Genomic DNA, 133,146 nt, shown 5'->3' with positions numbered 1-133,146 from the left:
GACTCAGCAACGTTCTGGCCTCCAGCAGTCCTCTGAGTGCTGGACACAAGGGAAGTCCCTGCCTCTGCCTGTTGTGGAGCAGTCAGTGCGATGTGCTCACCAGATTGTGGTCTGTCATTGGAGATGATGAGGTCAGGAACGCCATGTGTAGAGAACATTTTCTTCAAGGAGGTAATAACAGCTTCAAAGGTGTAAGTAGCTTTTGCACCTCTTATCCAGTGGGAATAATAATGCACCACTTCAAGAAATATTTTCCCTTTATAGTCAAACAAATCCATGCCAAGGTATTCTCAAGGCCTTGATGGGGAGGAGGAGGAGGACATGAGTGGCTCTTTCTGCTCTTGCCTGTGGATGGCACAGCTGACACATCTGTTTAATACAGTGCAAAATCTGTGGCCAGCACACAGACTGCTGAGCCCTGGCTCAGCACTTGGTTTTGCCAAGATGTCCTTGGTGGATTTCCTGAAGGACCTCCAGGTGGAGAGCTTTTGTAACATATGCCAGGATGTCGTCTATGGTGCTGAAGTGGTACCACTGTTTGAAATATTGCCTCAGGGTAGGGTCGCTTAGGATGTACTGTGGCCATCTGCCCAGGTAGAATGTGAGAATCTGGATGCTTTATCTTACCTTTGGGCTGCATGAAATTTGTGCAACTTCTGGTCAGTTGCCGGCAAGTATTTAGTAGTCAAGGCTGTAAATGCTTCAACTTCCACTATGAAGGCTTCATCTTCATCAAGTGGAGAGTATCCTGGACAATGTATTGACCATACTCTGATATTTACCCTGTACGTACTCTATAGTAGTGTTGTATTGCATGAATCAAAGTTGGAATTACTGAATATTTGGTGTCAACTTTGCGATTTCCTTTGTATTCAACAACATTACTAACTGATTGGTTTCAATTTTAAACTGCAGGCAAATCAGAGAATATCTCACATGCCCAAGGTGCTGTGAGGGCTTCCTTATCAATAACACCATAGTTCAATTTTGGTTAATGTCCTGGATGTGTGGTAAACAGACCTTCTTTTGCCATCTTTTTGAACCTGAATTACACTGCTCCAAGTCCCATTGCAGGTGCATCAGCTACCAGAATTGGGGGAAGTTCAGGGTCATAGTGGGCTAGGACCTCTGAGGATGTTAGCATTATTTTGATTTGTTCGAACAACTGCTGCTGATGCTCAGCCCAGCACCACATCTGGTCGTGTGGTAACAGATGTCTGAGGGGTTCATTTATCTGGACTAAGTGAGGCAAGAATTTGTCTAGCTGGTTGACCATGCCCATAAACCTTTGCACTTCCATTACATTTCTAGGCGGTGAGAATTCCTTTTTTGCCTTCATTTTCTGTGGCACGGTGGTAATCCCTGTTGATTGTGTAATGTGTAATGTGCACTAAGAACTTCATCGTGGGTTGAGAAAACTCACATTTGTAATTACCAGCCTCTTGCAGCATGGGTAAGACTTCCATGACCTGTTTGTCATGTTTCTGCTTTGTTGACCCATGGATCAACATGCTATCCATGTGGCATATTACATTGTCACTGCCCTGCAGTATATTGGACATTGTCCTTCGGAATATTTCAGGGGCTAACATGATGCCAAATGGCAGACGGTTAAAGCAATGCTGTCCAAAGGGCATAATGAAAGTAGGTAAAAGCTTGTATTCCTGGTCCAATGGCACTGCCTAAACCCACTGTTGGTGTCAAGTTTGGTGAAAATGGTGCTTTTGGCAAGCTTGACTAAATTCTCATCCACTGATGTAATTGAATGTATTTCTCTTTCCACTGTCTTATTGAGTATATTAGATCAATGCAGATAGGAGTGGGGCCATTAGCCTTTGGGACTGGTACCATACCAGAGCATCGTCTAGTTTAGTGATGGTGAGGTGACTCCTTACTACAGGATTGCCTCAACCTCATTCCTGACTCTTTTCAGAAGTGCATGTGGGGCTTTCCTAGGTGCGAAAAGACAAAGTACCTGTCTTGAGTGTAATGTGGTACATGGTTTTCAGCTTACCTAAGCCTATAAATTGTGTTGGGAATTCCTTCCTAAATTCATTATCTTGTGTTTCTGCATCGACCTCAACAATTTTTACAAGCAGGTTCACAGCAATGCAGGCTTTTCAGCTCAACAAAGAGCATGCTTAATTCTTGATAACATACAATGGGCAGAATTTTCCCATTGGTGTGAGGGGGCAGGCCCCGCACACACACGTGTAAAATGATGCGCGGTGATGTCGGGCAAGCGTCCCTACCTCACCGCACACCATCACGATATTTGGTTGGGCGGGCTCACGATGATATCTGATGCACGCCCGCCATTAATTAACGGGCCACTTAAGGCTCTTGAGGCGCCAATCGATGCTGATTTTTTGGCACCCGTGCAATCTTTGGGTTGGTGCTCGGGCGCAATGGGCAGGCGGGTAGGATACATTTGTATAAACCTCACCCACGGCGGGATAAGAGGGCTCAGTGGGGTCACGAGTGTGCTCTGTCAAATGTTGATGTTTCAAAGTTGCTGATACTTGCCTGTGTGATCTGCAATACTTCAAACCGCATACCAGCTGCTTGGACAGGACTCATAACCTTCAGGTCAGCACTTTGCAGTGAGGAATCTTTTTTGGGCCTGCAGATTTCAGGAAGCCTTCCCTTAACCTGGGAATGGGAGCTAAACTCTCCACTGGAGGCACCTCCTCTAAAGGGAGGGCTAGAAGGGGGAGGAGGGCAGGAGTATACATTCAGCCTCCAGGGGAGCCACCTTTGGGAGGACAGGCACAGGAACAAGGGGTTCAGGGCCAAGAGGTAGTCCGAGGTGAAAGGGGCCGCAGAAGACGCCACTATCCTGCTGCCAGGGTTTACAGGTGGTGAAGCAGCTACCTCAATATGTCTGAGGTGCAGTGCTGAAGGAGGCTCCATCTCTCAAGGGAGACAGTCAACTCTATCTGTCAGATGATTGGCCCTGAGATCTCTCCTAACTATGTGGGTGGACACCTCATGCCAGTGGCTCTAAAGGTCACTGCTGCCCTCAACTTCTATGCCTCTGGCTCCTTCCAGGGCTTGGTAGGTGATCTTTGTGCTGTCTCCCAATCAGCTGCGCACACTTGTGTCAAGCAATCACAGATGCTCTGTTCAGGCGTGCATTGACCTTCATCCACTTCCACTGGGACCAGGCAAGCCAGACACAGTGAGCCAGAGGCTTCACAGCCATTGCTGGCTTCCCCCATGTCCAGAATGCAATAGACTGTACACATATGGCCATCAAGGCACCAGCAGGTGAGCCTGGTGCCTTCGTCAACAGGAAGGGCTTCCACTCCATGAACATGCAGATAGTGTGTGATCACAGGATGCAGGTTCTGCAAGTCTGTGCAAGGTACCCAGGCAGTTCCCAGGATGCCTACATCCTCAGCCACTCCCAGGTGCCGGGGCTCTTCAGTTCTCCAGCCCGGTCGAATGGATGGCTGCTGGGTGACAAGGGCTATCCCCTCAGAAGGGGCTCATGACGTCTCTCCGCCATCCAAGAACAGAAGCTGAGCAGCGGTACAATAGGAGCCACGGCACCGCAAGGGCTGTGGTGGAGAGAGCCATTGGTCTTCTCAAAATGTGCTTCTGATGCCTGGACCATTCAGGGGACGCACTCCAGTACCCCTCAGATCGTGTGTCGCTGATAGTGGTTGCATGCTGCACTCTCCACAATCTGGCACTGGAAAAGGGGGACACAGTAGACAATGAAGACATAGGCGCAGTGGCTGCAGCTGCACACGGTGAGTCCAGCAGTGAGTCTGAGGATGAGCAGGCACAGGGAAATGTTGAGGGGGTGGGCACTGACCCGAGCATACTCCAGGGAGGCAGGGACACCCGGGAGGCTTTAATCCAATGAACCTTCAGCTAGCACACCACAGATGGACCTCCAGGACAAGCCTGGGCTGCGGGCTCCATATTCGAGACCTAAGTGCAAAATCTGCCTGGTTAGGAACATTAACTAAGGTCCTTATTAATAAAGTTGAATGTACCACAAAACACTCTTAACATTTACGGAAACCACCCACCAGCAGAAGAAAAGGCACGCTCAGCCATGATGAAATGTCTGAATTTAATATAACAACCAAAGAAACTTCATGAAACAAAATGACAAAGATGTTAAAAATCACACCAACTCACAAAGACCTCATTGCAGGCCAACACAAAAGCACCTGTGATAGACCCATGATGTGCCTAAGGTGCCTTATGTTTAGGTTTCCGGGTGCTATGTCTTGGTGCTCACCCCTCGCCAGGAGTGGCATCTGAGACAGTCTGCTCACTCTGCTGTCCTGTTGGCCTCGATGTCCTTGGCGTTGAGCCTGTGCATGCCCCACCTGCAAGGTAGCTGCCAGTTCCACAATTGGCATCTCCCCAGTCGTCGCAGCCTCTCTGGATGCAATGGTCATTGGCAGAGGTGTGGAGGAGCTGCTGCCCTCATCCGGACCGCCCTGAGAGGAGCCCACAGAGATGACAGGCAGCTGCTGCACTAACGTGAGATTGCTTCTGACCTCCCTGCTCACCTTGGATGGATGGGCACCGAGCTGGGAAACTTGGTGCCCAGACCATCTCTCATACTGGCACTTACCAGCTGAGGTCAATGCTGATGTGAGGGCTTGCTGGTCAGAGTGCATCCCCAGGAAGCCCTGATGGCTCTCCTGGAGAACCTCCCCATGAGATTCACCACTCTCTCCATGGAGGATACACGGAGCTCGAACATGTGGCTCATTGCTTCAGCGATCGTCCACATGGACTCCTCCACCACAGCCAAGCATAGCTTCATGTATCTCCCTCAGATGCTCCCGCACACCCGGCCGCATTTCCTGCACTTGCTGCATCACGGACGACTCCAGAGGCACATCATCAGGCACCGACTGAGCATGTGCCTGGTGCCCTGCAGTCCTCCAGCGAATGGCGCCATGGGCACTCTGTCTCTGCCAGCTCCTCCAGCAACTGTGAAGTGCCCTCACTGCTGTGCCCCGGGACACTAGCCGACATTCGAATTCCCACCGAAGTGCTAGTATCTGCGCTGGTGCCTGCCTGGCAAAGATGGTGTAACGCTGGTGAGACTTCAGGCCCCTCAGGTGTGAGAGGGGGCCTCTGCTGCTCCTTCTCCCGGCCCTGCTCCACTGATGCTGGAAGGAAAAACAAGGACATTGGATTAGTTAACAAGGAGACAATGTTAAAGTGTATCCCTGTCCCCCGGATCATTATGTGCTCATCCATCCATAAGCAATGTTCAAGCCATGTTGCAAACTTCAATCACTGAATATTCGGCACTGCCATGGCTGTTGGGAAAACAATGGAGACCTCACTGCTGGGCAAACATACCTGCCCATGCCACCCCAGCCTCACTGACACTGGTGGACCTGGGCACATGGCGCCTCTCCAAATCTAGGGCCTCCTGCTCGAAGCATCTGAGAATCACTAACTGGGCCGGGCCTCCACCAGTCCTCACCCGCTCGATGGCATTATGTGCATTTTTCTCCTGGAAAGGAGCGAAGAGCATTGATTGATGCTAATTGTACCTGGAATCTCTTCCTGGACGGCCCAGTCCAACCAGAGTGGGACATTGCAGGGCTCCAGTGCCTCCTCACTCCGCTGCTGCCGAACACTTGCACAAAGATACTAGGCCTATTCCCCCACCCCCCCCACCCCAAATGCTGCCTACATCACATGGCGCATTCTTCCATAGCAAGGAGGCGCAAGCACGTGGAGCACAGAGGACAGCAGATCGATCAGTGCCATGCCATCTTGAAGCTCCCTTCCCAGCATCTCATCACCCTGACTTGGACACGTCCTGGAGTTCCAGCTCTGCCCCTAGGTGCAGCTCCTCCAGGTTGCCCCCAAAACAGTCATGTGGGTCTCAGTGTACCACATGCTGCAGAACCCATCTCTTCACCACCCTCTCAGGGTGACCTCAGTATGGGCAATATCTGCTGGCCCATCCAGCGAAGGACACATGGCATCAACGATTCAACGCAGCCGCTACACTTAGACTTGGGGTGGGGGGTGGGCACGAGTGGGGAAAGCCTACCTGCTGGGTTACATGCCCAATGCCAACATGGTAGTCACCCTAAACAAAAACAGAATTACCTGGAAAAACTCAGCAGGTCTGGCAGCATCGGCGGAGAAGAAAAGAGTTGACGTTTCGAGTCCTCATGACCCTTCGACAGAACCTCTCAAGTTCTGTCGAAGGGTCATGAGGACTCGAAACGTCAACTCTTTTCTTCTCCGCCGATGCTGCCAGACCTGCTGAGTTTTTCCAGGTAATTCTGTTTTTGTTTTGGATTTCCAGCATCCGCAGTTTTTTTGTTTTTATCTATGGTAGTCACCCTTCCTGGGCGCAACAAGTCATTGAAGCGCTTGCGACACTGGATCCAGGTGCATTGCACCACCTCGTGGGAGCTCACCACCTCCACCACCTCCTCCCAGGCACGTTTGGTCATGTTGTGGGGCCTCCTCCTCCCATCTTGGGGGACCAGCACCTCCTGCAGTGCTGCCAACTCTTCGATGAGGGCAGCAAGACAGTCACCCGAGAAACAAGGGCCACAATGGCCCCCTGCCCTCCGGCCTGGCCTGCTCACCAGCAGCGCTCTGGGAAGCCCTTCCACTGGCCACTATTCACAGCCTTTGAAAGGCTGCAGCAGCTTTTTAAAACAGGCCACCTGGTGGTTATTGCAGTCCCGCCGCTGCCAGCCCACCCACTCCCACTGTCCTCGGGAGCCGCAATTCACGCTGGGCAGGCCTTATGGGAGTATAAGTTGGTGGCGCGGACCCGAAGGTGGGCAGCGATTGGGCCCACGCCTGCTCCCGCTCCACCCTCGCTCCTCCCCCCCACCTGCCAACCCCTCGCCGCCAGCCAGAAAATTCTGCCCAATGTTTCAGAAATTCCTCTATCTTTGTATTTTAGTGTCGTCTCTAGCTGGTCTTGAACATTTAACTTGATCCCCCCGGACCTTGGAGTTGAATAGAGGATGGTTGCAGTGTCACTTTATTCAGCCATGAAACTCTGTCAGTTAACACTGAGACACCAGCTCCAGGTCTAGCTTAAATTTGGTCAGATGCCCATTACATCAATGTCAGAACTCCAATATTGGTTTTTATTTTCCTTTATTTCTCCTCGGAAGGTGCTCTCCTGGTCGTCAGGGTCTGAATTTCTTGAATGGAGTTTTCTTCAACAGATTTCTCCTTCTGTCTGGGAAATACTGATCTCCTGGAACGGCAGAGCACTTTAAAATAGCCTAACTTGCCATACCCACGGCACTGTGCAATTCAGCTGAGGCTTTCTTCCCACCCTTGGACCTTTTTCCCATCACCATGGGGACATTGGAAAATGGTGGTCGGCATTTCCCTGGTTGCTGCCTCGCTGGACTTTTGGCTTTACAACCCACCAATTGAACGATTTAATCGAGCTGTTTTTGGGAAATTTCCCTCACATCTCGAACAAAACCCTTATTCTGGCTCCGCTCTTCAACCTGTCTGGCCAGTTGTACAGCTTCGTTTAAATGTAAATCTTCCCGAGATTGTAAGTAGTCAGAGAGATTCTCATTTAAAATGCCAACAACTGTTCTACCTCTGATCAGGTCATCTTTTAGTGTTCCATGCTCACAATTTTTGGCTAGGCAGTACAGTTCATTGATAAATGAATCCCTTCACCCTGTTTTTGACTGTGCTGATTAAATTTCACCCTCTCAATGACAATATTTCAACAGAGACTGAAGTGTGAGCCAAAGGCTCCGATGGCATCTTCGTAGGAGGCTGCCTCTTTGTTCACCCCCTGTCTGGCCAGCACATCAGCTGCTATGCTTCCAACAGCGTATAGCGAAGTGCCAACTTGATCTCTGTTCTCTTTACTCACAAACATTGCAGTACCGGGTAAAACGTCTTTACCAATTTTGTCATTGTTCAGCCTGCCTGGGACGCTCTATATTTTGAAATAATTCTGGTTGGGGCAAAGTAGTAGCCACCTCTCACCCTGGTTTGAAGTTGTCTCTTTCCATGCTGCTTGTCTTGGCAGTCACTGGGCTGCCCTTGTTATTTTGTCATCTCTGGTGTTGCTGCTGGGTTGGTCGTGAAATCCTTCATCCTCTGAGCCACACTGCTGATTGGCTTCACTTGAGGCTTTCCCGCCATTTTTGATTGTTTCTCTGTGGGTGTAGTCACTGCTGCCACCATCTGTTATTATGGTTTTATCTCGGGATTTGTTAGATTCTTACTCTTGAAGAAATCCTGCTGGAGGCAATGATCTTTTGTTGAGAACACATTTATTTACACACTAACTATTTACAAAGCTTACGTAAGACCAAGACCTAGCTGGAGCTACTGTCTAAGATGCTTCTCAGTCATTTTCTCTCAGTGAATAACATCACTGTGACGTAGCTCTTTACGTGCATGCTCAATAGCCAGTATTAGAATTCACTCTTTACTCTGCAGTTTTAACCTGGCAGGGTGGGAAGAAGTAAACCTAGGCTGGTGAGCTGAGAGTGACCACGGAACTGTTCCTGTAATGCTACATAGTGGTCAGAAGCATGGAGTTGTGTGAACTGTTTTGTAAGACGTATTTCGATTGTGTTAGTGAATATAAAACTTACCTCTTTCTTTATGATGATGTGTTAGTCACCTGTTAATTCATATTTGATCTAGGTTGATTTTAGTTTGTTTGTTACAGTTAAAGTCTTAAAATGTTGAATCATATCCTTTGGTTCGTTCCACAGATTGGTGGGAAAATTATCTCTTTTTAAAAGTTATTGGTCTCTATGGGGATTGTAACAGGAGCATGATGGCTACATGTCCTTGTACCTTCTCCAGCCCAGGTGCATTTTAACAAGTGCCCCAGAGATCCCAGGGCAATGTTATGGAGAAAATCTTGTCCAGCGGGACGTTATCCCATCCCTTTTTCACAGGTTCCTGCAGGTTCAGTTAGAGGAAAGTCTGACCTTTTCTCCTATTCTGTTCTGACAGGCATCCTCAAGGAGCAGTCATAACTCCAGTGTTGTGGTAGCAGCCAACACCTTGAAGCACGCTGTGTCCCTCACTCCACCTACTGAATGCATGAACACTGGCGTTTCTGCTCCAGTAGTCAACTTGAAGAGGAGGCATTGGGTGACACACTGAGCAGCAGCAAGGAGAAGCAGAGTTCAGGGATTCATGGCCAGTATGAGAGTGACCTATTGGACCAACAATGCTTCAAGCTGTCACCTGAAAATGTGCAAAACACTCCACTAGTTCTGGCAGAGACAGTGGAGGAGTCCTTTAGCCACGTGTGCGTGATGACACATTGTCCATGTGCGTGATGACACATTGTCCCTCAATAGAGCTGCAGCCCACTATGAAGTATGGGGCAGTTCCAGCAAGTGGTAGGGGGAACTTAGGGAAACTCAATCATTAAAGATCAGTCAGGTTATGCCTCAGGAATACTCCTGATAGCAATTAAAATCCAAGGTCATTAGTGACAACAGAGTTCCATGACTGACCTGAACTGATTGAAAGATCAGATTGAGAGAGAGTCCTGAGACAGGCCTACAGAAAACATCATCCTCCAGCAATCTACTTTGGCAGAGATCAGCAGCCAAGCTTAGGACCTGGCAGGAGTAGACATGAATGAGGCTGCCATCTCTCAGTGCAGTCAGCCATTGGACCTACCCAGCCATCCCAACTCAAGTGGCCCCAGATATGCCAGAGAACAAGACAACCATTAAAATGTGAACACTGAGAGCACACAGCAAGGGCCAGCACCTCTAAAGGGAAAAGATTATCTTCTCAAGGGCAATTAGGGATGGGCAACATATGTTGATCTTGTCATCAACACTCACACCCCGTGAAATAATTTTTAAAAAATCACCTTTCAGGTGGAGAGATGCTAAGCGTTCTTTTCTCTTTACAGATATAGATGCAACTGAGGGTCTATAATTTTCTGTTCTTGCAGAAAAATCATGTTGTGCCATTTTGAGATAAGAAAACATAATGCCTCCCCATCCACAATGCATCCACTGACCCAACAACCAGTCACTGTCCCCTATGCCACCCTCTGGAGAAGCATGCACCAAAGAATGTGAAAAAATAATGTGGCAGATAAATGTCACACCTTGTCACCATATATCCATCCCACATTGCCAGTATGTGGAGAGTGCAAAGAATCGGTTGAGTTTCATTTCAACTTTTTCCAAACTCCTGATGTGGCAGAATAAGGTACCAGAAGGTAAAGGGAGATTCCTCCATAGTGGATAAGGTTGTGCAGGGGGACAGACAATCAGCCTGTCCTCACGCTGATCAGTGACCAGTACCCAGTGTCAGTCATATGGCAGGATTGTGAAAGTGCAACTCTCAGAATAGCAGCACGCACACTCCTAGCCCATCAGATAGGCTGCTGAAGCTCAAACCTTTACTTGTATCACCTTAGGGTTGAGCATCTGCACTGATTTCTTTACCAATCTGCTTTTTCTGTCATTCATGTGCTACATGCCCTCCAGAATGTTCCAGGCTATGTGATCACCAGCATTAAGCTCCACATCCACACCCCACCATCCTGGGGAAATTCTATCAGATTCCTGCTTCCCAGACAATCAACTTTATGAATTTCATCCTGAATGCCGTTCCCCTTACACAGTGTTACTCTTCCTACTTCCAGCCTTCAGACACTGCCTCATTTAGCATTCCTTCCACTCTACTGTCAGAACAGAGTCTTCAGCCCATTTTCTCTCACCATCCATAACCCCCTCCTTTGTCAGACTTTACCACTCTTCCGATGTGTTTTTGCTCTGACTTCACCCTCTTCCTTTTATTTTGTTGTGTGCCTCTGCTGGGTGTCCACGTACTACCCAATGTCCTGTAATGTTCGAGGACATTCCGGGCTGGATTTTACAGCCCCTCAGCTCGGTGTAAAACATGACGGGTCACTGGACACCTTCCCACCTGCCCACACCCTGACCTGTTCACCACAATGCCATGGGCAGGATTTTTTGCTCGGCGGCGGGTGCGCGTCCAACACGTCTGAGCGTGAAATAAAGCGCGTTGATGTCGGCCATTGGGCTTTCTCGCGATAGGTCGGCTGGTGCACCCTAGAGCCGGCAGCGCACCCACCAACAATTAAAAGACCTGTTAAGGCCTTTAAGTTAACAATTGTGCTGAATTTTTCACTGCCTGGCAAACCTAATGGTTGGTGGGCAGGCAAAAAGGCCAAGCAGCCTTTACATTTTTTAGGAAACTTATCCACGGGCGGGATGAGCTTTCCTAAAGAAAATAAAATGAAATCAAGATTTTACACTTGAATTAAAACCATGTCCCTGCTCATGCAGCAGACACATGAGGGGACATGTTTTATGACATTTTTATTTTGTTCATTAGTTTTTTTAAACAGCGTTTTGTCTCCTTGAGGCAGCTTCCGTGCTTCAGGTAGATTGAAGTGCTCTTTTATGCGCATGTGCGAAGTGCGTGCTAGGCCGGCTCACCCTCCTCCCTCCACCCACACAGCCAGCACTAAGCGCTGAGCGCTGCCGCTCGCGTTCCACACTGGCGGACATTAATTGGCCCGCCAGCGTGAAATCGTGGTGTGGTGCCAATCGCAGGCAATGGTCAGCTTCCCCACTGCTCCCACCTAGCACACCACCAAGAGCAAAATTCTGCCTCATGTGTGGGTAAGGTGCCTGCCTGCCCACCCTCAGGCCAATGAGGCCCTTTACTAATTCTGCCTCTGCTGCAATAATAGGTGGGCAGTAGGCAACTCCTTTCAGAGAAAGAAAATAGGTGGACAGTGGGAAGCAGGCAGGAGTGGGCAGACAGCTTTTTCACCAACTCAAAAACAGTGGGAAGTAATGGGGGTAGTACCTCCTTTAGGGGGGTGCGACCTATGCACATCAGGGGCACCCCCCAAGGTGATAAACCCCCTTTTTCCTTCCTCCCTGACCATCAAAACCTGCCCTACCCCCACCCTCCTCTCAACCCACCCCAGGGTGTCCAATCCCTCCCTGCCCAAAAACTCCGGACTGACCTCAGCCTGACATCCTTGCTTCGGGAGCCTCTTCGGGATTGCGTGCAGTCCCATCAGTGCCCACCACTGAGTCCTGGCACTGCTGGGACTGCAAGAGCTGCCAGCCAATCAGATCGTGCTCTCAAGGGTGGTCCTTCCCTCCAGTGAGGCCTGGCAGGGCTGCCTTTTTTAAAATCCACTTGGCTCATAACCAACTTTTCTACAGGGGGAGAGAAACCCACCCCCACACCCCCCACCCCATAAAATTTACCCTGAGTCCATAAATTTGTAATTGTAGGTAACAAGATATCATTGCATGTGCTTCATGACTGTGACAGCCCGTGTGACAATGAAGAAATGGATCTGCAGCTGCTCTGACAGCTTCCTTAACAGTAGCTGAGTTTTGGTGGACCAGACTTGAGGTGGATAATGGTATAAAAGGGCAGATTCTCAAGGTGTCTGTACTAAATGAATGTTCACAACACTGCAAGGGCAACATGGATTATTGGGATTACAGGGATGAACTCAGGGCTCAAAGGGCTAATTTTCAAAGACATGAGAATCATAACATATTGCTGTTTGTGAACAGGAATGTTCTGAAAGACTTTGTGACACAGTTTCTTGAGAAAATAACCTCTGGTTCATGTGTTGGTCAAGAATCTTGTGAAAGATTGAACTTCATGTTTCCATTACCAGTATTTTTCATTCACAGGATGTGGGCACCTCTGATAAGGCCAGAATTTATCACTTATTCGTCTTGTTCTTGAGAAGATGGTGGTGAGCCTCCTTCTTAAACTGCTGCGGTAAACTCCTACAGTGCTGTTAGGGAGGGAGTTCCAGGATTTTGACCCAACAATGATGAAGAAACAGTGATATATTTCCAACTCAGGGTGATGTGTGACCTTGGATGTGTTCCCGACATAAACAACAGTAAGAACCACTAAAACCCACATCCTGTTACAAGACTAGGACACGGTTTCCTCAGTGAACTGCTTTCCTTTTTGATGCCTGTACAGAGCACCTGACAATATTGTGGATGTGCCCTGTGTCTTCATTGGTGTGGTTTCTGTTGAAATTTGCAGGCCCAACAGTGTAATTCAAAGCAGCTGCAAGAACTTTGCAAAGGCGTTGACAATGAGGTTAGTTTGAAATGGGAGTGCAAAGCCACTGGGGCAGGGCATAGGATTCCCCATTAATCAGTTGGCACCTGTCCAGCAGCCACAGGGTCCATTTCACTGAAATGCATTTGACAGGCAGGCTAGGCAGCACTGCCGTCCAGGTACAGCCAGCATGATGCCACAGCGCATTACATCGCACACATGTACCGAGCTCATGGATATCGCTGCTTGCTGCCCTGCCTGCTTTTTCCCTGCCGGTGATGAGGTGAATGTGAGGTGAAGGGAATAGGCACTTCTGCAGGAAGCAGATGAGGCCATGGTGCTGAGAATGGAGTGCATGCGTCTGCTCATGTAACCGTCAGGAGGGAGCAGGCCCAGGTCACCACTGGCTGGAACCGAGATGGCTGGATTCTGTGATGTCACTTCTGCTGATGCCACCCGAAACATGTCCAGCCAGAGTTGGCAACGCTATTTGTGCTGTGACTGAACACCAATGCACCCCATTATCCCACAGTGAGGGATGTATTCTCTTCATCTGAACAATACCTTCATCAAATACCATTAACAGCACACTGATTCTCCAACCCCCTTTGAAAATCCAGCCCTTGGTATCAGTGTAACCATATATATATCGCTAAGCATAATTCCTCCCTTCATATTGCCTTTCAGTACAAGTCATCTGGAAACAGCTGGTTTGTACAATTTAATAACCCAACAGTTGACTGGCACTGTAAAACAGCTCAGTCCGTTTGGGAGGTTGAACACTGAGGGTATGGCAGTGCTGGCAGACACAAAGGAAGCAGATGGTGAATCTGTGCCAACATTGGTTGAATAGTAGCTGGTAAGTTTATACCATGTCGTGCTGTCTCACTGAGATCCATTGGGAATTGACAATACTGCAATTATAAAAATGTATTTTTCAAAGGGCAATTGTTCTTGTGCTCAATCCAAGCCAACAGTGAGGCCTGGGTGATGAATATGCCAAGGGGCTGATCCTTTCAGGGGCTGAGGAGATCAGTCACAGTTGTTCAGGAATAATCAAGGTTCCATTGTAACATAGCTCAGTTATATGAACAAATAACAATTGTTATATCTCAAGCTTTTCTTCCAAACCTTTCACCAGATTTCTTATGTGACTGAGAATAGCAGGAGGAAACAGATAGCAGTCTTGGGATTTAAAGGATGAATGTGTGATAACAGGGAGGCCAAAGTAGGTAGAAGTTTCACTGTTTGAAGGTTCAATGAAGCTTGCTTTCAGCACTGTGAGATAATGAGGTTAGAGGATTATACAGCTGAAGTTTGGGAAAAAATTTAGAGGGAAAAATCCCTGATATCAATTAAATACAGAAAGACAAAACAGGGTAACCCCATTTGGAATCAGTATGTTGTTAATGGTGTTTGGCGAAAACGATTGTTCATGTGAAAGCGAACATGTCCCACACTGTGGGATGATGGATAAGTTGGTGGTCAGCAAAAGAGCTGATGGAAAATCAGCCGTTTTACACCCTGTCCCAGTGGCTTTGACTTGTTATCGTCTGTTTTGCCAACCTGACCTCCAATGCCTTTGTAAAACTCCTGCAGCCCACTTACAATGTTGGACCTTTAATACAAAACCAGGCAGCAATGAATGATCCACTTTAAGTGGGAGATACTTTGAGGCCTGACATTCTCATTCAATACTTTGTACCTATCTTTGCATACAGTAAGTTCTCTGCAATATAAACAGAGATCAGCAGACTGTGAACTCACTTAGTGCAGCGGATGGCATGTTACTAAAAGCATGCAGTCACTTTCAAGTTTAGTTTAAACTTGCTCACTGTCCTCTTCAGTGAAGTGGTTCGAGAAAGATTCTTGAGAGCATTGAACAAAGACAGAGTTCCCTGAAATAAAAACAGAAAATGCTGGAAACACTCAGCAGATTATAGGCAGCAACTCGGCAGTGAAAGACCAGGTTAACACTTCATGTTGATGACTGATCTGATGACAAAAAAAAGATTTCTATAGTACCTTTTCATAACCCCATGATTCTTTAGAATGAAGCACTTTTGAAGTGTAGTCACTTTTGTAACATAGGAAATGCAGCAACCAATTTACTCACAGCAAGCTCCTACCAAACATTGTAATAATGACCAGGAAATGGCCACCAAATTGAAGCCTGTAGCACTGCTGGTGGCAGCCCTGTGGAGGCCCGGAAATATGAACATGGCATATGATGAGCTTCCAGCTGCCCCTGGGAATCCCAATGGTTCAGGGAGCCATTGACTCTACATATGTGTCTCTGTGGGCTTCCTATGTCAACGGGAGGAGTTACAGGAACTGTAAGGTCTACCATTCTATTATTGTGCAGTTGCTGTGTAACCATGCACAACCATTATGTCAGCAAGTGTTCACTACCCTGGTAGCAGCCATATTGAGACAATCTGCCATTCCCATCATCTTTGGGCTTTCAGGAAGAAACAGAGGATGGCTGCTTGGAAACAAGGGACACCCCTTCCATACCTGGCTAATGATCCTGGTCCACCACCTGAGCATGTGAGGGTGATGGACGTATAATAAAAGGTATGCAGCCACTTGAAACATGGTGGAGCAGACCCTCAGTGTTTTCAGCAATTGTTCCACTTCCTGCACTACTCAGAGGGATCCCTACAATACTCACTGGATTATGTCTCTAAGTTTGTGGTGTTCTGCTGCGCCCTCCAAAATCTTGTTATCACAAGGATGCAGCCCTTGCTCCCAGATATTTGAAGGCCACTTTGGGAGGTAGAGCTGGCAGCTAGGATGCCTCTTCACCCTGTGTGGGCTGTCTGAGAATATCTGCTCAGACCCTCCTTCCCTTTGAACAACATCCCTTCACCACTATGGTCCCACCATCTGGGCACATTTTGGCCAAGATCCTGCAGTAAAAGCTGCCACCATTAACATTTCCATAACATCTTCATCCACATCAAAAACACATCACTTTTTACAAACCAAAATGAACTATTCACCTTTGTACATCCCCTTAGTGACTGTCTTGCAGCTTCCTTGTCTGTCCTAGTGCCCCTAAGTGGTGCTGCCCATGTGCCAGCAGAATGGCTGGTGAAAGGCGGCTGATTTTCACGGGAGAGACTGCAGATGGCCTGGCAGAGTGTCCTCGAGTTGCTCTGGACCAGCTTTGGTCAGCACTTCAGCATGGATAGCAGCAGCCTGGGCTGTCTGGCTGAGAGGCAATAGCATAGACTGGCAGAGTGGCAGTGGTAAAAACACAAATACTGTCATGGGACATGGCGGCAAGGTTGTACGTGATGGTGGCACTGCCACTTCCCTGGTACGACACCTCAAAAATCCTAGTGATCTGTTGGATGACAGATTGCAGGACCTGCTGTGGGACTCTACAGCCCCTTTAAGCACTGAGGTCTGCACCGACGCTGGCAGCAGTCTGAGCCTGCATGGCAGCATGCAAGGATCTCACCAACTTCCATCTAAGTTTCCACTGAGCACTGATTTGTTGGGTGTCTTCCGCCTGTGCTGCAGTGGAAGTTGAGGCACCAGCCAGCAGACAGCTGGGTGTCACGCCCTGGGTCCTCTACTGCTGTCATGGAGTTGGCCACCACTCTCACATTGGAAGGAATGGCCTCTGAAGCAGGACCTGAGCATGTGGCTGGGAAGGTCAGGTCAGTTAACGGCGCTTACTTATCAGTTGTAGGCTATAGCTCTCTCGGGTACCTGAAAGTAGAAAATCAGAAGGCAAAGGGTGGAGTGAGGGAAGGCGGTTGGGAGGCAACCGAGAAATCCATGAACACACCATCAGCTGCTCATTCACCATGCCAGATAACAGGATGAGGGTGAGCTGGGAGTTGAGAAGGAAGATGAGGCAGTAATATACCATCATCCTCAATGTTTTCAGTGATTCCACATGCAGTGGACACTTTGCAGGCAGACCCATGATGCAGAGAATCATCTCCTCTGTAAGGTTCAGAGGATGCAGGTGTTCTTGTCCCCCTCAACGTCTGCTCTGCTCCATTCTATTGTGTGTCTCCTTGCCCTACAAGAGGACAGGATGCCAGTGATTGTGTGCACTCTGTGTGGGCGATGTATCTGCCATAGCCAAATAGCTGGAAGTATGTGGGTGTGAGGCTGGCAGCATTGGAAGGTGGAGATTTAAATGCTGGGCCTGAGTCATGAGTGCCAGAAACTACTGATAGGTGAGTGATGGGGTGTGTGGTGCATTGAGCAGTGTGAGAGTTTGGTGGATAGGAGATGTCATGGGAGAATGCATTCACTGACCTTAACCACCAGGGTGAGGTCATTGAACTTTTTCTGGTACTGCCATCAGGTCATCGGGGACAGGTCCTTGCATTGACTTTCCTTGCCACCTGCTCCTTCGGACGGTGTCCCTTGGTGGCCTCCTGACTCCCCACAGTAACATGTCCTCTCTGCTTCTGTCTGCCGCTGGGACTACGACCTCCAGTGCCGGAACCTGGGAGACCTCTGTCCTAGTTCTGGTCGTTTCATTTTCAGCTACAGCCAATTACAGCACCGACAATCAGCCACAGCTTCAGGGCAGCTTCCCTTTAAGAGGGACAGATTGTCTTTAAGAGCTGCACACACATGTTAACCTAGCACACTGTTGAATGTGCAGCCAGTCAGCTGTCTGAGTCACACTCGGATGAGCACGACAATCAGGCAAATGAGGAGACAGCAGGAAGCTTACTGCTTTGGCGCCTACTTTTCCTCATCCAGTTGCTGTGCTTCATTGAGATCACCACAAGAATGGAGTCAGCTACATGGCTGCCATCACTCTGGCTGCAAACCAGTACTGTGCTGTCATTCCCTTGTCCGACTGTGGAAGAGTAAAAGAGTCTCTAACTTCCTGTTGTCAAGAATCACATACTCCGATTCTGCTATCATCAGAAATTTTTGTGTCCTAGGGCTGGATTCCTTCTCGTTTTCTGAGCTGTTTGTTCAACCTCAATAACCTGTCCGCTGCTGGGGTAGGTTTCAGACACCATATCCTAACCATCAGCCATTGCCCCCTTCCCCAAAATGAACCAGCTGCACCATTATCTCACCCCTTATCCTCTGCTATTGGCATTTCTGTATTTTCTTCTCAAAAGAGTACACCGTGGTGTGTCTGGAAGGATCCTATGACCCTGAGAACTATGTTGGCAGGGTGTAACCCCTGCAAGGTCACCAAAGCCAGACAGATTGATAACAAAAACAGAATTACCTGGAAAAACTCAGCAGGTCTGGCGGCAGACTTAAGGGAGCACAACATCCTCCTGTTAAGGGCACCCGAGTCATTTTAATGACAGGATCAGGTAAAAATGCAGCTTGTTATGGCAATAACCCAGAGACATGACAGTAAATGTAGACATGAGCTGTGGTGAACTGACCACTGCTAGATATAGGGCAAGATGACAAGATCCAAAGATCTCATCCTGGACAAGGAGCAGTGGAAAAAATAGGTTTCCTTATGCACAGCGAGGCATAAGAGACTCTAATTGACTAACAACCTAGCTAAAAAACCAATTAACAAACACCTCTACGACTAACAAATTCCTAACTGGCACCACCACCACCACCCCTGCCCCCGAGTACAATACATAAATTCCAAGGCCTGAATTTCATGCTTGGCGTGCGTGCCCAGTCAGCAGGAGTGAAAGCAGATGTGGAATCTTCTGCCGGCCATAGTTGCGTTACAAATGCGATTTCATGCCGGATGGCCAATTAAGGTTTGCCTAGCATGAAATGTGTCTTCTCAATGGTTGGAATGGGCTGGGCGAGAGCGGGAGCCTGTCAGGCACCTTAAAACCGGCAGAGGCAGCTCCCTGAAGGCAGTCAGAGGAGAATCTTTGGAGTCTGTCCAGGAAACCATTTAATTCGAACAATGGCCTCACTGGTGGCTGGAAGTGTCAGGCAGGAGGGCAAGTCAGGAGGGTACTCAACCCCCCATTTCTCAGATGAGTGCCTCGTGGTCCTTGTGGTGGGGGTCGGTGTCAAGCAGGCACTCTAGTACCCAGGGATAGCAGGAGGAGGCCACCACACATGACCAAAAAAGCCTGGGAGGAGGCGGCAGCCGAGGTCAGTGGCCATGAGGTTGTGCAGCGCACATGGGTGCAGTGCCGCAAAAGATTCAACAAGCTGCTGTGCTCAGCAAAGGTGAGGACTGAGTTGGCATGGATCAAGGTGGTGAAGTGTTAAGGGCTGGCCTTGGAGCTCAGGGGTGTTTGAGTCTGAGTGCAAACTGTCACTGACACCAGTGCTGGCCAAGGGGGTGAACCCTGGCTGCTTGGCCTGAGTGCCTTGCAAGTTGACAACCACAACTCAGATGTGCCCTGCAAGGTGTCCTGGGGGAGCATTGCCAGACTGCACTGATGCTGCAGGTGGAGAGTGGACAAATCAATGCTCTTCTGTCCTTTCAGAAGAGAAGCCATAACACCAATGAAAGAATTAAGACAGGCAGAGGGGCCCCCAAACCCCCTCATACTGACAAGGTATGAAATGGATGCCTTGCAGCTGGAGATCCACCACCCACTTCGGTCAGCCAGTCATGGAAAGGCAGGGGTTTCTGATGAAGGTAAGGGTGCAGTGCACAGAGATGAGAGTTTCGACTTGTGCAAACATTCTTGTGTAGTCTCATCATTAATGGGCGCCTCAAACCTGGAGTCCCCATTGATCATTGAAAGATGAGGGCACCAAGACGCAGATCTCCATTGTTTCACCAGGGTGCCTGGCATGCACAGTGACAGTGTGATGACTTTAACTAATGACACGTCATTGTTCTCCCCTGGAATCACAAGCTCACCCAAAAACATAGGACCCCAAAGAGCCATCCTTGACGCCAGAGGGACCACTAGGCTTTCAATGCACCTACGTCATACCCCCTCTCTGCACCAAGCACCAGCGCATATACCAGCACCTTGGTGGCATTAGATCATTGGTTAGAATGTCAGTGCAAAGCAGTAAGGGCACTTCACATTTACTTGAGGTGTAGGCAGAGGCAGAGAGTGCCAGGGTGCCAACAGCCGGAAGACTGCTGAAGACCAGGACGATGCTGATTTGAAGGCAGATGATGAGCCCCTGGAGTCGTCCATTAGGCGGCAGCTGCTGGATGTCCAGTGGGATGTGCGGGAGGATCTGACGGAGATCCATGAGGGTATGTATGCCATGGTCTCTGTGATGGAGGAGTCCATGCTGAGCATTAACACCCTCATGGCCAAGCACACTGCCTCCTCCATTTGAGAGAGGTGACTGTCATGGGGAGGCAACTCCAGGGACAGAATCAGAGGTTTCTGGGGTTGCACTCGGACTTGCTAGCCCTCAAACAGGCACTGACCTCAGGAAATCAGTGCTAATGTCAGAGATGGAAGAAGCAACCAGTATCAGTGACACCCGCTCTGGGGGGTATTGTCGTGCACCCCCTGAACGGTCCAAGCAGCTGAAATGAATCTTCAGAAGACCTATTCTCCTCTCTATCACTGTCCTTGTGGAGGCATGACTCCTATTATAACGCTGCTCTGCCTCTCCGGGGGCCTTGCAGACACCAATGAATTCTGAAATGAGGCCTGGAAATGCTAAGACTGAAGCTCAGAACAGAGATGAAGCTGTCAAGTTCAAAAAGCAACCAGCAGCAAACTATCTCCTAAACTCACTACCACGATGACAATGCTGCAGACACTTTTTACCCCTCCCTTGGATGAGGTTTCATTAAAAATGGGCTACCCGCCAGCCAATAAACGTGAAATCGCATGGGCAATGTAAAATTGGGATCAATTGCCTTTTTAATAGCCTTAAGTGGCCCTTTAATCATTGATGGTTATTTACCTGACATAGTGCTCCTCATTGGTTTATTCTTGGGCTCTATTGAGATCCTTCAATCCAGAGGATCCTTATGTAACTCCCAGCATCATTTTCTTGCGGTGCCCAGCGATTACCTCCTTGCAGATATCTAGGGAGTTGTACAGGTTGAAAGTGAAGGCAGAGGTTTGAGATTCGCCAGGCCCACTTGGTTTTCCAACAACATTGGATCTGTGTCTATTGTAAGTAGCTGCTTTGATCCTGTTGTAGAGAGAGTCTCAGAAATAGGAGGACAACATTTAGGGAATGGAGATCTCAGCCTTCACTTCTCTATGCCATATGTGCACTGAATCTTTCCTAAGCACTGTGATGATGAAAATTGGCTTTCACATTTCATTCAAAAGTCATCTTATTCTGCAGAAAGTTCCATTTCCCTGTCAACCCTCTCCTTGACCTTCCTGTTCTCCTATGGATTGAGTTCAAAATCCTTGTTCTTATCACAAAGCCTTCTATTGCCTTGTCCCTCATGTTTTTTTAACATCTTCAAGGCCTTCATGCTGGCAAGTGCCCTTCACTCTTTTGACCCTGGCCTCTTGTGCAATGCCCCTCTTTCGGTTCCACCAAGCTGTGAACTCTGCTGGATCACTTTTTACTTCCTAATCCTCCCTGCCACACTGTCACTCTCTCTGTTTTAAATATCTCCTAAAGTTATTTTGGACACATCTGCATTCAGCCCCTCCTACACTTCTCCAAAATCAGCACAGCATTTATTTTAACCCCTGAGTCATTTTGCTCTATTGAAGATGCTATAAATGCAGTTTGCTTTTGGTTGTAAACTCCATTTCCTGGTCACCAATTTCATTTCTTTTCCTGGCCACTATCTCAGGCTTAACCACACTGTGCACAGGTTCAGTATCTTATTTGTCCCTGACCCCATATCCAATCCATAACCAAGAGCACCAAATTCCACTGTCTGTCAGTGGCCCTGCCTCACCCATCTACTGCTAAAACCCTCAGCCATGCTTTAATTGCCTCCAGATTCCACTACTCAAATGTGCCCCACGGCCAGCTTCCCATATTCCACTCTCCTTTAATGCAGCTCATCTAATACCTTGGTTGTCTTATTCCAACTCGCCAAGTCCTATTCACCCATCACCCCTGTGCTCGCTGACCTACCGCCTGGTCAACCAATGCTTCACTTCTCATTCAGTTGTTCAGACCTTCCTTGGCCTCACCCCTCTCCATCTTTGTCCTCCAGCCCTTGTACATTCTCCACTTGCTTCATCCCAACATTGGCTTGGATGCTTTCTGCCATTTGGGGCCTAAGCTCACGAATTCCCTCCCTAAACTTTTCCATCACTTCATCTCACTCTTTCACCTTCTTTCAGAAGCTGTGATAGAGTCAGGGGTGACACCAAAATTAGTGCAACTGTTCTTTACTTTAAACATAAGTAAATTCTAACATACTGTACCAGGGCTCAGTTGGCTCTTGCCTCAGGGTTTGAAAGTTATGAATTCAAGTCCCACTGCAGGCCTTGAGCACAGTACTTCAGGATGATATTATAGTGCAGTACTGAAGGAGTGCTGCACTGTTCAAGGTGCTGTTTTTCAGATAAGACATTAAACCAAGGTACATTCTGCCCTCTCACGTGGATGTAAAAGATTCCATCTCACTATTTTGAAGATGAACAGGGAAGTTGTCCCTAGTGTCCTGGACATTTTTTTTATCATTCAATCAACATCATAAGAAATAAATGATCTCATTGCTGTTTGTGGGAGCTTGCTGTGCATAAATTGGCTGCCATATTTTCTACATTACAACAGTAATCACACTTCAAAAGTACTTCATTGGCTGTAAGGTTTGGGGTATGTTGTGGTCATCAAAGGTGCTATATAAATGCAAGTCTTTACTTTTAATTTCAACCTTTAAACAGTCATTCACAGAGAAGTGAAACAATATTACCCTTCTTCCTCTGGGTTGAAGCTCACAGTCATGACTGTCTTCATACTTTGCCATCAGGTCACTATACCAATTGTAACTGGACAGTGCCGCACCACCCCCCCCCCACCCCCCCAACACCCCCCTCCCTCCCCATACACCATTTTTGTCTTAATAAACAAGGCTGATGAATGTATGATCCCAGGATCAGAGTTGTTGCTGACAAGATCACCAGAAATGAGGTAGCTCTTCAAAGGACTCCAGTTTGGCAGGCTGTTTAATACCAATCATCTAGTTAATCATATAGACATTTCGCTTTGGTTCTGCTCCTATCACTATCTTTTGTCCAAACTATCATGATTCCATAGACACCGATAACTCTTAAAAAGAAATTTGAACTTCCAGTTAATAGCTGAAAGAATGACACATCAAGATTTCAGGTTTTAAGATGTTTACTGTAACAAATGACTAAGAACATTATTAACTAAACATGATATTTGTAGGCAACTTATACTTTAAACCACAGGACGGAATACCATCTCCTGCCCCACCTTCTTATTCTTAACCCAATCAAAAAATGCACTTCACAAGTGTACTTTATGCTGTCCTTTACACAGATATTCAATTTTCTCAGAATCAACCCAAAGTGATTCTTAGCTCCAAAGGGTTTATTCCTGTTTTTTTCTTTTCTCAACCTGGTAACTTGCAATCCAAGAACCGTCTTTCACAATGAAGTTTTCTTTTCCTGGAGACTCTTTCTCTAGCCAAAGGTAGATGACCCTTACAGCCTTGTTTTAACTCCACAAAAGGTTGTTCTTTTCCACTAGAGAGTGAGCTCCCACCCACATTCCTGTAAGGCGAAACATAGAGATTTTTTGCTTCATGTCAGAGGAGGCTTGACTGAGGGGGAGTAGACCTCCCAGACTAGGGGTTTTCTTGAACCAGTCCTGGGATATGTTGCTATTCAGAAAGAAACAAGCACTTACTGACCTGGTCCAAAAGGTCCATAGCCTTGGCTCCTGGCCCCAGGAAGATCCCAGTTATCAGTGGGATGGACCCTCCAGAGGTGGTGTCAGTGCCACTGAGGGGGTCCCATCCTCAGAAGGAAGGCCCCCAGCTCCCCGAATGCTGTTAGGATGCTGCTTTGGTGAAGCTGGTGATCTCCTATGTCAGGGGCCCTTTGCAATTCAGTTAAAATGTCAATGGAGTTATAAAGTGGTGATTAATAGGATGAATTGGCTACCCACCTCCGGTCAGGGGGTAGGGCGGCTGAGCCACCACCATTCCTTCATCTGGGAATATTCCGTGACAGAGGTAAGTCATCAGGCTTTCTGCCTGTTGCCTGCTGTCACCATTTTACTACCCATCCCTTATCCCAGCCCAACTCCTAAGGCCAAATGTCAGCCTCTGGTTCCCAAACACTCTGTTAATGGGATTTACCTCATGTTATTTCTGGATCTTTAGTTGATTAATTGATAGAGATTGATCACTATCATTAGTCAACAATTCCAACATCGTTACATAAGGTGAGTACCAGGAGGTTAGCAGGCAATCTAGATCGATATTTTTAATTTAACAGTTCTATTTCCCCAAGTTCAAATCAGCAACTGTTGAGCAAGCTGGGTATCTTAGAAGAAGAGAAAACTAGAACAATACCTGAAAGAGGACTTTGAAAATAAGGTTTCAAAAAAGTGGACAAGCAGGACTGTTATCACTTGAAGGGTGTAGTATAAAAGGTTAATGTTAAATATATAAATAAATATGTAGTCCACACCATTAGTGATGAAAGATCACATGATAACAGAGATAGTTCTAAGTAGAACCTCGTGCTATGCCTATACTGTACATAGCATCGATTGGCTTCCAGGCCAGGAGCCAAGGTTATGGCCTGGGGACAGAGGGGCCTTGATCACAATACTGCTGAGATTTGGGTTGCTGCAGCTTGCCTGATGCCTATCTCATGTTCCATTCCCTTCCCCTCACTATGGCTGACCACTGGAGGTGCAAACTTAGAAGCCCAGGCACTTGCCATTCTTAAGGGACTGATCTCAACCTTTATTCCAGGGTCGATGGTTCAGAGTTTTGGAATCCAGGCTTATCAAACAGTTTGACCCTTATTTAGCTAGCAATCTGCTGATGATTGTCAGATTGGGTCTGAAAGCACATTCATGATAGGATACTGTATGTTTCAGGTTATCACTGTCATCTTTATTGCTCTTTAAGCAACACATGTTCTCCTTCTCCCATCACTAACTGTCCTTGTTTGACAATGGGCTGAATTTTCCGAGCCCGCTGGTGGTGGATGTGATAGGTGGCGTGCGCAGAAAATATGGCGGGACACACTTCACGCCGGTGTGAAGGCAGGTCACGATCTTCCACTCAGCCCACCAACGGTGGGCCGTGTTTCTCACTATCAGTCAGCAGGGAGCTAATTGTAATACATTAGCATATAATTAAAAGGCCATCCCGCCAGGCTCTTGAAACCCCACCATATCCTCCGTCCACTCACCAACATGTTTCACAGCAGCACGCAGACAACATGTACTTGGTGACCTTCACTTTTGGGGGAACTGAGGTGAGTGAGCAGCAGCGTTCTCCACAGTTCGCCTGTTGTTTACAGGCCCCAGGGGCGTGGAGGAGGTGGTGGGGGGGGGGGCAACTAATGCCTGACCTCGGAGGCAACTGCTGAGGGCAGGGGGGGGTCAAGTATTGCCCTGGCGCTGCATCCTGCGCACAGGGAATCGAGGTGGGGGTCAGGATAAGCGAGGGAAGTGGCCTCGCATTAGGGACACCTGTATAAATTGACCATGCCTCCGCAACTGAGACAGATCAGGCGCAGCCGCAGTGATATGATTGGGGTCAGGCTCCTAGCCTGCCCATCCATGCAAGCAATGAGGAGGCACCAAAGGGCCACCAAGCGCTCCATATCTTACCCCACCCCCTGTCCCCCCAGCACCACGTGGCACAGACTTCGAGTCCGCTACCACTTTATTGGACTGCGGAGCAGTTGGACTACACACATTGTACAACCTCCTCGCCAACACTGGCCAAGTAGCAGTCACTGCTGGAGACTCTCACAGCCCCTTGTAACCTCAACACCCCTGTTAGGACCAGTGTCCCCCATGTCCCAGGTTAACTGGGCAGCCATGCAGCACACTTATCTCTAGCCAACCAAGGGCTGACCAGCAATCTCTGAGAAGCATTAAGGGGTGGTCACACAGGGCCAGGAAAGGTGCTAAGTACAGCCATGACAACCACATCTCTCTGTCTCTTTCATGTTGCAGGAGGACCACGTCAGGATCATGGATCCTGGTGACCTAGCTGTATGCCTAATGGCCTACAGAGACCATAGAAGATGGAGGAGAGAGCGACTGAGGCTCCTGGCTGTATAAAGGCAGGAGCAGCAACCCCATGAAGAAGGGGCAGCAGGGGCTCCCACACATGCTGTCCAGGAGCGACAGTAAGCCATGGCTGGTCGGTGCCTACCACCACTCAGGGTCTAAATACGCCACCTACCACTCCTGCAGATGACTGAGAACCAGTGTTGCTGACGACTGCGCATGTCTAGGGACCTGGTGGCCCACATCTGCCACTTACTGCAGGACTTGGCGCCAAGGGAACATGGAGGGCATCCAGTGCCAGTGGCTTTGAAAGTGAGCCTGGTGCTTAGTTTCTATGTCAGTGGCTCCTTTCAGGGCTTCACAAGTGACCTCTGTGGGATTTCACAATCCGCCACCCACAAATGCATCCATGAGGTCACGGATAACATCTTCTCCATGGCACACAACTTTGTGCATTTTGCCTGGGACTGGGACAGCCAGGATATGAGGACCATTGGATTTGCCCAGATCTCGGGATTCCCACAGGTGCTGGGTGTGATTGACTGCACCCATGTGGTGCTCAGGTCTCCATCGCTACACTCGCTGGACTTCATCAACCACAAGGGTTTCCACTCACTGAACGTGCAGCTGGTATACGAGCACCAGAAATTCATCCTGAAGGTATGTGCACGACGCCTACATCCTGAGTCACTCACAGATCCCTGCAATCTTCCAGGGTCCACAGAAGCTGCAGGGTTGGCTCCTTGGGGACAAGGGCTACCCACAGAGGCCATGGCTGATGACACCCGTGCGGCAGCCTCAGACTGCAGCAGAGCGACGGTATAATGAGGCTCATGCAGCAGCTCACAACTTGGTGGAGCAAACCATCAGGATGCTGAAAATGTGGTTCCGGTGTCTGGACCGGTCTGGTGGAGCCCTGCAATACAGTCCGCAGAGGGTGAAACGCATCGTCATCATGCTGTGCCCTTTACAACCTGGCACTGCAACGGGGAGAGGAGCTGGCTGAGGAGGAGATGTACATCTTCTCATATGAGGAGGAAGCTGAGGGGGATGAGGGTGAGGGGGTCCTCTGTGGTGATGACGACGGGGATGAGGCCCTCGCATTGGCTAGATGAGGCAGGCTCGCTCGGGAGGCCCTCATAGCTGCCAGATTTGTGGAGAATGATGACGACATGCAGTGAGGTGTCCCATAGGCCCTGGATTGAGACACCTGCCTTTATCTCGTGCAGAAAGGTTTCACATCTGAGTGACAAAACACTGCTCATCAGAACAAGGAGCCATGGACAGGGAGACATTTTTGGGAATTTATTAACAATAGTGAACGTTATGTACAAGTGATTAATACCTGTGCCCAGGCCATGCAACTAATTGTCCTTAACTTTCCTAACCCTGCCGGTGCGTCTTGGTGCTCCCCAGACATCCACAGCAGAGGTGGAGGCAGCCTGCTGACTGTAACTCCCTGTCTATGATGAGCTTGGCAGGCATCCTCTGGAGGGCCGAGACTTGGAGGCCCCGGCCTGCTTTCAGGATCCTGCTGTGTGTCAGTGGCACCTCCTCGGCCTGTGGAGCTGGAGCTGCGGAGGTCACAGGAAGAGAGGATTCGGATAGGCCAGACACTCCCAGAGTCACCTGGATGGATGGCCCCAGAGTGTGCACCTGCTGATCCTCTTCCCTATGGGTGCCTGAGAGCCCCTGGCTGACTCCTTGAGGAGAAGGGGTAGCTGGAGTGAGATCGAGCTGCCCCGCACATCCCTCACATACACAGTGTTGGAGGCCAACTATGGCATCAGTGATGGAGTGCAGCCCACGCAGCAGCGCAGGAGCAACGTCCTGGACCAAGGTCTCCATGGCAGCCACCATACTGCCAGTGTTGATCTTGATGAATTGCAACGCCGGCATTATCACCTCAGCCTGAAGACAGGCAGACTCCTCCATCATGCCTTGCAATCTGAGGAGTGCGGCGGACATCCCTTCCTGATGTTCCTGAGCTTGCCTTTGCAGCTCCAGCAACTGTGACACGACTGAAACAAAAACAGAATTACCTGGAAAAACTCAGCAGGTCTGGCAACATTGGCGGAGAAGAAAAGAGTTGACGTTTCGAGTCCTCATGACCCTTCAATAGAACTAGGTGAATCCAAGGAAGGGGTGAAATATAAGCTGGTTTAAGGTGTGTGTGTGTGTGTGGGGGTGGGGGGGTGGGTGTGGGAGCGGGTTGTGGGCAGAGGTTCATCATCTGTCTTAGACTCAGCAATGTTTTGGCCTCCAGCAGTCCTCCGAGTGCTAGGGTCCTGGGAAGTCCCTGCCTCCGCCTGCTGTGGATCAGAAAGTGCTATGTGCTCACCAGGTTGTGATCCTGAGGCTACTCTAAAGCTAGATCCCACCAGGGTGTGTGTCTCTGCACTGGCGGAGGGTGTGGGTGAACGCTGTGGGACTTATGGAGGGTGCCTTCAGATTCTTCTTCAGAGGTTCCTTAGGGGCTTGATTGGAGGCCCTGGGTCGTGAACTCTGTCGGCTGTTTGGCAGATGTGCCTGCGAAAGCATGGAGAGATAATTAGTGCATGGTAGTGGCCTGTGAAAGAGGACACATCACTCACAGCATGGTTGTCTGATGGATGTTGCACTGCTGGATCCTCACTTAGTAGAGCAGCGCCAACCTCACTGTCAGCACAGGACCGGTCCAGATCCTCGCTGGTCAGCTGGATGACTCTGTTTTCAAATTTTGTGAGAACTTTGATTTCCAGCATCCCTCCAGCTGTCTGCGACCTTTCCCTCCTGTTGTGAGCCAGTTTTTCCTGCATGGATAGAGATGGGGAGAGTGTATCAGGATGCCTGCCGGGCCAAATGATAAGTATGCCTGGCCTGTGTGGGTGGTGAGTGGTCCCATAGACTGGATGAGGACAATGACGGTGTGTGTGAAAGAATGAATGGTGATGTCCCTTGAACTGGCAGTGAGTGAGGGCCCTGTGAATGTGTGATGGGTTTGTGAGTGTGTGTGTGAGTTGAGAGTGAAGAGAAGAGTGACTTTCCCTGGTGAGCGGAGGAGAACATTCATCCTTTTGTGGCACTGGGTAGCTGTCGTTCCCTGCAGGGCGTTTGTGCTGACTACCGCTGCCACCGCCTCCCATGCTGGATTGCTACCCACCCTGCAGCCAGAGTGGGGGAAGAGCACATCCAGGCTGGCCTCCACAGCATCCATCAGTCGCTTGAGGGACCTGCCATTGAAGCAGGGAGCTGCAGTCTATTTTCTTTTGCTGGCCATATCTTCCGGGCAGCAGTGGTGAGCTGGTGGTGATGAGCGCTTTGCTGACAGCTGCCTTTTAAAGATGGCGGCTGGCACGATGCAACAGCAAGGTGATGCCAAGTGAGCGGATGAGAGCCCGCCCACCATGGAAACGGCGTGTTTCACGGGATTGAATATATAATGAGGTGGACCCGGGAAGATATGGCATGAAAACCCACCATTTTCATCGGCGGGTAGGATTCCATTTTACTCGCCTGCTGACGCACTTAGTGCAATTCTGGGAAAATTCAGCCTTATACAATATGGAAGTGAAGATTACACAAGGATTACAATGCCATCAGGAACAGTCAATTGGTTTATTACCTCTGTTGTGTAATCTACAGCTTTGGATTGAATTATTGACCCTTTGTAAAATCATCTTGACAACCATCAGCAAATAATATTTTTGTGTACAATATATGAGTACATTGAGACATGACATATGGTAAGTGTAAAATGGAAGAAACAGAGCGGCTTGGAACATATAACAGGTGATGTGACCGGGCTGGCAACCCAACATTCGACTTTGGAGCTGGGTGCCAATCCCCACCCACTGCAGGGCATTCTCTGGGAGGGGGCACTAGGTCTCCATCAGCAGACGTCATCGGCCCGGGAGGGCCCTGGGGGCTCCCTCGGAACAAGGGGTGACTTCCTTGGCAGGCTGGTGGGTGGAGTCTGAGCCCAGAGTGCAGGCTGAAGGAGGGGCAAAGCCAAGACCCTCATAGACAGAGAGAGAAAGAGAGAACAGGAGAGCAGCGAGGAGCCAGTGAAGAAGTTTGAGACTGGTGAGTTGCAGCGTTAAAGAGCCAAGGCCACAGATAAAGCAGACCAATGCCTCTGACAGTGACTAGAGGACTGAGAAGCAGTAATGGAGCAGGTGAACAGCTGCTGGAGACCGAGGCAGATGGCCTGGACAGCACCCGTGAGCTCGGGTAGCCACGAGAAACAGAAGAGCCTCTTCATGTCTGGAAGACAAGGTAATCTGGATCATGTGGTCACAGGAATTTAGCAGTCAGAGCTCCACCAGCTGAACACTATTGTGCAGCTGATTAGAGATCAGGAGTTAAGCTCTAGACAGCTTCCTGATGGACCTGAAGTGTTGGTTGAATGTCCATTGTATGTCATTCATTTCTCTAAGATGAACTTTTCCATTGATGTCTATAAAGAACTGAGGCCAGTGGAATAAAGAATCCCTGTTTAGTAATCTTGCAGTTTGTGTGTCTGAATCTCATGTTACATATAGATGGAAATTTATCGTCACACTTTGGGTCCTGGTCCCCATCCCGTGCCCCCAGGCAGACCCCAGTTATGAGGGAGATGGACCCACCAGTGGTGGTGCCGGTGGTGCTGGGCCACCATTGCCACCGGGGGAGGGTGGGCATCCATGGAAGGAAGGCCCCCAGCTCCCCGAATGCTGCTGGGATGCCCCTGCGATGAAGCTGGTGATCTCCACACGATGATAACAGATGGTGACAGCAGAAAACATAGGTAAAGAACTCAGTGAGTTGGAAGAAGAAGGCAGCATTTGAAATGACTGAGGGACAAGGATAATATGGGAAAATCGCCAACACAACTCGAGAAAAGGCTACAGTGAAGAGAAGTTATAGAGAAAATCCTCAGGGGCCCTTTCTAATGCTGTTAAAATGTTGATGGAGTCATAAAATGATTATTAATAGGATGAATTGGCCACCCACTTCTGCTTAGGGGATGGAGCGGCTGAGCCACCACCATTCCTTCATCTGGGAATATCCCCTGACAGAGGTAAGTCATCAGGCCATCACCCATCACCCATCACCCATCCCACGTCCTAGCTCATCGCTAAAGGCCAAATGCCAGCCTCTGGTTCCCAAACATTCCATTAATGGGATTTAACTAGTGTTATTTCTGGATCTTTAGTTGATTAATTTATAGAGATAGATCACCATCATTAGTCAACAACTCCAACATCATTACAACAGGTAAGTACCAGGAAGTTGGAATGCAACCTAGATATATATTTTTCATCTAACAGTCCTATTTCCCCAAGATCAGATCAGCAACTTTGAGCAAATTGGGTATCCTAGAACAAGAGAAGACCAGAACAATACCTGATAGATGTCTTTGAAGGGAAGAATGTTTCAAAAAAATGGACAAGCAGAAACCGTTTTCACTTGCAGGGTTCATGTTGAATATGTAAATATATAGTCTCCATCATCAGTGATGTAAGATCACATAATGAGAGAATATGCTGAGACATAGTTCTATGTATAGCCCTGTGCTAAGCCTGTACTGTACATAGTTAATATAATGTTCAATAAAAGGTGAAGTTTACCAACAGCCTTGCCTCCAGCATTATTAATAAATCGAGATCATGAGCATCCTCATCTAAGACCCACACGATGATAACAGATGGTGACAGCAGAAAACATAGGTAAAGAACTCAGTGAGTTGGAAGAAGAAGGCGGCAGTTGAAATGACTGAGGGACAAGGATAATATGGGAAAATCGCCAACACAACTCGAGAAAAGGCTACAGTGAAGAGAAGCTATAGAGAAAATCCTACCTTTATCAAAATGCTTTGATCATATGGAAGGCCCGGATCCAGCTGAGAAGTGGCAGAACTAGTGTTGTAGGTTTACCAGGTATAGAACAGCTTCAGGACTAATCGAGAAGGCTATAAAGGAATGGGTCCCAACTCTTCTCTATGCCATAGGCAGCAGTGCAGATGACGTAATGGTCAATGGATATAAATCAAACTTCAAATTAGTCATTGGAGCAAGAGTTTCAATTCTTTCAGGCACAGAACAGTGGCTAAAGCAAGACTTTGTACAGTCATCGACCATGAGCAGATTGACCACATGACTATATGACCCAATTGCTGTGTAGCGCGGGCTACAATGTTAATCAGTAGTTTAGGGCAGGGTCTGGTTTGAGAAGCACACATTGTGTTAGTGCTCTGTTACTTGTGTTAATAAATAGCATGTGCTTCATCTTACATTGGTCTCTGCACCTGCAGTATATTGTTTACCAACTCACTCACCAGTAGACAGGAGTGCAACCATGTTCGCTGAGCCAAGTGACCTGACGGAAGAAACATAACATGCACCATCAGCCTCGATCATCAGTAAAGTAATGGAAGGGGTCATCAACAGTGCAATCAAGCAGCACTTGCTTAGCAATAACCTGCTCACTGTTGCCCAGTTTAGGTTCCACTAGGGTCACTTAGCTCCTGACCTCATTATAGCCTTGGTTCAAACATGGACAAAAGAGCTAACTCTAGAGGTGAGGTGAGAGTGACTGCCCTTGACATCAAGGCCACATTTGACCGAATGTGGCGTCAAGGAGCCCTAGCAAAACTGGAGTCAATGGGAATTGGGGGGAAAGCTCTCTGCTGGTTGGAGTCATACCTAGCACAAAGGAAGATGGCTGTGGTTGTTGCAGGTCGATCATCTCAGTTCCAGGACATCACTGCAGGAGTTCCTCAGCGTAGTGCCCTCAGCCCAACCATCTTCAGCTGCTTCATCAATGACCTTCCTTCCATCATAAGGTCAGAAGTGGGGATGTTCGCTGATGATTTCACAATGTTCAGCACCATTTGTGACTCCTCAGATACTGAAACAGTTCAAGTCCATATGCGGTAAGACCTTGTGCTGACAAGTGACAAGTAACATTCGTGCCATACAAGTGTTAGGTAATGGCCATCTCCATCAAGAGAGAATCCAACCATCCTTGACATTCAATGTCATTACCATCACTGAATCCCCCACTATCAACATCCTGAGGGTTGCCATTGACCAGAAACTGAACAGGACTAGCCATATAAAAACTGTGACTACAAGAGCAGATCAGAGATTAGGAACCCAATAGAAAGTAACTCACCTCCTGACTCCCCAAAGCCATCTATAATGCTCAAGTCAGGAGTGTGATGGAATATTCCCCACTTGCCTGGATGAGTGCAGCTCCAAAACACTCGACAAATATTCACTGGCTCCACCACCGATGCACACTGGCAGCACTGTGAACTATCTACAAGGTGCACTGCAGGAACTCACCAAGGCTCCTTAGGCAGCACCTTCCAAACTGATGACCGCTACCATCTGGAAGGACAAGGGCAGCAGACGCATGGAAACTTCACCACCTGGAAGTTCACTCCAAGACACATACCGTCCTGACTTGGGAATATATTGCCATACCTTCACTGACACTGAGTCAAAATCCTGGAACTCCTTCCTAACAGTACTGTGGGTGTACCTACACCATATGGACTGCAGCGTTTCAAGAAGGCAGCTCACCACCACTTCTCAACAGCAATCAGGGATGGGCAATAAATGCTGGCCTAGCCAGCGATGCCCACATCCTGTGAATGAATAATAAGTGTATAGTCAACATCTTCAGTGATGTAAGTTCACATGACAACAGAATAATGCTGAGAGATAGTACTATGTGAAGCCTCATGCTAAGCCTGTACTGTACGTAGTTAGTAGAATGTTCAATAAAAGGTAACGTTTACCAGCAGTCTTGCCTCCATCAATCATGACCAAGAACAACCTCATCTAAGATCCACAATGATGATAACAGATGGGGAGTACAGAATAAAGGATCATAAATATAAAATACCCAACAAATCCAAGAAAGAACTTAGGAAGAATTATTTTATGCTAAGAGTGAAGAGAAGGATCTGACTGTCATGTAGAATGGTTGTAGCAGGTAGTATTGATGCATTTAAAGGGAGGCTTGATTTATATATAAGGGAGAAGGATGAGAGTCTGGGAAGAGGTAATTAGAGTTGGAGGAGGCTTGTGTGGAGAGTAAGCACTGGGATAGACCAGTTTCTTTGTTCCAAATTCTGTGCAATGCAATATGTAATGTATAATAACCTACTTTGAAAGCAATGTGATATGGAGCCACTGTTAGCTGCAGTGCTAGAGTGTGCTCCTGGACATTGACACATAAAACCATAGAAAAGTTATGGTGCAGAAAGAGGCCATTCAGCTCAGCTTGGTTGCACTGACCAGCCATAAAAAGAGAAGCTAGCTGCTCATTGCCTTAAATCACTTTTTAATTCTTTCATAGAATGCAGGCATCACTGGCAAGACCAGCATATGTTGCCCATCCCTAATTGCCCATTAACTCAAAGGCTTGCTAGGCCATTTCAGAAAACAGTTAAGAGTCAATCACATTGCTGTGGCTCTGGAGTCACATATAGGCCAGGCAAGAATGGTAGATTTCCTTCCCTAAAAGACATTGGTGAACCAGATGGGTTTTTATGACAATTGATGATTGTGTCATAGCTATTACTGAGACTAGCTTTCAATTCCAGATTTATTAACTGAATTTAAATTCCACCCACTCTCATGGTGGGATTTGAACCCATGTACCAAGACCATCAGTGTGGGCCTCTAGATTACTAGGGCTGTGACATTACTACTGCACCACCATCCTCCCAGCTCTCACTGCTCAGAAATGTAGTACACGGTGGGGAGGGGAGGAGAGTCAGGGGACCAGCAGTGGCTGGACACCTGGCATTTAAAACTAGCCTGAGGAACGATAGGTCAGACAACTGCAACTCCTATGTCCTCATCAGCATCTCCCTCCTCCTGTGCCACCCTCCCTCCTGTTGCTATAGTCATCTAGAGAAAGATGAGGTGCAGGTTAAGAATGATTAGCCGTTACCCCCTTGCAGTTAAGGAGGTTGAGAAGGCGGGGGGTGGGGGGGGTGGTGGTGGGGGGGCACGTGCAGGTGAGAGTGGAATGTTGTGGCTGTGTGATACCTTACAGGGATGCCAAGATCATGTACAAGTGTTCAATGGATCTCTTGGCACCAGCAAGATGCTACGTACCACAGCATCACTCACAGCGAAGTTGAGTGCCAGCCCACCAGCTGCAGAGCCTTCTCCTCCAAATGGGTGAGGGGTTTAAATATGGGGGAACTTCTTCTCCTTCAGAAGCCTGACTTTGGTGGGCATTGTGCATCAAATTGTCCTAGTGCCAATGAAGCTGGCAGTTTAGGAGTGTGTGCCACACAGTATGGCAGATGTGAAGTAATGTAAAAGAGAGTGTGAGTGTGTTAAGGTGGAGGAAGGGGTAATGGGGCTGTTTGTGGCAGTGGTGGAGGTGCGTGGCCATAGAGCTGATTAGGGATCTGGAGGACTCCTTTCTTAGAGTTGGTTATGGAAAAGTTGCTTGAAGAAGGTGAAGAGTGTGTTGGTGCCCAGGATGGGCAAGGAAGGGAAAGGAGAGGTGTGCAATGTATTACTTCAGCAATGTTCTACAGTCCAGGAGTTGGCAGCCAGTGATAATTGTAGATGATCCAGTAGCACCCATTCGCATGATTCTGTTTGTCCTTCCCTCAATGCAACCCCTAACCATGCCACCCCTCAACACCTCCAGAGGATTGAGAGATCTGTATGATTGAAGTTAGTCATTTGTCTCTTGTGTCTGATGCCCTGCCCTGCTGCTCTATCAGAACAGATGACACTCAAATATTCACAACTCATAGTATAATATCAATAAATCACAAATTAAATTGACAGAGCAGTGAAACAGTAAAGCAATGTTCCAATCTTACCCTCTTGTCTCCCAGTTTACTTTTATGTTAACCCAAGGTTTGGTTTAACATCTCATCTGAAAGGTGGCTCTCACCTAGAGGATCCTTAACTACAATATCTCTTATTAACCCTACCTCATTACACATTACTAGATCTAAAATAGTCTGTTCCTGGGTAGGTTCTGCAATGTATTACTCTAAGAAACAATCCCTGATGCACTCTACAAATTTGTCTTCCATGTTACCCCTGCCAAGCTGATTGGTCCAGTCAATATGTACATTAAAATCTCCTATTACAATTGTAGCACCCTTCTTACAAATGCCCATTATTTCTTGATTTATCTTTTGTCCTACAGTGAGGCAACTCTATCTCAGCCTATAGATGACACCCACCCTATAGGTGACTTCTTCCCCTTGCTATTCCTTATTTCCACCCAAGCTGATTCCATGTCATGATCTATGCACCTATAGTGCTACTCACCACCGCACTGATACCTTCTTTTATTAACAAAGCTACCCAAAATCCTTTTCCTTTTTGCCTATTTTTCTGGAATGTCGAACACCCTTGAATATTGAGTTCCCAGCCTTGGTACCCCTGCAACCAAGTCTCTGTGATAGCTATCAAGTCATATTAATTTATTTCTATTTGTGCCATCAACTCATCTACCTTATTACAAATGTTGTATGCATTCAGTTAAAGAGCATTAAGCTTTGACTTTTTACCATTATTACTCATTCTGATTCTAAGTTCTGTTGCGTTCTTCTGCTTATATTTTCTGCCCCTTCCTGTCACACTTTGATTGTCATTTTCCTCTTCAGTACCCTGCACCTCTGCTCTCTCATTTCTTTTTGAGTTTTTAAACATCCCTTCAATTGAACCCTTCCCCTACTAATTAGTAAAGCCCTATCTACACCCTTAGTTATACGATTCACCAGGACACTGGTCCCAGCATGGTTCAAATAAAGCCTGCCCCAGTGGAACAGCTCTCTCCTTCCCCAGTACCAGTGCCCCATGAAGCAGAACCCATTTCACCCACACCAATCTTTGAGCCACATGTTTACCTCTCTAATCTTATTTACCCTACGGCAATTTGCACGTGGCTCAAGTAGCAATCCAGAGATTATTACCTTAGTGGTTCTGCTTTTTAATTTATCCTCGAGTTGCTTGTAGTCCCTCAGCAGAACCTCTTTCCTATTCCTAACTATGTCATCGGTACCTATGTGGACCGTGACAACTGGATCCTTCCTCTCCCACTCCAAGTTCCTCTCCAGCCCTGAAAGATGTCCTTAGCCTTGGCACCAGGTAGGCAACACAGCCTTTGGGACTCTTCGCCTTTGCTGCAGAGAACAGTATCTATTCCTCTAACTATGCTATCCCTTATTACCAGTACATTTCTCTTTTCTCCCCCCACTTGAATGGCGCTCTGTGCCACGGTGCTGTGGTCGCTTCGCTCATCCTCCCTGCTGTCTATGCCCTTGTCCACACTGGGAACAAGAACCTCATACCTATTGGACAAGGGCACTGGCTGAGGCTCCTCCAAAGCTAAATTTTGGGCCCCCATATCTGCCTCACTCATAGTCACACTCTCCTGTCCCTGACCATGGTCTAAATTTGATGTAATTAATCTAAGGAGTGTGACTGCCTCCTGAAACGGTGTCCAGGTAACTCTTCCCACACCCGTTGTGCCGCAGTTAGGACTCCAGCTCATCAACTCTGAGCCAAAGTTCCTCGAGCAGCCAACACTTGCTACAGATAAGACATAGGAGCAGAAATTAGACCATTCAGCCCATCAAGTCTGCTCCGCCATTCAATCATGGCTGATAAGTTTCTCAACCCCATTCTCCTGCCTTCTCCCCGTAACCTTTGATCCCCTTACCAATCAAGAACCTATCTATCTCGGTCTTAAATACACTCAATGACCTGGCCTCCACAGCCTTCTGTGGTAATGATGTGGTTACTGTGGATCACACCGGCAGACACCAGCCTCACATACTACAGCTGCAACACATCACCTGCCCAGCCATCTCTATTCTATTTAATTGGCTAACTTGGATGTTAAATATTTCAAAAGTGAATTTCTTAACTGTACCCATCAGCTGAAATAATGACTCCTGATTTAAACCACTTGGCCAATCAAAAGGGGCATGGAATAGATATCCACCAATCACCTACCCGTTTTCCTTTGACATCACACTTCAACACTGACAGGTAGAAACAGGTCTAAGTGGCTGTCTGCTGCCGTTTTTTATCTCCCACCGCCGCTGCCCTTCTCACACAGGCCTGCTCTCCATGTGCTCCATTGGTGTAGGTATTGGTGTAACACTGGTGTAAAATAGGTGTAAAGCTCTGTGCAGTCTACGAAAGACAGTTCACCAGCATACTATGGAGATATGAAGTGGAGTTCCTCAGAGTGAATCAGAAGATACTTGATGTAAGCACACGGACCAAATGGAAGGGAGATGGATCATATTTCTTATCCCCTGACACTGAGACCACAACTGATGCTTCCCATGGAATACGTCACTTCACACACTGGCGGCTAGTACTATGGTAAATGCAGCATCAGGAAAATTTGCTGGGGATTTAACTCCTCCCTTCTTCCGGTTGCTATTTGTACGTAGCCAGTGGAAGCTCTGGTGCGGGGCTTGGGGGTGGGTGGTAGGGTGGTGGTGATATGGGAGATGAGGTAGTAATAGGCATCACCCTGGAATTTGCCCCATCTCCTTTATTTTCTGCCAGTATCCTGCTTGAAATTGGGTGGGATCAGGGATCCCGTTTTTCTCACCAGCCCCAATGAGTGCAGTCCCACAGGAGATCAACTACAAATATATATATCTTTCTTACTATCCGCAAAATCTTTTGCACATGTTTAATCCAAATTTTTCCAATTATAATTTCCTATGTCTGCATTTAGAATGGAAATTTCCTATGTAAACGTGTCATGCTGTAATTCAGTGCTCCCACCTGTGGATGACACTGCTGCACCTCAGTTTTGCGTCTGCCAGCACTTCAAGCTGTTTTGCAAAGAACATGTTTCCAACATCTCTACTTCATCAGCTTTCTTACTTGCGATGATTCCCTATATACCTATAAATTAGCTAATCTTCTATGAGGTTGCATGAATAATTTGTGTTTAGATAGCTCCTTTAATTTAGTAAGATTTCCGAAGGCATTTCACAAGCATTATAGAACAAAATTTGACACTGAGTCACATACAGAATACTAAGTCCAATGACCAAAATGTTTACTTTATTCGTTTGTGGGCTGTGTGTGTCATTGGCTAGGTCAGCATTTATTGCCCATCCCCAGATGCCCTTTAAAAGATGGTGATGAGCCGCCTTCTTGAACCGCTGCAGTCCGTGTGATGCAGGTACACCCACAGTGCTATTAGGGAGGGGGTTCCAGGATTTTGACCAGTGACGGTGAAGGAATGACGATATATTTCCAAGTCAGGATGGTGAGTGATTTGGAGGGGAACTTCCAGGTGGTGGTGTTCCCATGTATCTGCTGCCTATATCCTTCTAGATGGTGGAGGTTGCAGATTTGGAAGGTGCTGTTGAAGGAACCTTGGTTAGCTTGGTCAAAGTTGTAACTTTTATTGAGTGTCTTATAGGAGGAAAGCAAGATAGAGAGGTACAGAGATTTAGGGAGGGTATTCCAGAACTTGGGGCTCAGGCAGCTGAAAGCATGCCCACCAACAGTAGAGAGATTAAAATCAATGATGCGCAAGAGATCACGGGAAATAGTTTCTCCTTATTTACACTAATAAAACCATGCATGATTTTGAACACCTCCATCCAATCTCCTCATAACCTTCTCTGTTCTGTCCCAATTATCCCTCCCCAAAATGACCCCATTCCCCAGTATCCTTACCTTGCCCCAACCCCTATTCCCCAATGTCTCTCGCTCCCTGAGCCCCCATTCCCCAATCTCTCCCTCTCTCCTGTCCAAGCCCCCATTCCCCTGTCTCCCTCCCTCTCTTTCCCCAAACCCTTCTCTCCAGCTTCTCCCTCTCTCCTCTCCCAGCCTCCATTCCCCACCTCTTCCTCCCTTGCCTCTAGATCACATTCCTTATCTGCCCGAGCACCAGCTGATGATGAACTCCTTGGGAATGGCTGAGACTTGACTCTATTTAAACTTAATGAAGTTTAACCATTTTCAGACTCATGATGCCAGGCTAACAGTTAGTCCTTAGTTACAGTGCTTCACATAGTGCTCATTCAAGTAGGTGCACTGAGGCAGGACATTTAAATAGCTGATCTCACAGGGTGTTGGGGCCAGTAATCAGAAATGCTTGATTCTGGGAAACTTCTGGTTATTCTAGGAGGATTGGGAATCCTTTGCCAGGCATAGGGAAGGAAGGAAAGAACTGCAATGCTGTAACAGCTGTCACAACCTCAGGACATGACAATGCACAAACAGCCATTGTACTTTTGAAGTCTAGTCAATGTTATAATGCAGGAAACTTAGCAGTCAATTTTCAAAAGATCCCACATACAGTAATCTGACAATGACCAAATAATCTGTTTTAATGAAGTTGGCCGAGGGATAAATATTGGCCAAAGCTCCCTTACTCTTCTTGAAAATGATGACATGGAATCTTTTACATTCACCTGATAGGGCAGATTGGTTTAAAACCTCATCAGAAAGATGGCACCTCTGACAGTGCAGCACTCCGTCAGCCTAGATTATGTTTCTTGAGTTGGACTAGAAACCACAACCTTCTGATACAGAGGTAAGAGTGCTACCATGGAGATCGCAATGATTGGGTTTTCAGGACAAAAGTAGGGAGGGACATTGATCCTTGACTGCTTGGACATGAGGAAAATGATAATATCAACAAGAGCAGCTTGCATTTATATAGCCTTTGACATAAAAAAGTCCCAAAGCCCTCTACAGGAGCATTGTCAGACAAAATTTGACACCAAGTCACTTAATGAGATATTAGGCCAGATGACCAAAAGCTTGGTCAAAGAGGTAGGGTTTAAGGAACATCTGAAGGAGGAAAGAGAGTAGAGAGGCAGAGGTTTGGGGAGGGAATTCCAGAGCTTTGGGTCTCGGCACCTGAAGGTATGGTTACTGTAGTAATTATGTATTATTTAGTGTGTAATGTACCTTTAAGAATAATACTTGTTAGGGAAGATCACATAATCTGTAGTAACCAATATGGGAGTAGTGTGGGCTACCTCAACAGTCAGTATAGAGATAGAATTGGAGTTGAAAGCACACGTGTAGTTGCTGTTGAGTATGTTGTAAATAAACTTAATGTTTCCACCCAAGAGGTGTCTGCAGATCAACCCTATCAACAATAGTAGCAACTTGGCCTCCCTTACAACAAATTGGTGATGAGGATGGGATCAGATTCAGTGCTGTGCCTTGCCTGGTGATTGTGAGTGTTTAAGATAATTAAAAAGAAAGGAAGATATACTCACCAGGTATGCTGTCGCTTTAAGTTAAAGAAAAAACAGGCTCCAATCCAAATGGCTGAGAAATCTCCTGGAGCACCCCCGACATTTAAAAAATAATACCAAAATCGAAAGAGCGCTGAATGAGAATCCACAAGACAGGTGAGCAAAACATTAAAAATAAAGAAAAAACCCTTCAGAATCACCCAGAAAAGGGGGAAGAAATCGGGGCTGTGTTTTTTTTTCCAAACAGGAAATGAAGCTTTACAAAGTTGAAGGAGAAGAAGGCCCACAATCGCGGGTATCTCACCAAAACTCAAATAGAGCAGGAAACACAGCAGAGAAAAAGCGACAGCTGCAGAGACTCTTAAAGTGACAATACATTTAAAGAGGTAAATACAAGAAAAATGGCTATGGACAGAAAATTAGAAGAGACCCCAGAGAGAGGGCAACTCTGCTGAAGGGAGCAAGAGAACCCAAAGAGAGGGCAACTCTGCCAAAGGGAACAAGAGACCCCAGAGAGAGAGGGCAACTCTGTGGAAGAGAATGAGAGACCCCAGAGAGAGGGCAACTCCACCAAGGGCAACAGGAAACCCTAGGGGGAGGGTAACAAGAAATTAAACAGTTGAAAGAACAGCTGGTTGTCCTTCAAGATCAAATGCAAATGGAGTGTGTAACCATTCAGCAACATGAAGAAATGAAGACTGTCTCAAACAATAGAATGGAAGCACAGCAGAAGAAATGGGAAGAGGGCTCAGGGGAAGCCCTGGTGATTGAAGAGGGCTCAGGGGAAGCCCTGGTGATTGAAGAGGGCTCAGGGGAAGCCCTGGTGATTGAAGAGGGCTCAGGGGAAGCCTGATAACATCACGGCATTTACGAGTGCTGAGTATCAACGGTTTATCAGCCTCAACAGTATCACTCATGTAAAAACTGCACCGTACCACCCTTCCTCAAATGAACTGGCCGAAAGGGCAGTTCAAACATTCAAGGCAGGCATGAAGAAGCAACCAAGCTAGCACGCTTTCTTTTTCATTACAGGACTATCCCTCACACCGGCAGAGTTATTTTTGAAACATCGTCTCAGGACGAGATTGAGCTTAATAATACTGAATTTAGAGGGGAAGGTGGAAGGGAGTCAGGGAAGCCAGAAAACTAAACACAACTGGCATAGTTGCGAAAGCAAATTTACCATGGGAGAGCCGGTATGCGTGAAAAACTTTGGGGAAGGACCTAAGTGGTTACCGGGTGAAATAAGCGTGATAACTGGACCTCTATCTTATCACATGGAGGTGGAAGGCTGGATCATCAATAAACATGTGGACCATTTAAAGAAAAGAGAGGCAAATCACCAAGATTTGGTTCCCCCAGTGACCATGACCGGGTCTGCGTTTCCTGTTGAGGATACACAACCGGGACTGACATGTCTGATGTTCCTGCAAGAGTTGGGGATACAGAACTGCAAGTGCCCACCGAAGCACCTGATGTTCAGGCAACTCTGGAAAAGGAGGTTCCTGACAAAGAATCTGAAGTTATGGAGCTGAAACATTCCACATGTACCAAGAAACCACCTGAAAGACGGAACTTGTAAACTCCTTACCCAGTGTAAATATTATGCTGTCTTGAAAAATATGTATTTGTAAAAATAATACGTGTAGCTGAGTTAAAGGGGGAGGAATGTAGTCATTATGTAAAGGGGAGGGATGTAGTAATTATGGTCTTATTTAGTATGTAATGTACCTTTAAGAATAATACTTGTTAGGGAAGATCACATGATCTGTAGTAACCAGTAGGTGAGTAGCATGGGCTACCTCAGCAGTTAGTGTAGAGATGGAGTTGGAGTTGAAAGCAGATGTTTAGTTGCTGCTGAGTATATTGTAAATAAACTTAACGTTTCCATCCAAGAAGTGTCTGCGAATCAACTCTTTCAACAATAGTAGCAACTTGGCCACTCTTACAACAGTTACCAATGGTGGAGTGATTAAAATTGGGAATGTTCAAGAGGCCAGAATTGATGGAGTGCAGAGACCTAGTGAAATTACAGGGATAGGGAGTGGCCATGGAGGGATTTGAAAACAAGGATGAGAATTTTAAACTTGAGGTGTTGATTGACCAGGAGGTTTTTATTTATTCATGGGATGTGGGTGTTGCTGATAAGGCCAGCATTTGCTGCCTATCTGTAATTGCCCTTGAATTGAGAGACTTGCTGGGCCATTTCAGAGGGAAGTTAACAGTCAACCCATTGCTGTAGGTCTGGAGTCACATGTAGGTCAGCAGATTTCCTTAAGGGTCTTAAGTGGACCAGATAGGTTTTTACAATTAACAATGGTTCAACTGTCACGAGCTTTCAATTCCAGATTTATTAATTGAAGTTAAATTCCACCAGTTGCTATGGTGGGATTCAAACCTGTGTCTCTAGAGCATTTGCCTAGGTCTCTGGATTTACTAGTTCAGTGAAATTACTGCTATGCTATCATCTCCCCTTTAAAGGGCTAGGCAATATTCCCTCCCCTAAACCCTTCTGCCTCTACTGCTTCAGTGTGACATTATGTAATGGCTCCTCTCATTTTTATTAACGTTGAGAGTCTAATATACCTGCTGCAAGACTCCCAGACCTCTTTCTGTGCCTGTTGCGGCAGACAGCCAATGAACAGTTTTCAGATTCCCACCACCAATTGTTCCTCAAAGAATCTCAAGGCCCAAATCAGGGACTCGTCAGTTCAGCTCAAAAACGGCTCTGACCATATCAGTTGAGAATTCAGTTTGTCTTCCTCATCCATTTCATGCAGATGCTGAATGAATTCTGCAGGATACCTGCAGCCCGATGTCCAATCTCTGCTTTCTCTGGTGCGGAAAGCCACTATAGTTAACAAAGAGTTAAAAAAAATTATTTACTACTGATTTTTTTTTTGCATGCTTGTGGTAGGTTCCAGATGCTCTCAGACCATAAGTGGAAAGGCTGGTTGTTACTATAGAAATAGCTATGTCAACAGACTCCGCCCATCAGGTTTAAACAAGTTATCAGCAATAAGTTTGCAGATGTTTCAGTGAAGGTTCCAGCATTGCACCCTTTATTGAAGACCAGAGCTTTCACTTCATGTAGAATCTGCCTCTCCAGAAATGGTGGAAGCTAACAAACTGGTTGCAAGTATTTCTAACTTCTTGTTTGAGTATGATACACCTCGGATGGTAACAGTAAAAAACAGAAGAATTGGATTAATTTTTCGATTGATCCAACTAGGAGTACTTGCCTACATCATCGGGTAAGAGAAAGTTTGTTTAACTCTTTACTCTGCACTTAAGTGAGGCTTGGAGTACTAACCAATTGCCAGGTTGGATTGGAGTCATAAGTTGTGAAAAAAGTTAGTTGCCTTTGCAGCCACATTATTAATTGCAAGGAGAGTGTCAGCAATGAGACTGACCTTAAACGGTCAATAAAACCTCCATGTTGAAATGACACTTGGCACTGATTAATGTTGAAGGGCGAATGTCAAATTTCTTAGTCTGTTATTCTCACAGAGTGTATATTCAATCCTTGTGTCTCAACCAATCTTCCTAGTAATTTACTCTGGGCATCAATCACCCTTTATGTGAAATCATTCCTTCTGCTATCTGATTGAAGTTTATTTCTCTCTGCTTCTCTATATAAGGACGAGTTTATCGAAGGCTCCGCTGCTGGTCCTGCATTTTGGGAAATGCTGGGAGCAGTTTCTGGGAATTCCAGAGGAAATTGAAGGACAGTGAGTCAGTAATGGACATCTCATATTAGGTTCCAGGTTGGAATGGCACATTCAATAAAGTTGACGCTATAATCTCTTGGTCCTTTAACACAGCCTTAGCGAGGTCTCTGCTTCACTGTCTCTCTCTCTGGGCTGTGGAGATTGAAGGGGAGAAATTCACCTCTTAGTGGTGGTGCAAAAAAAATTCTATTGGGTCAGCTGCCCATCATAGACAGTTCCAAATGGAAGTTCCTTTTTATTCTTTCATGGGATGTGAGCATCACTGGCAAGGCCAGCATTTGTTGCCCATCCCTAAGTGCCCTTGAGCCAAGTGACTTGCTTGGCCATTCTGAGGGCAGATAAGAGTCAACCACATTGCTGTGGGTTTGGAGTCACATGTAGGCCAGACCAGGTAAGGACAATAGATTTCCTTCCCTAAAGAACATTCATGAACCAGATGAGTTTTTTTACAACAATCGATGATGGTTTCATGGTCACTATTACTGATACCAGCTTTCAATTCCAGTTTTTGTTAATTGAATTTAAATTCCATCAGTTGCTGTGTGGCGCTCAAATCCATGTCCCCAGAACTTTAGCTTGAGTCTCTGGATTACTAATCCACTGCCATTACCACTATGCTACCATTTCTTCAGAACTATCAAGTGCTGGTTCTAAAGAGTGTCTAAACCGCTTTGTGCCATGTAGAGCCCAATATGAATTTCTATCCCCCGTATTTGAATCTATTCCTGTAGGTAATGACCATTTACACTTGAAATCATCTAGACTGCTCTTCTCAGAAGCTGCAAGTTCCAATCGAAACCCTGCATTTTGTGTAAATGTGGTCTGCTCATTATAATGTAGAATTTCAGCATAACCTCAGTTGCTAAATTCTACTGTTGTGGGTTTTACACTATATGATCAACTCATCTCATTGTCTGCATGTTGACAGAGTCCATGTTCTTCCAGGTGCTTTTCTAAGCTGTTCTGTACTGATTCTGTGCTCATGTTGCACATTATTTCCTCCAAAAATGTTATGCTTATCGATATTACATTACATCCTACGTCTGTCAGCCCATTTGTATAACTGATCCAAATACCCAGCTGCACCCTGAGATTTGACTATATTTCTCCTCTAAGTGTTAACCATGAGCTTGTAATCTTCAGATTGGTTTCAAAACCATGTAATTATTTGAGACACAGCTGTGTAAACAGTAACCCCTGTAGAGCTCCACTCACTCCCACCAGTTCAGCTAAATAAGCCTCATGAGTATAGTACCAGAAAATACTCAGCAGGTCAGGCAGCATCGGTAGAGAGAAGACACAAGCTAACATTTTGTGAATAAGTGCCAAGTCTGTATTCTCCACCTGTCCTCAGCTTCATGTCCAGTTCAATTTTCTAATCACCAGTTGTTCATGTGCCTTCAGCCTGATTAGGAGTTTTTCATGCAGAAACTCATCAAATGCCTTATGAGAGTGTGAATCCAAGTCAACTGGGGATGTGGAGGACCCCGGCATTACAATTCAAGATAATCAGATGAGGAATAACTGGAAAAGGAGGTGGTGTGGTGCGGGGTGAGGGCTGCAGGAAATCGAAACTTCAAAACTCAGCTAAGCTGGGAAAATTATTAAAATGGGGCATTTTCACTTTCTGCAACCTGTCTCTGGCAGTCCCAGTCCAAGAGTATCAAACATGGAGCACTCTTATAGCGTCAGACTGTGTCTTCACACATTCAGTGACAGATTGGTTTAGGAGCCAGCACAAACTCCCAGAGTGTGAAGCCAATTTCAGCCAGCACAAGCTGGTAGGAGGCAAAACTTTGTTTACCCAGCGAGTGGCAATGACCTAGAAAACGCTGCCCACAAGGGTGGTGGAAGCAGAGGTGATCAATGATTTCAAAACAAAATTGGATGGGCACTTGAGGGAAATAGACTAAAGGGGGAAAGGGAGCAACTGAATTGGCCTACAGAGCTGGCATGGACTTGATGGGCCAAATGGTTACCTTCTATGCCGTAATGACTATGACTCTAAGTTTATTTTTATTTATTCTTAGGATGTGGACACTAGTTACCCCAAGGGCATAAAGAGTCAACCACATGAGCCAGCCAGGATAAGGGAACCTTTTGCGTTTAAATGATTGTGGTCAAGCTCACAAATTACGAGATCTATTGAATTCAATTTTGCAACATGTTATTGTGTAACTTGAGCTCAGGGTTGCTAGGCCAGTACCAGGTTCACCTGGATAAGTAGATGGGGCAATTCCTCTGTGTAATGCAGCGGGCAGTACTTTCTGGGCATCACCACCTCTTTAACCATTGAATCAGTGATCTACAGCAACTTTGATCAGATCCATGGGAGGACAAAGTACAACCAGAGCACTCCGTACATGGTATTATTTTACCTTTTCTGTACGGTACTTCTGGAGTGACAAAGGTTCTCTCAAAAATAATTCAGTTTGGACGTTATGTCTTTGATCAAGCCTGCATATTTATTCTTAGAGTCAGGTCAGATGCAGAAGCTGGCAATAAGATGAGAATGAGGAAATGGGAGACTCAAAACAAAGCAGCAAAAGGAGGTTCATAATAAATGCCAGCTACAGAACATGTCAAAAACCAGGTAGAATAAGGAAGTGGAGGAAAAAAAGTGAAAAGAGTATCAAAAGGGTGAACAGAGAGTTTGGGAAAAGAGTAGCAGGCAACCTAAATAAAAACCCAAAAATGTAAACGGATTCCTAAGGACTCATTGTGAAAACAAGGCGGCTGGACATGTATTAGGGGAGAAGTAATTTTCAGGGTTATAGATGGATAAATATTTGGCTTGTTGAAAAATCATCATGGTGACAGGTGCTGACTAGTGATGATGATGTAAATAATCATAATTCATAACACAATCATTAAAATAAAAATAAAGTATCAAATTTAAAAATTGCACAATTATGATCATGATTCTAGGCTGGAGTGTAGGATTAAATTGGATAGCTCTTTCAAAGAGCCAGTACAGAACTGATGGGCTGAGTGGCCCTTCTGTTCTGTAAGATTCTGAGCCTTATAATCATTCAGTTGTACAGAACTTGAGTATTGTTGAAAAAGGCACATGTTGTCGAAGCTTTCCGTCTTGTACTCATCAGGACAATTCGCAAGAATACCAAATGTAAAGGGAACAACAACTTATAACAAGCTACAAATTGTTGCTCCCTATACATCTGGCAGGCTTGCGAATTGTCCTGATGTATGCAAGATGAAAAGCTTTAACAACATGTGTTTTTGCAGGAATATTCTAAGCCTCATTAAACAGAGTGTCGATCAGAGATGAGAATATCATGATAAGGCTGATTCTTATAACAGGTGCTCCCATCTAGAGAAGCTCCTTGCTGGGAATGGAACTTTGTAAGGTGAAGTATAAAGTGCCCTTAGTGAAATTGAATTGTAACTTTGTTTACCATTTGACACAAGCAAACAATACTAAGATACCTTTGCCTATCTGGGAGTTAGAAATAATTAACTTCGTATATAGGTAGGAACAAGCCTGCTGATCCAGGAAGCCAGTATCTCCAGGTCAGTTGGCAAACTATGTTTCCAAAGCTAATAGTTTAAGATACTTCTTTTTGATTTCCTTTGCCCTAGTTTGAACTTCTGAGGTATTAAATCTCAAGCCAACCCTATAGACTATCTTTACCTCATCTGAATTCAGCAATGCAGATGAAATACCTGGGCCTGAATTTGCAGCCGAGCATGATCGGCAGGCCCAGGATTGGCCAGGAAAGAGACCGCCGACCTCGATTTCACGCCAGTTACTGGCTAGCCAGTGTGAAGCTTGCACTGAGAAGCTCAGCGCTGCCGGGGAGGGCAACGCGGGTGTGGGCCAACACTGACAAAATGCTCCCTGAAGGCAGAGAGCTGCCTCAGGGAGCTGAAGACCCGAAACAGTAAAAATAAAAGTTTCAAAGGCTGAAAAAAAGTGTCCATGCATCACAATCAGTCAGCTGAAAATTTAGCTAATGAAATTACTGTCCGCAGAAATTTATTTATATTTCATTTCATAATGGAAATCTCATCCCACCTGTGGATGAGGTTTGATGAAAAATGCAAAGGCTGCCTGGCCGATTTGCCCGTCCGCCAACCATAAGGTTGGACGGGCCAGGTAAAGCAACAGACAACTGTGCCGTTAATGGGCTTAATTGTTGGTTAATTCTTAACTCTTAATTGTTGGCTGGCGCGCTTCCGACTTTTGCCCATGCCTGCTGGCTGAAATATCGTGCAGGCGCGGGGTGTCATCCGGGCACTTGTCTGACGTCATCTCGCTCAATTTCACACCTAATCAGGTCGGTCATGTGCCCGCCCGATTAGTGTAAAATTCAGCCCCTGAAGTCACCTGGGAGAGGGAGGTAGATAAAACCTCACGTTTAAAGTTTCTGTGTAAAATTTGTTCAAGTGTGTTAGTACAAGTGTTGGTGACATGTTACACCATAGCATTTTCATACCTTTGCAGGTTTCGGTTAAGTTCAGCAATCAAGTGACATTTGACATCCTGCCACTGTTAATTTTCATTTTCAATAAAACTAACACATGGTTTACAGCTTAAACCAAATGACCTTATCGTGTGTTATGTATCCTTTCCCTGTTTGAAGGCTAAGAAATCACAACAGCATTTATCACTTCCTGTCTGTAAGTTATAGATTTCTGTTTAACCCCTGGGGACAGGCTGCATCACTGGATAATGGCTTCAGGAGCAATTGGGTGTTGGAGAGACTGAGATCACATCTGGCAAAGTTGGATGCTTGTAACGCAGTGGTAAGACTACAGTTTGGCAACATGGCACCATGAGTTCAATGCTGGTTCAAGACATTCACCAACATGAATTTTTTGTACAGTTAGTGGAATAATAACAGAATAAGTAAATTACGTTACAGAGTGACCAATCCCGAATGATAGACACAGATTCCAGTGTCCAGCCTATGTCACTCACTTCAATTTGGATGACAGCAGCAGGATTTGAACCATTAATAAAAAATGCTCTTAGGGCTTGAAGCTTGGGGCAGATGATGGCATAGTGGTAATGTTGCTATGCTAGTAACTCAGCCCAGGCTAATGCTCTGGGGAGCATGGTTTTAAATCCCATCAATGCAGCTGGTGGAACTTAAATTCAATTAATTATTCTGGAATTGAAAGCTAGCCTCTGTAATGGTGAGTGACCATGAAGCTGCCTGGTTTGCTACTGTCCTTCAGGGAAGGAAATCTGCTGTCCTTACCTTGTGTGACTGATATGTAACTCCAGATCCACAGCGATGTGGTTAACTCATAACAGTCCTCTGAAGTGTTCAGTTCAAGGGCAGTTAGGGATGGGCAACAAATGCTGGCCTTGCCAGAGATGCCCACATCCCATGAAAGCATAAAGAAAAAAAAAGTTGGAATTTCCTCCATGCTGCAGTTTTCAGACTGTGATCTTTTCCTATTTTTGAAGTTTTTGGAAAGTTCAAATTTAGCTTTTTATTGTTGCTATTACCACAGTAAATGATTTTCTAGCCAACTTCCTCCACAGCTGACAGGAGCCATTCAGCTCACATAGGGGAATAAACGTTTGTCCTTTATATTTTTGTGATTTTTCATCTCTAGTAACCATTACAAAAATGCAGGAGGCCAATCCCACAGCTCCCTGCTATAGGATAGAAGCCCTGTGCGAACATTAATGACTAAATTAAACATATGCTGTTGACAGGGTCTCTACAATGAGGTGTTCTTTACTCTCCCCATTTGGAGAGATCTCAACAGTAAAACAACAAATGCAATGAGGATGTAAACAAAACAGAGGAACATAGAAATGGACACATAGAAATGCAAAACAAAAACAGAATTACCTGGCAAAACTCAGCAGGTCTGGCAGCATCGGCGGAGAAGAAAAGAGTTGACGTTTCGAGTCCTCATGACCCTTCGACATAGAAATGCATATAGTTTCTTCATCTTTTTGTAAATTAAACTAAGCATGAATTTTACTTGAACGAAGATTTTGAAATTTACTCTGTAGCTTTAATTAAAATCATTTTGACCAAAAATTGAGTGGAATACTAGAAGCTGAAGGAAATGGTTCCATCTGTATATATGACTGAATAATGCTAATGTGTCCTAAGAAATTAGGAACTCTGTGTCAATTGTAACTCTTTCGAGTACAAACCCGTTTCCATCTGTTCCTATTCAGATGAAGTTACATTGTTTCATAGTTTGCCATTGTGAGATTTAAACTTTTGATCTTGGGTTTACAAACCCCGTACCATAACCACTTGGCTATTTAGGCCAAGCTTCTGTGCCAATTGTATATTAACTAGTTACTTAATTACAATCAGGTGGTGGGGGTTCATCTGCGCTCACGCATATAGGAATGGGCTGAAAATGTGGTTTTTGTAATTAGATGTGGGTGTGTGTGTGTTGAAAATGTTTATTGAGTGTGTGTGTTGTATAACTGTGGATGTGTTGTCACTATGTGTACTAAGTGTGTGTGCATGTGTTGAGTTTGCGTATTGAGTGTATATGCATTGTGAATAAGTATATTGAGGGTGCATGTGTGTTACGGGACTGTGTATGTGTTGTATGTGTATTGAGTGTGTGTTATGACGATGTATATGTGTTGTGAGTACGTCCATTGAGTGTGTGTGTTGTGAATATGTGTACTGAGTGTGTGTTTGTGACTGTGTATTGAGTGTATTGGATGTTTTTTATATGACTGTGTATGTATGTTGAGCATGTGTATTGAGTGTATGCACGTTGTGAGTATGTGTCTGTGTAGTGGGTATTTGTATTGAGTATGTATGTGTCGGGAGTATGTGTATTGAGTGTGTATGTGTCGGGAGTATGTGTATTGAGTGTGTATGTGTCGTGAGTATGTGTATTGAGTGTGTATGTGTCGTGAGTATGTGTATTGAGTGTGTATGTGTCGTGAGTATGTGTATTGAGTGTGTATGTGTCGTGAGTATGTGTATTGAGTGTGTATGTGTCGTGAGTATGTGTATTGAGTGTGTATGTGTCGTGAATATGTGTATTGAGTGCGTATGTGTCGTGAGAATGTGTATTGAGTGTGTCTGTGTAGTGGGTGTTTGTATTGAGTATGTATGTGTCGCGAGTATGTGTATTGAGTGTGTATGTGTCGTGAGTATGTGTACTGAGTGTGTATGTGTCGTGAGTATGTGTACTGAGTGTGTATGTGTCGTGAGTATGTGTATTGAGTGTGTATGTGTCGTGAGTATGTGTATTGAGTGTGTCTGTGTCGTGAGAATGTGTATTGAGTGTGTCTCTGTCGTGAGAATGTGTATTGAGTGTGTCTGTGTCGTGAGTATGTGTATTGAGTGTGTATGTGTCGTGAGTATGTGTATTGAGTGTGTATGTGTCGTGAGTATGTGTATTGAGTGTGTATGTGTAGTGAGTATTTGTATTGAGTGTGTATGTGTAGTGAGTATTTGTATTGAGTGTGTATGTGTCGTGAGTATGTGTATTGAGTGTGTATGGGTGGTGAGTATGTGTATTGAGTGTGTATGGGTGGTGAGTATGTGTATTGAGTGTGTATGTGTCGGGAGTATGTGTATTGAGTGTGTATGTGTCGTGAGTATGTGTACTGAGTGTGTATGTGTCGTGAGTATGTGTATTGAGTGTGTATGTGTAGTGAGTATGTGTATTGAGAGTGTATGTGTCGTGAGTATGGGTATTGAGTGTGTATGTGTCGTGAGTATGTGTATTGAGTGTGTATGTGTCGTGAGTATGTGTATTGAGTGCGTATGTGTCGTGAGTATGTGTATTGAGTGCGTATGTGTCGTGAATATGTGTATTGAGTGCGTATGTGTCGTGAGAATGTGTATTGAGTGCGTATGCGTCGTGAGTATGTGTATTGAGTGTGTCTGTGTCGTGGGTATTTGTATTGAGTATGTATGTGTCGCGAGTATGTGTATTGAGTGTGTATGTGTCGTGAGTATGTGTATTGAGTGTGTATGTGTCGTGAGTATGTGTATTGAGTGTGTATGTGTCGTGAGTATGTGTATTGAGTGTGTATGTGTCGTGAGTATGTGTATTGAGTGTGTCTGTGTCGTGAGAATGTGTATTGAGTGTGTATGTGTCGTGAGTATGTGTATTGAATGTGTCCATGTCGTGAGAATGTGTATTGAGTGTGTCTCTGTCATGAGAATGTGTATTGAGTGTGTCTGTGTCGTGGGTATTTGTATTGAGTGTGTATGTGTCGTGGGTATTTGTATTGAGTGTGTATGTGTCGTGAGTATGTGTATTGAGTGTGTATGTGTCGTGAATATGTGTATTGAGTGCGTATGTGTCGTGAGAATGTGTATTGAGTGCGTATGTGTCGTGAGAATGTGTATTGAGTGCGTATGTGTCGTGAGAATGTGTATTGAGTGTGTCTGTGTCGTGAGAATGTGTATTGAGTGTGTCTGTGTCGTGAGAATGTGTATTGAGTGTGTCTGTGTCGTGAGAATGTGTATTGAGTGTGTCTGTGTCGTGGGTATTTGTATTGAGAGTGTATGTGTCGTGGGTATTTGTATTGAGAGTGTATGTGTCGTGGGTATTTGTATTGAGAGTGTATGTGTCGTGAGTATGTGTATTGAGAGTGTATGTGTCGTGAGTATGTGTATTCAGTGCGTATGCGTTGTGAGTATGGGTATTGAGTGTGTATGTGTCGTGAGTATGTGTATTAAGTGTGTATGTGTCGTGAATATGTGTATTGAGTGCGTATGTGTCGTGAGAATGTGTATTGAGTGTGTATGCGTCGTGAGTATGTGTATTGAGTGTGTCTGTGTCGTGGGTATTTGTATTGAGTATGTATGTGTCGCGAGTATGTGTATTGAGTGTGTATGTGTCGTGAGTATGTGTATTGAGTGTGTATGTGTCGTGAGTATGCGTATTGAGTGTGTATGTGTCGTGAGTATGTGTATTGAGTGTGTATGTGTCGTGAGTATGTGTATTGAGTGTGTATGTGTCGCGAGTATGTGTATTGAGTGTGTCTGTGTCGTGAGAATGTGTATTGAGTGTGTCTGTGTCGTGAGAATGTGTATTGAGTGTGTCTGTGTCGTGGGTATTTGTATTGAGAGTGTATGTGTCGTGAGTATGTGTATTGAGAGTGTATGTGTCGTGAGAATGTGTATTGAGTGTGTCTGTGTCGTGGGTATTTGTATTGAGAGTGTATGTGTCGTGAGTATGTGTATTGAGTGTGTATGTGTCGTGAATATGTGTATTGAGTGCGTATGTGTCGTGAGAATGTGTATTGAGTGTGTATGCGTCGTGAGTATGTGTATTGAGTGTGTCTGTGTCGTGGGTATTTGTATTGAGTATGTATGTGTCGCGAGTATGTGCATTGAGTGTGTATGTGTCGTGAGTATGCGTATTGAGTGTGTATGTGTCGTGAGTATGCGTATTGAGTGTGTATGTGTCGTGAGTATGCGTATTGAGTGTGTATGTGTCGTGAGTATGTGTATTGAGTGCGTCTGTGTCGCGAGTATGTGTATTGAGTGCGTCTGTGTCGCGAGTATGTGTATTGAGTGTGTGCGCGTCGCGAGTATGTGTATTGAGTGTGTGCGCGTCGCGAGTATGTGTATGGAGTGTGTGCGCGTCGCGAGTATGTGTATGGAGTGTGTGCGCGTCGCGAGTATGTGTATGGAGTGTGTGCGCGTCGCGAGTATGTGTATGGAGTGTGTGCGCGTCGCGAGTATGTGTATGGAGTGTGTGCGCGTCGCGAGTATGTGTATGGAGTGTGTGCGCGTCGCGAGTATGTGTATGGAGTGTGTGCGCGTCGCGAGTATGTGTATGGAGTGTGTGCGCGTCGCGAGTATGTGTATGGAGTGTGTGCGCGTCGCGAGTATGTGTATGGAGTGTGTGCGCGTCGCGAGTATGTGTATGGAGTGTGTGCGCGTCGCGAGTATGTGTATGGAGTGTGTGCGCGTCGCGAGTATGTGTATGGAGTGTGTGCGCGTCGCGAGTATGTGTATGGAGTGTGTGCGCGTCGCGAGTATGTGTATGGAGTGTGTGCGCGTCGCGAGTATGTGTATGGAGTGTGTGCGCGTGGCGAGTATGTGTATGGAGTGTGTGCGCGTGGCGAGTATGTGTATGGAGTGTGTGCGCGTCGCGAGTATGTGTATGGAGTGTGTGCGCGTCGCGAGTATGTGTATGGAGTGTGTGCGCGTCGCGAGTATGTGCGCGTGGCGAGTGTGTGCGCGTGGCGAGTGTGTGCGCGTGGCGAGTGTGTGCGCGTGGCGAGTGTGTGCGCGTGGCGAGTGTGTGCGCGTGCTGTGAGTATGTGTTTTGAGGGCCTGTGTGCTGTGAGCATGTGTATTGAGCGTGTGTATTGAGTATGTGTATTGAGTGTATGTGTGTTTTTTACGTGATAGTTTGTTTGTTGAGTATGTGTATTAAGTGTCTGTGTGTTGTATGTGTATTGTTTGTGTTGTGAGTATGTGTATTGAGTGTGTGTGTGTGTGTGCTGCGAGTATGTGTATTGTGTGTGTGTGTGTGTGTGTGCTGCGAGTATGTGTATTGTGTGTGTGTGTGTGCTGCGAGTATGTGTATTGTGTGTGTGTGTGTGCTGCGAGTATGTGTATTGAGTGTGTGTGTGTGCTGCGAGTATGTGTATTGAGTGTGTGTGTGTGCTGCGAGTATGTGTATTGAGTGTGTGTGTGTGCTGCGAGTATGTGTATTGAGTGTGTGTGTGTGCTGCGAGTATGTGTATTGAGTGTGTGTGTGTGCTGCGAGTATGTGTATTGAGTGTGTGTGTGTGCTGCGAGTATGTGTATTGAGTGTGTGTGTGTGCTGCGAGTATGTGTATTGAGTGTGTGTGTGTGCTGCGAGTATGTGTATTGAGTGTGTGTGTGTGTGCTGCGAGTATGTGTATTGAGTGTGTGTGTGTGCTGCGAGTATGTGTATTGAGTGTGTGTGTGCTGCGAGTATGTATATTGAGTGTGTGTGTGCTGCGAGTATGTATATTGAGTGTGTGTGTGCTGCGAGTATGTGTATTGAGTGTGTGTGTGCTGCGAGTATGTGTATTGAGTGTGTGTGTGCTGCGAGTATGTGTATTGAGTGTGTGTGTGCTGCGAGTATGTGCATTGAGTGTGTGTGTGTGTGCTGTGAGTATGTGCATTGAGTGTGTGTGTGTGTGCTGCGAGTATGTGCATTGTGTGTGTGCTGCGAGTATGTGCATTGAGTGTGTGTGTGCTGCGAGTATGTGCATTGAGTGTGTGTGTGCTGCGAGTATGTGCATTGAGTGTGTGTGTGCTGCGAGTATGTGCATTGAGTGTGTGTGTGTGTGCTGCGAGCACGTGCATTGAGTGCGTGTGTGTGTGCTGCGAGCACGTGCATTGAGTGTGTGTGTATGTGCTGCGAGCACGTGCATTGAGTGTGTGTGTGTGTGTGCTGCGAGTATGTGCATTGAGTGTGTGTGAGCTGCGAGTGTGTGCATTGAGTGTGCGTGTGTGTGTGCTGCGAGCACGTGCATTGAGTGTGCGTGTGTGTGTACTGCGAGCACGTGCATTGAGTGTGCGTGTGTGTGTGCTGCGAGCACATGCATTGAGTGCGTGTGTGTGTGCTGCGAGCACGTGCAATGAGTGCGCGTGTGTGTGCTGCGAGCACGTGCATTGAGTGTGTGTGTGTGTGCTGCGAGCACGTGCATTGAGTGCGTGTGTGTGTGCTGCGAGCACGTGCATTGAGTGTGTGTGTATGTGCTGCGAGCACGTGCATTGAGTGTGTGTGTGTGTGTGCTGCGAGTATGTGCATTGAGTGTGTGTGAGCTGCGAGTGTGTGCATTGAGTGTGCGTGTGTGTGTGCTGCGAGCACGTGCATTGAGTGTGCGTGTGTGTGTGCTGCGAGCACATGCATTGAGTGCGTGTGTGTGTGCTGCGAGCACATGCATTGAGTGTGTGCGTGTGTGTGCACGTGCACGTGCATTGAGTGTGTGCACGTGCACGTGCATTGAGTGTGTGTGCGTGTTCACGTGCATTGAGTGTGTGTGCGTGTGTGTGCGCGTGCACGTGCATTGAGTGTGTGTGCGTGTGTGTGCACGTGCACGTGCATTGAGTGTGTGTGCGTGTGTGTGCGCGTGCACGTGCATTGAATGTGTGTGCGTGTGTGCGTGTGCATGTGCAATGAGTGTGTGTGCGTGTGTGTGCGCGTGCACGTGCATTGAGTGTGTGCGTGTGAGCGTGCACGTGCATTGAGTGTGTGCGTGTGTGTGTGCACGTGCACGTGCATTGAGTGTGTGCGTGTGTGTGTGCACGTGCACGTGCATTGAGTGTGTGCGTGTGTGTGTGCACGTGCACGTGCATTGAGTGTGTGTGCGTGTGTGTGCGCGTGCACGTGCATTGAGTGTGTGTGCGTGTGTGTGCACGTGCATTGAGTGTGTGTGTGCTGTGAGTATGTGTATTGAGGGCATGTGTGCTGTGAGTATATGTATTGAGGGCATGTGTTGTGAGTATGTGTATTGAGTGTGTGCTGTGAGTATGTGTATTGAGTGTGTGTGCGTCGCGAGTATGTGTATTGAGTGTGTGCGCGTCGCGAGTATGTGTATGGAGTGTGTGCGCGGCGCGAGTATGTGTATGGAGAGTGTGCGCGTCGCGAGTATGTGTATGGAGAGTGTGCGCGTCGCGAGTATGTGTATGGAGTGTGTGCGCGTCGCGAGTATGTGTATGGAGTGTGTGCGCGTCGCGAGTATGTGTATGGAGTGTGTGCGCGTCGCGAGTATGTGTATGGAGTGTGTGTGCGTCACGAGTATGTGTATGGAGTGTGTGCGCGTCGCGAGTGTGTGCGCGTGGCGTGAGTATGTGTTTTGAGGGCCTGTGAGCTGTGAGCGTGTGTATTGAGCGTGTGTATTGAGTATGTGTATTGAGTGTATGTGTGTTTTTAACGTGATTGTTTGCTGAGTATGTGTATTAAGTGTCTGTGTGTTGTATGTGTATTGTTTGTGTTGTGAGTATGTGTATTGTGTGTGTGTGTGTGTGTGTGCTGCGAGTATGTGTATTGAGTGTGTGTGTGTGCTGCGAGTATGTGTATTGAGTGTGCGTGTGCTGCGAGTATGTGTATTGAGTGTGCGTGTGCTGCGAGTATGTGTATTGAGTGTGCGTGTGCTGCGAGTATGTGTATTGAGTGTGCGTGTGCTGCGAGTATGTGTATTGAGTGTGCGTGTGCTGCGAGTATGTGTATTGAGTGTGCGTGTGCTGCGAGTATGTGTATTGAGTGTGCGTGTGCTGCGAGTATGTGTATTGAGTGTGCGTGTGCTGCGAGTATGTGTATTGAGTGTGCGTGTGCTGCGAGTATGTGTATTGAGTGTGCGTGTGCTGCGAGTATGTGTATTGAGTGTGCGTGTGCTGCGAGTATGTGTATTGAGTTTGTGTGTGTGTGTGTGTGTGTGTGTGTGTGTGTGTGCTGCAAGTATGTGCATTGAGTTTGTGTGTGTGTGTGTGTGTGCTGCGAGTATGTGCATTGTGTGTGTGTGTGTGCTGCGAGTATGTGCATTGTGTGTGTGTGTGTGCTGCGAGTATGTGCATTGTGTGTGTGTGCTGCGAGCACGTACATTGAGTGTGTGTGTGTGTGTGCTGCGAGCACGTGCATTGAGTGTGCGTGTGTGTGCTGCGAGCACGTGCATTGAGTGTGCATGTGTGTGCGCGAGCACGTGTATTGAGTGTGCGTGCGTGTGTGTGCGCGTGCACGTGCATTGAGTGTGCATGCGTGTGTGTGCACGTGCACGTGCATTGAGTGTGCGTGCGTGTGTGTGTGCGTGCACGTGCATTGAGTGTGTGTGTGCGTGTGTGTGCACGTGCACGTGCATTGAGTGTGTGTGTGCTGTGAGTATGTGTATTGAGGGCATGTGTGCTGTGAGTACATGTATTGAGGGCGTGTGTTGTGAGTATGTATATTGAGTGTGAGTGTGTGCTGTGATTGTGTATTGAGTGTGTGTTGTGAGTTTGTGTATTGAGTGTATGTGTGTTTTTTGCGTGACTGTTTGTTGAGTATGTGTATTAAGTATCTGTGTGTTGTATGTGTATTGTTTGTGTTGTGAGTATGTGTATTGAGTGTGTGTGTGTGTGTGTGCTGCGAGTATGTGTATTGAGTGTGTGTGTGTGCTGCGAGTATGTGTATTGAGTGTGTGTGTGTGCTGCGAGTATGTGTATTGAGTGTGTGTGTGTGCTGCGAGTATGTGTATTGAGTGTGTGTGTGCTGCGAGTATGTGTATTGAGTGTGTGTGTGCTGCGAGTATGTGTATTGAGTGTGTGTGTGCTGCGAGTATGTGTATTGAGTGTGTGTGTGCTGCGAGTATGTGTATTGAGTGTGTGTGCTGCGAGTATGTGTATTGAGTGTGTGTGCTGCGAGTATGTGTATTGAGTTTGTGTGTGTGTGTGTGTGCTGCGAGTATGTGTATTGAGTTTGTGTGTGTGTGTGTGTGTGTGTGCTGCGAGTATGTGCATTGAGTGTGTGTGTGTGTGTGTGCTGCGAGTATGTGCATTGAGTGTGTGTGTGTGTGTGCTGCGAGTATGTGCATTGAGTGTGTGTGTGTGTGCTGCGAGTATGTGCATTGAGTGTGTGTGTGTGTGCTGCGAGTACGTGCATTGAGTGTGTGTGTGCTGCGAGCACGTGCATTGAGAGTATGTGTGTGTGCTGCGAGCACGTGCATTGAGTGTGTGTGTGTGTGCTGCGAGCACGTGCATTGAGTGTGTGTGTGTGCTGCGAGCACGTGCATTGTGTGTGTGTGTGCTGCGAGCACGTGCATTGAGTGTGTGTGTGTGTGCTGCGAGCACGTGCATTGAGTGTGCGTGTGTGTGTGCTGCGAGCACGTGCATTGAGTGTGCGTGTGTGTGTGCTGCGAGCACGTGCATTGAGTGTGCGTGTGTGTGTGCTGCGAGCACGTGCATTGAGTGTGCGTGTGTGTGTGCTGCGAGCACGTGCATTGAGTGTGCGTGTGTGTACTGCGAGCACGTGCATTGAGTGTGCGTGTGTGTGCTGCGAGCACGTGCATTGAGTGTGCGTGTGTGTGCTGCGAGCACGTGCATTGAGTGTGCGTGTGTGTGTGCTGCGAGCACGTGCATTGAGTGTGCGTGTGTGTGTGCTGCGAGCACGTGCATTGAGTGTGCGTGTGTGTGTGCTGCGAGCACGTGCATTGAGTGTGCGTGTGTGTGCGCGAGCACGTGTATTGAGTGTGCGTGCGTGTGTGTGCGCGTGCACGTGCATTGAGTGTGCATGCGTGTGTGTGCGCGTGCACGTGCATTGAGTGTGCGTGTGTGTGCGCGTGCACGTGCATTGAGTGTGCGTGTGTGTGTGTGCGCGTGCACGCGCATTGAGTGTGTGTGTGCGTGTGTGTGCACATGCACGTGCATTGAGTGTGTGTGTGCTGTGAGTATGTGTGCACGTGCACGTGCATTGAGTGTGTGTGTGCTGTGAGTATGTGTATTGAGGGCATGTGTGCTGTGAGTACATGTATTGAGGGCGTGTGTTGTGAGTATGTATATTGAGTGTGAGTGTGTGCTGTGATTATGTGTATTGAGTGTGAGTGTGTGCTATGAGTGTGTGCTGTGAGTGTGTGCTGTGAGTGTGTGCTGTGAGTGTGTGTATTGAGTATGTGTATTGAGTGTGTGTGTGTTGTGAGTTTGTGTATTGAGTGTATGTGTGTTTTTTGCGTGACTGTTGAGTATGTGTATTAAGTGTCTGTGTGTTGTATGTGTATTGTTTGTGCTGTGAGTATGTGTATTGAGTGTGTGTGTGTGTGTGTGTGTGTGTGTGTTGATGTTACTTGACACTCCTTCCCACTGGTTTTACAGACTATAGATGTTACTAGTTGGTGCTACATCCTCTCACACTGGACGCTCTAGCTTTCTCTATATTGTACTGACCATATTACCCATCAACCTGAGGAACACTGGGTCATAGAACCAAAATACACACTGGATTGAAGAGCATTGACAGCTGTTTGTTCTATGTATTTTGGTATTTTCCCAATATTATAACATGACTACATTTCAATAGTACTCAATTGGCTGCAAAGTGCTTTGGGACATCCTGAGTTGTGGACAGTGGTATGTAAATATAAATCTTTCTATCTGTCACTGATGAGTTTGGTGCACTTCACTTCATATTTTTCAAGTGAAGTAATATATATGTCCTTTCAATCAGCATCTGCAATCTGGGCACCTGTTGTAACCAATGTTATGAATTATTTATATTCTTGATTTAATTATAATTCTGATAGCAAGAGCCTTACACACAATGAACACAGGAAAGTCAAGCCTGATCATTGTTTTTTTAATATGTTTGTGAATGGAAAGATGCATTCTTTACTGAGTTAATAGCCCTGCAGTATGGTGTTGTTCATGTGAAAGAGCCTCTCTTGCCACACAATAAAGGATATCACACTCCTGTGATGTGTGATACTGATACTGACCAAGCCAAACGATTGAGCTGTAGAATAAAGAAAAGACTTGCTTAAAAGTTAGTTAAAATTATAAAAGCACCTGGTTTCCTCTGATGTCATTCCTTATCCATAAGGTGTACACTGTCAGAGGTGGAATATTATCCTGGCCCAGTGCACATCCTGTTAATGCAGGCAATTGGCACAGAGTAGGGATACCTTTCCTTTGTGCTAGATATCACTCCAACCACAGAGAATTTTACCTTTATTCCCATTGAGTCCAGTTTTGCTAAAGCTCCTTGATGCCACACTCCGTCAAATGCAGTCTTGATGTCAAGGACAGACACTCTCACCTCACCTCGGGAGTTCAGCTCTTATGTCCATGTTTGAACCAAGGCTGTAAATGAGGTCAGGAGCTGAGTGGCCCTGGCAGAACCCAAACTGAACATCAGTGAGCAGGTTATTGCTGAGTGAGTGCCGCTTGATAGCACTGTCACAACAGCTACCATCACTTTGCTGATAACCAAGAGTAGACAGATGGGGCGGTAATTGGCTGGGGTGGATTTTTCCTGTGTTTTGTGTACAAGACATATCTGGGCAATTTTCCACGTTGCCGGGTAAATGCCAGTGTTGTAGCTGTACTGGAACAGCTTGGCTAGGGGTGCGGCAAGTTCTGGAGCACAAGTACTTCAGCACTATTACTGGAATGTGATCAGGGCCCATAGACTTTGTAGTATCCAGTGCCTTCAGCTGTTTCTTGATATCATGTGGAGTGAATCAAACTGGCTTAAGACTGTCATCTGTGATGCTGGTGACCTCTGGAGAAGGCCAAGATGGATCATCCAATCAACACTTCTAGCTGAAGATGGTTGCAAATGCTTCAGCCTTATCTTTTGTACTGATGTGTTAGGCTCCTACATCATTGAGGATGGGGATATTTGTGGAGCCTCCTCCAGTGAGTTGTTTAATTGTCCACTGCCGTTGCCAACTGGATGTGGCAGGACTTAGATCTGATCTGTTGGTTGTGGGATCACTTAGCTCCGTCTATCACTTGCTGCTTGGCACATACCTGTGTTGTGGCTTCATCAGGTTGACACCTCATTTTAAGTATGCCTGGTGCTGCTCCTGGCATGCCTTCCTGATTGAACCAGGTTTGATCCCCTGGCTTGATGGTAATGGTAGAATGGGGTTTATGCCAGATCATGAGGTTACAGATTGTGATTGAGTGCAATTCTGCTGCTGTTGTTGGCCCACAGCACCTCATGGTTGCCCAGTCTTGAATTGCTAGATCTATTTGAAATCTATCCCATTTAGCACACAACATGATGGAGGGTATCCTCACTATGAATATGGGACTTCAACTACACAAGGGCTGTGCAGTGGTCACTCCTACCAATACCGTCATGGACAGATGCATCTGCAACAAGGAGATTAGCGAGGATGAGGTAAGTAGGTTTTTTCCCTCTTGTTGTTTCCCTCACTTCCTGCTGCAGATCTAGTAGGTAGCAACCAGCAGGAGGTTGCCTTACTCATGTTTGATTTGATGCCATGAGACTTCATGGGGTCCAGAGTCAATGTTGAGGACTCCCAGGGCATCTTCCCCATGACAGTATACCACTGTGCTGCCAGGAATGGTGATGGTGGTGTCTGGGACATTATCTGTAAGGTACGATTCCATGAGTTTGACTATGACAGTCTGTTGCTTGACTAGTCTGTGAGACAGCTCTCCCAATTTTGGCATAAGCTCACACATGTTAGTAAGGAGGACTTTACAGGGCTGAGTTTGCCATTGTTGTTTCCTAGGTTGATGCCGGGTGGTCCATCTGGTTTCATTCCTTTAAGGCTTCCTAATGGTTTGCCGTTTCAGAGTACATGTAAGCCAGACCAGGTAAGGACAGCAGATTTCCTGCCATAAAGCACATTAGCGAACCAGATGGGTTTTTACAGCAATCAATTCCAGATTTACTAATTGAATTTGGACTCCACCAGCTGCCATGATGGGATTTGAACCCATGTCCCCAGAGCATTAACCTGGGCCTCAGGATTACCAGTCCAGTGCCATTACCACTAGGCCACGCTTCCCTCTTGGAGTCCCAGGATTTTGATCCAGTGACACTGAAGGAACGCCGATATATTTCCAGGTCAGGATGGTGAGTGACTTGGAGGGGAACTTCAGGTGGTGGTGTTCCCATGCTGCCCTTTTCCTTCTAAGTTGTAGAGGTTTTTGGTTTGGAAGGTGTTGAAGGAGCCTTGGTGAGTCGCTGCAGTGCATCTTATAGATGGTACACACTGCTGCCACTGTGTTTCAGTGGTGGAGGGAGTGAGTGTGGATGGGGTGCCAATCAAGCGGGTAACTTTGTCCTGGATGGTGTCAAGCTTCTTCAGTGTTGTTGGAGCATTGAAACAAACAAAGCAAGACAACTAATCACATGACCAACAATTTCAGATCAATACAGGAATAAAACTACAAAGCTTTGCAATCGTATTCCGAATTCTTTAAATTAACCCTTTGCCGTAAGCTGTTTTTACCCTCTTAGCTTTGTCGGCTGGATTTATTCCATATTGCCTCTGCCTTTTGCCAGCACCAACTGAAGCCAATGCTGACATACTCTGTACGGATCAGAGTTTTTTTCTGTGGGTCTGGGAGTATTAATGCACTCTCCAGGACCCCATGCAAAAATGAATATATTCCTGAGGATTTGTTGCTCTCAATGCTTAAAGACAGGTGTTAGCACAAACCAAGGCAATGCTGGTACTGCCCAGAAAGTGAATCCTTGGTATGTTCCAACAGAAATGATATATCACATTTGAAAATGTAAATGATTACAGACAAATAGATTTCACAAATTCACAACTCAGAAATCAACACAAGTAACAACACAGGTTAACAAAGTCATCAAAAATACAAAGAAAACAGTGGGATTCCTTTCAAGAGCCTTAGAGTAGAACAGCATGGCAATTATGTGAAACTTGAATATGACCTTGGTTAGACAACACTTGGAGTATTTTGCATAGTTGTGGACAGGATATAAAGGCATTGGGGTAAATGCAAGAAAGATCTACCTGAACGATACTAGAACTGAGAGGTTTAAACTATCAGAAAAGGTTGAACAGGCTGGGAATCCTTTCTGTGGAAAAAAGAAGATTAAGGAGTGACCAAATAGAGGTCTTTAAAACGATGATGGAGTTTGTTAGGATAGATGTAGCAAAAATGCTTGTGCTTGTGGAGTAGTCCAAAACTTGTGGTCATAAAAATAAAGGATTCTGTATAATCTTCAGTCAATAATTGGGATATAATCCAGTCATCTATTACAAATATACAGTGCATATGGTGTGCATTCCAAACAACAGTATAGGCATATATTACGATAATAATGGTCTAAAAATTCAATGATGCAGCGCCCATTTTCTGGGCACTAAATAGCATTCTGACCCCCCTCCCCACTCCCATAGGCAGAAGGAAATTAGGGCCTTCTGCTTCTCGAAAGACCCTTTACTGAATTTTGCTCTACCCCAGCACATGAGCTCACTCAACAACTTGTAGTGTTAACAAGGGGGCAAGACCCGCCTGCAGTACTACTTAAAGTCACCCCGCAAGTCCTTACAGATTAGCTGCTGTTTTTCTTCCCATATCCAGTTGCTGATTAATTCCTCAACATTTCTTGGTGTGTTTTATCACTCTGGGAAGTTCAGTTTTCCTCCACATGACAAGATTTTGTTTATGCTGCACTGTTGTCATCTGCCTCAGAACTGTTTCGGCATTTTCCACGAAAGGTGTGGAGGTGAGGGATGAGGGGTGCAGTAGGGAGGCAACTGCCAGCTGTCACAAGAGTGAGGAGGAGAAGGAGGGCACTGCGCAGGAGAATATCTACAAACCAGGTAATCATGATGTACTTCTCCTGCATGAACTTCACTGCACAGCAATGTATGAGGCACCGTCGCTTCACCACGGAGACGGAAGCTAAGATATATCAGCTGCCACAGCCACAGCCTGAGTATTAGGCCAGGGCATGGACAGCACTGCCTGTGTTTACAAAACACAATGCGCCCTGGACTTGTATGTCATGGGTTCCTTCCAGGCTGCAGCAAATGACACCAGCAACATCACCCAGTTCACAGTCCACCCCTGTGTCAGGGAGGTCACCAGGGCTCTCTACAGTATAATAATGGTTGAGTGAGACATAAGTAAGCCAAAGGCCAAAGCAATTGATTGGAAAATAGCTAATTGGGATAGGATGAGAATGGAACTGAAGAAGTTAAACTGGAAAACAATATTGACAAAGAGGTGGAACAGTAGTGGGAAATATTTAAAAGATAATCAACAAGATTTAACAGAAATGCAAGAACAAATGAATCAGTTTTGAAACAAATGATGAAGAGATAAAGGTTGAAGTAAACACACAAACACACAAGAATGGTGTGAATGACAAGCAGGAATACCAACAGGTTAGGAAAGAAGAAAAAAAATTGGAAGGCAAAGAGGAGCTATAAAATTAAATTATCAAAGAATTTAAAAAGAAACAATGAATTATTCTATAGACACATAAATAGAAAAAGGAATATGAAGGTAGGGATTGGGATACCAAGAGATGCAGGAGAAAAACTGATAACTAATGGAATAGCAGATATATTGAACACTGACTTTTCTTCAGTATTTACCATGGAGACTAAAGGGTGGACGTGACATGAGAAGAAAAGATCAGAAAGGGTGTCAAAACTTTTAAGATTGAAAGGAGAGAGATAATTGAAAAACTAGACAAACCTACAGATGGATTGCATCCGTGCATTTCAGAACAAGTTAGAGAAGAGAGTAAAAACACTATTATAGTTATAAATTCAATAGATAAGGGGATAGCACCAGGGTGGGCGAGTAACACTGGGCAGAATCTTCTGGCTGGCCTGTGGGTGGCGAAGCCCACATGCCAGCACTTAAACTGTCACGTGCTGACATCGCGCGAGCGTCCCGACGTCAGCGTGCGGCATCGCGATATTTCGGTTGGCGGGCGTGCTATGCAGTGGGACATGCGCCCACCATTAATTAAAGGCCTCGTTAAGGCCCTTAACTTGCCAATCGTCAACGATTTTCAGGGACCCGTGCGAACTTCGGCTCGGCGCACGGGCCCAACGGGCAGGCGGGTTAGTGATTTTTTTTACAAACCTCATCCAGTGGCGGGATGAGGTTTGATAGGGGTTTTAAAAACGTTTAATAAAGTTTTTGTTTATTTCATTAACATGTCCCATCTCGTGTGATATTTTCACATGAGGGGAACATGTTAATGAATTTTTTATTGTTCTGTTTTTTATATTTGCCAGCCTTTCAGCAATCTCCCGGAGGCAGCACTTTGCCTCTGTGAGATGTGCGCTCTTTCCCATGCATAGCCCCCCGCCTCTTCCCACCCCCCCACCCCCCGCACAGGAAGCGCATAGCGCTTCCCATCAGACGGCCCGCTGGCCTTAATTGGCTTGCCCACTTAAAATGGCTGCAGGGCCTGTTTCGGCAGCGACAATCGGCTGCCCGCTCACCCATTAAGGGCAAAATTCTGCCCTATATTTCTACATTTATAGATGGAAATACTCAAACTGAGGGGACTATAGACTAGTTAGCTTAACATCAGTAAGGAAAGATAATGGAATCTTTACTCAAAGATGGGATAGAAAAATATCTCGAAGCCAAAAAAAATTGAGTGATCATTACTGATTTCAAAGGGAAGGCCATGCTTAATCAATCTAAATGAATTCACTGAAGAAGTGATAGACTTCAAGAGGACATAGACAGATCGGTCGAATGGGCGGACATGTGGCAGATGGAATTTAATGCAGAGAAGTGTGAAGTGATGCATTTTGGTATGAAGAATAAGGGGAGGCAATATAAACTAAAGGGCACAATTCTAAAGGGGGTGCAGGAGCAGAGGGACCTGGGTGTATAAGTGCACAAATCAATGAAGGTGGTAGAGATTGCAGGGCAAGTTGAGATTGTGGGATGTTGGGTTTTAGAAATCGAGACCTGGGCCTGAATTTTGACACCCGGTGTCAGGACAATTCCCGGCTCCATAACTGGACACAAGCGGTTCTGATTCACGTTCCTGGTGGGTAGGGGGGTGGTGGAAATTGGGGGGCTGGCAGGTGACCCCAGAAAGTGCACTGGGTGCAGAGGTGGGCTGGGCGGAAGGCCTGACTTGGTGTTCTGGCACTTTGTCGAAGATATCTAAAAACAAATAGAACAAAAAACAGCCCTGCAGATCTCAAACACCCTCAACCTGCCACACACTGCCCATGCTCCAACCGTGCCAACGCATGTCTAACCATCCACTGCCCCATGGATCCTCATACTCTCCATGCCAACTTATGCCCCTCCACCCACCCCCATGGCCCTTTATATCTTATATGCCAATTTAATGCCACTCATGCCCCATCCACCATCCTTGCCTTTACACCTACAACTCAACCAGTATCCACCATAGGTATATCTCAGATCTTTAATCTCTCAAGGACCCTCACAACCTTCCTAAAGTGTGGTATTCAAAACTGGACACAATATCCAGTTGGGACCTAACCAGAGCTTTACAAAGGGTCAGCATAACGTCTCTGCTTTTATACTCAATAACCCTATTTATGAAGCCAAATTCCCATATATTTTGCTAACTGCTCTCTCAATCTGTCTGGCCACCTTCACATGCATCCCCAAGTCCCTGTGTTCCTGTACCCTCTTTAGAATTGCACAATTAAGTCTATATTGCTTCTTCTTATCCTGGCTTCCAAAATGCATCACCTCACACTTCTCTGTATTAAATTCCATCCACCCATTCTGCTAGTACATCTCTGCCCTGTTTGGTATCATCTACACTGTCTGCCACTCCTCCAGGCTTAGTATCAACAGCAAGTTTTGAATTTTCACTCTGCATTCCAATATCCAAATCATTTATATTTATTTTAATAGATCAGTGGTCCTATAGCACTGATCCTTTCAGAAACAACTGTCTCCCAGTTTCCAGTCTGAAAAATAACCATGTACAAATGGCTCACTGCTTTCTGTGCTGAAGACAAGTTGATAATGACGTCCCTGTTCCATGAGCCTCAATTTTGTAAACCAACCTTTTATGTGCTATTTTGTCAGACACTTTCTTAAAACCTATATATACAACATCTACTACATTCCGTTCATCAACTTTCCCTGTTCAAAAAATTCCATTAGATTAGTCAAGCATGTAATGCCTTTTATAAATGCTGGCTATTTTATATTCTTATTTAAGCGTTGGTGACAGTACAGAGAGGAGCTGGAGATATGAGTTGGGAGGAAAGACCAAAGGAGTTTGGAAGAGTATGTGAAGCAATTAGAAATCTGGAAAATGACATTAAATTAAACCATGAGAGCAGGATAAAGGCCATGTTTAAACAAAGTCAATATATGACTGAAGTTCTCATGGAACCCACTTCTAGATAAAGAAGTGAAGATTGGATTCATCTAGGAACCAACTGAACACTAGAGTGGAACTTTAAGGTCAGTAGCATGGATAGACTGTGTTGGAACAAAGGACTTAGGAGCAGGAGTAGGCCATTCGGTCCTTCGAGACTGGTCCATCATTTCATAAGAACATGGCTGATCTGGTTGTTCTCCCAATTCCACTTTCCTGTCTTCCCCCAATAACCCTTGACTTCCTTGTCTATCAAAAACCTGACTAACACAGTCTTGAATAAATTCAATGACCCAGCCTCCACTGCTTTCTGAGGAAGAGAAATCCACAGACACACGGCCCTCAGAGAAAAAAATTCTCCTCGCCTCTGTCTTAAAATGGAGACACCTTATTCTTAAAACACTGGTTTTAGCCTCTCCCACAAGAGGAAACATCCTCCTAGTATCCACCCTATCCAGTCCCCTCAGGATCCTATATGTTTCAATAAGATCACAAGCAGAAATTTACACTGAGCAGGGGGGGCAGGCCCGACCCACTCTAGCGTAAAATGATGCGCGATGACATCGGGCCTATTAAAGCCATTAAAGTTATAATTGAATGAAATTTTTCATTCCTCATCCAACCTTATGGCTGGCGGGCAGGCAAATCGGCCAAGCGGCCTTTGGATTTTTTAGGAAACTCCATCCACGGGTGGGATGAAGTTTCCAATAGCAAATAAAAATTAAATGTAAATGTTTGACTTTCATTCATAACATGTCCCCGCTCATGTGGCAGAGTCACGGAACATGAGGGGACATGTTTTTAACATTGAGATAAAAACAAAAAAACTGCGGATGCTGGAAATCTAAAACAAAAACAAAAACAGAATTACCTGGAAAAACTCAGCAGGTCTGGCAGCATCGGCGGGGAAGAAAAGAGTTGACATTTCGAGTCCTCATGACCCTTCGACAGAACTTGAGTTCGAGTCCAAGAAAGAGTTGAAATATAAGCTGGTTTAAGGTGTGTGTGTGGGGGGCGGAGAGAGAGAGAGAGAGAGAGGTGGAGTGGGGGTGTGGTTGTAGGGACAAACAAGCAGTGATAGAAGCAGATCATCAAAAGATGTCAACAACAATAATACAAAAGAGCACATAGGTGTTAAAGTTGGTGATATTATCTAAACAAATGTTCTAATTAAGAATGGATGGTACTGCACTCAAGGTATAGCTCTAGTGGGGGTGAGGAGAGCATAAAAGATGTAAAAAATAAATAAATATTTTTTTTTCTTTTTCTCTTTTTATAATGGAAATAGGTGGGAAAAGGAAAATCTATATAATTTATTGGAAAAAAAAGAGAAAAGGAAGGGGGAAACAGAAAGGGGGTGGGGATGGGGGAGGGAGCTCACGACCTAAAGCTGTTGAATTCAATATTCAGTCCGGATGGCTGTAAAGTGCCTAGTCGGAAGATGAGGTGTTGTTCCTCCAGTTTGCGTTGGGCTTCACTGGAACAATGCAGCAAGCCAAGGACACATATGTGGGCAAGAGAGCAGGGTGGAGTGTTAAAATGGCAAGCGACAGGGAGGTTTGGGTCATTCTTGCGGACAGACCGCAGGTGTTCTACAAAGTGGTTGCCCAGTTTACATTTGGTCTCTCCAATGTAGAGGAGACCACATTGGGAGCAACGAATGCAGTAGACTAAGTTGGGGGAAATGCAAGTGAAATGCTGCATTGACTCCCACAGCTATCTTGACTACAGCTCCTCACACCCCGCTTCCTGTAAGGACTCCATCCCATTGTCTCAGTTCCTTCGCCTCCGTCGTATCTGTTCCGATGATGCTACCTTCAGAAACAGTTCCTCTGACATGTCCTCCTTCTTCCTTAACCGAGGTTTTCCACCCACGGTCGTTGACAGGGCCCTCAACCGTGTCCGGCCCATCTCCCGCGCATCCGCCCTCACGCCTTCTCCTCCCTCCCAGAAACATGATAGGGTCCCCCTTGTCCTCACTTATCACCCCACCAGCCTCCACATTCAAAGGATCATCCTCCGCCATTTCCGTCAACTCCAGCATGATGCCACCACCAAACACATCTTCCCTTCACCCCCCCTATCGGCATTCCGTAGGGATCGCTCCCTCCGGGACACCCTGGTCCACTCCTCCATCACTCCCTACTCCTCAACCCCCTCCTATGGCACCACCCCTTGCCCACGCAAAAGATGCAATACCTGCCCCTTCACTTCCTCTCTCCTCACCGTCCAAGGACCCAAACACTCCTTTCAAGTGAAGCAGCATTTCACTTGCATTTCCCCCAACTTAGTCTACTGCATTTGTTGCTCCCAATGTGGTCTCCTCTACATTGGAGAGACCAAACGTAAACTGGGCGACCGCTTTGCAGAACACCTGCGGTCTGTCCGCAAGAATGACCCAAACCTCCCTATCGCTTGCCATTTTAACACTCCACCCTGCTCTCTTGCCCACATGTCTGTCCTTGGCTTGCTGCATTGTTCCAGTGAAGCCCAACGCAAACTGGAGGAACAACACCTCATCTTCCGACTAGGCACTTTACAGCCATCCGGACTGAATATTGAATTCAACAACTTTAGGTCTTGAGCTCCCTCCCCCATCCCCATCCCCTTTCTGTTTCCCCCTTCCTTTTCTCTTTTTTTTCCAATAAATTATATAGATTTTCCTTTTCCCACCTACTTCCATTATAAAAAGAGAAAAAGAAAAAAAAAATATTTATGTATTTATTTTATTTTGTTTTACATCTTTTATGCTCTCCTCACCCCCACTAGAGCTATACCTTGAGTGCCCTACCATCCATTCTTAATTAGCACATTCGTTTAGATAATATCACCAACTTTAACTTTAACACCTATGTGTTTTTTGTTCTATTGTTGTTGACATCTTTTGATGATCTGCTTCTATCACTGTTTGTTTGTCCCTACAACCACATCCCGCGCCCCCCCCCCCCACTCCACCTCTCTCTCTCTCTCTCTCTCCGCCCCCCACACACACACCTTAAACCAGCTTATATTTCAACTCTTTCTTGGACTCGAACTCAAGTTCTGTCGAAGGGTCATGAGAACTCGAAATGTCAACTCTTTTCTTCTCCGCCGATGCTGCCAGACCTGCTGAGTTTTTCCAGGTAATTCTGTTTTTGTTTATGTTTTTAACATTGCTGAGTTTTTTAGTTCTGATTTTTTAAACCTTCAGCTCCCCGGGGCAGCTCTGTGCCTCAGGGAGCTTTCGTTGTGCACATTCACGTTCATGTGCGAACTTCCACGCTCACCCTCCTCCTGCCCCCACTCCAGCAGCACTGAGTGCTGTAGTGTGTGTTTCATGCTGGCTGACCAATAATTGGCCCGCCAGCGTGATATCAATGTCGGGGCCTGATCACAGCCATTCCCCGGCCTGCCCCACAAGGGGAAAATCCTGCCCCACCTCTCATTCTTCCAAATGCCATTGGGTTGTGGGCCCAACCTGTTCAACCTTTCTCCATAAGATAAGCCCCTCATCCCAAGAATGATTCGAGTGAACCTTCTCTGAACTGCTAACACAAATAAGGAGAGCAAAACTGTACACAGTACTCTAGATGTAATCTCATCAAGGCCCTGTACAGCTGCAGTGAAACTCCCCTACTTTTATATTCCATTCCCCTTGCAATAAAAGCCAACGCTCTATTTGCCTTCCTCATCACTTGCTGCACCTGCGTACTAACTTTTCCTGATTCTTGTTCCAGGATGCCCAGATCCCTCTGTACCTCAGAATTCTGCAACCTCTCTCCTTTTAAATAATATGCTGCTTTTCTATTCCTCTCTCCAAAGTGGGCAAGTTCACACCTTCCCACATTATACTCCATTTGCCAAATTTTTGTCCACTCATTTAACCAATCTATATCCCTTTGCAGACACTTTGGCTGCGATTTACCTGTGGCGGGGACTGTGGAGCTCATTGGGAAATCACACCGAATCGCGCGATGCTGGACTCATTAATTATGCAATTGGGGCTTTCCCGACATTATTCGTGCCAGGGCAGGCAGGAAGTCACGCACCTTGCCATAATCTCTGAGCCTTATTTAAAAGGTGTCCAGATAGATACAGCTTTATCACGCTTTTAACTATGGACTGGGACATGGAACGCGGAACCCAAGCACTCAGATTCAGCGATGCTTCGCTGGAAGTGCTGCTGAATGCAGTGGAGGAGAAGAGGCATGTCCTCTACCCAAGAAACAGAAGTAGAAAGTCCGCTTGACTCACCAACCCTACATGGAGGCAGTCACCAGGGTGGTGAGTGCCAACTGCATTCACCAAAGGACAGGCCTGCATTGCAGGAAAAAGATGAATGACCTCATCCATGCCGTTAGGATAAGTGAACCCTCACCTGCTCAAATAAAAGCAAAATACTGCAGATGCTGGAAATCTGAAACAAAAACAGAAAATGCTGGAAAAACTCAGCAGGTCTGACAGCATCTGTGGAGAGAGAGAAAAACAGAGTTAACATTTTGAGTCCATATGACCATTCTTCAGAGCTGAAGAGATATGGAAATGTGATGATAAAACTGTTTAAGGGGGGTTGGAGCAGGTGAAGCTGGATAGAAGGCCAGCGATAGGTGGGGACAAAGGAGGGATTGGCAAAGATATCATGAACAAGAGGACAAAGGGATTGTTAGTGGTAGTGGTTAGTGCTAAAAAAGGTCAAGCAGGGTCATACGGACTTGAAATTTTAACTTTGTATTTTTCTCTATCCACAGATGCTGTCAGACCTGCTGAGTTTTTCCAGCATTTTCTGTCTTTGCCTCATGCTCAAACTCACGCCGCTGAACGGGAACTGAGACATGGGCCTCATTGGCAAGGCCACCATCGGCGCTGCCCATGCATAACAGCAGGTCTCAACGTGATGCATTGATGCCTCATTGCTCATGTAACCTGAGGCAACTGTGGGTCTTTAACCGTACCACACAGAGAGCTCATATTATGTTGTGGGCTGTGAGGTTGGGGGTTGGCCTAGAGGGCACTAGCCTCAGTCAGCACTCCCCTTCTATCAGCATGAGCTCACTGATCTGGAGGGTGATGCTGAAGATGCTGAAGAACCCTTGTGGACTAGCTGCAGTGCATCTTTCACATGGCACACAGCAGCCAGTGGGCTGTTGGTGATGACTGGCATCATGCAAATGCCACCAACATCCCAATCGCTCTCAAACCACCTTCTCACCTTGCAAAGGACAAGTTAATGCACAACAAGTATGAGGGAGAGAGAGGACGGGGTGTGAGGGTGGCGGGGTGGTGGTGTGTCATGGCAGATCTCCGGCACCTCTCACCATTTGAAGAGCAGAGTGCTGAGCTGTCAGGGGAGATTTGGGGACAATCCATGTGCAGATGGCGATGTTGGTGTCCAGCCTCCATCCAGTAATGAACCACGTAGACACCCCTTTACACAGAAACCCAAGGGTCATGCTCAGTGCCATGTTGGTGGCAGCCCATGCAGTCACCCGCTGTCTCCTCTTTCGATCACAGGTGCCAGCAAGAAGAGGGTGAGACCTGACCCCGAACCCAAGTCCAGCGCCAGCTCTAGCCGCAGGGGACAACAACAAGATTGCATCTGTAGAATTGGCAGGGCAGCCACCTGCATCCTCCACCAGCCGAGAGACACTCACCTCAGTGGGTATGAGATCTAATTCAGACAGGGTCTCACACTCTGGTGGACACTGTATGGACACATGCCCACAGCAGGAGGAGACAGGGAAAGCCAAGGTCACTGACACTTGAAGGGCTGCTGGGTCAGAGACTTCAGCTAAGTCTGAGTCAAATAATGAACCTCAGGAAGAGGCCTAGAAAAGATGCTGGGAATAAAGCGAGAGGTGGGGGAACATTAGGCAGAGGTGTAAGAGTCCCTCAAAAGAGTGGCGTGAGAGCCAGAGGAGTCCATCCGCGTGCTGATGATGAAGTGGTACCGTTATGTGCGCACATGAAGGTCTCCATGGGGAAGGTAGCGGATGCCATGGAGAACCTGATCCAGCAGAACCCCCAGTTTCTGCCGGAGATCACACAGACCTGCACTCCATCACTGTAGCCAAGCGCGAGCTTTTGCAGTGGCTACGTGAGAGAAGGACAGGACACCTCGACCTCCCTCCCTCTTTCCCTCAAGGAGCCAGAGAGAGGCCCTCTGGCACCCATAGGGAGGAGGACCATCAGGCAAACACTCCTGGGACCTCCACTCAGGACTCTTTGAGAGTGTCCAGCCTTTCTGGCCCATCAGCTCCGGCCTCTGGGACCACAGAGGGTGCACCTGCCTCAGAGCAGGAGACCCAAAGTAAGCTGGGGCCCTCCAGGCCTCAAGGCTCCAGAGAACACCTGCCAAAGTCATCACATTCAACAGGGCATAGTGCTGAGCAGGCTACCTCCACCCCTACTGCGGATGTCGGGGAAGCACCTAGACACTGGTGGAAAAAGAAAAATTAGGAATTTCTGATCTCACTATGGTGGCACGGGTGCACTCTTGTTGTTCATTGTTGATGTACACTAGTTAATATATGTACACTCGCACTTTAAAGAGGTCTGATGTGTCTTCATTGTTTCAGTTTTTTAGTTTTGAAGCCTATCCAAGTGGACAACCCTGCCTGGGTCTCTGTGCCTCCGGAATTATGCATGAACAGGGAGGCATCGACCTTTGCCCTGGCCCTTGTGAGCTGTATGTGAGAAGCCTCCCACAAACGCTGCTCCTTTACCCTTTTCATCCCCCTTTTCAAACCAAATACCTTTGCCTAGTCAGAATGACATGCTGGGGTTCCCCATTAGTTGTCCAGTTGAGTTGACCAGCAGCTCCGCCCACCCAATGGCCCAGCTCCCATCCAACATTCCCACATCTGGACTTTAAGGCCCTAGGTAGGCCTGGAGCAGCCACGGCACTCGTGTCCTTCGAGGCTCACTCAAATACCTTTTACCATCCCCCTGGTTCACTGTCAACCTCCCCACAGTCACCCTAGAACACACCACTACCCCCCCCCCACCATTCCTTTGGCCATAACAGTTAACGTTGACACCCCTTCTCTTGCCAAAGAGCCCACCCCGGTCACCGTTCCAATGACCCCCTTGTCCTTCCCACCCTAAAGATCTAACTTTAATTTCATTTCCCGTCCAGTAACACTAACTGCCCCTTCACCAATCATTGCAGACCCTCACGCTCTCACCCTGCCGCGTACCATTCCCCCCTTTAACTGTAACTATTCCAACATGCCAGCTATTCCCTCTCTTTGCCCTCAGGATTCTTCAATTGATAGCACAGACCCTTCCCTCTGAATCCTTCTCCCCCACTTATGGTCCCCTTGTCCATCTGCAACCCCCCCCAACTTATGCTCCCCTCCTTCCCTCATGCCCTTCCTTTGCTCCTGCTCCATTTCCCTACCACACCTATCCACAGCCCCTGCAAGGCTCCAGTCTTTCCCCCCTGCACTTTTGGCACCCAAACCCGCCCCATCTCTTTCTGCCTCTACTTCCCCCCCTCCCCCCAAAAAGGCCCTTGTTGTGCACCATTACCTGGTGCAACTGTACATCTGCTGCTAGATGCTCGACTTGATCGAGGCTCCACCTGGTCAAGGCTGCACTCTCTGCTCGAGGGTCTACCAGCAGCTCCTGGCCCTGATACCAACTTTAGGCTCCTCTGCTGCTCCAGGCATCCATCCAGGTAAATCCCAACTCGTGGATGCCATGTTGGTCTGGATGTGTTCTGGACTGGTGCAAAATCCTGCTGGTGGAACGGTTGATTGGACAGTTGGTGGGTGGGGTGGTAAATTCCGGCTGGGTGTTCATTTGAATCCTCACCATGGAATGCAAAATGGCTTCCTGACAACCTCTGGTGAGACTGCCGACCCACCATTATACTGCCATGACAGTCAGCACCACAAGTTCATGTAATCATTTCACACTGTTATGAAACTGATTTTTCAGCTCCCAATATATTGTCCGCCCCCACCTGCCACGAACCCTGACACTGGCAACTTACTTTCCTAGCTATCTTGGTGTCATCGGCAAAGTTAGCTACCATGCATTCAGTCCATTCACCCGAGTCATTGGTATGGATTGTAATTAGTTGAGGAACCAACACTGATCCCTGCAGCACTCCATTAGATACAGTTTGCCAACCCACAAAGACCCACTTACCCTTACTCTCTGTTTCCTGTTTACCTAACCAGTCATTTATCCATGCTAATATGATACCTCCTACACCACAAGCTCTTATTTCATGTAGCAATCTTTGATGTGGCACCTGATCAAATGCCTTTTGGAAATCTAAGTACTTCACATCTACAGGTTTCCATTTATCCACCTTGTTTGCTACTTCCTCAAAGAATTTTAATAAATTAGTTAATCGCAATTGTCCTTCCACAAAACCATGTTGATTCTGCCTGATCACGTGATTGTTTAAGTATCCTGCTATAACCTCCTTAATAATGGATTCTAGCAATTTCCCAATGACAGATGTTAGGTTAACAGGGGGCCTTATCTTCTTGCTTTCTGTCTGTCTCCTTTTTTGAATAGAGGAGTTACATTTACTATTTTCTAATCCACTGGGACCCTTCCAGAATCTAAGAATTTTGAAAGATTATAACTAATGCCTCTACTTTCTCTGCAGCCATTTATTTTAAGACACTAGTATGCAAGCCAACAGGCCCTGGGAACTTGTCAGCTTTTACGACTAACATTTTTCCCAGTATCCTTTCCCTGGTGATGGTGATTGTTTTAAGTTTCTCCTTCTCTTTCACCTCGTGATTTTCAAGTATCTTTAGGATGTTTTCTACAATGAAGACAGGCACAAAATACCATTTCAGTGCTTCCACCATTTCCTTGTTTTCCATTATTAATTCTCCAGACTCACTCTCTAGATGACTAGCACTCGCCTGAGTTACTCTTTTTCTTTTTAAATATATGTAGAAACGCTTACTATCTGATTGTATATTTCCACTTAGCTTTCTCTCATACATTAATTTCTCCCTCTTTATTTTTTTAGTCATTCATTGCTGGTTCTTAAAAACTGACCAATCTTTCAACCTGCCATAAATCTTTGCAGATTTATACAGTGCTTCTTCAATTTGATAATATTTATAGCTTCCTTATTTAGCCAGGGATGATGTATCCTTCTCAAAGAGTCTTCCTTTCTCCTGGGATAAATCTTTGTTGAGAGTTATTAAAGGCTTTGTAAGATTTCAGGGTTCAGAGCCACAGATACCTAAATAGGCAGTCAACTAGTCATAAGTAATTTTAAGATAGTTTATTGAATTTATTAAGAAACAACAGCTTAGATGTGATACATTAATTAATTAGACAGAAAAAACGTATACGGCCCATAACATGTTGTGATTACAACATGTTGCTCTCTTGTCAAAGTGTTTGGAAACTCTTCCTTCAATCCCGCGACCCTCCTCCTCCTCCTGTGGTCCATCTTCCATCTGAAGAAGGCAGCAGCCCAACAAGCACTGCCACCTCAGCAGCCCCACTTCCCAGCACCTCAGCAGTACCTCAGCTGCTCACCACCAGTATGATACCAATCTACATACCCTTTTTCCTGGGGGCTGGTAGCTTACCCAGTCTCAATTATCTATCTAACTATTCTGACCAATTGACAGAGGACGGGTTCCTTCACTGTCGCTGGGTCAAAATCCTGGAACTCCCTTCCTAACAGCACTGTGAGTGTACCTGCACCACATGGATTGCAGCAGTTCAAGAAGGCAGCTCAGCACCACCTTCTCAAGGGTAACTAGGGATGGGCAATAAATACTGGCCTAGCCAGCAAAGCCCACATCCCATGAATTAATAAAAAAAGGTACTCAAAACATCAGATGGTTACTACACCCACTCTATTCAAGGTCAATTTTTTTGGTTAACATCTTGCTGAAGGTCATATCTTGGTCTTTTCTAAACACTTGGGAGATAAGAGGGTGCACAGGGCGCCATCTAACAGCTCAGTAATGTCAACATGACAGTCTAAAATAAGATCGTTTAGAGGTCAAAGTGTTTAGGAATCCTTTTTTCAGGAAGAAAATCAATGTTGCTTAGCTAATCCCATTAAATGTAGAAAATACCCACTTATTAAAGATCCCAATTTCTTACAGCCTCTTTAAAAGTCTGCCACTGCATCTCTACTGTCTTACCTTTTAAACTAGCTCCTCATTTCACTTTAGCCAGCTCTGCCTTCATACCCGTATAATTAGCTTTATTTAGGTTTAAGACACTAGTCTTAGGCCCACACTTCTCAACTTCAAGCTGCACATGAAATTCTATCATGTTGTGATCACTGTTGCCTAGAGGGTCCTTTACTATGAGATTATTGATTAATCCTGTCTCATTTTACATTACCGGGTCTAGAATATTCTGTTCCCTGGTTGGTGCTAGAAAGTTCTGCTCTAAGGAATTGTCCTGAACATGCTCTATAAACTCATTTTCTAGGCCACCTTTGCCATTCTGATTCATCAAATCCGCATATAGGTTAAAGTCACACATGATTATTGTAGTACCTTTTTTACACGCCTGATTTATTTCTTCCTGTATACTCTATCCTACAGAGTAACTCTGTTAGGGGGCCCAATAATTACTACCACAAGCGACCTCTTGACTTTCCTATTTCTTATCTCTATCCAAACTGATTCGATATCTTGCTCTTTCGAGCCAAGGGCATCTCTCACTAATGCACTAACGCCATTTTAATTAACAGAGCTACCCAGCACTTCCTCCTAGCTTCCTGCCTTTTCAAAATGTCAAATACTCTTCAACATTCAGGTCCCAGCCTTGGCCACCTTGAAACCATGTCTCTGTAATGACAATCAAGTCATACATATTTATCTCTATCTGTGTTACCAATTCATCCATTTTGTTATAAATATAGCACATTCAGATACAAAGCCTTTCACTCTGTCTTTTTAACATTTTTGCAATCTCTGGCCTTATCTCTGGTACACATTTAAGTTTGCATTCTCTAACCGTTCCTGCCACACTCTGGTTATCGTTACCTACATTGCTACTCTGCTCAATTATCTTGTCATTTCCCTTTAATTTACCACAACCCCCCTCACATGATCCTTTCCCCTGATTATTTAGTTTAAAGCCTCCTCTTAGTTATACAACTCACCAGAACACTGGGCCCAGCACAGTTCAGGTGAAGACCTTCTCAACTCTACAGCTCCCACTTTCCTCATTTTGGTGCCAGTGCCCCATGAATCAAAACCCATTTCTCCCACACTAATCTTTGGGCCACGCATTCATCTCTCTAATCTGATTTACCCTATGCCAATTTGCTCATGGCTCAGGTTCATGCTTGACCTCTACCTTTGTGGTTCTGCTTTTTAATTTAGCCCCTAGCTACTCATATATCCTTAAACAGAAACTCTCTGCTAGCTCTATCTATGTTGTTGGTACCTACATGGACCCTGACAACTGCATCCTCCTCCTCCCACTGCAAGTTCCTCACCAATCCAGAGCAGATGTCCTGAACCCTGACACCACCTGGGCAACACAGCCTTCTGGACTCTCACTCTTGGTTGCAGAGAACTGAGTTTAGGCCCATGACTATACTGTCCCCTGCCACCTCTACATTCCTATTTACTCCCCCCACTTGGCTTCCTGTACCATGGTCTCATGGTCAGTTCACTCATCCATCTTGCAGTCCCTGCTCTCATCCAAACAAGTTGCAAGAACCTTGAGCCTGTTGGGCAATTGCAAGGGTTGAGGCTCCTCTACTTTTACCTCCCTGACCTCCTTACCTGCCTCACAGTCACACCGTCCTGTCCCTGACCACGGACTAAATCAGATGATCCTATCCTAAGGGGTGTGACTGCCTTCTGGAACAAAATGTCCTGGTAACTTTCCCCTCCCTGATGCATCGCAGTGTCTGTAGCTCGGCCTCCAGCTCATTGACCCTGAGCTGCAGTTCCTCGAGCTGCAGACACTTACTGCAGGTATGGTTCCGATGGATCACACTGGCGTCCACCAGCTCCCACATACTGCAGCGCAACACATCACCTGAATAGGCTGAAGATCATTACTATCTTGTCACCTCAGAGGTCCAAAAATAATCTTTGAAAAGCCCAACAATAATTTGATGGTGCTGTTCCTAAACTGGAGTTTTGCCAAGAAGCAATAGGTTCTCTCAATCTCTGTAATTTACAGATAAACCAACTTGCATATTCGCCTAGTGTTAGATTTTGTGGCCTCAAAGGGACTGCGATTAAATAGCACACATTGGAATGTTTGTGTAAATAGATTGGCCAAGATGTTAGTCAAAGAAATTGAACCCTGTAATGCTCAAAATATGCATTTTGGTCCCTATCCTTTTGTACAAAATCATATGGGCTTTATTATTGAGCGTGGCTGAATGGAGCTATGCACAATCTCTGAGGTACAGTAGCCTAGAGGTATCAGATCAGCAACACAGAGGTCATGGGTTCAAATCTTCTCATGGAAAGTTGTGAAATTAAATTGAATCAAGTTGGGAACGTGTGTGTTGACATCAGGAAAATTCTGAAAGTGAAACGTAGGTAACTGATGTCATTCAAGGAAGGACCCGTCGTCTCTACCCAGCCAACTCCAGGCACCTATAGGGCTCACCATTGATCATTGGCATGTTAGTTGGGCTGGTTTACTGAAAGGAGCAGGAGAAATTTTCAGCTACATACTGAGGTAATAGCAAGCTGTACATTGCTCAGCATCACACACTGATTGGCACCATTTGTCAGAAAATCCCCTACTGGGTTTTTATAGGACATTGTCATATATATCCTTCACCTCTGATACAAGGCCAAGGGTGATGAAACACTGGGATGTCTGGTTAATAGTCTTTATTTATCAAATCATTGTATAAAACAACTGGTTAAATGAAGTGCCCATGAGACTGGTACTGATTGTAATTCACATTGAAAGCCCTCAGCAGCAATTCTCTACATATGTTGTCTTGCCTGTTCATTCTAACCTCAGCAAGACTCAGCAAATGTGTTTTATCTTTATAGGATTAATCACATCCCCTAGTATGAAGCTAATACGTTACACATCCTACCTATGCCTGCTTATATATAGAAATAAGCTAATCTATCCCTTCACTGTATAAATGCAATGTTTATTAGGTAATCTCTTTCAATGCACCTGTGCAGCACTATCCATTTCTTATTCATTGTACTAACTTATGAGAAACTCTGAATATGGACCTCCCTTCTTATCTCCCTCCAAAACAATTACTAACTCTATTAATCCCTTACATTACATCCCTTACAAATAACATTCACGCCACACAGGTGCCAACAAGAGAGGATCTAACCACCTCCCCTTGACATTCAATGGCATTAGCATCATTGAATACCCCATCATCAGCATCCTGGGGCTCACCATTGAAACTGGACTAGCCTTATAAACACTGGCTAGAAGAGCAGGTCAGAGGCTGGGAAATCTGCAGCCAGTAACTCACTTCCTGACTGCCCAAACCCTGCCCACCATCTACAAAGCACAAGTTGGGAGTTTTTTTTCATTCGTTTATGAGATGTGGGCGTCGCTGGCCAGCATTTATTGTCCATCCCTAATGGCCCTTGTTCAGAGGGCATTTAAGAATCAACCACATTACTGTGGTCTGGAGTCACTTGTAGGCCGATTTCCTTCCCTAAAGGACATTAGCGAACCAAATGGGTTTTTTACGGGATGCTCACCCAACGTCATCACGTGTCATTTTACGTTTGAGTGTGTTGGGTGTGTGCCACCCCGCTCAACAAAAATTCAGCCCCATGTCACCTTCTAAAACATTTAAACAATGGCTCCGTCATTTCCAAATAATCTGCTATGGTCAGAGCCACAGATTTATGGCTCTGGTTTTTGTTCCAAGGGATTTTTCTCTGTTTGCTATTTAATGTTTGGATAAAAATAAAGCCTCCATTACTTCCCCACTGCCAGCACACTGCAGGACATAAGAACAGTGATCTCAGTAACTCCTTTTAGCTTTCACATTATTTCTGCTCTCTCTTGTCTTGTCAATGATTGTGTTTCTTTCTGGCTTCTTGGCCTGACCTTGTTGCCTTCATTTGGCCTGTAGACTAAATTTAAAGCACACCATCTTCGCATTTGGAGGCTGTTTGGCAGTTTCCAATCCTCGAGCTTGCTCCACCATTCAACTGAAATTGTGATTCTTCTGCTGGCACTTCGATACTCTTGTTGACTGGTGGTGATGGATTAAAAATGGTCAGTGGCTTGCGAAAGTTACAATGTCATAAGTTTAGCCGGTGTCTTTCCATTCAGAGTGTGGGCTGGATAGACATGTGCAAAGTAGGATATGAATGGACGGTTCAAAAGTTTTTCCCTCTAATATACTAGCTCTCAGACTATCCTTAATCACCCTGTTGAATTTTTCAATGCCACAATTTGATCATGGATTGCATATGATGTCAGATGGCAATGAATTCCGTAACTTGCTGGAAACTCTGAACTGACTGGAAACAAACTCTGGCTCATTGTCTGTAATGATGATCTCTGGCAAACTCCATTTTGTAAACAATTTGTCTAGAATGTCAATGACCGAAAAGTGATGGTTATGCAATTTGTTGTAATGATTTCTGGCCATTTGCTGTGAAGATCATGGACAACAAACTGAAAACATTGATTGCTAGGGGTTTCTTGTACTCTTCCAAAAATATCAACTTGGAGTTGTTGCCATGGTGTAATTGGCTGAGTCAGTTGTTGGAGGTGCAGGATACAGTTTAACAGATTTTTCACTGAGCGTACATGCTACGCAATTTCTGATTTTTTTTATTCATTTATGGGGTGTGGGCATCACTGGCTAGGCCAGCATTTATTGCCCATCCCTAATCACCCTTGTTCAGGGGGCATTTAAGAGTCAACCACATTGCTGTGAGTCTGGAGTCACGTGTAGGCCAGACCAGGTAAGGACAGCAGATTTCCTCTCCTAAAGGACATTAGTGAACCAGATGATAAACTATTCTATGATGAACTCTTCTATGCAGCAATCTATTGCTGGCCACCAGACAACTTCCCGGGATCATCTTAACAACACCCGGATGTCCTTCATCAGCAAGATGCAATACCCGTTGCTGTAGAACTTTCAGTATAACCATTTGAGTTCCATGTGCAATGCTGTTATCATCTAACAATGCGAGTTCATTGCATACACTGTAGTACAGGATCAGTTCTCCCGTTCTTTCGTAAGGCCACTCGGATTTTTGGTACTAGCTCACTTTCTGTAGTACGCTGTCTGTTGGAGATTCTGCCCCCAATTCCTCTTGCGTAACTAGGTTCGTAGTCACATGCAAAATCACCACGATCATGTAATCTCCAATGTCACAAGTTAGATCGCTATTGCTAACACTATCTACAATAGTAGTACAGCGAAGCATGTCAGCTACTCGGCTGCGTGCACTTGTGAGATACTCGACCTTGAAATTGTTCTGATGAAGATAATTTGGCCAACTGTAGATGCATAGACATCGATGCCCAGATCCTGATGTGACTAACAATGTAGTTAGCACTTGGTGATTGGTGGAGAGAGTAAAATGTCAATGTGCCAATGTTCACAAACGTAGGCTAGTGTTTGCATTCTCCTGTAGAGAATTTGCATTCAGTTTCCAACAATAAGCATGAATCATAAGCAATTGGTCATTTGCTTTCTTCAATGTACTGTGAGAATACAGCTCCAATTTCATTTCCTGATGCACCTATTGTGACATATCTTTCCACATGTGGGTTGAAATGTGCCAGGACTGGTGGAGATGCTATATTCGCCTTGAAGATGCAGCCAGAACTGGTGGAGATGCTTTTTTTTCCTTTAACATGCAGCCAAAACTGGTGGAGATGTTATATTCGCCTTTAATGTGCAGCCAGAACTAGTGGAAATGCTATATTCACGTTTAACGTGCAGCCAGAACTAGTGGAAATGCTATATTCACCTTTAACGTGCAATAATAACTGGTGGAGATGCGATCTATTATGTTGCTTCTGTCAGGTTGCCTTACTCAGTGAACACGGTTGCACATCTACCTACTGGTGAGTGAGTTGGCAAACACGATACTGCAGATGCAGAGACCAATATAAGATGAAGCACATGCTGTTTATTAACATAAGTAACAGAGCGCTAACACAATGTGTGCTTCTCAAACCAGACCCTATTCTAAACTACTGATTAACATTGTAGCCTAAACTACATAGCACTTGGGTAATACACTCAAGCAGTCAATCTGCTCACATTCTCTTAAAGGTGTATTGCACCTCAGATTACCACATCCCTCCACCTTTACTCGAAAGTACAATTTACAATCTTTACAATATATCAGCTATTTACTCAAATAAACTATTTACAAATTCAGTCTCATGTTCTTCAAACGTGTCGAACGTTGTAGTTCTATGACTTTGGATGGTTTATCTGAGGCCTTCTTCTCAGGAGTCATTTGTCCGCTAGGCTCCCCAGTAGGAACCTGTAAGATTGTCTTTTTTACTTTCTCAGGTTCAACGGATCCTGCAGGCACTTCCAAACCAAGTGGGGTTCCTTCCACATATGGAGTAGACTCCAACAAGAATGCCTTCACCCTCTTTCGGGCCCAATCACATGCACTCCTGCTGCCCTCCCCCGCAAGTTCAACTGTCAGGAAGGTTCACAAAATCAGGATGTTGGGCAAGGCTAAATTCAACACAGTTTTATCAACTTCCTGTTGTGTAAAAATTTTAAAAAATTTAAAAAGGGCCTTGTTAGTAATTCTGCTTTTTCTTCCTACGTGTCTTCTTTTGATGGGTTTTCTTCTTGGCAGTGCTGACTTTAATCTCGGCTTCTTTTCAATTCCCTATTGGCCAAACTAGGCTCAGGTATGAGCTCAACTTGAGGGAACTTGGTGGTTCAGTCTTCAAGCATTTCCTCATCCTTTGAAAACTCAGGGATCTCTTTTTAAAGCTTCTTGGCTTTAAAATTCTTCAGCTCTTCCATTTCTTTTTTGTATTTGTTAGTTGTTCCCTGGAGAATTAAGCACTGTTGTGTTTTCTCAGCTAATTTATTCTTCATCTCTGCCAGAGATAAGCTGAATTCTTTCTGTTCTTCCTCAGACCTTTTTTAGTGGTACAAATTGGAATCTGAGGGAATCTTACAATATGCGAAATTCCTTCAGCAGGTTTTCTTTTTCTTTTTGGAGGTTACTGACTTCAACTCGAACTCTGTCCTGAAGCATCACCTCTACAAGTTCCTTTTGTTGAGTCTTTACATACTCCCTTTTCCAAAAAATACCATTGCCTGCATCTGATTGAGATCTCAGTAATCTCTCAGGATTAATCTCTCTTACCCAGTTTCTTCCAAGGGGACTCGATCTTCTGCCTGCTACCACTATAAGGGATAGATTAACAGACTGATTTCCATACTGTACTGGAACCTTGCATGTACCTCTTACTCATATGTCTTCACCAGTATACGTCTTTAATTTGGCATCTGAATTTTCCAGATTTAATGAATGGTCTCGTACATTCAAATATCTGAATGGATGTTCCCCTATAACTGTTTAAGATGCCCCTGTACCCACTTCCATAATGTGCCCATTACGATGACAGTAGAAACATTCGATTCTTTTAAATTGTCATTCGCTTGCAGGCTGTCCGGTTCCGTGGGAAGAATTTTCCCATCAGCGAGCGGTGGGGGGGGGGGGGCGGGCGGGCGGGCGGGGCCCAGTTGCCGATGCATAAAATGACGCGGGATGAAGTCGGGCGGAATTCCTGACGTCACACCGCCTCATTTCCATTTTCAGGTTGGCAGGGGTGCAGATGAACCAGCTGTGCACCTGCCAACCTGTTAATGGCCTCTTGAGGCCATTTAAAAAACAATTAAACCAATTAGTGGACCTGCCTGTCCAACCTTAAGGTTGACGGGCAGGTCGGGAGCGCTGGCTGCCACCTGAAATAGCATGAAACCTCATCCACAGGCGGGATGAGGTTTCTCGACTGAATTAAAAAATTAAGATTCACTTTTATTTAAAGTTATGTCCATGCCCCAATTCATGTGACATTGTCACATGAGGGGACATGGATGGTTAATGAAATTTTCGACAGAATAACTTTTTCACTTTCGGAACTGATCTCCCTGAGGCAGTACTTAGTCTCTGGGGGATCGGAGAGTGCACTTCCTCATTTGGCAATCCCCCTCCCCGCCCACATAGGGAGCACATAGCCCGCCCACGAAAAATGACGGTACACCCTCAACTGGGGGCACAGATCGGAGGGCCGCCCACCCACGCCCGCTCACAGAATCACACAGTGTAGAAGAGGCCCTTGGGCCCATCAAGTCTGCACCGACACGTGAGAAACACCTGACCTACCTACCTAATCCCATTTACCAGCACTTGGCCCATAGCCTTGAATGTTATGACGTGCCAAGTGCTCCTGCGCTTCCCTCCCCAACCCCCCCCTACCCCCCCAAAGCCGGACAGTGTTGCCCCATTTCTGCCATTATTGCTGTGGGTTTTCTTAGTTAAACCATTGCTTTTTGCTGGTCTGTTAATGGTAGCTGTTTACTGCCCTTCCTCAGAGCCCTGCACTTCCACAACATTTCTAACCAGTGCTTCTCTCCTGACGTGAAAGACGGTGCCATTTTGAGCTCCTTTGATTGCTTCTGAATCCCTGACTGCACTCTCCATTGCGAGCACCAACTCCAGCGCCTTGCTGAAGTCTAAATTCATTTCTGACAACAACCTTTTTAGAATGGGATCTTCATTAATCCAACATACTAATCGGTCTCTTAACATGTTATTAATTGATGTCCCAAACTCACAGTGCTCTGCCCATTGTTTTAAGGCTGCTACATAGCAAACAACTCTCCCTCCAGGGGTGCAACATCTCAAATTAAACTTAAAACGCTGCGTTGTTACCAAGGATTTTGGCTGAAAGTGGCTTTTCACAAGAGTTGCCAACTCATCAAAGTTCTTGGAATCTTGGGCATTGGGTGCCGTTAAACTATGAATTAGGCCATATGTTTTACTGCCACATGTCGATAAGAGGATTGCTCACCTCTTCTCCTTCCCCGATATGTCATTGGCCAGGCAGAGGAACACGAGGCGTTAAATATAATGTGACCAGTCATCAGTGGCCTGATATGACCAAACTGTGGCAGACTGGAGGGAGATAACTTCGACAACTATGATGAAGGCAGTACTTACAATCACCTTGCAAAGTATGGCTGATTTACTTATGACTAACTTTCACAGCTTTCTTTGGTGTTGTCGGCTCGTCGTGTTTTGCCTCATCGCTAGTTGTTATGTTCCTTCCATCACGTTGCTTTGCCTATCTACTGGTGAGTGAGTTGGTAATCAAGATGCAGCAGGTGCAGAAACCAATATAAGATGAAGCACATGCTGTTTATTAACACAGATAACAGAGCACTAACACAATGGCCAGAATTTTTCCGACAGTGAGTTGGGGGTGGGGCTCACTTGCCGACATGAAAATGACGCAGGATGACATTGGGGGGAACACCTGACATCATCCTGCCCATTTAAATTTTCAGGAAGGCGGGGGCACAGCCAAATCAGCTGTCCACCCGCCGACCTCTCAATGGCCAATTGAGGCCATTGACAGGATAATTAAGCCAATTAAAGACCTTAAGGCTGGCGAGCAGGCCAGGAGCCCCAGCGGGCTTCTGATAAAACCTCATCCACTGGTGGGAAGAGGTTTCATGTCTGTTTAAAAAATCTTTAATAAAGTTTTTGTCATATTTATTAACATGTCCCATCTCATGTGACATTGTCACATGAGGGGGACATGTTAATAATTTTTTTATTATTCTATTTTTGAGGTTTATGGAACTTTCAGCGCTCTCCCTGAGACCGCACTTAGTCTCAGGGAGATATGCGTGTGAAAGAACGCACTTTGACAGTTCGGGAATCCCCCCCCACCCCCCCACACAGGAAGTACATAGTGCTTCCCCTCATTGGCCTGCCCACTCAAAATGGCGGCGGGACCCATTTCGGCGCTGGCGATCGGCTGCTCACCCACCGCTGAGCCAGTCGGGCCCGCCCGCCCATCAAGGGCAAAATTCTGCCCCATGTGTGCTTCTCAAACCAGACCCTAATCTAAACTACTTCTTAACATTGTAGCTTGCGCTACACAATGATTGGATAACAGACACGTGGTCAATCTACTCATATTCTCTTCAAGGTGTATTGCACCTCAGGTTACCACACTATCTTCAACTTTAACGTATCGCCAGGACTGGTGGAAATGCTATTATCACCTTTAACGTGTCAAACACTGTTTGCTGTGTGATTGTCCATTCCCATTGCATATCTTTCGAAAAGGTTCCGTCAATTCTGTGTAGTTAAGAACAAATTTATGATAAAAGATGATAGCACAGTAGAACATTGGCAACTCATTCATGTTGCATGGAGTTGGAAGCGCATTATTGGCTTTGGCGTTGTTGTGTGTGGGCTTTGCTCAGGTGTTACCAGTCAATCTCGGGTGCCATGAATGTGCGTTTGCCCTTGTGGAGCATCACATTGCATTTGAGTTAATATCCTTTTGTTCTTCTTTGTCCCTTCCATGGACAACGGCATCATTAAATAGGTTGAGCTCTCCTCAACACCTGAGAAAACCGAAGATCTTTTGGAATGCTTAGGTGCTGAACTTAGTTCCTATGGCATTCTATGGTACTGAATGGTTCATGAATAACAAAAGCTGTAAGGTATCAGCTTTGCACTATTAGTGGCACTCATCCAGGTAAGTTCAGAATAATCCAGTGGTATCTAAGGATAACTTCATTGTATGTCGAGCTTTGTGAAGACTATGGAGTTGTGGAATGATGCTGATAGTTCTTGGATTGTAGGAAGTGGATACTTGTCTGTAATGGTTACTTTGATGACCGTCTTAATGTTGATGCATAGTCACCGTTTTTGCATCATGCAAACACTTGGTTTGATGTTCACCCTGATGGGCTGATTTGCTCGGTGATACCATCAGCTTCAAATTGTTTCAGCTCATCCAACACTACAGCATGGATTGCAAATGGCAACTGCCTCAAATTTTGTGAAACTGGCAAAATTGATGTGTCAAATGAGGAGCATGGCAGGGCCCCTTAATCTCCTCAAATCCAGTAAATAAGGAAGAATGCAGTTGTGTCCAGTCTGCGTCATCAATCACGTTGTGTGATGTGATCCTGTGGGATCTTAAGATTGAAGCGAAACTTATTGAACCACCATAAGGCCCCTGCTTTTAGCTATGTATAACATGCCTGTAGGATGATGCTTCTGTGGTGTGTTGGGACTGCTATCATTCGTAAAACCAGAATGAGTGTTGCAAGCTTGATCCGTGTCTGTTGCAGGAGTGACAGAAAGTTGTGAAAAATGAAGATGGTCGATTTTGTCATTCAAAATAGATACTTTAGTGCCTATATCAATGAGGAGTGACACTGAGATTCCTGCAATCTAACTGAGCGCTCCTTAAAATGACCTGGTGCTTTGCCATTCATTCTGGTATACACATGTCATACCTCACTGTCAGGAAGAGACTCCTCCACATGTTGAACTGATGAAGTTCTTTTCTTTGACCTCCTGCACACCTTTGCACATTGATTCCACTTTAAGACTAAGTGACACTTTTTCCCTCGAGCTGGACATGGCATTTGGAACTGATGGGCACCTCCACCATTTGGGCACAGTTTTGAAGGTATCTGACCGTGCTGGGGCACGTGTTGATGGGGCTGCTGAGGTTCCTTTGTCTGTAGCCCTTGCACTTGAGCTCGTCGATAAGCTGTTTTGTGACCCTGAGTCTGAGGATGCATTTCTGTTTAACCTCTTCAAAACAAGCAAAGCAGTATTTGATTTGGACTGCCAAGGTCGTGGCTTTATTCCAAAGTTCATCCTCCATGAGGAAACATTCCCTAATTCGTGGATTTGAAGTATTTTCAATTAATTGATCACAAATCAGTTTTTTTTATTATTCCTTTATGGGATTTGGGTATCACTGGCTGGGCCAGCATTTATTGCCCATCCCTAATTGCCCTTGAGAAGGTGGTGGTGAGCTGCCTTCTTGAACTGCTGCAGTCCATGAGGTGTAGGTACACCCACAGTGCTGTTAGGAAGGGAGTTCCAGGATTTTGATCCAGTAACAGTGAAGAAACGGTGATATATTTCCAAGTCAGGATGGCGTGTGGCTTTGAGGAGAACTTGCAGGTGGTGGTGTTCCCATGCATCTGATGCCCTTGTTCTTTTAGGTAGTAGAGGTAGCGGGTTTGGAAGGAGCTGTCTAAGGTGCTTATTGAGTTGTGCAGTACGTCTTGTAAATAGTACACACTGTTGCCACTGTGCAAGAGTGGTGGAGAGTGTGAGTGTTGAAGGTGATGGATTAGGTGCCATTCAAGCGGGCTGCTTTATTCTGGATGGCATCAAGCTTCTTGAGTGTTGTTTGAGCTGCACTCATCCAGGCATCACACTCCTGACTTGTGCCTTGTAGATGGTGGACAGGCTTTGGGGAGTCAGAAGGTGAATTACATGCTGCAGAATTCCCAGCCTCTGACCTGCTCTTGTAGCCACAGTATTTATATGGCTAATCCAGTTCTATTTCTGGTCAACGGTGACCCCCAGGATGTTGATAGTGGGGGATTCAGTGATGGTAATGCCATTGAACATCAAGGGGCGATAGTTAAATTCTCTCTTGTTGGAGATTGTCATTGCCTGGCACTTGTATGGCACAAATGTTACTTGCTACTGATAAGCCTGGATATTGTCCAGGTCTTGCTGCATTTGGACATGGACTGCTTCAGTATCTGAGGAGCCACGAATGGTGCTGAACATTGTGCAACCATCAACGAACATCCCTACTTCTGACCTTATGGTGGAAGGAAGGTCATTGATGAAGCAACTGAAGATAATTGTGCCAAGGACACTACCCTGAGGAACTCCTGCAGTGATGTCCTGGGACTGAACTGATTGCCCTCCAACAACCGCAACCATCTTCCTTTGTGCCAGGTATAATTGCAGCCAGTAGAGAGCTTTCCCCCTAATTCCCATTCATTCCAATGGGATTGCTAGGGCTCCTTGATACCACACTTGGTTAAATGTGGTCTTGATATCAAGGGCAGTCATTCTTACCTCACTTCTTGATATGCCATACTAGATTTGACATTGACTTATAGAGTTTCACAGTGGAGAAGGAGCCCCATCATGTCCTATTAATCCCAAGCTCCATCTCTTTCCCTATTACCCTGCAAATTGTTCTGTTCAAGTATTTATCCAACTTCCTTTTAAAACTTATTGAAACTGCTTCCACCACCCTTTCAGGCAATGCATTCCAGATCATTACACCTCACAGAAAACATTTATTCCTTATCTCGCCTCTGGTTTCTTTGCAATTCATTTTAATTCCGTGTCCTCAGAACTTCTCATGATTTTGGATACCTCGATTAGACCCCCCTTAACCTTCTTTACAGTAAGGACAACAACCCCATCTTCTCCAGTGGCTCCACATTAACTGAAGGCCCTCAACCCTGTTACCGCTCTCATTTGGCTTCTTCCGTGTCACACAAGATGGCCATAATGCTGGTTGTTGGCCCTTCTCCATCTCCATTCATATCAACCCTCATTTTTCTTTTGGATTTGTTGGGTGGTTTTACAGCTGGATGCCGTTCCTGCCACTAAGTGCGCCCCCGCCCATTTATCTGGCTTGGGACTGACACAATACAGGCTGGCTTGTCTGTACCAGTGGCTGGATTTTTCTGTGACTAACAAGTCCTGGAGTGCGACACAACTGGGAACATTCTGGTTCAGAGGCACAAGAACCTTCCCTCATCCCTGGTATCAATCCTGTAAACCTCTTCTGCACCCGCTCCAAGGCTGTGACATCCATCCTAAATTGTGGTGCCAGAATTGGACACACTACTCTAGTTAAGGCCTGACCAGTGATTTATAAATATGTAACATACTTTCCTTGATTTTGAGCTCTGTAGATTTACGAGTGCCTGGTAGCCTCTGTAAAACAAAGGCTCTGCTCCCAGAATGCTGATTCCACCCGGGACAGATTTCATTATTTGGTGTGTTGGGATGCTTTGTGCAATACTTCTATTGTGTGATAATTGCCAGCCCATGTGATGCTGGCACACCAGCTAAACTGGTCACCCATACCCACACAATGTAGTCAGGGGTGATGCATTATTTATACAGAGTATGCCTTGCAGTGTTTGATATGTTCACTGCAGACACAAATGCTGTAATCTGCCTATTCACCAGGCATTTTTAATCTCCTCTCATTACATTTCCAAACAGATTATGAAAATTACACCTATGGGCAAACATTGCTTGGGCAATTTTGAATGAAAGTTGTCCTTTCTCAATACACTGTATGAGATGTGGACCCTGAGACCCTACAGGGACAATGGCAGCTTCCTGCCACCATTCTAGGGCAAAGGCAGAAATGGGAAAGAGGCACAGCAGAGATCAGGACAATCTCCACTGAATTTCCAGACTGTAACAACACCAACAACAACTCACATTTATGTACATATGAACATATTGAACTAGGAGCAGGAGTAGGCCATTCGGCCCCTTGAGCCTGCTCCACTGTTCAATAATATCATGGCTGATCTGGTTTGTGGTCTCAACCCCACTTCCCTGCCTGGCCCATCCCCCCATAGCCTTTGACTCCCTTGTCAGTCAAGAATCTATCTAACTCAGCCTTAAAAATATTCAATGACCCAGCCTCCAACACTCTCTGGGAAAGAGAATTCCACAGACTAGTGACCCTCTGAAAGAATAAATTTCTCCTCATCCATGCCTTAAATGAGAGACCCCTTATTTTTAAACTATTTCCTAGTTCTAGATTCCCCCACAAGGGGAAACATCTACCCTGTCAAGTCCCCTCAGGATCTTATGTTTCAATAAGATTACTTCTCCTTCATCTAAACTCCAATGGATACAGACCCAGCCTGTCCAACCTCTCCTTGTGAGACAACTCCTTTGCACCAAGATAGTGCCACTGATGCAGTGAAACATCCAAAGGTGCTTCACAGGAGTGTTATCAGATAATATTCAACCCCCAGCCATCTAAAGTGATATTGGGACAGGTGAGAAAAAGCTTGGTCAAAGAAGTAAGTTTTAAGGGGCAGCTTAAATAAGGAGAGAGAGTTGGAGAGGTTTATGTTGTAAGGTGTTAGGAATAGTTCGGTAGATCTTATTAAGGTATTCGTAGTCTTAGGTAGTTCAATAGTAAATATATCTTAACTACTAGCAATTATATACGTAGGTGCTGCAAAGATCGAAGCTTGGAGCTGTCTCAATGCTTGCTTCTACACACGGCTCTGTCCAGCATAACACTACTCGAGGTATGGGCCATGTGCTTTCTTACATCACAGTGTGGGTGGTACTGTATTCAGTCCCATGTTAAACCTCTATGTGCCAGACCCTTTTACTATCATTTAGGCAGGGGACCCGAGAGTTTAGGGTATAGACAACTGAAGGCACAACTACCAATGGCAGAGTGATGAAAATTGGGGATACAGAGGATACCAGATTTGAAGGAGTGCAGGTTTCTTGGAGGGTTGTAGGGCAGGAGGAGGTTAGAGATATAAGGAAGGGTGATGCCATTGAGTGATTTGAAAATAAAGGTCATAATTTGAAAATGGAGACATCTCTCAACCGGGAGCCAATGTAGGTCAGGGAACATAGGTGTGATGGATAATATCATCTTCCTTAGTGTTGGGATGGTAATTTTATAAATGCATGAGCCTCAAAAGTAATTAATTAGCTGTGAGGTCCTTTGTGACAGTGCACTGGTCATGTAGGAAGTGAAGGTTAGCTTGTGGGAACCTCAGCACCTGAGGTAAGAGTGAATCCCAACGTATTGGGGTTAGTGGTTGCTGTGGCCAGCAGGAGCTGAAGGGTGATGGGGTGGTGGGGGGAACCATTCCGTAAAATATTTTTACCTATCACTATGCACTTCCCAGAGAATTTGCAGTCTTTTTATAAATGTCTGCGACTTGATAATTTAATGTTAATTGGCATCAAGTTCCATACTTGAGCAGCCAGTTGGATTGACGGGAGCTTTGTCCCAGTGTGTTCCAACAGGAGGACTCCTGATATTTGTGTAGCATCGCAGTGTTAATGAGGACTGTAGTCACGCTGCTAAGAGCCTTGTACACCATAGCGCTGAGAGAAAAATGCACCTCATCAAAGAGCACAGTAGTAAGTGTAATCAATAGCTGACACTCCAGCTGACTGCCTCAATTACTCTGAGGATTGGCACAAGGTAATTAAGAATGTTTTTTTCACAGATACATGGTGTTGCTTTGAGTTGTCAGATGCCACCCACTGGATGATCTGTTAAATCAGGTTTTGGCTGGGGGAAGCAAAGGACCTCATGATCTCAGAAGAGCTGACAACAATCTTAGCACAATTCTAGGTTTATTTCTCTTATTTTGGTTAGTTTTCTATCCCCAAGTTGGCAACTCCTGCCCACATTTGCCTTTATCGTCACTTATCAACACAGTGAGTTTGCTAAAGACAAGAAAGTAGGCCTTGATGTTTGAAAGGGGTGGTAGACCATCAGCAACCTGATTATATCTCTCCTGTGTTTTATCTTCAATGAGGTTAACAGAAGTAAATATTAAAAAGATGTTGGATGGATTGTCAATCACTATCATCCTGTTACTCTATTGCACCAAGACAACATTTAACCCAAGGTGGGAAATTTGAACCTAATCTGCTCAGCAGGATAATGACAGGTTGAGAGCAGCTATATCTTCAGCAACCCACTCAGTTTTACCTCGCATTGAAGTTACCTGGAGTGTCAACCTAGATTTTTGTGCTCAAGTCCCTGCAGCAGGGCTTGAACCCACAACTTCCTGTCTAAGAGGTGAGAGTGCTACCCACTGAGCTGCAGCTGACATCAAAGCCAATTCTATGACCTTGCCCACTCCATGGCACTGAAGCATCAGCACACAGCCATTGGAAACCCTAGGATCGTATCATCTCTGCTCTCAGACCTTTGTGTGGTGTTAGAGCAGATGAATTTCCTATACTTTGGGGGTCAAGGAGCATTTCCACAGGACTGTCAATGAGCAGATGAAATGGATATGGTAGAGTCTATCCTGGGACAGTGAACAAGGTGGAAGAGACTGGTATGATAGACAAATTCACATTTCATCCTTTTTTATGTTCCACATGCACCAAAACTGGAAAAGGAGCTACACACCATCTAAGCCCTTCTCCAATATTCAATCTCACACACAAGGTGTCATTATATATTATCTATGCAGTGGGAATAATTTGGAAAAGTTACTTAGCAGGATCAACTATGCTAAAGTTGAACCTCAAGATGATTCAGGTATCCGGGGTCTGCATTATCAAATGCTGCAGCCTGAGATCTAGACAGCTGCCGATGTGCTTCAAGCACCATAAGGAATGGGGATCTAGAATGTACATTAGGTCAATAGGCCACTGTTGCCTGTAGGCTAAATAGGCTGAAGCTCCATAATGCAGCTGAAGTACCTGATGGCGAAAGAAAGACTGACTTTTGTTTATATAGTGCCTGTCATAACTAACAGGGCATTTCAAAGCATTCTGCAGCCAATGAAATACTTTTGAAGTGTAGTCACTGTTGTAATGGAGGAAATACGGCAGTAAATATATGCACAGAAAGCTCCGATAAACAGCAATGTGATAATGGCCGGATAATCTGTTGTTAGTGATATTGGTTGAGGGGTAAATATTGATCAGGACACTGGGGATCACCTGCTCTTCTTTGAAATAGTGTCACTGGATCTTTTGCATCCACCTCAAAGGGCAGATGGGGCTTCAGTTTCATATCTCACCGGGAAGGCAGCACACCTGACAGTGCAGAACTCCCCAGTACCACACTGGAGTGTCAGCCTAGATTTTTATGCTCAAACCTCTGTACTGAGACTTGCACCCACAACCTTGGGTGACTTTCATGAGACTGCTACACCTGAGCCATAGCTAGAATGGCTTCACAAACAGTCTGTCCAATGAAATTGTGTCGTGTCTTCTTTCTGATGTCCCTTTGCTTTCAAAGGGGCAGACATTTATTTGCACACGCTGTCCCTTGGATTGGAAAGCCAACTGTCAACCTTGCCTCCAAGATGCTTCCATTCACCAAAAATATGTTGGATCTTTGAGGGTAGTCAGCAGTGCTGGTGTCCGACAATTTGAAATTATAACCAGTGATGCTATCACCATACCCTGTGCATTAAGCCTACCATAGGAAATACTTCAATGAGATGACTTTTGTTTGAGGCAGGGTCACTGGGGTCTGGTTCATACCAATCAAACAGCAGTGGTCCCAGCAACACTGGATCTCTAATACTGGCCTCTCATAACTCAGTCCATATATAAATTCTGTATGTAAGTATCTGGAAACATTAATCAGGACAAGAGTAATCTCCTGGACTATTTTAAATGGCCCAAAGGGGTTGGAGAATATAAGAACACAAGAAATAGGGGCAGGAGTAGGCCATTCTGCCCCTCAAATCTGCCCCGCCATTCAATAAGATCATGGCTGATCTGCCCCTGGCCTCAACTGCTCTTTCGTATCAGCTCCTCATAGCTCTCAACTCCCCAATATTTCAAAAATCTATCTATCTATTAGTGATCTAGCCTCCACAATTCTCTGGGGTAGAGAATTCCAGACGTTCACTACTTCTGAGAGAAGAAATTCCTTTGCACCTCAGTTTTAAATAGGTGTCCCCTTATTCTGAAACTATGCCCCCTAGTTCAAGATACCCCACTAGTGGAAACATTTTCTCAACATCTACCCTGTCAAGACCCCTCAGAATCTTGTGCGTTTCAATAAGATCACCCCTCATTCTTCTAAACGCTAATGAATGAAGGCCTAACCTGTTTAGCCATTCTTGATAAGTCAACCCCTTCATCCCAGGAATCAGCCTAGTGAATCTCTTTTAAACTGCCTCCAATGCCAGGGAGAAGCTGTTTTTCCCCTAATTAGCCTGGGTTTTTATCTGGTTTCTCACCTTTCAGTGGGGTGTGCTGTCTGTACATCATGATGTACAAATTGTGTGGGACATATTGGATGGAGAAATGGGTCTTTTCCTGTCCATCATTGTTTATGTATACTTTACTGAAGGGGATGGGGTGTTAGAAAGAATAAATATTCCATTTTCATTCTTCTGTTGCAGGTGGGTTTTCATCTATGAGAAAGGTTATCAGTCCACGGATACCACTATAAGCTCTGTCTCGGTTAAAGTGAAAGGCATTGGCTTCACCAACCTCTCCAACATCGGGCCCAAGATCTTGGATGCAGTTGATTATGCCTTCCCATCATGGGTAAGATCAATCCAGAAATGAAGGGAACCTGTGATGATGAACTAAATGGCCTTATTATTCTTTCTATAACGGGCCACCCAAAACTCCACACAGTCTCAAAATGTTGTCAAATTACTGGTTTATACAAATTCCCTCTGACTCCTGGGGTTCAGGGTTCTGGGGCATTGGTCCCAGTGGGAGGACTTCGGTGTTGGGAACTCAGTATCCTAAGGGTCAATGGTCTGGTTGTTGGGGAGGGTGGGGCACTGTGGGGGTGGTGGATAGAGTTCTAGGGGTTTGGGTCTGGAGGGTCAGTGTCCTGGGGGTCAGGGTACTGTGGTCTAGATCCTGGAGAGGGGTCAGGGTCATGGCGTTCAAGCTCCTGGGCGGTCAGCACCCTGGGGTTTGGGTCCCGGTGAGATTAGTGTCCTGAAGGTCAGGGTCCTAGGGATCAGGAACAGGGCCAGTGTGTTATGTTCAAGAACCTGGAGATCAGCATTGAGGTTGGGGGCGGGGGGGGCGGTGTTGGAGGTCAATATCTAGGGGGTAAGTGTCCTGGGATGTCAGCATCCTGACTGGGGACTGGGGTCCTGGGTGGTCGGGGTCCTGTGTGGTTGGGGCCCTGAGTGGTCAGTCCAATCTGCCAGCATCCTCTAGAGATTTTGCTTTGCATTTAAACACATCAGTTTAGAGGATTCCCATTGGTGACATTGAGCTAGAGGAAAAAGATAAACAATTTACAATGATATAATTGATAGAGATTGGTTGCCATAACTGGTCAACAAGTCCATTGCTGCTATATCATGTGATTAGTAGGGTGGTAGATTTCCTTTCAATCTTTCCTTAACTGGTATTTCCTATGTTGCTAATAGGCACAAAAAAGCCCAAATACCAAGGACCTGGAAACATCTGTTTAAAATGTGTGGGTATTTAAATTCCTACCCCATATCCACCTGGTTCTGGCCTGGTTTCCTGGAGTTGCTGTGAACTTGATAATGCCCCCAGGTTGGGGAAGTGGGATAATGCCCTTCAACCCATCCTCCATCAGTGAATCTCTCACCCATTTCAACTAAGGGCACCTGACGCCCAAAACACACCCTAACCAGTAAATGGAGCATGGCCTAAATTTATCCAGGGGATTGGATTTCTGCTAGATTGTTCAGTCTGTTGGACTGGGAGCACGGGTGGGGCATTACAAACATTAAAGAATTGATTGGGAAAGTTAAAGAGGAAGGAAAATAAACAAGGTTTTTGTTATGTGATTTTTGAAGCTGCATTTTCACACCCTTTCATATTTAAATAAATTTTTACATGGAAACAATGGTGTACTGGACCTACCATGGCCATTTTGAGAATTTGATTTAGTCTAAAACATCTGGAAATAAAAGTCTGATATCAGTAAAAGTCACCATGGTTGTAAAAATCCAACTGATTGACTTATGCCCTTTAAAGAAGGAATCTGTTTCCCTCCCCCTGTCTGGCCCATCTGTAATCCAGTCCCAACACCAAGACTCTGAACTTTCCTCTGAATTGGTCTAGCAAGCCTCTCAGTTGTATCACCATCCTCTCAGGGCAACCATGTGGACAATAAGTGCCAGTGGTGCCAGCAATGCCCACGGCCCGAGAATGGATAAAATAATTTTCAATTAACCAAGTCGAATGCTGGAATTCTGAATCAGCGACTGGGAATGATTAACACATCAGTGTTAGACATGGTTTGGGTGGGGGGGGGGCTAATTAAACATCTCACTGTGACCCTTCACCATGTAACTATATTTCCTTTTTTTAGGGATCAGACTCCTTTGTAATTATGACCAATTACATTGTTACTCCGAATCAGACCTTGACACACTGTGCACAGGTAAGCTGCACTGGATATCCTCCCAATGAACAACTCCATCGGTAACATAGGGCATAACTTGAACCTAACCTGCAGGGGCTGAGGTGGGTTTGTGTCTGGATGTTTTACATCCTGGTCATTTTACACTGGATGGATCTCCATGGGTAAAATAGACCTTTAATTCAAACGCACCTTCGATGGGTCAGGTTAAAATTAACCGCATAGTAACAATTTCAGGCAAAGGCCTTTGGCCCACCTATCCCCAGTATTCCTTTAGTGCATTTCTAATAACCTTGAACTCCATCTGTTGAGAATAAGCAGTCTAGTTCCTTCTTGAAATCCACTAAGGTTTCTTGTTCCATGTTCTGTGTCAGTAACCCGTTCTACACATTCACTACCCTTTCAGTGTAACCTTCTTCTTGCATTTCTCATTTCTTTTGATGTCGTTAATTTCTAAATATGACCCTTTGTGTTTAAATTCTTAAACTCTAATTTGTCCAAACCTTTCATAATTTTAATCATGTGCCCTTTCTCCTCTTTTCAAAAGTGAAGAGACCCAGGGCTGGCAATCTTTCTTCATACATCATTCCCTGTTCTTTCTCTCTGCTGCTACGATCCTACATCAATTATCTTCCTATATAGCACACGATCAACATTGTCAATGTTTAGACCTTACTGTATTAGCTTGCATCTTCCATGTCTCCACTTGCTGATTGAATTTATCAAGCTCATTTTAAATTTATATTATTGATATGCATCACTTGCCGCTGCTCTCAATCTGGCATCATCTACATATTTGGACAATTTGGACACAATTCTTTATTCTGAATAAGTTATAAAATTTCTAAACAACAGCTGCCCCAACACTAAGCCTTGTGCCACTCAACTGGTAACTGGCTGCCAGCAAATACCAGCCCATGCTCCACGACTCATTGTTGTCTACCAACCAATCTTCTGCCAATCCATGTTAATACATGTTCATCTATCCTATGGCTTTATTAAGTGGTCTATTATGTGGGAGGGTGTCAAATTCCTTCTTGAAATCTAGTTAATAACATCCACTGTATCTGTCCTATCTGTGAGGGTTTGTCATCTCTTCAAAGAGATTAGTCAGCATGACCTACACAAATAAGGGTCACACCCCCTTAAGATGATCCTGTATATTATCCCTCATAAGGTTGGACAAGGATAGGCCAGACTCACATATTTGAATTATTACATTAAAACATGTACGTGGATATTGTTCTCTTAAAAACACCAGAAGATGAGCCACAAAAACATCACTCCAAGTGTTTTAGATAAAAACTATGAAAAGCAGCATTTTTATAGAGCTCAAACATTCTATGGTAACCACATTGGGAGTGGATCTGATATGGGGTGTAACTTCTGTTGCCCCAGTACAGACACCTTTGGAAATACAAGCTCCCTCAGTCCTACACTCAAGTCAGGTGATACCTGAGTCACTGAGTGGGGCTTGAACCCATAACATTCACTCAAAGATGAGAGTACTACTCACTGAGCCCAAGGCTCACATCTGAAGCCAAGCTCTGGTTGGAGGGTGTATGATTTACACAGACTGGGTATTGATAAATTAAATGATAGTAAGCTGTCATTTCTTCTGTTGCTTTTACTGTAGCACCAAAGTTCTGGAAAGTGTGAATCTGACAGTGACTGCGCAGCAGGAGTGTTTAGCCGATACGGACAAGGTAAAACAACAATATTCATCAACCGTGAGCTCTTCCCCAGTCAGTCAACAACCTGACTATTGAAATTGCAAAATTCAAAAATCTGAATCACCTTTCCACATAAATAACATCACAGGGAATCAGTGCTTTCACCAAGTGATCTGCAAGACTTTCCCAGCTGAATCATACATCAAAATCATTACAACTTTATCTTTTTCAATTGTAAAGTGTAACACAGGTACTAAAGACAAATGTCTGGATGTTTCAGGGGTAAGGGATTGACAAGAGGTTGGTGGAAGCCCTGGAAAAATAAACAATGACAACTTGTAGTTATATAGCATGTTTGGCGTAATAAAGTATCCCAAAGCCACTTCGCTGGAGTGTGGAGTAAATGACCAAAAGCTTAGACAAAGAGGTAGGATTCAAGGAGCATCTGAGAGGTTGAAAGTTGCGTAGAGAGATAAGAGATTTAGGGAGGGGATTCCAGAATTTAAGGCACAGCAGTCGATGTTGGGAGTGATTAAAATTGGGGATGCTCAATAGACCAGAATTAGAGGAGCGCAGATATCTCAGAGGGTTGTGGGGCTGGAGGAGGCTATAGACATTGGGAGGGTTGAAGCCATGGAAGGATTTGAAAATAAGCATGAGAATTAAAATTCTCAAGCTTATTTTCAAATCGATGTGTTCCTCAACTGGGAACCAATGTAGGCCAGGGAGCATAGGGGAAATAGGTGAACGGGACTTGGTGCAAGTTAGGACATGAGAGGAGAGTTCTGGATCATCTCACTTTAAGTCAGGAACAACCAATATTGGCCATTTACACTGAATTGACAGGGATTCTGCCAACCTTCACTGAGGTTACAGCAGATGATCAAAAGAACCCTACAGAAATTCAGGACTAAATGATGTGAACAAGATGTTGCCCTTCAGACTTACCCAGATTCTAAAGCTTTTATGCAAAAGAGTGGTATCCGTGCAGTAAATCACAATGGAAAGAAACTCAGAGGATGTCAGCCTCTGACACATCAGTGGTCCGAGTGACCACAAGATAACTATAGCTGAAGAAGGTCACTGGGCCCATCTGAGACCCCTCAGCTCCTGGCTGCAGGAGCTTAGACGATTCCATGGATTTTGTCTCCAGCCCTTTATTGTGGGGGTTGGGGGGGGAGTCCATTCCATTTGTTGATCGCAGACTGCATGAAGAAGAAATCCCTAATAATAGTCCTAGCTAGCATTTGTTGCCCACCCCTAATTGCCCTTGAACTGAGTGGCTTACTAGGCTATTGTAATTGCAACTGAAAACTCACAAGCATGGGCCCAGAAATTGGGCATTGTTGGGCCCACTTTACCAGCTTAAAATGGGTATCATTGCTTGGAAAGTTCCTAGGCCAATGTCTTGTTCCTCAAGGAGCCTCAAATAAGTGTTCAACCCCTTACGCATGCTAATGAGAGGCCTAACACCTGTTCTAGGGCCCCTCTAGGGAATTGGACAGCCGTAAGAGATGATGGCACAGGACATGGCCTAGCAATTAGCCGCCACCAAAAAACAGTTTAAAAATTACCATTTTTATTTGATCTAATCCCTCAATGCAAAGAATATCCTTTCATGAGGTAAATGCTGTGCTCATGATTTGTTATCCATTTTTGAAAAATCAAACATCGATATTAAGTCCATTTCTGAAATCATTACTTTGTGATCTGGTTAATGGCGCTCTGTGACTGATCAACAGGGACAGCTGTAGACACTGTTATGGAGACCTCACTAATTAAGCACTGGGCACCAGCTATTGAAATGTTAGTCTCAGTCATATCAACACAGGCCAGGCTTGTCCACATAAAGACACTGAGATGTCAATGAGACAGCTAGCAGAGGTGATCATTCACTGAAGTGTTATTATATATTGAAGCCCAAGGTTTTTAGACATTACCAGTTAGATGGATTTCCAAACTTCTTGCACACCTTTCTCTCTGTGTGCTGTCCATTCTTTTGTTGCTGTTTCACTGCATCCACCCTGCTGCCTTTCTCTTAACCTGACTGAAAGTTAGTCATTTAGGTAGTCAACATCTTCACCTGTCTACTCGTGGCTTCATGTGCTCTAGCAGTGACTACAGTCTGCAATATTGTGGATTCATCCTTTCCAATTAAATCTTTGTTCACTTCAGGATGTGTAGAGCCCCAAATGAACTGATCTAGCAGACTTTCATCTGTGGCCTTAAATTTACATTTCATGGTTGCATTTTTCAGGGCAGAATCTTCGGCTCGGTGAATGGGGGCAGGGCATGCTCACAGAGGCGTAAAATGATGCGCAATGATGTCGGGTGTGTGTCCAGATGTCACTGCGCTTCATCTAGATTTTCAGTTTGGCGGGCGCACGGCCGAGTTGGCTGCGCACTCGCTGAACTGTCAAAGGCCATTTAAAAAGCCAATAAAACAATCAGCTGAGCTGCCCATCCAGCCTTAAGGTTGGCGGGCAGGCAAAGAGCCCAGGTGGCCTTCACATTTTTCATGGAACCTCATCCACAGGAGGGATGAGATTTCATGAGGGTTTTAAAGTGAAAAACTTTTATTAAAATTAATGGACATGCCCCAGCTCATGTGACAGTTTCACTTGAGGGGACATGTCCTTAAATTTTTTTTTACCTTTATTCAATGTTATATAAGTGAAAGTAATCTCCCTGGGGCACCTCTACGCCTCAGGAGATTTCTGTGTTCTTCTGCGCACATGTGCGAAACAGCGCAGGCCCCAACTCAGGCAACCCTTGCCCGCACAGGGAGTGCTCAGCACTTCTGGGCGCACATCACTCTGGGCGGGCCTTAATTGGGCCGATCGGCTGCGCATCCGTCCGCACCCACCCCTGCACAACCCCCCCGTCGGGGAGAAAATTCTCCACTCAATTTTGTTATAAGAATGTCAACAGGCTCATCTGATTCCCGCCACGGGCCTTGAAATTCATATCAGTAGTTCCTATGATTTGGCTTTGCTGGGAGAAGTGTGCTGAACTTTTCAAAAGTTTTGTCTGGGTTTCTGCTGTGATCCTCACTCAGCTCCCAGTTATTAAACAAATTAACCCTTTCTCACCTACTCACAACAGAATGTAGCTGACCCTTTCCTCTTTGCTAGTGCCTTTTACAAGGCTACTAAATGTCAGTCTGCACTTTGTTTAAATTTCTCAAATGCCTTTATGAGATTATCAGCCTGCCATTCATCATAGGCTAGAGCTGTGTATTTATTGCTGCAACAGCCATTTAACTTTTGTGCGATTCACTCAGTATTTCTCTCTTCCCCTGGCATTAATTCAGGTTAATTTTTCAATCCAATTCAGCATTAAGTTTGTTTAAAATGTTTGGGGTTTCACTCACAAACATCCCGCTGCCACCATGTTATGCCTTCTCATATGTTAAAAATAATCACTTTAGACTCTAAATACTGCTTTATCAAGTGTATTTCTTTTTGGTCTCCATGTGGCTAGTAGACTGATACATTGTTGTTTGGCACATTACTGCAGTGTGACAGTGAATATGGCACCCCAAGATATATATGTCCACTTAACAATTAGTTCTAGCTCTTTATAAACAATATAACAGCTGATGAGCTACACTAACCACTTCTGTGTAAGCTTTTCAGAGTGGGAAGTTGGTTATGTGTTTCAGATCCATAAACAACAGCATGTGGACAGCACTCGTACCAGCTGAGAGGCCTGACGCCAGCCTGAAATTGGGCCTCAGGCCTCTTCGCAATAATCTGGATGAGCTAATGGTTGCTGCACAACTTTCCCAGTGGAAAGAATCAACATCAGGCCGCCTGTCTCTCCAGCAGTGACTGTTAGTCCCTGGAGATGGGGAGGTGAAGTGGGAACAGGCTGTCTCTGCCCCTCCTGACCTGACAGCACTGATAGGTGACACAGTGAGGCCATACTGCAGGATGCTAAATAGAGTGGGATCAGCAACCAATGTCAGAGCAGAGAACCAAAACAGACGTTAGGTCCCCTCCATATGTAAGAAAGGAAAAGAATTCCAGTTACTTAACATCCTTCATAACCTCAGAATGTTCAAAAGCACTTTCTAGCCATTAAATTACTTCTGAAGCACCATCACTGTTGTAATGTTAGGGTCCTAGCACCTGTTTTAGGCAGCTGCTGAGAAAGTGGCAAAACAGCGAATGCCAAAAGTGGAGGGGATGAGGCAAGAGTCAATGGAGCAGCTCCTGAAAGGTTTTGAGTTACTTCCAGGAGTTGACTTATCTCCAGGAAACCTCCAGCCCTACACTGTTTATATATGTGGGTCAAATGAATAACTGAGGCCAAACCACTTTGTACCAGCCCTAAAAGCTTATCTCGATGCACAGCGAAGGCAACTCTCGATAAATGGCTTGGGGAGCAGCACACCAGCAAGGAGGAGGAAAAAATACAGACTGCTAGCTACAAATTCTTTTAATATTTCAGTATAAACCTCTAGATAACTCTCCTTGATGTCAGATGTAGTGACAACTGAGAAGGGTTTGAGGATCAGATAATCGACCCTGGGATGATATGCTGTCTAAAATTTATCTTGTTAGAAAGCTTGCAATTGTTGCAGTCTAAGATGTATCACTTGGATTCATCCTATCACCAGAGAACAGCACTGGGTTGCATGGTAACATTGTGGTTTGTGGTTTGTAACTATAGTAAAGTGCTGCAAAGTGATGAAACACAGTTTGCTCAGATATGTCAGAGTACACACACAGGCAGAAAAGCTGAAATATAAAACAATTCACCTCTCAATGCAGAAAGACCTTCATCAACATCCAGCGAAACATTTGGTCCAAAAAGAATGAACTATATCCAAATTTTTCTCATTAGGAAAGTTGAACGTCCATAAACCATTATGTCTGGCGTCCAGTATTATCAATACCACGGCGTGAAATGAGGAGGGGGCAGGGTTAGCAATTAAAGGCCCACCCTATTGATTGAATATAGGAGAGGAGCAATTATTTTACTGGGTAAATGATCCAGAGACACTGCCCTGCCGAAAATGTTGACATCACTTTTGCGTTCAAATGCGCTCAATATAAACATAAAAAGATCAATTTGGAATGGGCTTTTCCTGTGGTCAGCAGTGCTCATTGCCATCTTTGACATCAAATGTAATCAAAAGTGCTCAAAGTCATTAAAAGCACTCCAAAGTATCAAATGCCTTACCCCCCCCCCCACCCCCCCCACTAACCCCCCAACTAATACACTCAGACCCTACTCAATCATCCCTCTGCCCTCTCCACCCTCTACCCCCACCTGGATTTTGTCACCTTGCCCAGACGTGAGACAGTTCCCACACCCATCCCCCCACCCCTCCCCCAGCTGCCTGACCTGGGACCCTGCCTGGTACCCCCACTGCCATTGACTCAGGCCTGCAGTGTGCACCACACCATAAATGCACTCTTCCCTTCCTATTTGTCTGACTTATATTTTACATCTGAGTAATGGAGTTGAGTTTATTTGAGGAGACAATTAGAATAGCACATAGGGGAGTGAGTGTTGTCAAGATGGAAATTCAGGAGGCACCTACATTGTTATAACTGGAAAAAAATTGCAAGGCATGGGATTGGAGGTAACTTTGTGATAGGGTTTGGTAATTGGTTGGGAAGAAGGGATAGAGGGAATGTTGAAATAAAAACAGGAAATGCGGGGAATGTTCAACACATCAGGCAGCATCCATGGAGAGTTAATGATTCAGGGTAATCAAACAGGTTAATGGACTTTGGCTGGAGGTTATGCTTCAGTTATGTCCAGCCTTGGTCAGACCCCATCTGGAGTACTGTATTCAGTTTTGGATATTGGACCTCAGAAGGATATGTTGGCTTTGGAGGGCGTGCAGCACACATTCACCAGGATGATACCAAGGCTTGAAGAGTTCAATTAAGTGGACAGGTTGCATAAATTTGGTCTGTATATACTTGATTTTAGAATGTTGAGGTGTGATCTAATTGAAGCATTTAAAATGATAAAGTGATTCAATAGGGTCAACTCAGAGAAACCTCTGGTGGGGAAATTCAAAACAAAGAGACTCAGTGTTAAAATTAGATCTGGTCATTCAGGAATGGAATCAGGCAACACTATAAGGGAGAGGAAACCTGGAACCCTCTCACCAAAAGATGGTGGATGCTGGGGAAGTTCCATTGAAATTTTCAAGAGTGAGATTGATAGAATTTTCTTAGCTCGGGGTATGCAGATGGATCAAATGGATTGTTGAATGGTGGAACAGCTGGAGGGGCTGAATGGCCTACTCTTGTTTCTATGTTGCTAAAGGGAAAAAAGAAAGTCATTCATTCAGGCTCTTTTCATGGCACTGTCTTAGGACCAGGAGAAGGCTAACACAGGGATGGTACAGAACATGGGGGTTAAAAATGTTGGCAATACTCAGCAAGTCAGGCAGTAGTCAATGTTTCAGGTCGATGACCTTTCATCATTTTCTGTTTTTATTTCAGGTTTCCAGTATCACAGTATTTTGCTTTTGTATTGCAGAACATGGAGACTTCACCGTCTAGCAAATTTTACCTATTTATAGACCCTTAAAATTCCATGCACTGTGATCCTGGATGGTCATGTTAGCCCATGGGAACTATTTTAGGAACACCTCTGGCACCTGCCCAGCCCATATCCAGGCTTTGCTCTAAGTGGGAGTAGGAAGGGTATACCCAGCCTCCTTCACCCACTAATCTGGCAGTGCACTGATCCAGCCCTTGTACAAGCCCTGGGGAGAAGACCAGGACAATTGCCTTCCTTGAACACCTCTGGCGGGACCCACATTAGCCCTTGTGGAAACCAGTCCGCATGTGTACTGATTGCCACCATTATGACACCAGGGCTCTTCCAGGGCCAGGGGTGGGAACTAACGCCTCACTGTTTGCATTTGTAAGGGAAAAACTGCAATTTCACAAGAAAATTCCTGGAATCACAGGAGAGCAGCGTAATCATCTCTCTGCCATTTCCCTTGGAGATTCACTGTTCTCCCATCAGAGCTACTGACTGAGACTAGAAACCCCCCCTCCCCCCATCCCAGCCGAGGAATGTGGAAGCCAAGAGTGTTAAACTACACATTGTACTAAAAATAGAGGATAATGTAAAAATTATTAAGAGATAAGGCAGAATAAACAAATGAAACATGATGCCTAGAACACAATGTATGCTCTTTGACTGAAATTATGGGAATTTTTGGCCTTGTCAGGCATTATGAATGGGAAATGTCGGAACAACGCTGAAGGAAACAAGACATGTGAAATCTTTGGATGGTGCCCAGCTGAAAATGATCACATCATTTCAAAGTAAGGGTTATCTGATTCCAGGCCTATTGCAACTTTTGTCTTGCTCCCAAGAGAGAAATATCTTCCTGGCATCTAAACCACATCTATTTTCTTCCTGTTTACAGCACCCCAAAGAAATTTAGCACAAAGAAATATTTTGTGCTGAGGCCATAGTGAGCTTTTTAAGTTATTAGGCTTTTGATCCTGTGTTCAGACTAGTTTAAACATTCACTCCCTTCACCACCAACGCACAGTAGAAGCAATGTGTGCCATCTACAAGAAGACTTGATTCAGACTCAAATGCTCATAAACACACTCAAATACTCACACACACATACACACACACTCACATACACACTCAAATACTCAAACACATCCAAATACTCACACACACACAGACATACGCAAATACTCACATGCACACACTCAAATACTCACACACACACACTCACACTCTCTCAAGAATTCTCACACATTTAGACTAAACTATTCACACACACACACACACACACACTCACTCACACTCAAATAATCACCAACACACTTACTCACACTCATACTCACACACACTCAAATACTCACAAACACACACCGTCCCAAACCCCCTCTCTCTCTCACACACACACACACACACACACACACACATGCACTCAAATATTCACTCATATATAATCACGCTCAAATACTCACATACACACACACACTCAAATACACACATTCAAATGCTTACACTCTCACACACACTCCAATGCTCACACACACAATCAAATACTCACACAGACACATACATGCAAATAGTCTCACACGCACGCTTAAATACACACACACTCAAGTACTCACTCACATATAACCACACTCAAATACCCACATACACACACACTCACACTCACACTCACATATAACCACACAAACTCAAATACTTACACTCACACACACACACACACATACACACACTCCAATACTCTCACACACACTCCAATACTCACACACACACTCAAATACTCACACACATACACACTCAAATATTCACACATGGACACAAACACTCTCAATTACTCACACATGCACACACATGCACACTCAAATATCCACGCACATTATCATCACTCAAATACTCAGACTCATACTCAAATACTCAAAAGCACACTCAAATAGTCACATGCACACATACACACGCTCAAATACATTACACTCAAATACTCACTCACATACACACACACACACATGCACTCAAATACTCACTCACATACACCCACACTTAAATACTCAGACACACATGCACACATATGTACACACACACACACATTGGGAGGAGGCAATGGTGTAGTGGTATTGTTGCTGGACTAGCAATCCAGGGACCAAGGATAATGCTGTGGAGACCTGGGTTCAAATCCCACCATGGCAGATGGTGGAATTTGAATTCAATAGAAATCTGGAATTAAAAGTCTAATGATGACTACAAAACCTTTGTCAATTGCTGTAAAAACCCATCTGGTTCATTAATGCTCTAAATCTGCTGTCCTTACCTGCATGTGACTTTGACAGCAATGTGTTCAACTCCTTGTTCAGAGGGCAATGAGGGATGATAAAAAACACACAGTCAAATGCTCACATATACTCAAGCTCAAATACTCTCACTCTCACACAAATAGACGCACACACTCAAATGCTGTTGCAAATACTCTCACTCAAATATGTACATGCACTCAAGTATACTCAAGCCACACCGACTCATACTCAAATACTCTCCCTTTAAACAGGTATTTTGCATCAGTCTTCACCATAGGGGGCACACATATCATCCCGGAAGTAGCTGTAAATCAGGAAATGGAAGGGAGGGAGGAACTCGGGAAAAATGTTGGGACTGTAAGCTGAAAAGTCCCCAGGTTCAGATGGACTTCACCCCAAGGTCTTGAAAGAAATGGCTAGAGAGTTAGTTGATGCACTAGTTTTAATTTTCCAAAATTCCCTAGATTCGGGGAAAGATCCATTAGATTGGAAAATAGCAAATGTAGCTCCTTTATTCAAAAAGGGAGGGAGACAGAAAGCGGGAAACTACAGGCCAGTTAGCTTAACATTTGTTGTAGGGAAAATGTTAGAAGCTATTATTAAAGATGTTATAGCAGAGCACTTGGATAAGCTCAAGGTCATCAGGCAGAGTCAACATGGTTTTGTGAAAGGGAAATCATGTTTAACCAACTTATTGGAGTTCTTTGAAGGAGTCACATGTGCTGTGGATAAAGGGGAACCAGTAGATGTGCTGTACCTAGATTTCCAGCAGTACCATGTCAAAGGTTATTGCAGAAAATAAAAGCTCATGGTATAGGCGGGTACATATTGGCATAGATAGAAAATTGGTTAGCTAACAGGAAACAGAGAGTTGGCATGAATTGGCATGAGTGGCGTGCCACAGGGATCAGTGCTGGGGCCTCAGCTGTTTACAATTTATATAAATGACTTGGATGAAGGGACAGATGGAATGGTGGCTAAATTTGCTGGTGACACAAAGATAGGTAGGAAATTAAATTGTGAAGAGGATGTAAAGAGGCTACAAAGTGGGTAAAGGTCTGGCAAATGGAGTATAATGTGGGCAAATGTGAAATTGTTCATTTTGACAGAAAGAATAAAAGGGAAGCTTATGATCTAAATGATGAGGGAGTGCAGAGCTCTGAGATTCAGATCTGGGTGTCCTAGTGCATGTATCACAAAAGGTTAGTATGCGGGTACAGCAAGTAATTAGGAAAGCTAATAGAATGTTATTATTTATTGTGAGGGGAATTGAATACAAAAGTAGGGAGGTTATGCTTCAGTTGTACAGGACACTGGTGAGACCACATCTGTTCTCCTTATTTAAAGAAAGATGTAAATGCGTTAGAAACAGTTCAGAGGTTTACTAGACTCATAGCTGGAATTGGTGGGTTGTCCTATGAGGAAAGGCTGGACAGGTTAGGCTTGTATCCACTGGAATTTAGAAGATTAAGAAGTGAATTAATTGAAACCTTGGGGTCTTGACAAGGTGGACGTGAAGAGGATGTTTCCTCTTGTGGGAGAATCTAGAATGAGGACACGCTGTTTAAAAATAAGAGGTCACTCATTTAAGACAGAGATCAGGAGAATTTTTTTCTCCCTGAGAGTTGTGAGTCTTTGAACTCTCTCCCTCAAGAGGTGGTGGAAGCAGAGTCTTTGAATATTTTTAAAGCAGAGCGAGATAGCTTCTTGATTAACAAGAGGATGGAAGGTTATTGGGGATAGCCAGGAATGTGGGGTTCAGATTACTTTCAGATCAGCCATGATCTTATTAAACGGCGGAGCAGGCTTGAGGGGCCGAGTGGCCTACTCCTGCTCCTAATTCATATGTTCACACACACACTCAAATACTCACACACACAGAGTCAAACACACTCAAGCACGCATGCACACACACACAGACACATAAAAACACTTATACAAGGATGCTCACTCACACTCATACGCACACTCAAACAATGACACACAGACACATTTATGCACTCAGGCTCACTCACATTCACATACATTCTTATATACGCTCACACACACATTCTCACTCACATACATTCAAACACTCGCACACACAAACACACACACTCATTGTGATAATCTGAGGTGTAATACACCTTTAAGGGAATGCAAGCAGATTGACCATGTGACTGTAAGACCCAATAGCTGTGTAGCACAGGCTACCATGTTAATGTTAATCTAGAGTAGGGTCTGGTTGGAGAAGCATTCATCACGTTAGTGCTCTGTTGTTTGTGTAAATAAATAGCATGTGCTTCAATTTATATTAGTCTCTGCATCTGCTGTGTACTGTAATCGAAATGCCTGGCGACAGATAAGCATGTAACCGGTTCATGAGCAAAGCGACCCCATAGTAAAACATAACGCCTATGCGCACACACACACACACACACTCACAGCCGAACACATTCAAACACTTATGCATACACGCACTAATGCACTCACGCTCACCTACACTCTCAAACTCTCACATATGATCACACACACGCAAACACCTCCATGCACACACACACACATACACACATGCACACACACACACACACACATACAATCGCACAACTCACAGACACAGGCACACTTACACACATTCACGCATACATACACACACTCTCACTCACACAGACACACACACACTCTCACACAGACACAAACTACACTCTCACACAGGCACATACACTCTCACACAGACTCTCACTCTCACACAGACACACTCTCACACTTTCATACAGACACACACTCTCAAACTCACCCACACACTATCACGCATAAACTGAAGAATAATATATATCTGAACACTTTCTGCCAGCCTTGCTGAGTGTCTGTACCCTTTTTCTTTATTCATTCACGGGATATGGGTGTCAGTGGCTGGGCCAGCATTTATTGCCCATCCCTAATTGCCCTTGAGAAGGTGGTGGTGAGCTGCCTTCTTGAACCACTGCAGTCCATGCGGTGTAGGTACTCCCAAAGTGCTGTTAGGAAGGGAGTTCTAGGACTTTAACCCAGCGACAGTGAAGGAACAGCGATATATTTCCAAGTCAGGATGGTGAGTGGCTTTGAGGGGAACTTCCAGGTGATGGTGTTCCCATTTGTCTGCTGCCCTTGTCCTTCTAGATGGTAGAGATCATGGGTTTGGAAGGTGCTGTACAAGGAGGCTTGGTGAGTTTTTGCAGTGCATCTTTTAGATGGTACACACTTCTGCCACTGTTCATTGATGGTGGAGGGAGCGAATATTTGTGGGCAGGGTGCCAATCAAGTTGGTTGCTTTGTCCTGGATGGTGTCAAGCTTCTTGAGTGTTGTCCAGGCAAGTGGAGAGTATCCCATCACACTCCTGACTTATGGCTTGTAGATGGAGGACAGACTTTGGGAAGTCAAGAGGTGAGTTACTCACTACAGGATTCCCAGCCTCTGACCTGCTCTTGTAGCCACAGTATTTATATGGCTAATCCAGTTCAGTTTCTCGTCAATGTTAACCCCCAGGCAATACCATTGAATGTCAAAAGGTGATGGTTAGATTCTCTCTTGCTGGGAATGGTCATTGCCTGGCACTTGTGTGGCACGAATGTTACTTGTTTCTTTTGTTTCTGATTGGCAGTGGCTCTAGTATCTTAAGAGGGAGAGATTCCCATGAGAGACTAATAACATTTATGAATGCACAGTGGGTATGGTGATGGAGGGGAGACATGCCTCTGATCAGATTTCATCCAACCACGCTTGTTGTACATGGGAATTGTGCCCACTAGACCTGGCGCGCTCAGCAGATGAGCACATCCTCTGCTTGGGACTGGCGCAGGGCTGTGGCACTATGGGTAAATTTTGGGTGTCTGTCTGCCATATGCCGTTGGACACTGGTGTTTACTAGCTTTACTGGGGAAAGCCTCCATGGAAATAACTCCTCCTTATTTCCTGTCTCTTGAGCATCTCTGATTTTAATCACTCCGCCATTGCTTGGGCCCTAAGCTCTGAAATTCCCTCCCTAAACCTCTCCACTGCTCTATCTCTCATTTCACACATGACAGCCATGTGGGATAGGCTTGATGGACGTAATGGTCTTTTCCTGCCCATAATTTTCATGTGTTTGGAAGATCTCAGAGTTAGTAGATCTTAGCGGTAAATTCAGGACTTTAAGGGCGGGGGGAATTTAAATTTTGGACAATAGTGAGAAATGGATAATATCAATTCAGCTTCCCATCATTTTTTCATTCCTAGTCAATAAAACTGAAAATCTGGAGTTGTGGTATCAACCCAATTTTACCCTATAACCCAAAGCCAAAATGATCTCCACTGATTCTACCTGTCGACGCAAGCAGGAAAGTCATGTTATTCAAGGCAGTTTGTCCCCTGTACTGATTGCAGGCATCTTCTCTCCTATCTCCCCTTAGTCCACCATTGCTGATGGCTGCAGAAAACTTCACCATTTTTATCAAGAACTCGATCACTTTTACAGCCTTTGGTGTTTCAAGGTATGTTCAGGAATGTTGTTTTTTTTAACACACAATCTTGAATTGGAAAAAGCAATACATTTTTAGCTTTACCAAAAGCTCTGTTTTCCAGGCGGAATATAGTGGAATCCGTAACCAAAGCAACTCTGAAAAATTGCACCTACCATAAGGTCCATGACCCTCTGTGCCCTGTGTTTCGTTTGGGTTACATTGTTGAAGAAATTAAAGAGAATTTCTCTGTCCTGGCATACAAAGTAAGTCTAGGCTCTCTCCAGGGGCATTGGCCTCCAGTTAACCAAGGGGACTGAAACAGCAACAATAGTTGGCATATTTAGGGTGATCTAGGCTGCACCATTTAGGGTGATAAAGCACCTGTAAATTAGATTATACTTAAAACCAAGATTTGGAATTCCCTTCCTAACAGCACTGTGGGTGTACTTGCACCACATAGACTGCAGCAGCTCAAGCTCACCATCACCTTCAGGGCAATTCGGGATGGGCAATAAATGCTGGTCTTGCCAGCAATGCTCACATCCCATGAAAGCATATTTTTAAAAGCTGATGGAGTAATTCTGCTCACATTATGTTTCTGTATCTTGCTTTGTGAAGGGGGGCATGATTGGTATTGTGATCCACTGGGATTGTGACCTGGATTGGCCTGAGAAATACTGTACACCCACCTATAGCTTCCATCAACTTTACGGGGGTTTAGACAAAGAGAAAGTATCAGCAGGTTTTAACTTCAGGTAAGAACCTCACAATTTGACCTCTGCCAGTTGATACCACTTGTGTTTAGTGAAATGATGCAGCAAGTTGCTGGGTAGCACAGTGTGTTGGTGTAGTGACTCATTGTGCGATTCAACTCTGTGATTCCCCATAACTGGGGGCCCAATCTCAGTCGGACAAGAATGAAAAGATTTACATCAGCAGGGAAAGCTCTGAGGTTGGGTGAATCTCCCTGTATCTCTGGCAAAAAGCCCACTGGAATTGCTCAGAAAGAGACCATGTTCTTGATCCATCAGGTTGCAGTCTCATTTGGGAGACACTTGGCTTTGCCTTCCTCATAATCCCTGACAGACAGCACATACTTCTCTAGTTAGCACCAGGCTGATTAGGGACTGGCAATGCCAGCCAACAGCAGGAGCACGAGGTGGGATGGAATGAGGTAATTGACTCTTGCTTCCTCCTGTCCAATGAAAACAGTCACATGAAAATCTACCCCAATACTCGTTAATATTAAGTCGTTTCGCCCTTGTTTTGATATCCAATGTCTCTTGTTATGAGGTCTAACATGCCATTATCAATTGTCCATCTGTGATTTTGTGATGATTGGTTAAACACCTAGTGTTCCATCCCCACTTTCCAGTGTTTTCCATTTCGATTATATTTCTATCTGCCATCCTTCTGTCCAAAAAGCACTACCTCCTGCTTTGTTGTGTTAAATTGTACCTGCCTTTGTTTTTCCCACTCTGTTAATCTGTCTTTTGCAGTTTTCATAATTTAATGCATTTCCTGGGATGGGAGGCATTATCTTACAAGGAAAAGTTGGACAGGCTGGGCCTGTATCCATTGGAGTTTAGAAGAATGAGAGATCTTATTTTGAAATATATAAGATCCTGAGGGGACTTGACAAGGTGGATGATGAGAGGATATTTACCCCTGTGGGAGAGACTAGATCTAGGGGACACATTTTAAGACAGAGATGAGGAGAAATATTTTCTCTCAAGTGTCGTGAGTCTGTGGAACGCTCTTACCCAGAGATTAGTAGAGGCAGGGTCATTGAATATTTTTAAGGCAGTATTAGATAGATTCTTGATTGACAAGGGAGTCAAAGGTTATCTAGGAGGGAAAGTGGATTTAAAACCACAATCGCCCATGATCTTCCTGAATGACCGAACAGGCTCGAGGGGCCGAATGGCCTACTCCTGTTCCTCATTTATATATTCTTATATCTGTATGTACTATACCTTCCAACTTAACATCTGCTGTAAACTTTGACATACCCACCTGTGTTCCCAAATTCAGGTCATTTGTACATCGAATCATAAAACAGTACAGCACAGAAGGAGGCCATTTGACCCATCGAGTCTTTACTGTATCTTTTGGAGAGGAATCCAATCAATCCCACTCCCCAGGGATTTCCCTATATCCCTGCAATTGTTCCTCCTTCAAGAATGCAATTTGTCGGTCATTACATTCCAAACCCAAACTATTTGTTGTACAAAATGAAGAGTTTAAGGCTCCATTACTGTCACTTCCATTCAATCCAACAATCCCTCTTTAATTCCAACACTCTGGTTCATGTCCCCATCCATTCTGTCACCTGCTTCCAATTCTACACAATCCAATATTTGCTAGAAGTCTCTTCTGTGGAGCCCTTGCAAACAGCTTCTGAAAATCCATGTATATGTCAACCGTTGGTCCTATGCTATCCAGGGTCTTTGGGATTTTGTTAAAGAACTCCACCAGATTAGTTAGCTATGACCCACCGCTTTCATAAAGTGATGGTGGCTCCCCTTAATTAAACCGTTTCCAAATAATCATTTATTCTGTTTCTCGCAACGGATTCGAACAATGTTTCCATTATGTTTACCGGTCTATAGTTACTGGGTTAGTTCCTTCCACTTTTTTAAAGAATGCCCTAATGCTTCACCTTCTGATTTCCTGGCAATACCTTAAAATTGAGCGAGCTTTGGAAAATATTAATTCAACTCAAATTTCCTCACTTATTTTCTTACAACTTCTAATAAAAACCATTTGGGTCAGGAGTTCTGTTTGGTTTTAATCTCCTTATTTCATCCATTATAATTTTTCTGTTTAACTTTAGTCCCTTCATTAACCAGTTATTCCTGGTATTGTGCCTTTCCCAATGACAGATTAATACAATCCTTTCCATTACCTAAATGTAAAATCCAAAGAAGGCAATGAATTGCTGGTACCATGAGATGATTTTGAGTGTCTCCAGCTGGTAGTGGTCTGAAAATGGGGTTTGGTCACTTATTCAGTCCAGTTCGGCAGCTGCTCTGACCTTCACCATCTTGGGTAGGGTCCTGAGATAGGTGGCCATGTGTAATATACAAATCAGTTACACTGGACTCAGATTGAAATTGTTGAGGTATGTTCATGGCAGGGTTGAAGAGCTTAACCTGAGATCCTTAAACTGGGCTGCTCACGGGAGTACTTGGAAAACTTCAAGGGAGGCAATGGTGTAGTGGTATTGTCGCTAGACTAGTAATCCAGAGACCCAGGTTAGTGCTCTAGGACCTGGGTTTGAATCCCACCACAACAGATGGAGGAATTTGAGTTCAATAAAAATCTGGAATTAAAAGCCTAATGATGACCATGAAACCATTGTTGATTGTTGTAAAAACCCATCTGGTTCACTAATGTCCTTCAGGAAATCTGCTGTCATTTCCTGGTCTGGCTTACATGTGACTCCAGATCCACAGCAATATGGTTGACTCTTAAATGCCCTCTGAACAGGGACAATTTGGGGTGGGCAATAAATGCCAGCAATGCCCAAATTAAACGAAAAAAGCAACAAACTTATTTTTTTAGCTTGCATGGGGCCCTATTGACATCATGGGAACATCAAATTAAATGAGCCAATATTTCTAGCAGGATCTCCTGTTGTTCATTTGAAGGCCCACAACAAAATGGCTGGTGGCTGGACAATGTTGGATGTGTGCTTCATCATGTTATTGTCCTGCCCCGGCTGGAAGCAGGGGAATTAAAAATTCACCTCACGGAGTTTAAAATAATAGAGAGAATTTGCACTGGTGGATTAAAGAACAACTCTCCCTTAAAGTAATTCAGAACAAAGGGACATAACTTTAAAATTGAACTAAAGTGGATCTAGAAAAAAAATCTCTTCACACAAGAGATTGTAAAATGCCTTCTGCATGTTGGCCTGGCAGACAAGATGTGAAGTCAATTAAGGTGTTTGGAGAGGGAGTCTATAGAGCTAGACCATTCATGGATGATATCAGGAAGCATTTCTTCACAAAAGGGTAGTGGAAACCCAGAACTCTCTTCCCCCCAAAACTGTTGAGGTTGGGGATTAACCGAACATTTCAAAACTGAGATTGATAGATTTTTATAATAAAAGCAAAATACTGCAGATGCTGGAAATCTGAAACAAAACAGAAAATGCTGAAAAAACTCAACAGATCTAACAGCATCTGTGGAGAAAAAAACAGAATTAACGTTTCGAGTCCTTATGCCTCTGAAGAAGAGTCAAAAGGACTCAAGACATTAACTCTTTTTTTGTCTTCTATTGATAGATTTTTGTTAGGTATTAAGGGGTTAAAAAAAACAAGATAGATAAGATCGGCTGTGATCTAATTGAATAGCAGAACAAGCTTGGGGGACCAAATGCCCTAGTCCTGGTCCTAGATTCCAATCTCAATACTTAACTGGAAGGATATGGAGTATCAGATGAAGCTGGTAGAGTTAACAGATTCAGTAGGATGAATGGCCTACTATTGTCTCTGTGATGTAAATGGGGATGATTCTCCATGTGTTGTCCTGTTTTTGAGATTTTTGATACCACTAGTAATGGTCCTAAATTATAGGATGTGAGGACAATGAACTTCATCCAAGTTGAGTCACAAGTATTGGTTTCTGAACAGGCTGAGCTTGAACAAGCTGTGCCTGCTGGAATTCTCCTGTACTGCTTTTATCACATCCACTTTCGCACAATCTGGTGCAGAAACAAGATGACAACAAAGATAGTCCCAAAAGAGCAACATACAGTACATGCCGAAGGTATGTCTTTCAAATGAGAAAAGCTCCCTCTGCTCTCTCAGGTGGACGTGTCAGATCTTGTGGCACTTTATTTCAAAGGAGGGCAGGGGAGTTCTTTCCTCTGTCCTGATCAGTATTTATTCCTGAACTAACATTAAAAACAGATTACCTGGACATTACTGTTTGTGGGAGCTTGCTGTGCACAAATTGGTTGCTGCATTTCCTACATTACCATAGTAACTGCACTTAAAAAGCACTTCATTGGCTGTAAAATGCTTTTGGAGTCTTGAGGTTATGACAGGCGCTGTATAAATGCAAGTCTCTCTCACAAGGTCAGCCTGAGTTCAATAACATCCCCTATGTTTTATTTCAAAGGTATGCTAAATACTATAAGGAAAATGGCACAGATGTGAGAGATCTTTACAAGGTCTTTGGAATTCGATTAGATATTATGGTCAATGGTAAGGTAAGATGCCTGTATTTTTACGTGATGGTTATCAGATGAAGGATATCAATGTTGGGAATTGAATTTAAATCAGGCACTATCTGGCAAGGATAGGATAACCAGAGAGCATAAATCATTTTCTACATTGGCGTAATGATATACCTTTGTTTTTCCCTTCACAAAACCTCGTGTTGAATTTTTCACTGATCAGTTCAGTCATTTCTTGTGAACAAGTTTTCCACTTTTTACCAAATTGTAGTGAGTTTTCTGCTAGTTAACTGGGGGCACTCCAAGAGCCAAGCAATGATTTTCATCTCATTAGCCAGGTCTGGAGTCAAATCTAGATCCCAGGAAGATCAGCATTGTGTAATTGCATCAAAGACTTTGAATCTACAGTTTTCACCTAAGAAAATCATTTGTTTCAAGTTCATTCATCAGTATAGGAAAGTTAAAACAATAAATCCTATATGAAATATTAAGTTTTGGGGTGTTTTTCTGCTCGAAATTTCCTTGGATTCAGTGTTGCAAACCACTCCTATAAGTGAGTCTTCCATCTCTCACAAACAAGGGCAAGCCTTTTTCTGCCCAATGTTTTGGGGAACATAATGAGACCTGGTATCAAACAGAGAAGGCCTGTTACTGTACTCAGCTTACTGTGTTCTGTAATGTGTTCCCTCCCTCTTCCACTGTTGATACATATAGACTGTATGCAATTGACGTTCAGACTATAACTCAAATATGTTTACAGGTTAGTGAATAGTATTCAGTACAAATGGGGTCTTTATTGTAATTCACAAACTGTACACTCTCTCATAATGCCAAACCGACAGAGGTAATTGTCCAACATTACCTCTCAATATAGATTGATTTTTGAAACAGGGCTGATCACTTCTTATGTGACATAGTCACATAGCTCCACCTCTCTTCTGGTTTCAAGCTGAGAGCTGAGCTTTCACTTAAAGGAGCCAGAGAAAACTATTAGCCACACTAATCTCTCCGGTCAGAGGCACGTCTTCACCCCAGAAAGAGGCTATCAAACAAAGGACATTGATTACTTTAACTGGGATGGCTTGACTCTTTGATCCATGCCAAGTGCTTTAAATTGCTCACTAAACAGACGCCCATCCAGGTATAATGCTAGCAGTCAAACCATCCATACAAAGGCATCCTTCAACTAAACATGTCTTCCCTTGCCCTGGTGATTGGATTTTAGCTGGTCAGGTAGTGTTAAAAATCAGCCTCTTAATTTTGCTTAAATATGCTTGGGTGCATTTTACATTTATTCTGAATAACTTTTAATTTCCTTTGCTCAAAGTAATTAAACAGCCTCCATTTTAATGTATCCTAGTGCATTTGTGTGCTAGAGCATATAGTTACTTACTCACTTTATTTAATTGTCTTATTTTGTTTTACCAGGCTGGTAAATTTGACATTATTCCAACCATGACAACTATTGGCTCTGGCATTGGTGTGTTTGGGGTGGTGAGTAAAAGCACTAGTTAATCTCCAAATTTGAGCCAGGCCATTTCTGAGGGAAATCAGGCAGTAATTTCTCACACAAAGGGTAGTGAAAATCTCGATCTCACTCCCCTCAAAGGCAAGCAGTGCTGGGGGACCTTTCAAGGCAAGGGTCAGTAGGTTTTTATTGGGAAGGGATATTAATACTTGGGAGCAAAGGTGGTTAAATGGAGTTAAGGTGCAGATCAGCCATGATTGAATTAAATGGTGAACCAGGCTCGAGGGGTTGAATGAATCCCTTCTCTTCCTATGGTCAGGAAGGAAGAGAAAAAACTTAATTGTAAAGCTCTGAAAAGAGATGATTTTTATTTCATTAATAAATTTGTAGTATAAGGGTATTTGGTATAGCAAGGGTTAATGCAGGGACTTGGAAACAGTACCACCCACAGTATGATGACCAGAGGTTAGGAACACTTGTGGACTGGACAGAGACTTGTGTAGAAGCAAGCATGGAGTTAGCTTATTGCTTGAGTTATACCCTGTATATATGCACTTCATTATATGTTATCAATAAACGTTTAGGGCAAAATTTTTAGCTCGGCGGGTGGGCGCCCGACCCGCTCAAGCGTAAAATGACACGCGTTGACGTTGGACGAGCATCTTGAAGTCAGCGTGCAGTCACAGAATCATGCAGTGCAGAAGAGGCCCTTCGGCCCATCGAGTCTACTGACACATGAGAAACACCTGACCTACCTACCTAATCCCATTTACCAGCACTTGGCCCATAGCCTTGAATGTTATGATGTGCCAAGTGCTCATCCAGGTACTTTTTAAAGGATGTGAGGCAACCCGCCTCCACCACCCTCCCAGGCAGTGCATTCCAGATGTCACCACCCTCTGGGTAAAAAAGTTTTTCTTCACGTCCCCCCTAAACCTCCTGCCCCTCACCTTGAACTTGTGTCCCTTCGTGATTGACCCTTCAACAAAGGGGAACAGCTGCTCCCTATCCACCCTGTCCATGACCCTCATAGTCTTGGACACTATAATCGTGTGATATTTTGTTTGGCAGGCATTCGCTAGAGTTGGCAGTGCACCCGCTGACAACTAAAAGGCCTATTAAGGCCATTAACAAGGTTATTAAATTAAATTATTTGCTGCTCATCCAACCTTATGGTTGGCGGGCAGGCGAAAAGCCCAAAGTGGCCTTTGCACTTTTTAGGAAACCACACCCATGGGTGGGATGAGATTTCCAAAAACAAATAAAAATAAAATAAAAAATTTGAAATTTAATTAATAACTTGTCCCTGCTCATTATTTATTTATTTATTGAAAATGCTTTATGTGCTCTCTGTGCCTCAGGGAAATTATGAAGCGCTCACTGGTGCACATGCGTGCTGGTCACGCTCACCCCGCTTGCCCTCCACCCCCGCCCTTGCATTTCAAGCCGGGCGGGCCTTGATTGGCCTGTCAACATGAAATCGCCTTCCGGCCTCAATCACGGGCGGCAGTTGGCTTCCCTCCCGCCCCCACCTGCTCCCGCTGAACCCGCCCGACAAGGGCAAGATTCTGCCCTTAATATTCAGCCATATAAAACTCAGAACATCTTCATGAGACCTAATGAACATATAACGCATGACAACTGTGACTGAGGGTAATGTGAACTTTAGGACATAGTGTAACAATCTTGAAATAGATGGCTATCATATCATCTGTCCAAATGACACTTCCATCAAAGCTTTTAAAAATGAAAATAGGTTGGGACATATACTGCACATCCAAAGTAATATTATGCAGAATTACAATGATCTGCTTTGTCTTTTCCAATTGTAGAGTCCATTTTTTATAATGATTTTAAGTTCTCAAAGCAGAGCAATTCTCTATCCTTCTTCATCTCCCTCTGTTCTTCAGTTTATCCAAAGCTACTCTCCTAACATCACATCTGCTTCCTCATGAGCTTCTCTGCTGAAATTGGAAACAGTATATAGTGGGCTTCATGCTGCAGTCCTGGGCACCCAGAAGCAGGAACAGGAGGCTTCTTGCTGAGAACTTGGAATCACAGGGCTGCCTCAATTGTTTGCTTAATTAAAAATGATTTTATTTTTAGACAAATAATCATCAAATGGGCAACAATAACAAATATTCCAAGGAGCCTTACATGCACAGAGGGAATGAGCCTTTGCCTCAGTTGTATCGTTCCCACCCCCTAAGTCAAAAGGGGAGGGTTTGAGCCTTCACTCTCCCAACAGTCCAAACAATCGGTGGCTAGATTATGGTCACTAAATACTGGGTTAACATTCTGTGGGGACTCATGCTCAGACAGACAGTGTCCACTGGCAAAAGGGTTGTGTCTGAGGCCAAACTCGCACAGTCCTGGCAAGTGGCTCTGAACGCTGGGTTGAATCCAACAGGACATCTGATGGGGGTGGGGTGTCACTCCACATTGTAAAGTGTAAGTGGAGCTTTTCTTTGGCTGCAGCCCACCTGGGAGAATGTCCTCTGAGCTTAAATACAATAAGGAAGGCAACAGGAAACTACCTACACTTTCCATAAATAATTAACTCAAGAAGCTGGAGCGACACCAGGTCCTGCTAAATAAAACAGATGAGGATGCCATCCATTGAAACCTGATAAGGTATTTTAGCACTGAGAAGGTGAATCCTTTTTAAATGAACTATCTTTTTCTTTAAAGGCTACTATTGTGTGTGACTTGGTAATGCTTCATATGCTTCCCAAACGAAACTACTACAAACAGAAGAAGTTCAAGAATGTTGAAGGAGAATCATCTACATCAATGCCAGCAGAAGTGAGTGAAGATTAGATGAAGAATAGTCATTGCGTAGCCTCCCAAGATCATCAAATGCAATAAAAGTCCCATTTCATTTAACTCAATTTACATTTGGAAAACCAAGGGCAAGAAAATGTGATTGTTTATGCCTGTTTTTTTTGAGCAATACAAGTGCCCTTAGAGCTCCAAAATGATGTCTGCGAAATACCAGACACACACGCACCATGCGTGTGTGGGTGCTCCATGCAGGATGGCATATTGGTAAGGACAGTATTGACATGTGGCAGTCAGAAAGTGATGTATGCACAGCCAATGGCATCCAGTCCAATGAGGAAGCCTACACGCTTAGCATAGCAACAGGCTGGCGCCAGCTGCTTCTCTCAGAAAAGAGATGATTAAATGAAGTCATCTCTCGTTGAGTAAAGAGTTACAGTGAACAACCTAACGCAGCAGTGGATTGCATACTGCATGATGTTGCAAATTTCTCCAGCTACAGTCTGGAAAGAACCAGAGCCATAGAAGTTCATCCACCCGCAGTCCGCTGGCATTTATTGCAAAGGAAATGGAATATAAGAGTGGCGAAGTTTCACTGCAGTTGTACAGGGCATTGATGAGACCACACCTGGATGCACAGTTTTGGTCTCCTTGTTTGAAAAAGGTTATAATTACATTAGAAGCAGCTCAAAGAAGGTTTACTCGACTCATTCCTGGGATGAAGGGTTTACCTTCGAAAGGTTGAACAGGATGGGCCAGTTGAAGTTTAGAAGAATGAGAAGTGATCTTATTGAAACATATAAGACCCTGAGGGGGCATTATAGGGCAGACACTGGGAGGATGTTTCCACTTGTGAGGGAGACTAGATCTAGGGGACACAGTTTAAGAATAAGTAGTTTCCCTTTTAAGATCAGGAGATGAGGAGAATTTTTTTCTCTCAGAGGGTTGTTAGTCTGTGGAATTCCCTTCCCGAGTGAGTAGTGGAGGCTGGATCATTGGATTTATTCAAGGCTGAATTAGACAGATTTTTGATTGACAAGGGAGTCAAGGGTTATGGGGGGGGGGGGGGGTTGACAGGAAAGTGGAGTTGAAACCACAACCAGATCAGCCATGATCTTATTGAATGGTAGAGCAGGCCCAAAGGGCCAAATGGCCTGCTCCTGCTCCTAAGGCTTGCTTGTCATTCTCCCCATATGGTGAGCCCCCCATGCCACTGGGGGGTGGGGGGTTAACACCAGAGGTGGTAAAGCACTTTGCTACCTGAGGAGGCTGCCTACTAAAAGCTGGCAGCCTCCCTGTGGGCTTGAGGGGGTTAGCCCCACCTTATTGGACAACATGTAACCCATAGAAGGCTTCTACTGCAGCAGCAAGGACTGCCCCCACTAAAATATCTTTCCCATCCACCCCCCAACCCCCTCCTCACCAACCCCCCTCCCTGGATCATGCCAAATCCCTAAGCCTATCATCTTCTGACCAGGTCTCCTCAATGGTCGCTGCACCGGGGCCTGTCGCCGTCCCAGCACTGGCCACCAGTCTGAGTAAATGTGCTGATGGCCCTCTGATTGGTAGCTCTTGGAGGTGATAATGCTCCTTCAAAGGGGCAGAAGCCCTGGCTGAAGGTAATCAAACTGAAGACTGCAAAATCCAGTCGTAGCTCCCAGGGACAGTGGAGGAGGGGCTGCCCCAACTTCCTGGCTGGTGGGCAGGACCAGCGACTGCAGATAAAATCCCAGCCATGGTGACAGTCTGAGCTTTCACTTCAACAGTCAGGCATTGGGTCACTGCTCCTTATGTTCCAATGGAAGCTGAGACATGGACCGTCAGAGGCTGACTCATGGCTGGATGGAATCCAAGTTGGTTCTGACTCCTCCATGCTCCTTGACATTGAATACAGGCTTTCTGGCAAGATTCCCAATGCACCAAGCATTTTGTGTAAGCCCATCACGCTTCATCTGTAGGCTGCCCATGGACGTGCTTGACTGAATCCTCTACAGCGGACACATTGTGTGACCTTGACCTCCAGTGAGCTGGCACCTGCACCATCCTTATCATATGCCTTGGTTGCAGGTCACTCATGCCCGGTGTCTCACCGGTTGAAGACCCTGCCTCTATATTATCCATGAAATTCTGCAATGTCAGTATCTGAGCTGATGGCTACGAGTATGAAATTGAATGGCAGTGAATCTTCATCGTCATTATTTTCTTACAATACCTGGCAAGTCGCTCCTCTTGGGGTATCTGAAATGGACAAGTTACATACGAACATACAAACAAGGAGCAGGAGTAGGCCATTCAGCCCCTCGAGCCTGCTCCACCATTTAATAAGATCATGGCTGATCTGATAGTAACCTGAAATCTGCAGCCCACCTACCCCCAATAACCTATCATCCCCTTGCTTACCAAGAATCTATCCACCTCTGCCTTAAAAATATTCAGGGACTCTGCTTCCACCATCTTTTCAGGAAAAGAGTTCCAAAGACTCTCAACCCTCTGAGTTAAAAAAGTTTCACCTCATCTCTGTTTGAAATGGGCGACCCCTAATTTTTAAACAGTGACCCCTAGTTTTAGATTCTTCCACAAGAGGAAACATCCTCTCCACCTCCACCCTGTCAAGACCCCCTCTTGATCTTATATGTTTCAATCAAGGTGCCTCTTACTCTTCTAAACTCCAGTCTGTCCAGCCTTTCCTCATAAGACAACCCACCCATTCCGGGTATTAGTCTGGTAAACCTCCTATGAACTGCTTCAAATGCATTTACATCCTTCCTTTAATAAGGCAGCCAATACTGTACACAGTATTTCAAATGTGATCTCACTAGTGTCCTGTACAACTGAAGCATAACCTCCCTACTTTTGTATTTAATTCCCTTTGCAATAATTGATAATATTCCATTAGATTTCCTAATTATTTGCTGTACCTGCATACTAGCCTTTTGTGATTCATGCACCAGGATACCCAGATCCCTCTGCACCTCAGAGCTCTGCAATCTCTCACCATTTAGATAATATGCTTTTCTTTATTCTTCCTGTCAAAATGGACAATTTCACATTTGCCCACATTATACTCCATCTGCCAGATCTTTGCCCACTCACTTAACCTATCTAAATCTGTTTGTAGCCTCCTTATGTCCTCTGCACACTTACTTTCCTGCCTATTTTTGTGGCATCAGCAAAGTTCCCTTCAATCCCTTCATCCAAGTCATTTATATAAATTGCAAACAGTTGGGGTCCCAGCACTGATTCCTGTGGCACGCCACTCATTATATCTTGCCAACCTGAAAAAGACCCATTTATGCCTACTCTCTGCTTCCTGTTAGCCAGCCAATCTTCTATCCATGCCAATATGTTACCCCCTATACCATGAACTTTTATTTCCCACAATAAGCTTTGATGTGGCACTTTATCAAATGCCTTCTGGAAATCTAAGTACAGCACATCCACCGGTTCTCCTTTATCCACAGCACATGTCACTTCCTCAAAGAACTCCAATAAGTTGGTTAAACATGATTTCCCTTTCACAAAACCATGTTGACTCTGCCTGATGGCCTTGAGCTTATCAAACTGCCCTGCTATAACTTCTTTAATAATAGCTTCTAACATTTTCCCTACGACAGATGTTAAATTAACTGGCCTGTACTTTCTTGCTTTCTGTCTCTCTCCCTTTTTGAATAATGGAGTTACATTTGCTATTTTCCAATCTAATGGGACCTTCCCCGAATCTAGGGGGGTTTGGAAAATTAAAACCAATGCATCAACTATCTCACCAGTCACTTCTTATAAGACCCTAGCTTGAAGTCCATCAGGACCCGACCCCTTGTCAGCCCACAGCTCCAACAATTTACTCAGTACCACTCCGCCGGTGACTGTAATTTTCCTGACTTCCTCCCCCACTTCCATTTCTTGGTTTATAGCTGCTACTGGGATGTTGCTTGTATTCTCTACAGTGAGAACTGATGCTAAATACCTGTTCAATTCATCTGCCATCTCCTTGTTTTCCATGATCAATTCTCCAGACTCACTTTCTATAGGACTTTGTTAATTCTTTTCTTTGTTAAATATTTATAAAAACTCTTACTATCTGTTTTTATATTTCTGGCTAGCTTTCTCTCATGCTCTAATTTTTCCCTACTTATTAATCTTTTAGTCATTCTTTGCTGTTTCTTATATTCACTCCAATCTTCTGACCTGCCACCTGTCTTTGCACAATTATATGCTAGTTTGATAATATCTTTAACCTTTCTAGTTAACCACAGATGGTCTGTCCACCCCTTGGACTTTTTCTTACTCTTTGGATTGTATGTATTCTATGCATTCTGAAATATCCCCTTAAATGTGATGCGCTGCATCTCTATTGACCTATCGCTTAACCTAATTTGCCAATTCGCTTCAGCTAGCTCAGCTTTCATACCCCCATAATTGCCCTTATTTACCCATACAAGGGTAATATAATGGTGAGCGGTGTGAAGTAACAGGTGCCTGTGAATGCATCTGCAGCTTGTAAATCAGAAGACAGCGTGGGTTGAGGGGGAAGCGGGATGTAAGAAGGATTGAGGATTATGTGGATACCATGGTCTTTGATTGTTTTGCCCCCACCGCTGACCATGGCCTCCCCAATGACCATCCCAATGATGAGCAGCACCTCCACGGGGGTTACGAAATGTAGGTGTGCCTGTCTCCCAGCAGTTAGTTCCTGCCAGCTCTAGTTGTCTATCACCACGTTGTGCAAGAGAGGGTAAAGTGCATCAGTGATTGTGTTGCAATCTCTTTGGGTGACAGAACTGTGTTTGAATTACTGGCAGTGTATGCAAGCTGTGGGTTTGAGACTTGTAGAAATGTTAAATGTGTGAAGATGAGGTAAAGCTTTGAATATCAGAAATGAGCCCTGATTGACAGGTGAGTGATGGGTTTGTGGTGAATTGAACAGTGGTGGAATCTTGTGGTACAGTTTGTCAGACATGACATTTGAGGACAACCTTAACCATTCATGTGAGTTCATTGAGCATCTTGTACCACTATATCCAGATCCTCAGAACTTGACTCTTGGCGTCGATCTCTGCAGCTATCAGCTCCTGTTGCCTTCCAAGCAGGGGCCTGGAGGGTCCTCCTAGCCACATGCAGACACATGACATCTCTCCTCCTTTCCATGCACTCCACTAAGACCTAAGACCAGTGGTGCAGCATCTTCTCCAATATTGTACCATTCCTCACTCTTGCCCAGCTCATATTCTCTTTAATTTTTTATTCTTTCATGGGATGTAGGTATCACTGACAAGGCCAGCATATGTTGCCCATTCCTAATTTCCCTTAAACTGAGAGGCTTTACTTGGCCATTTCAGGGTCAACCACATTGCTGTGGGTCTGGAGTCATATGTAGGCCAGATCAGGCAAGGATGGCAGATTTCCTTCCCTAAAAGACATTAGGGAACCAGATGAGTTTTTGCAACAATGATAGTTTCATGGTCACTATTACTGAGACTAGCTTTATAGTCCAGATTTTATTAATTGGACTTAAATTCCAGTAGCTGCTGTGGTGGGATTTAAATCCATGACCCCAGAACATTAGCCTGGGCCTATAGCCCAGTGACATTACCACTACACCACCATCTCCCAACACCTGCTTTGACTACAATGCACCACCCCTTTAAGAGATGCTGCTAGCTTTAAGCAGAGTAGACTTGCTTGTAGTGGTGCTATCCACTTATGATGTCTGTGTTGGTCCCATGGCGATACATCCAGATGATCGATAGCACCGGATATTGAAATGAGCAGGCAACATGGATTTTTGGTGTTACCTGTATGTTAATGAACAGGCACGGATAGGAACACACCAAACCTGGGCCTGTCTTCAGAGCAGGGTGAGGGGCTGTGGGGGATTGGTATCAAATTTAACCATTTGTTCTTGGTTGAAATGTTTAAAATTGACATTCACATCCTTTATATTTAACTCAATATATGGGGCTACAGTATTCCCTTCTCTAACTATACATTACTCTTGAATTTTGTTTTTAAAATAGACCAAAGATTAACAAGGGACATGATAATCCTTTCCACCCTGACAAGGCATCAAAGCAGTGAGCATAGGCATGGGAATTGGACCTCCTCAACATCAGACAACAATCTTCCATTTGAAGTCAAGCTGACAACAATACTCACACAACTGAGGGACATCCTCGAAAGCAAGGCTACTGAACTACTGAAGGATGAAGGAAAGTGCAGGAGAGTATGGTTTCTTCAATACTCAATGTCAGCATCTCCAACATAGCTACAATCTCCAGTACAAAATGAGGGAGCACTTTGAATGCCTGTACAACTCATTGTACAATTTCCTTCCTTAGAATGACCACTGCTCTTTATCACCATGTTAAAAGTCTCCAATTTCTTATCTTAGTGTTCACAGCCATGAGAAATTATGTGGCTTGTTTTTAAATTTTAAAAAAACTTTGTCAAAGTCTGTTTATTTCTTTATGCACATAGGAAATGAGTGAGCTTTCAATGGGCCCTCACAGCTTATCACACCTCTCACAAACATCACAGCATGGAGTGAATCCTAACATTTAAAACATGCAGCTTATGTTCCAGTAAGATGATAAAATTTTAAAAATCTGAAACCTGACCCTCACTTGGGAAAACAGATAGGCAGCCAAGTTCCAGCTCCCAGGAGGTGAGTTGGCAATTAAAATGTTTTAATGAGGCTGTCAGCTTCTTACTTAAGCTGCTTTACTGTTTTACAGTGGGTAACTGGGTTTCTGAGCACTTGTGAAACCCAGCAGGTGAATGGAAGCGAGGACAGCTTGGAGCGATGTTAAGTGCCTTTACAGCACTACTTGCGGGCCAGGAGGAACAAGAGTGCTTCCCTCCAGCCCCCACAAGCTCCCTTCCAATTGGACCTCCACTGTACAAAGACTTGTGGGGTCAGAACTTATATATATACAAATATGCAAACATAACAAATAGGAGCAGAATTAGGCCATTCAGCCCCCGAGCTTGCTTCGCCATTCAATAAGGTCTTGGCTGATCTGTTCGTGTTTCAAATTCCATATTCCTTCCTACCTACCCCTGATAATCTTTGATTTCCTCCCCTAACAAGAATCTATCTACCCCTGCCTTAAAAGTATTCAATGACCATCATCCATCATTAAGGAAGAAATGTCAGGACATTTAGAAAAGTTTAACGCAATCAAACAGAGTCAACATGGTTTTGTGAAAGGGAAATCATGTTTGACAAATTTGCTAGAGTTCTTTGAGGATATAACAAGCAGAGTTGATAGAGGGGAACCGGTAGATGTAATTTATTTGGATTTCCAGAAGGCTTTTGATAAGGTGCCACATAAAAGGTTATTGCACAAGGTAGGAGCTCACAGTATTGGGGAAATGTATTAGCATGGATTGAGGGTTGGTTAACATGCAGAAGACAGAGAGTTGGGATTAATAGGTCTTTTTCAGGTTGGAAAGATGTAACTAGTGGAGCGCCACAAGGGTCAGTCCTAGGGCCTCAATTATTTACTATCTATATTAATGACTTGGAGGAGGGGGCAGAGTGTAATGTATCCAAATTTGCTGATGATGCAAAAATAGGTGAGAGGGCATGTTGTGATGAGGACATAAGCAATCTGCAAGAGGATATAGTCAGGTTGAGTGAGTGGGCAAAAAATTGGCATAGAGTTTAATGTAGGAAAGTGTGAGGTCATGCACTTTGGTAGGAAGAATCAAAAGGCAGCCTATTAGTTAAATAGAGACAGACTCCAAAGAAGTGATGGTGTGGGACCTCCAACACTGATGGTGCAGGGCCTCTCACACCAATGGTATAGGGTCTCTCATACCAATGGTGCTGGGCCTCTCACACCAATGGTGTAGGGTCTCTCATACCAATGGTGCAGGGTCTCTCACACTGATGTTAAATAGAGAATTGTTGAATGCTGACACATGACAATGAAGGAATCACGATAAATGTCCAAGATAGGATAGTGTTTGACTTGAAAGAGATCTTGGAAGGATCTCTTCCGACAACATTGCTGTTTTATTCTGTTCAGTGATCACAGGGAAAGCAGAACACTCAAAATGACCCTGCTCATTCCTGTATGCACCCTGTGGATAGGACATAATGCAATCATAATGTACCAGCGAGTATCGAGTCCAGTGACAGGGGTGCCAATGAAATAAACTGCTCTATCTTGGATGCAGTGAGGTTTCTTTAGAGTTGTTGTGAGTGCACCATCTGGGTGAGTGGTGAATGCTCCATCGCACTGCTGACTTGAGCCTTGTAGTTGGCAAAGAGGCTTTGAATGGCTGGAGGTAAACCATTCATCAGAGATTCCCCACTCTCTGTCCTGTAGCCACCATATTGGTGTGGCTGAACCAGTTAAACTCCTGACCAATGTTGATTCTCAGGGTGTTAATAGTGGGACTGCAGGATGAGATGCTGAAGCCTTTTCCAGTTGGAGATGTCAGTTTTTTGGGAATTATATGACAAGTATGTTAGCTGCCACTTGACAGCTTGAGCCTGGGTGTTGTCCAGGTCCTGGAACAGCTGCTTCACCATTTGAGAAGTTATAAATGGAGTTCATGATATGTGAATAGCTTGACTGATGGAGAGATCCTTCATGAAGCACCAGAAGATGCTTGGGCAGAGGAACTCCTGCAGAAAAGACTGGTGGCAACAATGATTGGCATCCAACAGCCAAAGCCATCTTCCTTTGCTTCTGGTGATATTGATTGAGAAAGGAGCATTGCTTGGAATATTGGGAGAATTCCCAGCACTGGAGGGATTCCTGGTCTATTACTTGATATTCCAGGCAGGATTCCCAGTCTGTCATTTGACAGTCCAGCTGAAATTCCTGGTCA

General features: G+C 45.1%; 1 protein-coding gene and 1 long non-coding RNA gene across 3 annotated transcripts; one reads left to right on the top strand and one right to left on the bottom strand.

Annotated features, from left to right (window-relative positions):
* Positions 1–32,028: 32,028 nt before the first annotated feature.
* LOC121282771 lies at positions 32,029–32,842 on the bottom strand. Its single transcript, XR_005944138.1, has 3 exons — positions 32,823–32,842; positions 32,456–32,496; positions 32,029–32,117 (listed from the first exon to the last, which is right to left on the bottom strand). It is a non-coding gene; the product is annotated as an uncharacterized LOC121282771 (long non-coding RNA).
* Positions 32,843–44,401: 11,559 nt separating this feature from the next.
* On the top strand, positions 44,402–131,515 carry p2rx1 (purinergic receptor P2X, ligand-gated ion channel, 1). Of its 2 annotated transcripts, XM_041197815.1 has the most exons (12): positions 44,402–44,628; positions 97,973–98,120; positions 99,889–99,960; positions 101,576–101,645; positions 108,826–108,922; positions 114,818–114,898; positions 114,990–115,131; positions 115,487–115,623; positions 119,999–120,089; positions 121,485–121,550; positions 124,216–124,329; positions 130,320–131,515. In XM_041197815.1, exons 1-12 carry the CDS (start codon positions 44,486–44,488, stop codon positions 130,329–130,331), a joined length of 1,173 nt encoding a protein of 390 aa, XP_041053749.1. In that variant the 5' UTR covers positions 44,402–44,485; the 3' UTR covers positions 130,332–131,515. The 2 variants fall into 2 exon arrangements, with proteins under 2 accessions (XP_041053749.1, XP_041053750.1); XM_041197816.1 differs by lacking the exon at positions 99,889–99,960.
* Positions 131,516–133,146: the final 1,631 nt, after the last annotated feature.

This window comes from Carcharodon carcharias, chromosome 10 (genome assembly GCF_017639515.1).
Source record: "Carcharodon carcharias isolate sCarCar2 chromosome 10, sCarCar2.pri, whole genome shotgun sequence".
Taxonomy (NCBI): Eukaryota; Metazoa; Chordata; class Chondrichthyes; order Lamniformes; family Lamnidae; genus Carcharodon; species Carcharodon carcharias.
Note: the sequence above shows the minus strand (reverse complement) of the source record. Positions and strands in the feature narration are given on the sequence as shown.

Coding starts and splice junctions, on each gene's coding strand:
- p2rx1 (XM_041197815.1), top strand. CDS start 44,486: ATGGTGGAAGCTAACAAACTGGTTGCAAGTATTTCTAACTTCTTGTTT. Junction 114,899..114,989: donor ACAGCCTTTGGTGTTTCAAG/GTATGTTCAGGA, acceptor TCTGTTTTCCAG/GCGGAATATAGTGGAATCCG. Junction 120,090..121,484: donor ATATTATGGTCAATGGTAAG/GTAAGATGCCTG, acceptor TTGTTTTACCAG/GCTGGTAAATTTGACATTAT.